Genomic DNA, 144,179 nt, shown 5'->3' with positions numbered 1-144,179 from the left:
AATTTGAGCCCCGATGAAAATTACTAATGTTCAACAGTTTTATTCATGAGCGTAAAATCATTCATAATGAAATTCAGAACGTGTGAAGCTTGAAACTCTGTTTTTATTGAGTGATGCAAAAGTAAAATGCGATGCGTATTAGAAAATTAAAGTACAGGTTTTACATAAATAAATCGTTAATTTTAAATTTTTAAGGAAGCATCTCCTGCACTTTAGGAACTAATGTGTTTGAAAAACAATTTCTTTTTTCCGTGATTTCTTTTGCACTATTAATTGATGGAATATTCTCGATTTGTATTGCTTTTATTTAAATATATTATATAGTGTTTTTGATTTAGTAATTAAACAAAATCTCATTTAAAAGCCTACTTAATATGAAAAATTTATGAATTTTCGATAATTTCAGATTTTTTGGTATTTTGAATTTCTAGTAAGTTTTAATATCTAGAATTTCTAATAAGTTTTCTGTATTATTTAAAAATTTAAGAAATCTCTTTCATGTACGTTTTAAAATATTTCACATAATACATTTATAATACATCTAAAACCAGAGTACTTAAATTATTAATCTTAATCGTAATTCTCGAAAAGATTGTAAGTAATTATTTTATTTACAAAGTATGATGCATAATGAAATAAGTGAATAACAATGTACCCAGTTTTTTGCAGTTTTCCCTTAGAAATAACTAAAAGCTATCTAAGAAACAGAATGCCTTGCCTTGGAGGGAGACTCGATGGTTTAATGTAACCGAAAATGCGATTTTATTAGCCACCAAAACGTAAGACACTATAAGGTATAAATAGACTTATATACAAATTTAGCCATTTAATGATATTACACAAAAGAGCAAATTCATAATATCATAAGAAGAATACTGAAAACCGTATTTGAAACTTATCGCATGATAGATTCATTTCACAGTTTTTAATCTCAATATAAGTAAGATTTTTAATTTAAAACAATAATTTGAATGTAAATAAAAATGGATTTCAGGCAATGCTTTATCTGTAAGAAGAGTTAACGACTGTTAAGCTACAGAATGCGATTTTGCGCTTTTTATGTTCTAGTCAATACCCTGAGGGATTCACAGTTTTTTTCTCTTCATTTAAACGATTTATTGGAATTCATTGATTTCAACATAAAATTGAATTATTTTATCTGTATTATTTAACTTTTCTTTGTGAAATTTGAATGCATTAAATAATATGAGTCTTTTTTTAAAACGACAATCTTTTATTGCAGACAATTTTGATCTTTTAAGCGAATAGTCGCCGTTCTTAAAAATATCGTTCACTTTTATATAAAGACATAAAAATGATTGTGTCAATGAAATGAGCAGTGAAGACAACAATTGTATTATATTTTCGTCGCCGTTCTCAGAAATATCGTTCACATTTATAAGACGGTCTTCTAAGGAAGATGGTCACCATAAGAGGATTCCTTGTATTTAATTTGTTTTTAAAACAGAAAAATGTATTTTCCCCCTCATAAATAGCATTCGAATATGTGGGTATATAGCTGGAAACAATAATGATATCTTACAAAGAAAATGATTGCCTTCTATTATTGTTTATTAATTTACTTTTACGTCATTGAAATTATCATTTAAGTATAAAATTACTTTTATTTTAACTCTGAGTTGATTAGTTTGGGGATTAAAATTTTGTGAAAACTTCTATAACACTTTAGATATGCTAGCTCACATTTAAACTTTTCATAAGCAATAAGTCAAATTACGTATTGACTCGGTCTTTTGAAATGACAGAAGCGGCACAGATTAACTTGTATACAGTATATTCTTTCAATGTAAAATAGTTAGAGGGCTTTGTACTTTTCTCCCGTCACTAACTCAATGATTCTCAGATTTCTTAGAATTTTTAGTAGAGAATAAGAGATTAAACATTTCAATTCTTGGATGTAGGAGCAATGAATATGTCACAGCGTATGGATAAGTAGAAGACATTTTCCTTTTACAGCTCTATAAAATCGGTGAAATTGAGACATTATAAGCAAATCTTAATTTAGTCATGCCTTTAGCCTTACACTTCGAGAAAATCTTCATATAAGAAATAAAATAACTGTTCCCTCATTAATATCATACATTGAAGAAATAACTTTTGTTAAGAAAATTACTTCCTCTTACTGCGCAACTTGGAAGCATTAACTATCTGTATGATAATGTCTCTGAATAGTATAGTTAAATAAAATTAAAATTATTGCAAATGAAGCTAATGTTTCGAATAAAATTCATAATCGCAGATAATTAATAATTAAACAAATTTACCACTTACAAAACTTTTCAATTTAGATAAATATATTTAAATACACAATTGCACATACTGCATGAATGTTAAATGGCATAAAAAGTTACTTCATTTATTACAATTATATCTATTATTAAAATAGCTATATAATAGCCAGAATTTTCAAATCGGAGGGAAGGCTGCTTATCTCTTTCCAAAACAGATAGGCTTCCGGTAGAGTTCCTTCGTTAGAAAATATACAAGTTTTTGGAGAAAAGAAACTCTAAATCTTTACGCTTTTTTGCACTTTTGTCCAATTCAAGCTGTCTTTTTTTTTTTTTTTTTTTTTTTTTTTCATGGCGTCCCATATTAAGCGATTTACATTAACTCAACACAAATTAACGCATTATTTCTAGTAACACAACACACAGCAAAATTTGTAAGGAAACATAGTAACTTTCGGAGACATTAGATCTAATTTGTTACTTTTCACTTTCTCATGATCAAATTTAAAAAAAGTGGCCGGACACCTCATAGTTTATTCCTAAAGGCTGATTGGACCTTCTATAGTGATTCTCGTGATTTAGTAAAATACCTCTGTTCTATTCGTCGACACGCCTTTGTTCTTCTACAAAAGACCGCAAAGAGTATGTGCCTAAGTTTTGTGTTATTTTTAGATGCTTAGTTTTTATTTAAAAAAGAATAGAAACTTAAACTGGGGGAAAAAAGGAGTTTTAAAAATTTTTCATAAATCGGTGCTTTACGTAGAATTTAAAAATGAAGAACTATCATTTTAAAATTTTAAGCCATGAATCTAAATTATTATAATATATATGAACCAGAAAAAATGAACAATATTTTCGCATTCCCATCTGAGGTCAACGGTGATACACTTTAATAATATAATATTGAACTCTTGTATTTCCTTCATATTGAATTCTTTATCTGTTATTTTTCTGTTTTGCATTATGATCAAAAAGTAAAATTGACTGAAGTTTTTGGTAAGCGTATTAAAAATATAGCGTAGAACATCGATTTTTGCAAAATAAAGTTTATGCCAATAAAATTATTTCCTTCGGAAAGGGATGTTGTTGATTCGTGATTTCGTCTTGATGTCGACGATGTATATGATGTTACAATTGCATTAAATTTTTATCATTCTAATTAGTATTTCATATATTACTTGCTACTGTTTGTTTAATTCAGTGCGAGAAAGCATACGATAGACCATGGAAGGGACATTTCCCACGTCCAAGGAAGGGATACCATCCCATTTGGGAAGGACTTTCTAAGGGAAACTGGTTTATATTTACCTTATACATAAGGAAGAGCCTAAAAGCTTTTTCAGCGCTTTCCTTGATATTCTAACCTATGTCCAACTACCATTGTTCGGCAATCTTATACATGTTGCCCACTAAAATAGGCTATGTACTTTTTTCATTCTATTAAATTATCTTGTTTTATGCTTCCTTTTAATTGGTAAATATCTGATTATTTGTTCTAAACACAGACACACACAAAATAAATAAATAAAATAAAAATAATAAAATAAAATAAAATAAAATGCTTTGCAGTGAATGAACTATCTGCGTATTTAACAATTGACCTATTAAATCATTTTAAATAAGAAGAATTTAAATTGCTAAATCGCTAAAAAAATAAAAATCATTGCATTGAAAGCATCGACAGAGAAATGCTCTCTATATTATTCCAAAAAAATATTAATATTTTTGCTATATTTATTGACTTAACTGAAATTCGAAATTAATGTTAAAAAAAATCACTAAAAATTATTTTTCTGTGTTTCCTTCCCTTTTTTGTGCAATATTTAGATAATAACTAGCAAATCTTAAAATTAAATACTCCAACTTAAGTCTTTTCTTTTCTTTTTTTAATAATTATTTTCTTTTAATCATTATGCCTTTAAATGCTTGGTTCGAAATGAAAGCGCTTCTTTCTTTCTTTAATAACATTAAGCTTGATAGTTAGAGGGAAAGTGGGACCGGATAAGGAGGATTATTCAAAGCTCTAAAAGAACAAACAATTTACGACTTGAAAGTGTCATATAACCTTCAAGTATTTTCTTGCCGCTTGTTTGCTGGAGAGGGAGGACTTTTCCTGATCTTACTTCTAAATGGAAAGTTGTAGACTTTCCGTTCAATCTTCGTTAATCACATGAATTTTTTGGGAAGCTGGAAAGCAATATTTGAAAAACTTAAGGCGTTTATATTGAAAATTAATCAGCACTTTTTTTAAGCATAGGCAGTGGTAAAGCGGGAGGGTGCCCGGGCGCCCAAGGCACCCGCCCTGGCTACGTGCCTGAGTTAAGTCCTTCCTAACAGGTAGATACTTTGTCATTCACATTTCAAACACATATTAAAACAGCCTAGCTATTTTGGTAGACGTACCACAGGGATCCCTATTGGGTTTCACGTTGTGAACAACATTCCTTGCACACCGAACTCTACACTTGTAATGTACGCCGATGACGTAGCTAAATCCAGTTATTCGATACTTTCAAAACCACATAGAAGCACTGGATGAAACAGCGAAAAATCTAAGTAAACGTTGATAAAAACCATTGTAATAATATTTATGAGGAAGAAAAACATCGACAAGCATCTTACATTTTATGAAAATACTCTGCCTTGTCACTTATCTTGGGGTGATCCTCACTTCCCTTACACGGTCCCCACACATGCATGATATTATTCGGAAGTTTCGATTACGCAAAACGGAACTCTACCCCTTAATTCTCGAAACAGCGTTCTATCTATGGACAAGAAGTTACTAATTTATAAATCCCTTCTGTGTCCCGTGCTATGTCATGTTAATGCAGTCTGGGTTTACTCTTGTCGAACAAACAGAACGGTGCAGAACTCTGTTCTCTGTCAAATTACCAACGCACTCTGGTATGTATGAAACAATAGTATCCACGAAGAACTGAATATTGTACAACTCCGTGCTTTCTATTACCCCTTGACCAGAAAATTCCGTGTTCAAATGAGAAATATCTCAAACTCTGAAATCCGAATCTACAACTATAATTACAACAATATGACCACAAAAAAGAACCTATGGCAATTTTAAACACCAGTATCGTGATGGAAAAGTAATGTATTACGTTGTAGAGTCCCGTGAATGAACTTCTGTCTGAATACTGGAGTAGCAGAAAATTACACAGGAGAAGGGTTAAAGTGCCCTTTATTAAATCTTTGAAAATTTACAATGCGTCAACCCGACGCTAACAAACTTTGCCTCTGCTTGAGCGGTAACTGAAAGTCAGATAATTAAAACTAAAAGTTGAAATATTAACAAGTGATAAAACTAGCCTACAGGGCTCAGCCAGGTCCCGTAACTTCAACTCCCTTCGAAGCTAGTGGCAGCAGATAAATTAAATTAAGCCAGTTGAACCAGCAATAAGCAAACGTACCTACGGCAGAGACGACGGCTAGAGCCTAACTCTCTCTTTCTCCTACCGAAACTCGGCTTTTAACTACTTCCTTCAAAGTAGAAAACTTGCATTCGTTCACGCGCGCTACAACATTTACCTGTTCTGGCACTGACAATTAGGGGAATGAAGGCTTATAAGAAAGTTTAAAATAAAACTTTAAATTATTAGTTAAAATAAATATAAATCCCTACAACATGTTGTCTCTGAAAGTATTTTAAGTATTAGGTTGTATTTACATTAATATTTACATTAATAGTATTTCTATTTGTATTTGTATTTATTATATCTTTTATGTAAATATATTTACTGGTATCGGGTAATTAGCATTTATCTTATGAATTATGCACCAGCTCAGCAGCAGCTTTCGTTTTCACCTTCTCTCAATTTTGGTATTCTAAATTTAATTCAAAAAATTATTAATATTTAATCATTATTTAAGATAATTGATCTAAATTATTGGCAGAATTTAATTCGTAACTTTCAATTCAATTCGATTAGGGATAGAGTCTCGCACCCAGGCACCCTTGTGTTTGACACCATTAAACAAACAGTGACTTGTTTCTGCGTTTGGCCACATTGTTTTGCTACTAGTCGACTTACGGTCGTGTATATTAATTGTCTGTTAATCTACGTCGGTGGTTTTAGCCAAGAGTCAACCACGCGATAAATATCTCTGTGCAGCTTCGGCTGTTTGTTCAATTTAGATTTATTCTTAATTTTGCATTCTAGTTTTGAATTACCGTCAAAAATGTGGACGAGGTATTTCTGTTAATTGTTCTTTGAATGAATAAAAGGATCTCTTAACCTTTTTCTTGAGTTGTTACTGATACAATAGAGCTTAGCGAATAGTCGCTTCGCAGTTCTAGTAAGTTCTAGTTTCAAGTAAGAATAGATATTAGATAGAATATTATAAATTTAAAAAAAATTGAGGATTACACTTAAGGATTATTATTCAAATATCTTCTACACGCGCCATTCACGAAAGAAGCCTTCTACCAACTATCTAACATATTCTCAGAGGCAAAATGGAGACAAAAAACATATAAAATTTCACTGGCGCTTAGAAACTTACTCTGACAAGCAAGTTTCGCAACTTCCATGAATGAGATTGTTGGTATCCTTTATGCAGTTGTGACTAGTGAAGGCTGAAAATTCATTTAAATTATGTTGATATTGGAATATTTCCCTAAATTTAGCATGAAATTTCAAAGGTCTAATGTAATGCCTCATCTACTTCATAGATTGAATAATTTTATCTACTTAAATTAACAGTGCATTCATGTGTCACCAATGTATTGGTCTTAATTAATTTTTACTCAATATTAGTTATACTTCACTATTCATTTTAGCTTTATCATTTAATATAGATACGCACATTTAATGTATTCTGCTACAAACTCACTAGTAAATTCGAATACTGTTCAAAAAATAGTATATTCATCTAGCAATTTAAATCAAATGCTAAATAAACTACGATTCCATGATATCAGACCTTTTCTTTGAATTAGTTTATGGGAGCTATAGTAAGGTAATTTCATTATATTTCTGGTAAAAACGCTAGCAGCCAAGTATAACGAAGAATGCACCGACCGAGGAATTTGTTAGCTCTTAAACATAATAATTTAATAAATTAATTAACATAAATAACGTCTGAAAATAAAAAATTGCAGTTAAGAATAGTGTAAAATATTCGTATCTATTACAGAAAACGCAATAGATGCAGTTAGAATGTTGAGAAATTTATTTTAAGAAGATCAAATATAAGTAGATATTTTCCACTACTTCAAAAATGCTGATTTGTCCCTTTGATAGTGGAAAAAAAGCAACATGCAAGATGTTACTTCAAATGACTCAGCAGGAACAATTTCTGCTTATGTAAGCCAAAAAAAAAAAAAAAAAAAAGTATTATTCTCTTTCTCTTCCTTTTTTAAACTATTAAGCAAAATTAAGGAGAAAATTCTAAATATGATTTATTTTAGTTAATAGAATTTTAATTATTTGATGATTAAATTATTTAAACTTCATACGAGCGTAATGTATTCAAAGCATTTCTCTCGACTCTAGAGTAACATTATACTTTACAACTATTCGAGGTAATGTCCTTTTTAGTCGAACCATACAATCGCTGTAATATGAATTGATCATATTTCTACTTTTACCGCAGCCTTTCTTTTTATATAGATTTGCAAAACTTGTTCACTTTCATTAGTCAGTTCAACAGAATTAAAAGAATCAACAGAATTTTTACAAATACGTAACCAACATTTGACAGCAGTTTATTAGTTTTAGAACATTAGTACCTAGAATAAAGTATTTATTTGGAAAGTAGTATACTATATTCACTAAATGCACTCCTGCTTAAAAAATACGCAACAAAGGCAAAACACTGAATAAAATAAAAACTAGTTAATGGATATTCATGAATTTGATTCAAGAGGTTGATGTGGCATTAGTAGACTACATAGCGAAAAATAAAGACCTATAAAAACGCATGTACTACGACCATCACATCATGAAAGACCAAATGGGTCGGAAGAATGTGCAATAGTAACATCACGCTAATAACGCGTATAATAACCCTCGAGCTCAAATGCATGTTTAACAACGGCGAGGCAAGCTGGCAATAATGTCGTTGATCGCTTTTTGCGACTGTAGCGACCATTTCTGTAGTAATGAATGCTGGAGCTCGTGCAGGGTGCCCGGCGGTGCACTGCGACCTGTTATCCGTCGTTCCCATGGAGGTAGGAAGTAACCTATCTCCATGGTCCTTTCCTACCTCCATGGTCGTTCCAATACACATTATGTTTGAGATTCAGGTCCGGTGATTTAGCCATGCCACGCAGAACTTCGCACCACTCTAGTTCTACGAGGGCGGGCAGGTATTATCGTCCGTAAATATCGTGTCGCTACCCATTGCAGCGATAAAAAGACGCACAAGAAGGTGTAGAATTTCATCGCGATATCGGACCGCCAGGAATCACGTAGAGGTTGGTGCGGCCGTTCGTTGTTATCCCAGCCCATACAAGTAAGTCTCCTCCTTTGTAATGATCTCTTTCGACGATGTTTGCCGCCCGATAGCGTGTTCCTGTCTCTCCTCACATCACTGCCCTTCGGGTATTGTTCTGGATGTTAAATCGAGACTCTTTCGTAAAGAGTATGTGGACCCATCGCTCTGGTCTCCAATAGCGATGATCACGTTCCCAATTCAGCTGAACTCTGACATGCGATGGGAACAAAGGAACACAAACCACAGGTTGTCGGGTCTACAGTCATGGCCAACTACAGAATCGGCCACGGAAGCTCAGAAGTCCTGTGATCTGACGTCACGAACTCCGTCTGAGGAAAGAATGTTTGAGTGTGAGACGTGGATGTGTGTCGTTGGAGTAGCGTATATATTTAGTGTCCCTCGTTAATAACGAATATTTTAAACCGTTTTATTTTATATTATTTATAATGCCAGATCGATGCTGTGTCCCAGGATGACAGTCAAATTATGACAAAGTTGGAACGTACGTTTCTGTTTTTAAATTTCCAAAAGACGTTGAAAAGAAAAGTATATGGTGCAAGAAGATTCCACGAAGAAACTGGTCGCCGTCTGCAAGAAGTGTTGTGTATGAAAAACATTTCATTCAATCGGATATTATAAGAATTGACGAAATATCAGACAGAGATGGTACTATCTTAAAAGTGCCAAGAAAATGTCCAAAACTGAAGGAAGATGCTTATCCATCTATGTTTCCTAATTGCCCAAAATACCTGACGGAAAGCAAACCTACTCCAAGAACAAGTAGATCTGAAAAACTTGCAAAATCAGATGAAATTGCATTTCAGCAATTTTTAGATAAAGACCGAATCAAAAGTTTTATCGATTTTTGTGAACAATTGGATCTACGGGTAAATTCGTTCAATTTAATTTCAAAACCAGTTGTAATAAAAAACAGTGATCATGTATTTTTAATTAATTTAAATTTATTGTCAGCACCAAGGGTACTTTCAAGCATAAAAATCAATAATGATATGAGTTTAAATGTTTTTCTTGGTGATATTTCTGTTCCTGTAACTCACTTCAAAATTATTCTAAATAATCCAATCATCTTTTACGATGGAGTGAACTGGAAAATATTTTAAGTTTCATTAAAAATATGCAGAAAGATGACTTAAATGAAGTGCTTCCTAGTGAAAAAGAAAAGTCTGTGTATCATTGGAAAAATTGCATTTCTCCTGATGAAGATATGTATGACAATAAAAAGTTCATATTAGAGCAAACGAACTTGTGTGATAAATCTAAAATGGAACTTTTAATTTTTGCATATTCTTTATACATGAAGTCCTCATCATGTTATTCTTTGTTGTACGACAGCGGTTTATTGTCAGTGCCATCAACCGATCATTTAGGTAAAATTACAAGCATTCTGAATCTCGACAATTCGTTACAAAATGAGAATACAAAAAAAGTACATGAGTGAAAAATTCAACAAGTTGAACGATGAAAATAGAATTGTAAATCTACTAATTGATGAAATTTATGTAAACGAAATCAATCGCTTATAAAGGCAAATCAGTATCAGGTTTTGCAGAAAATAAATCCGATACTGAAGCTACAACTGTACAAGCTTTCATGATAAGTTCTATTTATTCATCTTATAAAGAAACTGTTGCCTTAGTTCCTGTTAATAATATGAATGCAGATTATTTATCCTGCCTGACCCGCAAAGCTCTTCATATTCTGGATGAAGCATGATTTTCAGTTGTTTCGATGATTTCTGATAACAACAGAATAAACAGAAACATGTTTCAGAAGTTAGGTCATAAACAAATGTCAACTCTGAAAACATGTCTGCAACCCTGCAAATAACGAGAAAAAGTTATTCTTACTTTTTGATTCGGTACACCTTTTGAAATCAATAAGAAATAATTGGATTAATCAGTTAGATACCCAAAAAACATTTTGTTGTCCTGATTTTGATGATCCATCAAAATGTATAATTCCTAAATTTTCACATCTAAGGAATATATATCATAAGGAGAAGACCTCAATTGGGAAAATGGGCCATAAACTTTCATTCAAAAGTTTATATCCTTCAAGTTTAGAAAAACAAAATGTGAAGTTTGCTGTAAATATTTTTCATGAGAGTAATGATGCTGCTCTTCAATTATTGGGAAAGAAACACTGCATTGATAATTGGCAGGATACGGTAAAATTTTTGCAAATTATCAGAAAATGGTGGAACATTATGAATGTGAGCCACCTAAACAAAAGCCTTTATATAAAATGTGAAGACAGCAAAGCATTTACTGCACCTGATGATAAAAGATTCAGGTTTTTGGAAAAATTCTGTTGTTGGCTTGAGCAGTGGAAAAACATGAAGCAACAGTCTCGTTGCGGATGTTTAAGCGAGGAAACTTACTTTGCTCTTTATCAGACAACAAATGCAATCATCGATGTAATTAGAGCTTTTAGTAAATAGCTCAAAATTTATTTTAACGTCCAAATTTCAGACTGATAAATTGGAATACAGATTTTCGCAATATCGTCAGATGTCTGGAGGAAATTACCATGTTTCAATTCAGCAAATTCTGGAGTCTGAAAGAAAAATTAAATTGAAGTCCATTCTTCAGCTTCATTCTAATTCATATGGTAACATCTCTTTTAAACAGTTTGTTACAGAATTTCCAGACATTAAAGAAATGAGTAAAGACGTTGATCTTACCCCTTTTAATGAAATTATTTGCAATGGTGTAGAATTGGCTGCAGTTTCAGACACTGATGCAGAAGTTCTCACATACATTGCTGGTTATTACACAAGAAATATTAAAACTAACTGTAGTGCTTGCATAGATTTCTGCGTCTTGGACAAAGAATTATTAGTTGAAACTTGTGATGGTACATTAGCGGAAACAAATTATGCATATATTGATATTGTAAATCGAGGAGGTTTAAAATACCCGACAGAAAATATGGTGTTGTTGATATCAATTGCATATTTACTTTTCCAAACTATTATATCTGAAAAATATGAGAAGCATTTTATCCACAAGAATGGAAAACAACACCAGCTTCTTACAAAAATAACTGAGGCTCATCTCAAAATGAATGATGTAGTGTGTTTTAGTGAGAGATGCTGTGAATGTCATTTGCCATATGAAATAATAATCATGAGTGTCGTCAAGACATTTCTTAATATTTGTTTGAACAATTATGTAAAAAACATTTCTTTAAAGTCCCTTGAAAGAAGCGAGGAAAGAAAACTGAAAAAGTTTAAAAATCGGTGAAAAGCAATTTTAATTATCATAGCAATTTATAATAATATTTAAAAATTATTTCACCATCTTGTTATTTGTCTTATAAAATAAAACATCATAAGTCAAATAAAAAATCGGGGTATTTAAGGGCATCGCAAGGAAAAAATACTTAATTGCAGATGTTTGCTTAAACCTTTTTCAAATTTATTTATCTAACTTTAAAATAATTGTTATTGCCAACTTAATCATATATATAATTATTATATAATCCTGATGTTTAAAACACTTTTCACTACTGAAAAGTGTACTTTTGTTACAACTTTATGGCATTAAAATCTCCCAAAATAGTATATTTGTAGGTTAAAATGTTTATTAATAAGAATTTTATTTATTTGCATAAGAGTGAAGTAAAAAAATGATTGCTTGCTTATTTATATTCATAAAGATGTATTTCTAATATAGGTAATAAGAACTTTTGAAGGTAAATAGAATTAATGTAAAAAAAATTGTTTTGCGATCCTGGTAAAATTTGGATATTTAAGGCCTTTGTTGTAAAACACTGCTGCAGATATTCTCTTAAATTAATTAGGTTATTTTCATGCTGTATGTGTTATATTTAAATGTATGATTTATTTGAATTCAATCATAAATTTGATGAGTGTTTCACGGTTTTTGCTGTACTGAAGAAAATGCTTTGTAAATTAGTTATTGGAATTAACATTCTTTAAAGTAGTGTGCTTATTGTTAAGATTTGGTTTATGTGAAACTATTCATGCATGTTATGATTCTGAAAATAAAAAAAAGGCTATTTATGCTTCTTATTTATAAACATGATAGTATATATCTAATGTAGGTAATAATAGAATTTGGATGTAAATAGAATTATCATAAAAAAGTGTTTTATGATTCTGAAAAAAATTGGTATAAAAGGCATTTAAAGACACTGATAATGGTTAGTTACTTAAATCAATCAGGTTCTTTTAAAATTGTATTGTGCTATGTTCAAATGGAAGATTTATGTGAATTTAATAATAAATTTGATTCTGATTTGATGAGTGTTTCATGGTTTTTACTGTATTGAAGAAAATCTTTTGGAAATTTTTTAATGCCATTCATGTTGTTTCAAATAATATAGTTATTGTTAAAATTTGGTCTATATGAGTCTAATCATAACAATTACAGTTTATTCTGAAAATAAATTCAGAAAACTAATATTCTCCTTATTTATTATCATGACGGTATATTTTTGACATAGGTAGTAAGGTACTTTGGATGTAAATAGAATTATTATAATTTTTTTATGATTTTTGTAAAATTTGGATATTTAATCCCTTTATAGCATTTAAAACAATGATGCGGTTATTTGTTTAAATCAACAAAGTTCTTTTCAAATATATTTTACATGTTCAAGTATATGATTTATGTAAATTTTATCCCAGTTTCAATCTGAGTATCTGGGAGTTCTGTAGTTTTGTTTTGGATATTCATTAATGGCATTAAGTTTAGTTTATGTGAAGCTACCTTTGCATATTGTTTCTGAAAAGGACATCAGAAAATAAAATACCTACCTATTTATAATCTTCTAATGTAGATGCTTTTAGGTTACGAATTAGTGTATAGGTAATATAAAAAATGTTTGCGTTTGTGGTAAATGTTGGATGTTTGAAACTTTTGCCTTGAAATTGTTTCAAACCATAAAAACAATGTTGGGGTTACTGATTTAAATTAGAATATTTTAAAACTCAGTGTTTAATATTAAAATGTTTGGTTTATATGAGTGTTGTCGTATAATTTAAATGTTTTATGCTGTTGGAAGCATTTAAAATATAGTTACATATCAAAGGCATGAGAATATCTTCAGGCAGTGTGTCTAACATTCAGATGTTTGGCTTAAGTTAGTTTATTGGAAAATGAAACTAGGAAATTGATTACTTGCTTATTTTTTATTATGAAGGTAAATTGCTAATATAATAATAGCATGCTATAACTAAAGCTAAGTAAAAAACATTTTACTATAAAAATCAATGTATCTGAAGCTGCAAGATATTTTTTTTTTTCTGTTGTGTAATTTATTATACACTTTCCTTTATATGATTCTATTAAATTTTTTTTCCTGAATTCTTATATTTCCTAATTTTTAAACTCTTGGAATACTATTATGAAATTTTTCTGCAAGATAATTGATATTTTGATTAAAATAAAAATTTCTCCTTTTTATTTGTGTTTTATTAATTTGTGAAATTTTCTTGCTCTATGAAAGGATCATTTCTGTGCATATTATGCAAAGCTCATTTAAGAACATCTTATTAGAAATAATTTTTTTAATTATTTTTTAATATTTAATCCTTTGAAAATATAAATTTATAAATGATGGAAGCATACATGAAGGAGTGCGTGATATTTAATTAATCACACTATGTAAGAGAAACTTCTACGAAAGTCGATAAATATGTATTTACACTATTTGGTCAATTATTTTTTGCATTTTAAATTGTAATTTTTTTAAATTTTCTGAATTAGGCATAAATAATATGATCACAAAGATAAAATAACTGCATATTAGGTATATAAGGCATTTCAAATGTAATATAAGAAAGCATATTTTATTATGTTTCGCGACGATGAAAGTTCGATCATCGGGTTGAAATCGTCGAGTTTAGACGGAGGTTGTGACGTCACGCCAGAGCTTCCGTGGCCGTTCCTGTAGTTGGCCATGCTACAGTCCACCTTCATGCAGTTGAAGCGACACAGTTTGGCGGGATACGGGCAGTCCTGCAACAGCAGAGAGATGAGACGCCAGCTGTCGTACTGTTAGTGATCTACTACGTTTTGCACATAGCAATAGGAAGCGATCTTCTGCCGTTGTGGTAACCCTCCATCCTCTACCCACGTTTTCCGCAGGGATTTTGATCCCTTCGGTAATGATTCCACTGCCTATTGTACGACACTACGATGCACATTTAACTACCTCGCAACAACGGATTGTCGTGCACGAACTTGCGACTTCTCGACAACCCTCCAACGCATTTCATCGTGCAAATGGTGTCTTCGACTCATACTTTCCGCTTTTGTCACTTCGGATTACATGGAACTATCGCTGCTGCCTAACTGATGCATAGGTTTGGCATGCCCCTTTTTAAGGCGTTATGGCCTGACTTCGGGATTGCGTTTTATGCTAATTTTCATTGCCTATTTGTATTCGGCGATGCAACTTCTACCTCATATGCAAAACTGCATGCTTTATTTCCCCTTTTCACATTCGTATACTTTTTCTTTTAGCTTTTCTTTTGCTTATTTTTTTTTAGTACTAGTGTATTTTCAATTATTTTTTTTAGTACTAGTGTATTTTCAAATTTGTTTCTCTGATTTCAAGATAAAATAACAAGTATTTAGAGGAAATGGTGGTAAATAACATTACTATCAAATCTTCCAGAAAAAGTAAAGTAATAAGAGCAGATTGTAGAAAGCATACTTTGGTAATTCATTAATAATGGCAATGGATTATCAGCTTTTCTCAAATTTAGCATTGACCACTAGTCAGCTTACTATATTTCGCCTCATCTGTTTCTGCAATGAATTAATAATTTTAAGATTTTAACAGAATACATTTTTACCAAATTCATAAGATTTCTAGTGATACTAATTTTCACATGTGTCCTCATAATTTTGTTACTTATAATTCATGCGTTTTTATTTGGATCACTCTTAAAAAAATAAATAAATCTATATACAAAGAAACTTATTCAAACGCTGTAGAAAATCCTTAAAAAATCCTAAAATGACATAATTCAACATAAATAACACTTAAATTCCTTTCTAAAGATACAAAACATACAGCATTAAAAAAACCAATTCATTTGCTTTCAAGGACATTATGACATTTGAAGAAGGAAAAGTTACATTAGTATTAACAAAACTGTAGACGCAAAAATCTGTTTTTGTTATGATTACGTATCTGCCTAGACTCTAAATGTTTCAGGAAATTATTGAACCATGTAATACAAACGCTTTGTGAAGTAGAAAAGAAAAGAAAATCAGAGTTTTGACTATGCCCTAAGCCTTGCACATAACTGATAGCCAGTGAAGCAGAATGGAAAAACACTTTCCGCTTTAAACAGCTCAAAAAATACAGTAGGAAATTTTTTAAAGGTTGCAGAACAATAAAACAAGAAATTTCAATATAAAGTTTAAAAGAGAACATCTGAACTTTTAAAAGAAGGAAGTGTATTCTTTTTAAAGAAAATGTGATTAAGTTTGATAGCTATGGCATAAGTTCTGCTGATAAGAATAGACAGAATAATTTAAAGTCAGATATTTAATAAATATTCTTATAGAAGAAAGTGTTTCGATTACATATGTAAAAGTACAACAGAATCAATTAGATTATTTATAAAATTTTATTTATTTATTTATTTTTTATTTACGTGTAACTTTTTTATTTTGTTTAGTTCAAAACATTTTGTGTACGAAAGCATTTTCGTCTTGTAAATAACTCTGGTAAGAGTGGAAACTTTAAATTTCGTACTTTTACGAAGTATTCCTGATTTAACTAATTTTTGACACCCCAAGCTTTGTGATAGAATTGATAGGAAACAAGTTTCTAAACATTTTCGAGCCTTTCTTTCTTTACCATTATCGTATACACTATAGCCAAAGGTATACTGAGACTGATTGATCGATATCTTACATTTTTATAAATAATATTATGTCAGAAATGAATCTTTTACCTGATAATTGCCAATCACTTAGCAGGTTAGAACGCCTTCCGTTTTTATGTTGTATTAAAATATTAATTACAGTTTTTGCTCTCAGGTATTTTTTTCTAAAGGTTTGAGGCCTTATTCTGGAATTTTGGTTCCATTATTACTGCCGGATATTGACTTTCTTCCGGGATATACTTTCGAGTTTTTGCTCTCAGAATTTCTGAATAGTACCAGCAAAACGAATCAATTTATTTTTCGTTAAAATTTTTTCGGCGATATTAACTAGAGTTTCGGATTTATATTGCGTACTGAATGTGTTACGTGTATTCTATTTGAAGCGTTAGTACGACGAAGGTAAGAAGTATTTTTCCCTCCGTTGTTAGTAGAGGTCGAGTTCTGATAAGTACATAATTACATATTTAAGATTCCTCGACTAAATGTCGTTGCTCAAAAGGTTTACTGATGAATTCCCTCCCATAACAGGATAATGCTTAATTTATAGAAGAAAATTTATCAAATACATCAGAAATAGAAAGAAAATAAAAATATATGCTCTAAAGGGATAAGTTTCATTCTCTTAAGCAATTTCTTCAGAGGAATGAACATCATCATCTTCAAGGGATGAACATCATCATTTCAAGGGATGAATATCATGCCTCATCAGAAGATGATGAATGATATTCTGTTTAAAGCTCTTAAACTGAACAAAAGTGAAATAAAATTAATATGTGTAAGAAATAAATTTTTTAAGAAAAGTCCTCTTGAAAAATTTAACGTGAAACACAAAATTCTCAAACAGAGAGGACATATCTTTGTTTTATAGCATGAAACTTGTTATGCTGATCTAATTTAATGCACAAATATCGTAACTCGTGTTAGAGAAGCATATTATATAGTATTAAAATAACATAATATTAAATATATGTTGAAAATGCGATAGCTGCTTTAAAAATAATTGGCGACCTCAAAATTAACGATTCTAGATTTGGTGATCTCCTCCTAAATTCATCTGTTCTTCCAAATTTGAAAATCTTCTATTAAATATTCTCAAATTAACAATCACAGATTAGCTCTACTTATACCTCAGACTTGGTATAAATATTCTTGCCACAAAAAACTACGTCATTCCTTTACTAGCTTCGCCACTACTAATACATCTCCATCGCTCCGCTTAACTAACTACGTCATTTCCTTTTAAAAAGGCCAAGATACTTAGAAATTTATCATACTTAAATATGATTGAATAAGTGTCTGCCAAATTTATTGGATATGTGTAAAAATTGAGATTGCTGATTCATCGAAATCCAAGTCGTTATCATCATCTGTATTACTTTAACCACATGCCATGACTGTTATCAAAAGCTGTTAAGAGTTCCAGTGTTGCCTGCGCATCAACAATCATGACACACATAAATATTAAAAATTTCATCTAGTTAAGAAATTGTACGTATAAGGCATTAAACAGAAAGTTCTGTTAATGGAAAATTTGGAAAATTTTTCATTTAAAGCTTGTGATTTTTCATTTAAAGTTCCTCTCTACTGTTTTTGTAAAATAATCAGTGAAAAAAAAAATATTAGCTCGACCTTTATTTTGTTCAGCTGACTAACCTTTGAAGATGAAAAGGCTGTAAACAGCAAAATTCGAAGGGGGGGGCATGAATTTACTTTACAGAACAAAACGTGAAGTTAAATCGTGAGAGTTAGGAATCGACAACAAAAAGTATTTTACCTGAAAATATATCAAGAGCACATATTTGAAAAAGACTGACTTTCTGCTAAAAGGTAAAGTTCACTCATTGTTATAGTAACATTTAATATATGGTGACCGAAGTTCATTATTTCAAAAAAGGTGCTTTTATCTTTGAAACATTGTGTAACTGTGCATGCCAAGTTATTTCTCCTCCAGCTACATTCGGCTCTCAGTCATCAAGATCAGTATTACATAATCTCGAGATTTTGAATGCGAAGTTTTTTGTTTAAATTTCTTAGCTTGAGAAAAAAAGACGTCGAGCCAACCTACCATAACATTTTCATCAGCTTTCATTCCCTGATGATTATTCAGAGTAACTTCACAGTCTACTACACCTCTTTAATTAATCCCCCTCAAATCTGCGATTGCTTTCAGGACCAGAACTAATATTGACGTTCACAGTCCCAAAAGAACAGTCCGTCCCACCAGGAAATGTCCATAAAAGCAGTCGTGTTACGCTTGGGGCAGTCAATCCGGCCATAAGTGCCTTTCGTTCCATTATGCTGATTCCGTTTTCTCTTCTGCTGGTTTTGTTGTTCTCATATGACAATTCAAGTGGAAAAGTTAGATAATTCGTTTCTGTGGTGAATTTACATCTTCATTTCTTTCTTTTTGAATTCAAGAAAACATTTTAGTTATTTTTGCCAAATTATTTCTAGCAAGCTGCTATCAAGCAAGTACTCTGTCCTCTGACAACAAAAATATATTTTGCGTAATGCAAGTAAGGGAACGAAAATCTGTTTAATTTCACAGAAATAACTTAGCCGATTCATTATTTTTTCTTTAAAATCTAAAGTTTTCAATGATTTTTAATTCAGTGGCCATCAGTATCAATACGCTGATGACAATACAGTGATACAATGAGCCTCTTCTTTGGAATACAAGGGACCAAGATAATATTGTCCATTTGAACCTTGGAAATCAATATGACAATGCTCTACCTTGTTTTCCCGATTCAGTTAACTGATATCGGACTTTACTTATCTACAAGAGCCAATATCATTCATTACAGTGCTCCAGAAATAGATGGATAACCTGAAGCAAGATGAATTTTGTAAGAGTTACAAAAATTAATTTATCGTCTTGGGTGGAGGGCTAGGGAACTGATGCGCTGTCGGCGATTATAATCTAAAAGTATTGAATAATTAGGATTTTATTGGGAGAAAAAATAGTGTTATTTAATTTATTTCGTTTGAACTATTGTTAAATCGATTTTTTATGTCTGTTACATAAACTATTGAAATAAACCTTTATTTTTGCTTTTATTACGCTCACATATAAATACGCAAAAGGGAAAACTTTATTAATACGGATGGAAATGCAAATAAACTACTACGCATATTAATTAATGGAAACATGATCAGCCATGGTATTTACATCTAAATGGGATGTAAGCACCATGGCTGACCATGTTTCCATGGTGTTTTATATAAATGGGATTATGACCATGGTGTTTGTATCTAAATGGGAAAAATTTTCAAACGATTTGATACTTCGTATAGAAATTTTCAGTTAGATCGTTTAATATAATTTGAAACTGTTGGAAATTATTATAATCCAATGAAATAAAACATTTCAGTATCGGACACGAATGTTTACGTTTCAGTTGTCATAAGTGCGTACTGATATGATGGCATAGAATATTTCAGTGCAAAGTGGTAATGGGCCGTGAAGGTAGGCACGAATCGTTCTAACGAGGGAGTAGCATAATAGTATATGTACCATATTAAGTCGATACCTTTGCTGCTAGATGTCATCTGAATAAATTATAATTCCGTTCAAAAGATATAAGCTAAATAACCTTCTCAAACTCCCATACAGCACTGTTTTTGATGTATACGCAACAATTTTTTATTATAAATTTCTTTGTGAATATAATTTTCTTTCTAGATTGAATATGTAAGTCGTTTTGAGCTGTATTTTTAACAACAGCTGTTTACAAATTGCTTTGTAAAATTTTTAAGCTTATTCGATTGCAAGCATCAGTGTAATATTTCTTTCCAAGCCTGTTCTCCCAGACGGAGGTAATTCTGAGTATCATTTTTGTTGATAAGAACGAAAGGAACTATCCTTTCGTACTTGATGTAACGCAGTTAGTACTTGACATTTCTTTTTCATTGTTACGTAGGAAAAGTTGTTGTTTGTCAGTATCTCCGTGCTTAAATTTATTTATTGCATTATTTTCAGCAAAACTACCACTCAGCGCTGTATATTACAACCGTTAGATTGATCATTTCTGTCAAGTGCTCGAGATCTTTAGATGCACTTTAATTGATAAGAATCCAAATCCAAGTAAAGAAGCAAAGTAAAGTATTGCCACTATTGAAAGCAAAATGTTTCTACTGCGAGGAATAAAATAATTTTATTTTCAACGGCTCAGCATGTTACCATACATTAAAGGCTGAGATATTTAATTTTCACATTCAATCTGAAAGGTTACCGAGTAACAATTACATAAGTAATAAATTTGAGAAATCACTTTAGCTGGACTCATGATAACTGTTTTACGCTGTTGGTCGCTCGGGAGGCTAGTTTTTAAAGAAATAATACAGCAAACATAAAAAAAGTATGGCAATCCCTGACACTTTATAGGGAATTAAGATATCTTGTTTTTAAATAAATTTGTGATTTTTTTGTATGGCATTTTATGTGGTGTAAGTGCAAAGAACATGATATTTTATAAATAAAGTTAAACACTCGAAATGCTAATTATAAAAAAGACAATAATAAAGATTTTTTTAAGTCATCTTTGTAATGAAACCTAACACTGATGTGATGAACAGAGAAAAGACTTAAAAAATACAAACATGTATACCAAGACTTAACACTGTTTAGGGAATTTTAATGTATGGTGCTTTTAAAAGTTTTACGATTCTGCTGTTGAATTGCATATGATGTAAGTTAGAAGGAAGCTATGCTTAATAATAAAGCTAAAAAGGCAACAAATTGCGTTAGCGGCTTGTTTTTAAAGCCATAATATAGCAAATGTGAAAAATGTATGGCATTACTTAACACTCTATCAGGAATTCTAAAGATATGCTGTTTTCAAATATTTTGTGAATTTTGCTGTTGCATTATATGGCGTAAGCTCGAAGAACGTGATATTTAATAAGAAAAGTTAAACGCACAAAAAACTAGTAATAGAACCACAAAAACGAAAAAAAATTTTAAGTCATCTTAGTAATGAAACTGAACACCGATATGATGAACTGAGAAAAGACTTAAAAAAACAAGGGGAAAATGTATACCAACACTTAATACTGTTTTAGGAATTTTAATATATGGTACTTTTAAAACATTTTGTGATTTTGCTGTTGGATTGTATGTGTGGTGATTGCGAAGAAAAGGATGCTTTTCAATAAAGCTAAAAAGATTTTAAAAAAATAAAAAAAAAAAAAAAATGTGTTAGCAGGAGTGAGTCCAACAGCAAATTGCTTAACCTGCGATTCTCATCAAGAGCATAAAAACTTTAACAAACCCTCTGGTGCGACGTATAAATCTGAATCGTTTTAGATTTTCTTTTCTCTGTCCTTTTTTCTTTTTTTATATTAAATTTTTCTTTTAAATTTAAGGCCTGTTACTGATCAACAAACTAAGTGATTCAAAAGCAAGATGTAAAGTTCCTTATGCTAATTAACCTATTGTTATGATTTAAGTTTTTACTGTAAATTCTCCTTTCCGTATTCTCACCAGACTGCAGATTAACTTCGTGTACATTTAAAGTGAGGATTTTGAATCTTTAGTTTAGAGCTTCCGGAAATTGCATCTTGCTGTTAGAATGTTTTCCCCTAGCTCTGCTTAAAAGTGACATTTCAGCTTAGGGATTCTCGCTAGCCGATGTTTTAAGTACGCCCCGGTAAAATATCTGAGCCAGCTTATTTTTAGTCTATTTAATGTGTCGGCATAGGTTACGTTATCAACATTTAATTTGAACTGTCTATTATTTGAACTGTCTATGTTAATTTAAAGATTTACAAGTGGTGAAAATTTCATCTGCAGCAGAAAGTGGGCCTATTCTTTTATTTAAAGATAAAATAAAAACGTTATTTTAACCTTCTTTGCATTTTGTATGTTGTTTAAGACGTAGCGATAACTTTGTCTAATAGATCTGCAGACTTTAGTTTCTAGAGCCTGCAGATCAATGCTCTTCTTCATCCCTGTTATTATTAATTACCAGCTGAAGCTGTAAAAAATGGCGTTAACTTATCAGGACTTGTGCTCCTCTTTACTTGCTTTGGAAACATGCAAGTGCCTAACTTCAAGATTGGCCGTTATTTAACAAAAATCCGTATGTAGTACAGAGAGCTGCTAAAACTACGATACGTTTAAAATTATCAAGAGGATTAAACCTCTGGCCTTGAAGGCAACCAGCAAACGAGTAAAACTACTATGGCAAGCGGCCTGCTTCTAATAACTCCTTCCTCTCTCTTGCTTGGCAAAAAAGCCACAACTTAAGTACTTGGCGTAGGCAAGACAAATTTGCATAAATAAGTTAAAGCTTTTAATTGTGGCCGGAAGTAGAAAATAAGAAGTGTTGTAAAGATTTAAAATAAAATAAACGTTAGTAAAACTTAGGATCCTTACATACTTCCCGCCAGAGTTAATTAGTTTGAAATTGAGGTCTAAAACGACCTTGTTGAAAACTTTTAGCTCTAGAATCTAACGCGAGGCCAATCTTTTACAAACATTTCTCACTAGAAACTAGAAATTAAAAAAAGTCGTTTTTACATTATCAACTCCATGGACAAGATTTTTCATCTGTACTGCATCTATAAACAGGAGTTCCTTAGTTGAAATCTGGTTCCTTCCAGAGATCTGGAAGGAAAACTAGTTTAATGAAATGTTACACAATTAAATGGCAAGTAACATGAATACTTATATTTCTCTTTTAACATTCTTATTTCATTCATGACGTTATTTAATTATCTCCCCGTGCTCTCTGACATGTGTTGTAAAGGAAAACACCAAACACGAGCGTGTCTATGTACAAGTGTTCCACACTGCCGCCTGCAATCAAAACACTAACGTGTTAAAATTCAACATAACAAGACCTCAGAACACACCTTATATTCCTCTCTAAACCCTGAGGTACTATTCTGAAAAGTGGCTAACTCTGAAGTGTAGCGTCAGAGAGCCTAACTACATTCATTCAACCTTTAACACATATTCACAATAATTTGCTCTTTTACAGTCACACGAATAAGTTAAAAGTTTTTGGCATTACTCTAATATTTTCACTTTTAACATATCACAGCATTTCTTAACTTTTAGGATAACAGATCACATTATATATAAGGCCATATTAACATGCCGTTAATTTTACGCATTTTAAAACATACATTAGTAGTACATTGTTAACTTCTATTCTTTTCCAAGCAAGTGCCAATTCTTCTACATTGAAATACTACATTTCAAAAGTCTTTCAGACTAAAACTTCTTTCTTGCCAGAATCTTTTAAATAAAATTTTATACAATAATTTTTACAAATTTCTTAAGGTACCTTTCTCAAAGATTATCAATGCTTTTACAATATTCAAGTATTTACACATTCCTATTATACATTAATTTTAGTTTTACTCGCGAGTAATTGAAAAACATAATACCAAAATAGGTAACAAATCATTTCTCGCCTTTTTGGCGGTAAAGGTAGCCCTCACATGAGGTAAAACTTCTTGAATTCTGCCACTTGCAGTAAGAATGAAAAATTAACTTAAGGTTTCAAAGTAACATAAAGTTTTATTTATCTTTGTGATATTCAGACATCCTTTTTTCTGCCCAGGCTTGGAAAGTGGCGAAGACTACAGTCTGGTTGATCTTCCGTCTTGTACGGGTTCGTCTTTCGGTTCCTTCCTCCATGAGCTTTCTTTTCCTTCCAGTTCGGTCACCCTTGAAGATCTTCTTTTTAGCCTCTGCCTGTGCTCTCGGCCGTTTGATGGCAGCTGGTCTTGGCGGAACCGGGACAACTCTCTCTCGTTCCTGCTAGGATCTCGTTGCTGGCTGTTCAAATTTTTCTTGCTTCTTTGCATCTGCAGCTGGTCTTCCTTCATCAATTCGTCGACATTTGCTGCGTAGACTCCTATCCGATGGGTAGATCTTCCGTTTTGGAGCCGTGTTATAGTTGCTGTCATTTCTCCTGGCTCTCTTTGCATTAGTCGTACTTCTCCCTTCTTCATTCTGGGAGTGGTCGTGCCCTCTCTTTTCTGGTCGGTGGAACGGCTTCTTTTTCTTGTTACCTTCAGTTTTCCAACGAGGGAACTTTCTTTTCAATTGCTTTTGTCTACTAATAGCTTGCCCTTGTGATTTTCGTTGTTCCACCTCTGGAGCTTGTGCCTGCCGTGCCGGATCCTGCAAAAGATCTTGAAATATTGGCATTTTATTACGATTATAAAATGGTTTTATCTGGTCAACATTTGCGGTGCAGGTTTCACCATTCCTGGCTTTTAACACCACTACAGCCTGAGTTACTTTTTCTATGACATATGGTCCTTCAAATCGTGGATAAAATTTGGCAGTTTTATCTTCTGGTGCTGAAGAAAATGAATGCTTAATTTTTAACACTTCATCCCCTACTTTATAAGTTACTCCCCATCGTTTCATATCATAATAAAGCTTCTGTTTTCTCTGTGCAACTTCAGTGTTATTTTTTGCTTCTTTAATAAATTTTTCTATATCGCCCATTTTAAATTCTGGGGCTCTTTGTTGAACATAAAATAATTTATCTAACGGCGTTATAATCTTTCTGCCTAAAAATAACTCAGCAGGAGTTTTGCCCGTCGTATCATGTTTTGCGGTCCTAAAGGCGAAAGCTAATTCATTGACATAGTTATCCTAGCTTTTATGAAAATTTTTAACATAACTACGGATAATTTTCACTATATTTCTATTGACCCGTTCCGCTATATTTGATTGCGGCCGATACGGGACCATTTTTAAATGACGTATGCCCAGTTTTTGGCACATGTCTTCAAATATATTACTTACAAATTGAGGACCATTATCCGATATAACTTTTAGGGGCGCCCCGTATTTTAAAATATATTTATTTAAAATAGAATCAGTAACTAATTTCGGCTCGTTTTAAGGGAACAATTTCGGTCCACTTACTAAAATGATCAACCATAACAAGGAGATACCGACTTTTATTTAACTGACTTTTTGGGAAAGGGCCCAATAAATCGATGCCAAATATTTCATTTGGAAATTCGGATTTAATGCTATTTAGAAACCCGGCCGGGCGGAAATTAATATAATTAACTGCTTGACATGTTGGGCAGGATTGGACATACGCCCTTGTTAACTTTTGCAGCTCAGGAAAATAAACTGCTTCGCGTACGCGTTGGATGATTTTTCGAATACCAGCATGAGAAGCTAAAGGGAAGTCGTGTAACTCCTGCAGTATATTTAATCTAAGACTATCTGGGATAACAGGTCGAAATTCGTTATTGGAATTTGTAGTTTTTGTATAAAATAATAGACCATCTATTAGTTTGTAATGGGCCGCCCTATTTGTTATCGCCACAATATCTTGGTGGCTAAAATTTTCAGGATCCTTTAAATAATCATAAATATTTTTAAATTCAGGATCCTTACCCAGTTCGGTTATTACAGTTTCTCGGGAATGTGTCGTACATGCTGTGAGCATTGCCACCTTTACAGTATTACCTTCTTCATCTATTTTTATTCTGGATAGGGCATCTACTACGATATTTTCCTTTCCGGGAGTGTGCTTGATTACCAGATTATACTCTTGTAACTTGAGTGCCCATCTTATTAACCTTGGGGATAAGTTTTTCCCTGAGTACAATCTAGTTACCGCCGCATGATCAGAATACACTGTTATAGGCGCCCTTCCAAAATAGACTCGGAACTTTTGCACTGCTAACAGAACTGCAAGTGCCTCTCTCTCAGTCGCGGATAATTTCTTTGTGTTTGATTTAAAGTTCTACTAAAAAATGCCACGGGCTGCTGATTGTGCGAAAGTACCGCTCCTACCGCATAATCCGAAGCATCCGCTGAAATTTCTAAATTCTCATCATTTTCAGGAAATTTCAAAACAGGGGCTTGCGTTAATGCTTGCTTTAATTTATCGAAAGCACTATTGGCTTCGGCCGTCCACGAGAATCTTGCCTTTTTCCTTTTTAATTTTAACAATGGTTCAGCAATAGCTACAAAATCTTTTATAAAGGACCTATAATATGAACAAAGTCCTAGAAAAGCAGAGAGCTTCTTAGCCGTATTTCGCGGCGGATACTTTTGCACAGCGATTATTTTTGATTCGTCCGTCTCGATTCCTTTCTGAGATATTTTGTAACCTAAGTATTTTAATTCAGGGGCTGCAAATTTGCACTTTTCGACATTAACTTTTAGACCGGCCTCATTTAATAAAGAAAACACCTGTCTTAGATCCTGTACATGTTGGTCCAGATTATCACTAGTAATAATGATATCGTTTAAATAGATAAATGTGGTCTTTCCAAGAACAGGCCTTAGCACAATGTCCATACATCGCTGACATGTTGCCGGTGCCCCTGAAAGGCCAAACGGCATACGCAAGAATGCATAAGTGCCAGACTTGGTTATAAAAGCAGTCTTAGGCACATCTTCCGGTTTAACCCCTATTTGAATATAACCAGTCGTTAAGTCTAACGTAGTCATATATTTGTTAGAAGTTATGTTCCTTAGAATTTCTTCAATAATAGGTAACGGATATACCGGATATTTAGTCATGGAGTTTAATTTACGATAGTCAATTGCAAAACGCCACCTTTTCGGATGTGTTACCGGATAGTCATTATTTTTCTTACATAACACAACCGGGCTAGCATAACTACTTGAGATGGGCGTTATGAGCTTTTTACGTAACATATCTCGAATGTGCCACTCTATAAATTTTTCTTTATTCTTATCATACCGATATGATTTGTGGCAAACTGGCAGTGAATCTCCGGTGTCGATACTATGGTTAGTAACTTGAGTAAATCCTGGAATATCACTAAATAACGAAGCAAATTCACTTACCACTTGTCGAATTTTTTGTTGCTCTCCCTTAGGCAGGTGGTCGAGGTTTAACGTCGGTGGTTCTCTTTTTTCTTCTCGAACTGGTTTCATCGTCAGCTTAAGGGACGCTTCGTTAAAATCCAGCGTTCCTTCTGCCTCTGAAAGAAAATCTATCCCTAAAATGACATGTGCTTGTAAATTTTTTACAATAAAAAACATGATCTTTACTTGCTCGTTCTTGATAAGAATATATAATGGTATTTTACCTATGCATTTGCATCTTTCTCCCTGCGCAGCTAACACTGTCGTATTATCCGAATTATATATGCAGTATCTACGGAAATACTTCCTAAAAAATCTTCTGCCACACAGGAACACTGCGCGCCTGTATCCACGAGTGCGGTGGCTGGGATGTTGTTCACCAAAACTTCAATCTTTGGAAGAGTCAAATTTTTCACATTAACTGTATTTAACTTGAAGGAAGATGGATTTTCTTGGCCTTCGGATTTCCGCACCCTCCCGTCAGCAGAAATCCGTTTTAGTTTAAATTTTGTTTCTTCCTTTCCATGTCTTCCTTCTTTTTCCGATGGCCATCAGACTTTTTTTCTGGCTTACTATTGAACTGTCGACGTTCGCCGGTTGTTTTTGGATACTCAGGTTTCCTTGCCCACTGATTCGATTTGCTTCCGTAGCCGTGTTCTTGCCTTTGCTGTGGTCTTGGCGCACCAAATTGGCTTCGTTGCTCATACTGGCGTCTTCTTTCAATGTCCGCCGTTCTTCTACTTTCAAACTGGATTGCTAGCTCAAATAACTTTTCCAGTGTAGTCGGATTCCTTAATTCAATAAAGTCTTGTACTTGGGGAAGTAACCTCGGCAAAATCACTTGGATTATCTCAGGATCCGGACGGCTTCCATACAAGAGTTTAAAGACGTGAATTTTTCTTAAAATAAAGGTGGAAAGATTTTCGATTCGCTGCTGGTATATGCTGAAGAGTTCCGCTTCTAACTTTGAACGATTTCTTACGGCAGGGAAGGCTTTTACTAAGGCAGTCTTGAAATTTTCGTAAGTATAGGTGGGACTTCCCGCTTGACCCAAGAGGCTTCTGCCTATACATTTGAACCAATTAAGCGCTTGGCTCCTCAAAGCGCTGGTAGCTAAGGTGACTTTCTGGAACTCATGGACTGGATACAGCATGAAGTGGTCATCCAGTTTTTCCAAAAAACTGGTTACCGGTGAGTTTCCATTGAATGTTGCTTCTGGTTTCATCGATGCGCGCATGTTCTGTACGATGTACCCATATCCTTCCAGGGCGGCACCACAGGTTCTGGATTCTGAGCCACTTCTGCAGGCACCACGGGTTTTTCTTGAAACTCGGCCATGGTTATTCTTCTTCGTCGGGTGCCACTATCAGGACTTGTGTTCCTCTTTACTTGCTTTGGAAACATGAACTGTCCTGACTCGGAACAGGGAGCTTACTCAAGCTATCTTCAATAAATTGTGAAGTAGACAATACACACAGGAAGGGTATACAAAACCCTTTATTTTTCTATCTTTACAGAGATTTCCGGACTTCGGAATACAGAGACCAACCACTTGTGGTCTGAACGTAAGAATATAAAAATACTAACTAAAAACTCTAACTAAAACTAACTTTGGATTAATATACAAGTGCCTAACTTCAAGATTGGCCGTTATTTAACAAAAATCCGTATGTAGTACAGAGAGCTGCTAAAACTACGATACGTTTAAAATTATCAAGAGGATTAAACCTCTGGCCTTGAAGGCAACCAGCAAACGAGTAAAACTACTATGGCAAGCGGCCTGCTTCTAATAACTCCTTCCTCTCTCTTGCTTGGCAAAAAAGCCACAACTTAAGTACTTGGCGTTAGCAAGACAAATTTGCATAAATAAGTTAAAGCTTTTAATTCTGGCCGGAAGTAGAAAATAAGAAGTGATAGTAAAGATTTAAAATAAAAGAAACGTTAGTAAAATTTAGGATCCTTACAAACTAGACTCATTAAAATCCTTATATGCTTTTCCTTCCTTATAAGAACTATTTTAAGTTAATAACTTGTAGGAATTTATATTTATTTTAAATAACCAATTTTATTTAATTTGTTATTCTTTCCTATAAGCCTTCATTTCCTTAATTGTCTGTGCCAGAAAATTTAAGTTTGGTAGCGCGCGTGAAGGAATGCAAATTCCACCTTGAAGAAAGAGTTTAAATACTGAGGTTCAGTAGGAAAGAGGGAGAGTTAGGCAATTGCCGTCACCTCTGCTGCTTAAGCATCTGCTTCCAGAATTATTGCTGGTTCACGTGGCTTAATTGCATTTACTTGCTGCCAGTAGTTTTCGACGGGGGTTTAAGAAAGAGGAATTATTCTGAGCCTTGTAGTTTAGTTCGACGACTTGTACATATCTTAAATCTTTAGTTAGATCTTTAATTTCAGTCACCGCCCAAGCAGAGGCGTAGTTTGTTAGCGTCGAGCTGACGCATTGTAAATTTTGAAAAAAGTTAAGAAAGGGTACTTTTAACCTTTCTTCTGTGCATTTACTACTCTTACAGTTCTCACACAGGAGTTATATCCAAGAGGACTCTACAAACTTATGATATATATCTAAATAATATATTTTACAAATATCTGCATTAATATTTTAATCGATAAAATATTTTTAATGTTATATGTAGCAAAATTTCTCTTCGCCCACCCTATTTTTTTTTAGTTGTTATTTAAACAATTGGATTGTCAACACAGAATATGTTTGTTCCCGTTAACTCAGACAAAACTCAAAAATCTACATCTCAGGGCATTAAAATCAACCACCCGAGGGCATCGGAGAAAGCTTTTCCCTTATTTCTTGCACAGCGCCTTCAAAATGTAGGTCATTTCATCGTCATATCCCAGATACAAAACACTAAAACACACAGCCACTTTTTTAAATACTCCTTTCCTCACTTCCGCGCCGCATGGCGTCTCACGCTGTTCACGTGCCCAAAACGACACTAATATCTCGCTGGAGAAGTTTCGGTTTCGAAATCATATTTGCAGCGGCGATGGACTAAGAAAAAAGTTTACAGTCCAGGAAATTTCAGAATGTCAAACGAAAGATTATTTCTCATCGTAGAAAGATATTTGATTCGAGCTGTAACTACGAAGAAGAAAATTGTTTTCTAAAATGTTTTAATGTTTTTAAAAGTGTTCTTCTTTTCTGTTCTGAAGTTCCGATTTACCAGCTAGAGGAGCACCTGGTAAAATTCAAAAAACTGTTTTAATTCTTACATGATAATGATATTGTGGATTATTTAGAAATTTTTAAACGGAGAAGAAGAACTGTAGTACAGATCAAGTCTGTTTGTTTGGTTAAAACCTCAAAGCATTATTCATACATTGTTCAATTTCGTTCAACAAAGTGTACGGAAAATTATGTACCATACATAAAAAATTTTTTCAAAATATAACTGGGAAAGGCATGCTAATTAAGTTATCATATTTGGACAGCTATTTTAGTCAAAACTAATTGAAAATATCTGAACAGAAAACTAACTGAAATAAACGTAGAAAGACGATGAGAACAAAAATTATTTTATCTTAGTGAAGTAATTCCTCTGCAATCAACCTGTAATAATCGATATATCCCAAAGAAGGAAAGAATGGGCCGAAACTGCTTATCTTCAAAACTTAGTTGTCGCGAAAATTTCATCGGAAAACAGAAAGAAGAAAATCAGGATGAAAATTTGAAGTCATGCTTTTCAAGTATAAGAGAGCCTGTTCTTTATTTGCGACAGCAATGGCAAACACGTAAGTTCTTTCGATTTATTCAAATTAAAATGACTGTAAATTACATTGATATTCGAAAATATTTTATTATATTTAATTTTTAATTTAATATAAGGCATTAACTATTCTAATTATGGTTAAACACTTGACGATTTATCTGCTTCAGAGGAAGGCTTTATAAGGGTAGCTGTCTCGTATTCACGTTAACCACACGAAAATTACGAAAACTGCTCTAAAACCAATCAGTTCGATGGGATTTGAACTCGCGTCGACCATATGTTCAGCAATTTTACCGCTTGGCCGCTGACGAGATTTAAAGTAAAGGTTTCAAAATAAAAGATATTACTCTTATTTATTCATTGTTTTTCAATAAATTTTTATCTGCCTGAAGCAAAATTACTAATCAATAGCAAAATACAGAAAAGAAGATGTAGGTATAATATAAATATCTAAGATAAAACAAATATACAACTTTTCTTCCATCTAGATATTCTTTTTTATTTCTTTATGAATAAGAATAATTTCGAGGATCAAGTATGGAATGCACGATTATGTAGTAGAATTGAAATGACCATGCATGGATCATGTAATGCAGCACTGCAAGACAAATGCTTTATATTCTTACATATATATATTATATTTTTATTCTTTTTATTGTAAGATTCAGCATTGTAAGATAACGAGTTCGAATTGGGTAGATTCAAAACGCAAATTCAAATTTGGGTCCGAGTCCTAATACAAAAGTCATTAATACCAATTTTTTGGTACATATAATGATAGCTTTAATTATTTAGAGTCAAGTTTTATAAAAGTTGTATTATGTACATTAATAAATATTTACATCCAGATATATATTTTCGTATTTGATTACAAAAATTGATTCCACTCTCATTAAAGTATATTTATAAAAGGAAAATATTACCTTGCTTGCAAGGCAAATCGATAAACAGCTAATAATAAACAGTATATATTAAGATTTTATTTTATTTAAAATATGACTTTACAAGGCAGAATGTATTTTAGTGCAAAAGTGTAAAGCAATTGCAAATGTTTGCTTCGTAGCTGCTATTAAAAGCTTTGAATCAGTCGAGAAACATAATACAATTTAATCATATTTACAGCTCTTTTTATGTATTTAGAAAATAACATAAATTTTTAATTTAATTCAGTAAAATTCATTTTGGAAGCGAGTAATGTTTACGTTTCTTACATTTTACTTTTAATTCTTCCATTGTCGTATGCATATCCGTTTTACTAAAAATGATTTTCATTCGACAGAACATTTCATCTGAATTTTGAGTTCGACTGAAACCAAGATTATAATTTTAGAGAATATATTAAGAAGAAGTTTAATGAGGACTGAACAAATTTGATTTAGGGCAGTTGCATTATTTTTTAGATTCAAGGAATTATATTGCTTTAGTTTATATAAAAGTTTAATATTTAATGAAATATTAATTTTATTATTAGCTACACCTCGACAGTAGATGCGACAGAATTAACCGAGTATTCGCATGAGTATATACGGTAAGGCACTGAGGCACTTTTTTCCTCTTTAATTCTATCATGAACCACATTCCTGGGATAATTCCGTTAAACTTGCCGATGGATCACTTTTCGGCCATCGGTTTAGTAGCGGATTGGTAATCCGATGCTTCATTTTACTGTCTATCGAGTTTTGGACCGAGCATATTTTGTTAATACTTACCCAGTTTAGTACAAATTCTTATGAATCTATAACTTTTGAATTAAGTTTAGGCAAACTTATAGAGCAAAGTTCATGTATCTAAATTAAATTATGCTACAAATTATTTATCTGTTTATTTCTGACATGATTAAGAAAAGCTCAATCTCTTGTTCGATCAGGGGTAGGGCCTTCGGCCCAGGCACCCTGGTGTTCCAACACCACTCCCACACCAGCCTAATTATCATTACATATCCGATCACCGGAGTTATTAATAGTGTTGATATCGATTAAAAGTTAATAACCAGATTTATTAATTTAATAGCACACATTGATAAAATAATAAAGCAAAAAGCAATTTTGCAAATGTAATTTAACCTATCTTAAGAATGAGAAGCTTTAAATGAAGCTCTACATAGAGTCACTGTAAAAATACACTAGCGTTAAAAACACACTAGAAAATAAACTGCAGAATACATAAAATTTTATGTTTCTTAATAAATTTTTGTCTTGAAATCTATTGTACTGCAGTTATGAATATTATCTATAGCAATGGTAACATTACAAAGTTCGCATGTTCATGTTAAAACATTATCGAGGAGAATACTCCTTACTTGTTTAGTTACTACGCATTGCAAATTTCACAAATACATTTAAAATGCTTCAGCAGCCTCCCCCACCCCGGAAGTATTATTATTTACACCTCTTCCTCTTCTTCTTTCTTTTTCTTCTTCTTTTTTTTTTTTTTTTTTTTTTCTTATCGCTTGTCAGTGAGGTTTACCATTGTTTGAATAAAAACAATGGAACAATGGTAAACCTCAAAAGATTAGAATATTGCACATGTATCTTTTAGGTTTCCTCGGGAGGAATTGGGTGCGCGTTATATGGCGAATATACCTAAAATTAAAAAATGTAGCTTGAAATTATAGATGCTGCGCATTATACGCTGGAAAATACAGTATCTAATAACGTATATAAACTTCGGGTTTCCCAATATTGCTATGTGACAAAATTTTCAATTTTAGCTTGTAAAAGCTTAAAAAAAAATTGCCATAGGCTGTGTGATTTTAAAGATATGGTACAAGAAAAGATACTATTTGTGATATTTTTATAACATAGATCTGAAACAAATTATTTGTCACATTTTCAAGGAGTAAAAATAAAGGAATGCAGCTGCAAGTTTAAAAATTTTTTAATCGTAAACACGCATTAGTTACGCGAAATAACCATTTTTTTAAACCAAAAAAGGCTATTAGTCTCGAAATGGTGTTTTACGTGGGCTCACCGTAAACGATGGATCACTTTTCAAATTGCCACTACCAAATATTATCGCCGCGTCTTATTTTTCTTTAAAAATTAAATAATGAAGAATATGTATGTATGTATGTTCCTCGCACTTTGAAAACTGGTGGCACTTACAGACATCAAATTTTGAATAACGTAATTTTCCACCCTAACATATGCATCTGCAAACCCGAATTTTCAGTGTCGAATGTGGTTTATTATTTATTTCACATTTTGTAAACCTTTATTGAATTTTTCATTAACAAATTCAACAATTTGAAAGTGAGCAGTGGCAACACTATTATTTCCAGCACATGAGACATGAAAAAAAAAAAAAAAAAAAAACTGAAGATACACTGCTCAAAAGAATTAGAGGATATTGTAAGTTCGGTATGAAATAACCATAATTAACACGCCTTGAATGTTTTGTAACAGTGAATACGATCTTTCAGCAAAATGACTTCGGTAACAGCTGTTTTGTAACAGCTGAATCAGTAGCCTAGAAAGCCATCGGTCATTTAGAGGCGAGTTAAATGCAGTCCGTTGTAGCGGAAGCGTTAGGAGTTTCTCAGTGTCATTTACAGACTATGGAATCAGTTTTGGGGAATGGGAAATGTTCGTTAAAAATAACGACGAAATCGTACGCCTGGAAGAACACGAAATGAGAGTCGGTATTTAACTCTAACGACTGGAAGAAACCACACTATGAATTTCACTTTCTTGCAACAGCACCTTCAAAGGGCTACTGATAACAGAGTTTCGATTCAAACTCTTCCAAACCGACTCCATCATGTGGGTTCGTATACTCGCAGACCTATAGTTTGTGTTTTGTTGACATAGGACTACCATGCTGCTCGCAGAAACTGGGCACAGGAGCATCTCAGATGAGTGGAGCAACGTGCTCTTTCCAGACGAGTCCCACTTTAGTACATAACTTAACAATATGTGCATTTTCATCTGGAGAGAACTTGGTACACAAGATACTCCTACACTTGTGCATGAAAGTGTTCGATTTGGAGGAGGCTGAGTCATGGACTGGGCCTGTATTTCTATCAATGGCCGCACCGACCTGCACATTACCAGGAATGGAGCACTAACGACTCAGCGATCCTCAGACCTGTTATGGTCATTTACACTGCAGCAATAGGGGATGAATTCATTCTCATTGATGTTAATGCCAGGCCACATCGTGCTCAGTTGTGGACAGTTTCCTTTTCGACAAAGGAATCTGTTGAATGGATTGGCCAGTATGTTTCTCAAATATGAACTCAATAGAACATGTTTGGGACATCCTAGGAGAAAGCGTTGCTAGTCATTTTTCACTTCCAAAAACAATATCGCAGTTTGAAAGTTGTCTTCCACAAGAGTGGGAGTGAATACTCCAGTCCTTCATTGATAACCTCATTGAATCCATGCATCATAGGTATGCGACATTGCTTTCGGTCGGGGAAAACCGTACCTATTATTGAAACTCCCCTGTATCCGAAAATTTACATTTTTCGTTTGTTTATACAGCATACACAAATTATGCGTTTTCGGTTTACTGACAAATATCGTCAATAAAATACTATTATTCCTTGTTCGTTGCTTCTTTTTCTTTTCTCATATCTTACAACACTTTTACATTATGTATCACTTGCCAAAGCATTTCCTCTTCCGCAGTTTATATCCAAAATCATAATATCCCCTAACTGTTTTGAGCAGCGTACTTATCTTTCAAGTTTAATTAACAAACTCGGCTCTATGAAATCAGCGTGTTTCCACGGCCGGAAATAAAATACTTATATCATCAACGAGCCAGCTTATTGAAAGTCAGCAAAACCTAAGGTACTTTCAAATTTAATCTGGAAACTAAGCAATTTAAAAGCAATAACCACAGTTCTTAAGAATATTTCTTTGTATATTTTAATCTGATTGATTTAAATAAACGCGTATTATAATTATGCGATGTTTAACTAGAAATATTCAATATTTTTATGAAATAATGCTAGACTCATTAAAATCATTATATACGCTTTCTTTTTTATGATACCTATTTTAAACGCAGACCGCGCAAGCGGCTTGTTTTTGAAGAAATAATATAGCGAATAGAAAAATATTATGGAAACTCTAACACTTTATCGGAAATTATAATAAGATGCTGTTTTCAAATATTTTGTGGTTTTGCTGTTGAATTGAATTTTATGTGAGATGAACGTGGTATTAAATAAAGTTAGCACATAAAAAATTAATAATTTTTAAAAAAATTAGCTATCTCACTAAGAAAACTAAATATTGATATGATGAACTGAGAAAAGGTTGAGAAATTATAAATATATTTATGTCGACAATTTGACACAGCATCGGGAATTCTAAACATATGCTACTTTAAAAAAATTCGGTTTTATTTGATAACTGAATGCGGCGTAAGTTAGTAGAAAAAGATGCTTAATGATAAAACTTTTAAAAAAAAAAAAGGGGGGTTTAGTTGGAGAGAGCAGACTGGTAGATTGCGAGCTCAACGAGAGCTTTAAAATCTTAACAAAGCCTTTTGGGTGAACCGTTAAAATCTGAAAACATTCAGACTTTTTTTTTTCTAATCATCAAAAGTAATCATCTAAACTTTCAAAAGTGAAATGCATCAGATTTCTTTTTTGTTACAATAGAACAATTCAGAACCAAATTTGCTATTTTAAAAAAAAAAAAAAAACGTAGAATATATAATACTTCCTATACTTTGTTTGGTTAAATTTGCAACAACTATATTTTCATCAGCATCACTTTCTAAAGTTAATTCATTTTCGGAAACAGAAATACAGCTTTCAAATTAAGTTAAGTAAGAAGTAAATAGATTTGTGAAATTTAAAGTGGTTTCAATAGATTTAAAAATACAGTTTGTAATAACATAAATTTTATTTAGGTGCTAGATTAATAAATATGCCTTTTTAACGTTAAAAAATTTCGTTAATGGGTCAAATGAGCTGTTAATAATTACGTTCATTACTTTAACATATATTTATCTAGCTATAAATGTGCACATGCTAAAACTGTTTTGTTAAATTTTTTATCGAAAGCTAATGTAAATAAAGGCATTTTGTTTTTATTACTTGTCGGATGTCGCATTTCCTGGTACAAAGTTAGTATAATTAATTCCCTTTCTGGTATACCTTCTAGTTCTTAAAGATAGTCTACGCAACACAAAGTCTTTATTTACGAACTTTAGGGAACTAGGCAAAGCTGAGAAAAAGCGGCTTCTCCTAAGCAACATACTTAACAAAAAATTAGACCTGATTCTTTCATTTTGACATTGAATTTTTCTGTTAAATTGTTTTAGCACGAAAAAATTCTATTCACATCCAAAAAATGAATCGTGAAATTAGTGATAAATAACTTAAGATCTGATAGAATAAATATGGCGCTTTGATTTACAGGTGAAGCTTCAGTTATGACTGATTTCCCGTTTCATTACATTCATAATGCTATCTGAATAGAAATTGATAATCTAAAATTATAGTGATAACAGTCGTTTCTAAAAGTCAAATTTTCTACTTTCCAAATCTCAAATGCTTTTCGATTTAAATCCTCACGAGATCATCTAAAAAGTTAACAAGATTTGATCATTACGTCTTACACCAGTACTTAATTTCCGTAACATTTATTAGTTAAAGTAAATAAATAATTGTGATTTATAATTTATAATAATGTTTTACTAAAACAAGCTTGTCCGGGTAGCAACATAATATTTAAATTAGTCAGAACGAATTAATTTGTGTTAAACGACTTAATTATTGAAAGTCTGAAAGAGAATTTCTTCCAGCTGACAGACAAATTTGAATAGAAAACAGGGACTTTAATTTGTGGAGTCATTAGGTTATATCCACGTTGGAATGTGAAAAATGTACAATGTCCTTCACGGTTTCCAAACTCCCGACCTCACCAATACGCATTGAGCGTGCTTCCAGTTTCACCACGAAGGCACGACGAAAGGAAGGAGAAAATACCTTAAATATTTCTCCACCTTTTAAAGGCAGACTGGGGATTAGAGACTATCGGGATGCAGCCAGCACCTTAGTATAAAATAGCAGCCGTTAGTATTATGGAGGAAGAAGAATTGAGAAAGTGTTTAGGAAACTTAGGAAACTTAGGCGGAAAGAATTTATCGCCGACAGAGCTTAGTTATTTGTATGACCTTGTTAAAGAACGCGAGCAGCTGATTACTTCAGGTTTAAAAGCTCTGCAGGTTACTGAGAGAATTCCTGAGATAACTACCAAACTTAATGATTTTCAACTTAAAGCCAAAAATCAAGAAAGCACTAGCACAATGAATGATCCGAATCAGGAAAATATTAAAATTAAACGAGTTAATTCAAAAAACAAAAAGAAAAAGATAGTTGATGAAGAGGGTTTTATTTCCCCAAGAAACACGCTAAAAAGAAAGCGATCGGAAAGTGAAATAAACGAATCACCGCAGAAAAATAAATTCGCGGAATTACAAGATGGTGATAACATGGATAGCACAGAAGAGGGAGAATTCAAAACCCCTAAAAAGACAGCCACGCATATTCTCCCTATCGTACTTTGCGAATTTACTCGCGATTGGGGAAAATTAAAAGAAAGAATTGAGGATACCTTAAAAATTAAAAACTATAAAGGCGGAATGATAGGAGACACATTAACGATTCGTACAAAATCTTCAGACGATTACCGCGCAATAACGGCCATGTTTCAGAAGGAAGCTGTACTCTTTCATACTTAAGTAAACTCGAAAAAGCCGATTAAAGTTATAATTAAAAAGATCACCCCGCATTTAACAAAACCAGAAGAAATCGAGAAAGAATTAAAAGAACTCGAAATCTCTGTTAGCGAAGTTATAGAGACGGACAAGTAGTTAAATTGCCCCTATTTCTTGTTGAAATAAGAAAAATGAAGCAGGAAAGAAAATCTGCAAACTTGAAAAATCGAGAGGATTAGATATTCTTGTAAGGCCTTATAAAAAAAAAAAACCTGGACCTGTGCAATGCCACAGGTGCCAGCGTTACGGCCACACGGGAGAACTATGTAACTATGCGGTCCGACGCTTAAAATGCGCAGGTCCCCGTGAAACTCGCAAGGTAAGTTTCATGGACAGGAACCGCTCCCCAGAAGACTAAAATGGAAAATTTGAAGTCAAGGGGTTTTAGTTCATAATCTCAGAAGATGCAATAAACGAGGGGGACTGCACTTTGCGTAAATTCTAAGTGTTTAAAATAAATCTTGGATTTCATTTAGATAAAAATAATTCTTGTAATTATTTTTAGCGTGAACTTACGAAATAACTTGAATGTAAAACTGAGAAAATTCGAATTAATGCTATTGATTGTCCCTTTAATTACATGGTGCGAAGTGGCGAATTAGGATTGAAGATGCTATGGAGGCCTAGTGAATTTTAAGTAGCACAATAATAAGATTAATTAATTACATTTGTAACTGTAATAATGAGTAGAGTGTATAAGCCTACTTTACCAGGCACAAAATCCATAAGCTTTGCCAGAAGTACAATAAATAAATGATGCAAATAGTAAATAGTAAAATTTGAAATAAGCATAAAACTTTAAAGTAAAGTCCAATTCCTGCTTTGCCAGGAAACAAAGTCCGTAACGCTTTGTCATTGAAATACTTACCACTTAGAATTGTGGTGAAGAGACATTGATCTTTTCACTACGCTCTCCAATGTAGGATCATAATTAAATATTTCTCTTAGAGTATTATAAAATGAATCCTTCATTTTTTTCGAAGAAATTAAATGGGCTTCTATTAGAATTTGTTCTTGAATGGGGTTGAACTTTAAGTTTGAATGTATTACTGAGTTCCGCACGAACCATGGGGCATTTACCATTGCTCGAAGTATTCTGTTTTGTAAAATTTCAATATTTCTTCTTTCAGATTTTATGGCAGTGGCTCAAGCACAGGCTGCATGTAATAATCTAATTAAGGTTAGGTATAACATTCTTTTTATTTTGGTGCTGAGATTTGATTTGTCTATTAAACTGTATAATGCCATAAAAGCTCTGTTTGCTTAGTTAACTTGATTTACTGGGTCAACGACTTGACATTTATCAGTGAGACGGCTATAAAGAGTGAGTGAGTGCACCGCTATGATGGCTTCCGGCCACGGACATGAACCAAACGGAATTATATACCATCACGGCGGGGAAGACTCCAGAGTAACAAGGTTGAATATTATAAACTAATAACAGTTTTTACATATTGTTAACTGCAAGGCACTAAGAGTTATTCTGGTTATCTGCTTTAAGTTCTGAACTTTTGAAACATTATAATATTATCCACGGTTGTTTCTGCTTAGGCAGTGTTCTGATATTTTCTCTATTTTATCAAGGGCTATTCTGTTTTTGAGTGTGTTAGTCGTCCACATTGCCCAGGCACAGTCCGCTGGTTTCTTCAAGTGCCAGGTTCTTGTATGTACACAATGGAAGTAATAATGGTCCGTGTCGCCTTCCTCTCCGCATTCGCAGAAAGGAGTATTTCTAAGTCTGAATCTGTTCAGGTATACTGGGAATGGTCCATGACCTGTCAAGAACTGTGTTAGGCTAGCACAGTGGGTCTTTATTTCCATGTTAACTTTTGGCAGTAAGCGAAATGTCCTTCGTCCTACCTCTGCCTCTGTCCATCTACTTTGCCAATTTTGTAGCAGACTTGTCAAAGTTGTTCGCTTAATATGAGACCAAGGAAGTTTAGTTGGTCTTTCTAATATATCCGTACAGTTGGCTGCCTGCTTGGCCAGTAGGTCAGCGGCTTCATTGCCTTGAATCCCTGTGTGAGCGGGAACCCATTTTAAAGTGGGTCTTTGCGAAATAGGCATTGTCAGAAGCTGTTTCTGAATTCTGTATACCAATGGACTACGGCTGTTTTGACTTGCGATAGCCGTTAGACTTGATGCAGAATCACTGAGTATGGAGAATTTCTCCTGTTGACACGTGTTCGCATATCTAATTGCAGCACTGATAGCTAGAAGCTCTGCTTGGTATACCGAGTTGTTCAAGCCTAATTTCCTTTTCCACTCGAATGTTACAACTCCATTTTCTAGTCTATAGAAGGCGCTGCCCGTGCCGTTCTCAGTTTTGGAGCCATCTGTGAAAAGGTTATTACTGTACCTCTGAATTGGTTGATCGTTTATACTGATACCGTCAGAGAGATTAAAAGCTGCTGGATGAAAGTTATTGCAGTTGTTTTGCTCCTCGTAGTCCGAGTGGTGATAACTAGGACCCCAGAGTGTTGAAGTTTGACCCAGCCTGGTAACCCTTACGATAGCTGCCTCCCTTTCTACTATCAAATCTAGGGGAGGAATTCCTGCTAGTTGTTGTAGGGCTAGTGTTGACGTGGTACGGTAGGCCCTGCATACTTGAAGTAGCTGCTGTCTCTGAATAGAGAGCAGGGATCTTTTCATATGAGAGGTAAGTTCGCCACCCCAGATTGCTGCTCCATAAGTTATTACTCTTTCTGTAATGGTTCTATGCCAAATTTTTAGTAGCTTAGATGAGATACCCCATTTATGTGAAGTCATGCGTCTCATGTTGTTGCTTAGGATGCTAATTCGAGTCTTAAGATTCCTGACATGTGGCATCCAAGAAAGTCTGTTGTCGAGTAATAGCCCAAGATATTTCAATTGGGGGAAACATTTTACCGGTATCCCATGGAGTTTAATGCTTGGGTTGCGTCTTAGCTGCCTGCTGCGTCCTATGAGCAAAGCTTTAGTTTTCTCTGCCGAAATCTGAAGCTTATGTGCTCTGGCCCATTGGGAGAACAGATCAAGACAGTATTGAGATCTCATTTCGAGGTTACTCCTTCCTGCCACAACTAGCATAAAATCGTCCGCATAGGCTATGATTCGAGCATATTCTACGCTCTCAAACTGACGAAATGCCGAGTTTGCCACTATATTCCACAGTGTTGGTCCAAGACATGACCCCTGTGGGCATCCTCTAAAGACATTTTTGACATAAATGCCGCTGTCTGATGTTACTTGTACACTTCGATCTTGAAGGTACGAGCGAAGGATGGTAATAATGGCTGTTGGGCACGCCATGTTGTGCAGCAAATTTATTACGTCTGGCCACCAAAGGGAGTCAAAGGCTCCCTTGATGTCAATGGCTATTGCCAGTGAGTGCAAATTGTTATCCTTGTTCTGTTTGATAGTGGCCATTAAGTCTTTTATGGCATGTTCAGTTGAGTTGCCCATTCGGAATTCATATTGGTTGGGATGCAGAGCGTTGTTCCTTTGCAGGAAGAAGTCCAATCTGTAAAGAATTACTCTTTCCAATACCTTACCGAGCGCTGGCAGTAGACAGACTGGGCTGTAAGATGTAGGTTCTGCCGGAGTTTTGCCTGATTTTAGGAATAACGCCACTTCTGCCAACTTCATATTTTTAGGAAAGTACTGATGCTTCCAGCAAGCTGAAATGACCTCTAGGGATAGTTTTGGGAATTCCCGGTGTATCTCTCTAATGATGATATTATCAATTCCATCCGGACCTGGAGCTTTTTTGGGTGCCAGAGTACGTATGATGTTATCCACTTCCATTTGCGTAGGAGGGAGTTCGTCTCTTCTGGTAACTTGGCGAAATTTCATACTGTAGGTTTTTCTCGCTTCCTCTTGCTCCTCTAAGACATCCTCTTCATCATCATCAGGAAAAACTGCATTTATGATCTCACTGATTACTTCGATGTTGGATGAGGCAGTGCTATTCACCATAGGCGAAAGGGTCGTAGGACGAAACACCTTGTTACATGTTATCTTTTGAGTAGGTCCAAAGGCTTTAGTGACATTACTACAGTAAGTTCTCCATGAGATTAACTTGGCCTCTTTAATTTTTCTTTTATATAAAGCTCTGGCTTTATTGTATGTTATCATTTTGAGTTGCCGTAGATATGGATCTACCGTGGATTGTGCTTTTCTGCGAAGTGCTCGAACTCTGCTCCTCTCTGTGTTAAGCTCTGGTGACCACCAGGATATCGAGTGTTTTGCCTTTACAGATTTCAAACGATATGCTTTGTGGGCGGCTTGCACTATTTTTGTAACTAGTAAGTCGTAGAGATTATCTAAGGAGTTTCTGTCCTGGCAGTTGTTGAAATCTTTGATAAATTTCTCTACGTGCGCTCGAATGTGTTCCCGTAAAACGGAATGTCCTCCAAATGCCGTTTTGAATCTTTTCTTTATTATGTAGTCTATAGGAGTATCCAGCCTGTAAGTAATAATTTTGTGATCACTGAGTGACGGCAGGTCACTCACTGTCCAATCTTGTATGTACGGAGTTGTATTGGGAGTTGATATTGTTAGATCTGGCCACCCTCGAGCTCTAGATGTTTCAGAAGGTAGGCGGTGAGTCCTGAGCGTTGATGACAATGAAATGCTTACTGTCCAAGAATTCGAGTACCGCAATTCCCCTTCGGTTCTCCGAGTCAGCACCCCATAGTTGACTGGTGGCATTAAAGTCTCCTGCTATGATACAGTGTGATGCCCCAGTTAGAAGGTTAGAATTAAGTTCATCTAACAGAGAGGTAATATCTTCGCTCGGGGGTAGATACACAGCAATAATATCAATGCTGCAATTACTAGTGTCTAGTCTGATGGAGACTGTATGCTCTGTGATTTTCATTAGGAGAGGGGAGAGAGGGCCACTGTAAATAATCGCAGCTAGCTGATTCTTTGAGAGAAACGTTCTGCTGTGTGTTGGAACACTAGGAATCACTCCGTTGTAAACGTATGGCTCTTGGAAGATTCCGACATTGGCAGCAGTATGTGTCATTACTTGCAGCGTATTTATGGTTGCTGCATAGCACTTCTGCAAGTTACACTGTAAAAGTCGAAGACCTGCTATATGTTTTTTTAGTGTCATCTTGGTTTAGTTCTTTGCAATGGTCCTTCTCAGACTCTCGAAATGGGCTCCATACACTGGGCAGGAACTTGAAGTAGCTGGGTGATCTGTGCTGAAAGAGGTCCCCTTTTCAGAATTACTACTGCAGCAATTAGTGCAACTCACTTTTTCCGAGCTACACTCCTGCGTCGGGTGGCTGTTACCACACTTCGCGCAAACTGGAGCGTTTTTACAGTTCCTGCTATAGTGACCGAACTCCTGGCAGTTGTAACAGCGTATGATCCTAATGTACGGACGGAGGGGACAAGACTCAAAACCCAATAAAAGACGGCCTAGCTTAACTAGGTGTTCTGCTGACTTAGGGTCTATGTCTATCACCCAGTTTTTCCTTCCGCTTTGCCCGGAACGGCTTGCTCGTATTTTAAAAGCACTGGGATTGAAATTGGGCAGTTGGTCTACAAGTGCTGCTGTTAGATCTTCTTTTCCTAGATTCTCAGGTACTCCAAAAATAATTACACTTTCCCTTCTTGGCTTGGGCTCCCGAAATTCAAGTGTCTCTAGTAGTGCTGGCCTGTCCTCGATTGCCTGTTTCAGGCGTAGCAGGTGAGCTTTTTCTCGACACCGGATGAGAAGCTCTCTGGACCTTGTCGTCCGAATCTGCACTAAAGTGATCCCTAGCTGGGAGGGTTTCAAATCTGCCGAAAGTTGAGCTTTAATCCCTTCGGGTGTCCGTGTGGAGTTCTTTGACCTTAATAATAGAACGTGCTCCGATAGAACTGGAGAAGATCTTGAAGGTGGAGAAGTTTTCCGCTTCTTTCGTGTCACCTCAGTGAAGGAATATTCTTTTGTGGACTGTTCTTCTGGGGCTGAGGATTCCACTGCTTGAAAAGACTCGGAATGTTGAGGGTTCTCGTGAGATGGCTGTAAACTGTGTGCGAGTTGCTGTTGTTGCAGAGCCAAGACTTGTCCCTGTAGCTGGGCGAGATAAACCTCTTGTTCCGTTAACGTTATGCGAACGGTGTTCACAAAAGATGTAAATTGCTTTCTTTCAGAAGCGTTTAGTCTGCGAGATTCCTTTGATTGTAAGATGAATAACTGGAGTTGGTTACAGATGTGGTTGATTGCTTCCAACCTGGAGTTAGGTGTCGATGTGCTAGCAGCACCTTTAACAGAAGGGGGAGAATGTTGAATATTATGCTCCGTGGCGGCTGGTGATGAGGGAGTATCCGAAGGCATAGTAAGTAAGAGAACACAATGAAGATGCTTTCAGAGCATAAAAAACGAATGATGAGATGAATGATGGATACACATGCACCTGCAATATTCCAGGAATACTCAGTTTACGCGATAGCAGTGTAAGGAAAGGTAGCGGAACACAATGAACACACTTTACGACGCTAAACTTGAATGAGGAGATGCACGATCAGATCGCATGCACTTGGGCTAGAGTACTAAGCATGTACCGTAGCAATAATAGATTAGATAGTTGCGAGAACACAATGTGTGCACTTTCACGGCACTAAAGTGGATGAGGTGATGTATAATAAAACCTCATAAGCTAATAGACTTTCTTGTATATTGAGTATGGGCTGTAGCACTATAAGAGGAAAATATATATATATATTTGTTTTATATAAAATGTGACGCACACATTTTAACTTTATATACTAAACAGTTCTAAGTAAGCACAGACTGATAATCACGCACACTATTACACAGCACTGAATAATAACAAAATGACTATTAGAACACGATGCACACACTTTCTAGGACTAAACTCGAAGGAGAAGATGCGCAATCAAATCACATAAACTGACAGTAAAGTATGCACTATAGCACTATAAGATGAGAAAACTGCAAAAACACTATACTTTCACAGCACTGAAAATTTGATTAGGAGATGAATAAAGATATCTCACAAATAAATTATCTTGCATAAATATTGAGTTTGCGCTGTAGCACTATGAAAGAAAAGATAAAAAAAAAAAAAAAGAAAAGAAAAAGAAAGAGCAATAACGTATGCACACACTCACGGTAAGCACTGAATAAAAATTACGCGCTTGATGAAGAAAAGATGAATACTTGAGCACAATACACGCACTTTTCACTGCACTAAGTAAGTACTGAATAATATTCACACGCACTAAATCAAAGCACTGAATAATATGATTAATACTGGAGCTCTTCGTAGCATTAAACTTGAATGAGGAGATGTACAATCAAATCGCATACACTGCTGATAAAGTATGTACCGTACTGCGAGAACACGATGCACAAACTTCCGGTATTAATAATGAATAAGGAGATGTATGATGAAATTTCAAAAATCTTCTTTACATATATTGAGTATGTGCTATAGCACTAGTTCAGACTGGGGTATGTAAGAGGTAAATACTTCGTAAGCGTTAAAATTTCTTTCAAAATAAGCAATGCACACACTTTCACAGATATGAACTTGGATGAGAAATTGCATTAAGCAATGTACACACTTTCACAGATATGAACTTGATGAGGAATTGCACTGTAGCACTAATAGAGGAAAATACTGCTTGAGCTGAATGCAAACACGCACTTGGCAAGAATGATGTGTAGTACTAATAAAAATAAATCAAATACACTGACAGTCGTAGGATGATTACTACTCTTATGTGGCCAAAGATGGCGGTTGACAATCTTTTCATTCTTGTTTTGAAGAAAAAAAAAAAAAAAAACAATTTGGAAGGGTTGGATTTAGAGTAGTATTCGATTACAAGCGCACCCCTGCGCTGCCTGTGTCCGAGACTGAGAGGAGGGGAGAATGCTAAAGTTCCTTTTTCTTATCAGCAGAAGGAAGGAGGGTCGGGTAACCGCGTTACTGTGTTAAAGTAACAACGGTCAGGAACACAAGCCGGAACAGTAATACTTAGAAAATTAATTAAATAATCACTGAATAATGATGAAACTTACACTACTGAAGTCCTAGTGCTTTGCTGTAACTGCAGATACAAAAAAATCTCTTGTAAGGCTGAATATTCCGTTCACCGTGAAGCAAAATGTGGGAACAAAATTCATACGACCTCTTATCTCTGCGTATAGACGCGCTTTTACGGCTATAAAGAATGAATCCTAGATATTTAACAGAGTCTGAAACTGGAATGATTTCGTTTTAGGTTTTTATTTTAGAATTTGTTCGCATAAATCTTCGGTATATTCTAATCTGTACAATTTTACATTTTGAAGTGTTTAATTTTATCTTTCAAAGCTGACACAGGGTGTCGACAATCTTGACATGGAGCTGTAGATGATTCTGCAACATCGGAACACGAAGAGAAATGGTGTAACACCAGGGTGCCTGGATTAACAAGAACCCTACCCCTTGTAAGAACGGTTAGGTAGTTGCGAATTATGCCCAAAAAATAACCAGAGCATAAATCGAACAGGTGAAAAAAAGAATTACATAAGTCTCACATTCATCTGAACAAGTGATTAAAGTTGCAATAATGAATAGTCGTGTTCATGATCGTTGTTCTTTACTTAATATGTTTCACAAACAATAATCAATCAACAAATGGACTGTATTCCTTTACTTTTATTTCATTACACTAATTATAAATAAAATGTCAGCGATGCGAAATAATTGATACAAAATAAGCGAGCCATTCTACATGGCTGTCACAAACACAATTCTATCAATCAATTATCTTGTTGCCACACATAAAGTTCAAAACTAAAGGAAGAAAAACAAAAATTTACGCTGTTTGCAACAATAAAATGAAGCAAACGATACTCACATAAACATCCTGGCCCTCGTTGAAATCCCAGGGGATTTCAACAGTTGGAGCATTTTGAAACTTCTTAGTCTGTAATAAGAAATAAACATAAAAATAATAATACAAAATATTATATGCGAAGCAGTTCATAGTTTTTAGTCTGAATAGGAAGAGGACACAATTTCACGACTGGTCGTTTTATGACACCATGACCAGTTTTAATACTAGCAACTCTGACTCTTTGATCTGAGCCCGGATGAACAGCAATTATTCTCCCTAACCTCCATTTAAGAGGCGGAAGGTTGTCTTCTTTGATGAGTACTAAGTCATTGACTTCTAAATTGTTTTGACTTTTTTGCCATTTAGGTCTTTGCTGAAGCTGAGACAGGTATTCTCGACTCCATCTTTTCCAGAAGTGCTGAAAAATAAACTGTCTCACATGCCATCTGTCAATGTGATTGAAGGAACTATAATTTAGGTCTGGTTCAGGTATGGCTGTTAAAGACGTTCCTATTAGGAAATGACCAGGTGTTAATGTAGTTAAATCATTTCGATCAGCCGATGTTGGACACAATGGCCTAGAATTGAGACAAGCCTCAACCTGCGCTATCAAGGTCTGAAATTCCGGATAGGTCAGCACAGTATCACCAACAGTCCTTTTTAGATGTAATTTCATTGACTTTACTGCCGATTCTCATAGTCCACCAAAATGGGGAGATGATGGCGGGTTGAATATCCATTTTATTTCCTCTAAAGACAAAAATTTGTGAATTTCTTGATTTTGCTTACATTGCAAAAACATTTTCTGATTTCTTTGTCTGCACCTTTAAAGTTAGTACCGCAGTCACTATAAATCTCAAATGGTTTCCCTCTTCTTGCAATAAATCGTTTCAATGCACTTAAAAATGCCTTTGTTGACAAATCTTCTGCCACTTTAAGATGTACTGCCTTGATTACAAAACACACAAATAAGCATACGTAATATTTAAATGATTTTTGTCCACGTCCTGCACGATGTTTAATCATGAACGGTCCAGAAAAATCTATTCCAGTTCGATGAAATGGTCGCGATTGTATTACTCTAGATTCCGGTAGATCAACCATTATTTGACTTGCAGTTTTAGCTCTAAGTTTGCAACACGTGATACAAGATCTTACTACTTTTCGGATAGCAGATCTAGCAGCTGTGATCCAAAATAGTTGTCTAATTAAAGATAGAAGAAGTTCTGGTGCTGCATGCAGATATTTGACATGAAAGTGTCTAATTATGATTTCTGTCAGATTGTGTTTTGAAGGTAATAAGATTGGATGTTTTTCATTTTCTGATAGTTGCGCATTTTTCAGTCTTCCTCCTACAAACACTTTGTTGTCATCTAAAATTGGACACAAGCTAAGGAGGTTGCTGTTTGTAGGTAAGTCCTTTCCCAACTCCAAACATTGAATTTCTTTAAAAAATGAAATCGCTGTATTATTCGGACAATACAGAAAGTTGCAGCTCGAATTTCATTACTAGATAAAAAAGACGTATTTCTTTCTAGATTTGCTACTTTAGAATTCGATATGAATCTTAATATCCAAGCAAATATGCGTTGTAACTTTGGAAATGAACATATATTTGATAATAATAGCAAGTTCCTGTACAGGTTCAGAAACTACAAATGAGACTGTTTTACGTGCATCTGGTAATGCCTCTTCATCTATAAGAATATTTTTAGACAAGGCAATCTCACTGCACTTTAACCAAGAAGGACCATTCCACCACATTTGATGAGATAATAGTTCTGCAGGAAATAACCCACGTGAAGCACAATCAGCTGGATTTTCCTTTCCATCAACATGACTCCAGTTCTCAGGTGGTAAGATGGATTGTATTTCAGAAACTCTATTGGATACGAATACTTGCCATTTTTTAGGATCTGACCTTAACCATGACAACACGATTTGTGAATCACTCCAAGCTTGCACTAAATCAAAATTTATGACTAATGCAGCTTTTACAGACTGAATCAAGCGTGACAATAACACTGCTGCACATAATTCCAGTCTTGGAATCGTAATAGATTTTAATGGTGCTACACGAGTTTTAGCTGTTACAAGTTTAACATTAATGTCAGAGTTATTGCAAGTTTTGATATAAATAACTGCTGCATAAGCCCTTTCAGACGCATCACAAAATCCGTGAAGTTCACATCGAAAATAATCAGGTAGCAGAATTTTCCTAGGTATATTTATAGAATTCAAAAGTTTAACTTCTCTACATAGATTTCTCCAATTTCGATCAATCTCTTCTGTTACAAGATCATCCCATGATAATTGTAATTTCCACAATTGCTGAAGGATCATTTTAGCGAGAATTACAAACGGAGCTATATACCTCAATGGATCGAATAGTTTTGCTACGAATGACAAAATAATCCTTTTAGTCGGAACACTTTGATACTCTATTACACCGACATTACATTTGAATTCATCATTGTCCGGATGCCATTCCAATCCCAGAACTTTCAATGTTTTGTCTTCTATTACACGATGAATATTGTCACTATCTGTGTTTGTTAAGCCAGAGGTTTTTAACAACGACGGTTCACTTGTCTACCATTTGTGAAGCTCAAAGCCACCACTTTTTAGCAGTTGTTGCAATTCGTCTATCAATGCAATACCTTCCGAACTATCTTTTACACCAGTTAACATATCATCAACATAAAAATCTCTTAAAACTATATTCTTTGCCTTTGGAAAGTTCAATCCTTGATCAATCGCTAACTGACTCAAAACTTTGGTTGCAAGATATGGAGCAGCTGCAGTTCCATATGTAACTGTTTTCAAACGACAAACTTGTATTTGTTTATACGGGCTATCTCTCCATAATATTCTCTGAAAATCTCTATATTTTTCATGAACCTTTATCTGTCTGTACATCATTTTAATATCAGCGGTTATTGCAATGTTATGAAGTCTAAATCTTAGTAAAATACAAATTAAGTCATCTTGTATTTTTGGGCCTATCATTAGCGTATCATTTAAAGAAACACCTGTGGTTGTTTTAGCACTCGCATCGAAAACAACTCTCAATTTTGTTGTTAAGCTAGAGTCCTTCAACACGAAGTGATGTGGGATATAATAGTGTTTATTCTCTAATTCATAATCTGTGTCTGGCACTAATTCTACGTGTTCTAGTGAAAAGTACTCTTTCATAAACTGAATAAACTGGTTGTAAATTTCTTTCATAGATAACAGCCTCTTCTCCAAGTATTGAAATCTTCTGTACGCCATTTCACGGGAATCACCTAGAATATCTCTATTATGTTTGAATGGTAATGCAACTGAATAACGACTTGATGTGTCTCTAAAATGCGAGTTTTTAAAATGTTCTTCACAAAGTTTTTCTTTATTTGTTAAAGGTTGTACATTTGGAAACTTTTCTAACTCCCAGAAAGAATTTACTAACTCATCTGTGTTTGTATTCAAATGATTTACATATACTGGCTCAAAATTTGTAGATTCAAAATTTGTAGTACCCGAAATTATCCATCCCAACCTCGAATTTAGAGCAAATGGTAGATCAGGACCACGTTTGACAATTTCTCCCGTCATTAAATGCAGAAATACATTTACTCCAAATAAATTGTCAACTGGTTGTGACTTGTAAAATAATGGATCAGGTAATTGTAAATCACTGAAGTTATCGAAGATGATTGATGGCAAAGATACATAGGGAATGTTATCTGTCATCTTGTCCAGTACAAATGCTGATGTTGATACACGAATATCACTTTTAAAATGATAAGTGAATACTAAATCGACTTCCCCATTACTTATAGTATTAAATTCTCCTAGACATGATACAGAAATGGAATTATCTTTCACTCGTAATCCTAATTTCTTCACACAATCCCTTGAAATAAATGATCTCTGAGATCCAGTGTCACATAAACATCTATACTTCACAAACTGTTGTTCAGAATTTTGAACTTTTATTAAAGCAGTACACAATAAAATGTAACTGGTTTGATTAACTTTTGCACGCGAATCATAATGAGAGGCACAAACTGTGGCTGAAACATCCTTAGGACTCGTTAATTCATCTCTTTTAGGGATAGATTGCGTAGGCGGAGATATACTGTTTAACCGAGTTTTATTCTTTGAATTATTTACAATGTGCAAAATACTGTGATGCTTCTTAAAGCAATGTTTACATGTATTTAAACTCTTGCATTTTTTGAGCAAGTGCATATTAGATAAACAATTAAAACAGTAACGATTAGATTTTGCAAATTCTATCCTTTGCTGAACCGATAAATTTAGAAATTTAGAACATTTGGCTAAACTATGATCTTCTTTACAATAACCACAACCAAAAGTAGCAACCAGAACATTATTCTTATTTTGAAACACAGATTTAGGTACCTTATTACTTGCTGATTTGCTATTTTGAAGTGGTCTTGCATAGTTTTTTAGGAATTTAATTAAAGTCGTAAGTTTTGGAATCTCATTAGATTTTAACTGACGTTCCCACCATAATTTTGTAGCAGGGTCTAATTTTTGCAAAATTAAATAAGTCATTAAAGTGTCACCAAAATTATCAATGCTTTGATTCAATACTTCTAAAGAACCAATTACTTCATTAATATTGTCGACTAAATTTAAAATAGCAAATGCTGATTCATTTTGAATAGTTGGTAAGCTTAGAAAACGTTTAATATATGCAAAAATTTGTTCTCTCTTATTTGAATATCTTTCGTATAACAGATTCCATGCTATTTTAAAATTACAATCCGAAATTTGAATGGTTTGAATAATGCGATATGCTTCACCTTTCAAAGAAGACTTCAAATACTGCAATTTTTGAGCATTAGATAAATTTGTATTATTTCTTACACAAGCACTGAAAAGATCTTTAAAAGCTATCCATTCTGTAATATTACCACCAAAAGTCGGTAATGTTAACTTGGGTAATTTTATATTGTCAAGAACCTGTTCTGAAATTACACTATTAGAATTATTTTTACTATTTTGATGTTTTAATATTTTTTCACCTTTAAATTTCCACAAATAAATTTTATCTGTGTACTCCTGAACATTATCTATTTCGTTTTCTAATTCTTTAGTATCTGTAATTAAACTTTCGATTTCAGAATCAAGCTTCCTTAACTCAGTTTCCTTTTGTGTCAATAATTCAACACATTCCTCTAGTTCTATTAAATTAATTTCATCTGCAGTTAAAATAGTTTCAATTTTCTTTACATAATTAGTAACACTCCTGCGTAAGACCGCTCTTTTTGTTTTAAAAGTGATAAGTTCACTCATAATTGATCAATTCAAAAACAGAAATTGTTCTTAAATCACTTAACACTATTATTAAAATGAAATCGAATTCTATGCTGTATTACAACATTGTTCTTAAAATTTAACAACAAATTAAACGAATTTTTGTTCAAAATCCACTTACCTCACAAAGTGGAGTAATGTTTTACCAACCATATGCATATTTGCGTTGTTAGAATACACTTAGAACAGTCACTATCTTCACTAGCTCTCCGGCTAGACTTTTGACCAACAATAAATGTTCTTTACTTAATATGTTTCACAAACAATAATCAATCAACAAATGGACTGTATTCCTTTACTTTTATTTCATTACACTAATTATAAATAAAATGTCAGCGATGCGAAATAATTGATACAAAATAAGCGAGCCATTTTACATGGCTGTCACAAACACAATTCTATCAATCAATTATCTTGTTGCCATACATAAAGTTCAAAACTAAAGGAAGAAAAACAAAAGAAATTTACGCTGTTTGCAACAATAAAATGAAGCAAACGATACTCACATAAGCAATCGTAATAATGAAAATGTCCTACTAAAATGCACAGAATTAGTCCTTAATTTTTATCATCCGCAAACTTCACAAGCATCATCGCTGCTCTAAGCCCCAACTCTTCCATTAGTTTTTCGGCAGCAGACTTTGCAGCAAGAATTTTCGCAGTGTGATCAATCATGCTTCGCAGGAAACTGCTAACTTTATAATCTCTCAGCCAACTTACTGCTTCTCGAAGATCATCTGGGGGAGGTTGGATAAATACCTTGACTTTCTCATCGCGAGGAAGAGCTATTTTCCTTCTCGGTGTTACCGGTGCTTTACTTGGGAGTATGGGAAAGTCATCATCAATCTTTACGTACTCATTAGGATTAGCGGTGGGCTTCTTCTCTGTTTTCTTCTCAAATTTCCTTCTGTAATAACCACAACCACGATAACTGTTGACATGATTTTCTCGACAATAAATGCAGGTGGGTGCTTCATCTTGTCTGAGAGGGCATTCCTTACTCCTGTGAGAATTGGCACACTTGCAACATCGCTCTGGGTTAGTGCACAGGTGCTGAGAGTAACCCCACTCCTGACACCTGTAGCACTGTATTGGCCTCTTTTTCTGATTATACCTCTCAACCTTGATGTTGAAATTTAACACATTGTTCAAATTAAAAATTGCATAGCCTGCTTGATTCTTCTTTAGCTCGAGCAGGAAAATGGGAAGCTTCTCGAAATTCTTTGATCTTCCTCTTCGAAATTGCTTAGCCTTCTCAATAGGAAATTGCCGCTTTTTCAAATTGCAACATTGGAAGAACGACGACTGTACTTATATCGAAAGCAATGGACGAAACAAAGGGAACAGAAAAGTAGCGCCATCTGCCTTCGAAAATAGCAGAGAAATGTGAAAAATTCAGATATTAGAAGACTAGATTAGAATTAATATCAATTATTAAAGAAAGTAAGTTTTTATGAATGTGAAAAGCTTAAAAAATCCAATTCGCCGACTGGAAAAGTTTTATGGATAATTTTGGCTGAAAGGTAATCAAAATTGTGATTAAGTGTCCAACCATAATTAGCTACCGAAGAATTTTTTTACTTCTCCTTTTCTGACATAAGATTCATGCTCTTTTTAGAGAATTTGAATGCTTTTTTTAATGTGGCCGATATATGTCGAACCACACTGACAAGATATAACTTAAATTATCACGTTGCACTGTTATTTTCCACGACAAATGGCGCTACGTTCGTGTTAAATTTACTCCATCTATTGCTTTCGATATAAATACGCTCCTTCCATCTTGCATACTTTTTTTTTTTTTTTTTTTTTTTTTTTTTTGTCCCGAAGAAGAAGGACGATCGTTCTTTTCCCTAATTTTAGACTGCTTACATATTAATAGATTAGATGACATGAGTTTAACCAAACTACCCGAATAAGAAATAATAAAATTGTCATGAATGATCTTTGATAAAATATTCTTTTTAATAGTTTAATTGATTTCAGAAATTAAACTTTATTTTAACAAACGATAGTACTGATGGATATTTTGTGATTTATGTGCCTAATTCTTTCTTCAGACTTTAGTCTGATTTATGTTGTGACGAAAATTACTAAACTAAAGTAAATTTATTATTCGTGAACTGTAATAACTTTTTCAATGGTGAAACATAGTCATTTATTCTTCACTGCAAGAATAAGTCAACTTTAGCCTTTATCATCACCTGCATCTGTAACCCAGACGTATGCATAGATAGCAAATAATTAAATATTAACTTCAACCTCCTCACCTAAAATGAGAGATCATTAAGAATTCATCTGTCAGAGTACAGAAGAAACCTGCAAAATGGCAACTTCAAATAAAACTGATTGTTCTAAATTTAAAGCTAATAAATGTATCTTTAAACAAATCCTTATAAGAACTTAACGTAATCAGCACAAGTTACATACTTCACTTAATTGGCACTCTGTAAAAGTCACCGTTAATTGATGTCATTTTAAATATTCGTTCGAGCTTCTCGAAAGAAAGTTTTTTTAATACCTAAATTAATTAGAAAACGTTTCATGATAAAATGTGATTAAGCTTGCTTTGTTTTTATTTACACTGAAATAATTATTACTAAATTAAAGACCGAGAAAACAAAACAATATTTTTCCGTAATTAAGTGACGAGAACCATTTTGCCTAGAGCTTATAACACATTATTAAACGTGTACCTCCATAATGCAATTATGTTAGTTAAACTACAATGCATTTTCAGTCCATAAAAAAAATTGTTGTAATAAAATTAAAGGATAAAAATAAAGACCAAATTAAAGGAACTTAATGTATTCCCTCACGAATTCTTTAAATTTGTACAGTAAATACAAAATTGCATAAATACTTTGAATTATTTAAACGGGATTAGTATTCTTCCCAAATATTAAAATGAACTCAAGTTGGTTGGTATAACAATCGCAAAATTTTTAAAAACTAAAGGGGCAACAAAATACTATAATAGCATTAAGGAGCCGCAGAATATATTATATTTGCAAAATGTAATATATTCTGTAATATATAACGACGCATTTTTATTTACATATTTTCTCTTTTTTAATGGATAAAAAAAGCTAGTTTAAACCCGCAAAATGCTGAATAGATAGAATTAATGCAAGGATATTTAGCAAAGAACTCGGAATTAGAGGAAAGGTGTTATTGGTAATAACAAGTTAACCAGCAATTAATCAGACAGTGGATTGATCGCTCTCTGTTTACCGAGGAATTATGGAAAAATTACTCTTGCAAACCATCGTGTCATGAAAACTGCATACGGGAAAAAAGATAGTCCATTTATAATTTAAATTCCTTTATTTCTAATGATAGTTGTTCTCCCATTTTTCTTGTTTGTTCTTATTGTTTTGATACTGATTTAACTTACCTAACGAAATGAACCTATTATCGAAATTAAACTACTTCAAAGCACAGGTAAATTGTTAGTAGTATTTTCTAGTAATTATAATATAGGCTATTCCTGTTTTCTGCTTGTTTAACTGTCTTCATATTAATGGGAATAATAGTTGATTTCATAGTTAGCAAATTATTCTCAAGCACACATCATTGATATATATATATATATATATTAGTTAGCTATTTATTCAGTATTTTTACTGTATTATTAATGGCTTTACTTTATGCTAAAAAAGCGATTGCTATATCAAAAAGTAGAATCACGATTAAATGTTTCTCCTAACTGCATTTAGCATTTAAAGCTTTCAAAAAAAATATTTTTTGCAATTAGCGCTGATATCACTAGGGAACAATTTGTAATACAATTTCTGTTGAGTTCGATTTTGAGCTGTTTTAGAGTTAAATGGGCATGCTGATTCAAAACTGTAGTTAGTTTTTTCCTTCAACGTCAAGTTTTTCTCTGCACTTTATGTGAATCTGACCGCTCTCCGCGGTATCCAGCGTGGATCATAGAAGTACTAATGCTCTCCTAATGGCTAACATAAGCCCTCCGATTGATGCCTGCAAGTCAATGACAATGTAAGAGACCAGCGGCAGGTTCACTTTAGTTCAGCTACGCTTGAGATGCTGTAGTCACACGTTGTGTTTCACTCAAGTATAGTAAAGCGCATTCTGACGTGGAGTCTTGTTTGTATACAAGGTCTAGTTTTATTTAGTTACGAACTGAAACCTTTCCTTATGTCTGCCTCTGTTAGTTCGCTCCGTAAGTTCTTAAACAGTCCCGATTCGTTTCGTTATATATATGGCAGTTCTACCATTCCAAGTCAAAAGACAAACATCAGCACATTTTTCAGGAAAACCTATTTAGCCTATTTTAAAGCGAAAATTGGTGATCAAGATAAATCACGGGCCCCTCAAAAAGTTTGTAAGTAGTGTGTCGAGATTTTACAGATGTGGATGAAAAGGAATATGTTCTAAATTTCCATTTGGTATACCTATAATTTGGCGAGAGCCCAAAGATTACTCAACTGATTTTGTTACTTTCATATAGAAAACACGTCAGGATATAACAAGCAAAATAAATGTAAAATAGAGTAACCTAGTTTAACAGCAGCTATACGACCAGTTCCCCACTTAGCTGAACTCCCAGTGCCAGTTTTCAAAGAAATACCTTCTTTAGAAATACAGGAATACGATTCTAGTGAATTTCAAATTGCGCCCAACGAATATTCTGAAATTGAGGATGACTGTTCATAAGGGATTTGACTAATATGAGCTGAGTGATTTGGCACGAGATTTGGGACTATCCAAAAATGCTCCAGAGTTGTTAGCATTATGACTGCACGAGTAAAACTTGCTTGAAAAAGGTATCCTACTTTCGATCAAGAAAAGTATGTTTCTGCAATACTTTCGAATTGATGTGGATTTGTGTACTGTCATAATGTACATAGTTTAATGGAAGAGTTGGGAATTTCGGCCTATAACGCAACACAATGACGATTGTTCATCTATAACTCAAAGCGAAACTTGAAGTTGTCCTCCTCCATAATGGATATTTATTTGGTGAGTCCCAATAGGCCATTTAGTTTGCTTTGACCAGTAATCCTTGCCCAGCAGTCACACTAGCGGCCGAGCGGTAAAGTCCCTGAACACTGGTAGTTCGGTTTGAGGTTCGAAACGCTACAAGCAGGCTGGTTGCATGGGCGTTTTCGCGGTTTTCCCCATGTGTACCGTGTATAAGAGCCAGTTTCCCTTAGAAATTCCTCCACGAAGGCATCACTTCCCTTAGGCAGATAGCCCTCGACGCTTTGCCGTAATAATGTAAACCTTGGCTAGCAACGTAGATACACCAATTAGCTCTGTTTTTTGTATATGTGGGTGAGTAGAGCTCGTAAGAAACATTAGGTGCAGTCGTATTGGCCGCCCAAGATGTGACCTAAAAGCTGGGAGTCCCAAACATTTTACATCAGCCACTTGTCGACATATATAACATCATATTTCCGCCTGTATGTATAAAACTGAATCTTAGAAGCAATTTATTAAAGCTTTGACAATTGAAGGAGATTGTTTCAAATATCTCATTTCGGTTTTTCCTATCCTGTCCTTTGAGAAGACAAAGGCCGGTGTGTTTGATGGTCCACAGATTCGACAGCTCCTTAAAGATAAAAAATTCATCGGAACAATGACAGAATTTCAAAAATATGCTTGACTGACATTCATGAACGTTGTCAAAGACTTTCTCGGAAATACACGAGCACAAAATTGCCGCGAAATTGTTCACCAACTGTTGGGGAAATTTAAAATGTTTGGTTGGCAGTTGAGCATCAGATTGCATTTTTTAAATATCCAGCTTTATAATCTTCCGAAAAATCTTGGTGGAGTCAGTAATGAGCAGGGTGAACGATTCCACCAAGATTTGAAGGTTATGGAGGCACAATACCAAGGTAAATGGGATGTACACCTGGACTATTGTTGGAGCATCAAGCGAGAAGTCCACAAATTAACTTAAACACTCCAGAAAAAGCCGTAAGCGAAACTTTTTACCGTAATATATATGTATACCGTCTGGTAAAAAAAAAAAACTTTACTATTTGTATGAACAAAATTTAACTTGCAGCAACTATACATAGTTTTTGCATGAATAAAACCATTCTTTGTGAACAGTATATTTGGTAAGTTGTCAATGTATTTTCCATTATATCGATATTTTATATGATCTTTGAGACAAAAATAGAGTATCCTGCAGCTTAAAAAGTTGGCGAATAGACCAAAAGGTGATGTTATTTTTGGATTCAGAGGCCAAACGTTAGTCACAAAAACAAGTGACAGACTGTGAAAACAGACAGACAGACAATGAGAACAGACAGACAATGTTTTTTAGCGAACTCAATAAAAAGTTATTTCCTTTTCAGATAGCTGAAGGAGGAATGAAAAACTTATTTTTAAATGCTATATACACGATAATTTTTTTTAATAATGCAAGAATTATTTCTTTAAAAATACTGTTTTATTTAGCTTGTAAGACATTCTTGCATGACTCCATTTCTCTAGCAGCAAAACGAAATTTTTAATGCACTGTCTTGTGTATGGAAGAGTAGCCAAATAAATGTTCTTTGAAGCTTATGAGTAAGCTTTAGGTTAACCATATAAATAACGTCATCAAGGTCAAAGTAATAGCTTTTATTTGAACTCTTCTATTTTTGAAGAACATGACATTTTTGCTCTTATTCATTCCTTCAGTTTCATTACTTTATAAAACGTCAAGTAACAACAATCGAGTATTATTACAGTGTTTTGCTTATTTACAGATTATTTAATGTAAGTATTTGTTCTACGCCTATTATGACAAATTTGGCAATTTTCTCTCACTGTGATGCATTTTTTTTTTTTTTTTTTTTTTTTTTTTTGCTTCAATGGCTGCTCTGATGAATAAAATGCTAGGATAAAAAGCTTCCTGTTTTCTTCGTGTATGAGAACGTTTGAACGTACCATCTGCAAAGAAAATCACATTATACATACATAAGATTTAACCCTTTCGGCCTGGCTTTTAAACAGCAAAAACCTGATTTTAAAAAGTAGTTTAATAACGGCATGCTAGATTAACAGCCTACTTTTTGTAACTTTATTTTTCTTAATATTTCAGAAACACTCAAAACAAATAATCTTTTTTAAAACTAAGACATTTGATGATAAAAAAAGCAAGTTTATTATTAAGAACGTAATTATTTGAAAGATTTAAAAAAAAAAAAAAAAAAAAAACCTTAGTTTTGCCTAGTGATAAGTTGAAGATTCTAAAATTTTTTTCGCCATTTTAATATTCTATGCAATAGAGATGGAAAAACTCTGGAATTATAAGTAATTCAATTTTAGGAAAAGCTAAATATGTCTCTTCATGGAGATGAAAAAAAGTGCAATACTGTATCTCGGTTATTATTTCGGTATTCAAAAAGTTCCCAGATACATGTCTCCCAAGTGAAACTTCTAGAATTGAATTTTGCATCTAAAAGGCGTTAGTAGGGTAATAGTATTTTTTAAAAATAGAACTGTCCTACAAGTTTTTTTTGCGAATGTTTTGAATATACGTGTATTCTTTCTGATGCTAATCGATTCAAGAGAATGTTTAAAATTATGCTTCAAATAAATTAATAATGCATTAATTTTATATAAGGGTCAATTAGAAATATAAACCTTTTGAACTTAAATCAGGCAAACAAAAAAATAAGCTGATGTTTTCTTCTTCATTTATTTAATGTTATATCCTTTTAAAAGAAAAATTCGGAAAAAATAAATATCCATCAGGAATGGTTAAATGTTTCTACTAGAGAAAGAAAGTTTTTGAAGTCCTATGAGTGCATGATATGCTCAGAAAAACATTAGTTATACCAAAAATATCTTTAGTTCTTCACGATATTATTATAATTTCTTAAAACACAGGAAAGTTCCAAGAAAAGCTTTTTTGTGGAATGAAATTTACTATTAACAGTAAAGTAATGAAAATTTACTATTTAAAATTTTAATACAAGAAAATAATTTACAATGATTGCTGTACAGCAAAGCAAATTTTAAAATATTTTAGGGTTGCGTTTTGGTCAATGCAATTAGACATTTAATCTTAGGGAATTAAACATTAAACAAGGAAATATACAAGTGGCACATATATTCCAAACAAGATCATGTAAATTATTTATTTCTCAACTATTCCTTTATATTTTGGTAAATTCTTGTACTTACGTACTTTATCATTCAAGGAAATAACGTACAAATATTAAAAACCCTAGCAAAATTCGCTTTAATAGTGCATTATGCCAAACCTGCTTATCTTGGATTAACATCCTAATAATTAATGTGCGAAGCTGCTTAAGAAAGATACGTCCGTGAAAATAAATAACTGGATAAAAAAAAAATAGCAAGAGAAAAAGACAAATGAAAAGAAATAACTTTTTGAAACTTTAAAGAAAAACAAAATTCTTTTTTTGATGAAAGTTTTCAGACTTTAACGGTCGCCCATAAGGTTTGTTAAGGGTTTTTATGCTCTCGCTGAGTTCGCGGTCTATCCAATCTGCTGTAACATTCATTCCTACTAACACTTTCCCCCCCTTTTTAGTTTTATTATTAGGCATTATTTTCTTCGCACTTACGCCATATCAACAGTAAAATCACAAAAATTTTAAAAGCAGTATGGCAATATACGTTTAGAATTCCCAATGCAACGTTAAGTGTTGGCATACATTTTACTGTTTTTTTTTTTCTGGTTCTTACTTTAAATGTTTTTTCTTTTTTATTATGTATCATTGTTCTTGTGTGATACTTGAGCTGTTTTATATGTATGGATTGATCCTTCCAATAAAGCCATATGTAACAACAACAACATTTTTCTCTTTTTACAGTCTTTTCTCAGTTCGTCATATTAGTGCTCACTTTTCTTACTAAGGTGATTTTGCAAAACATTTTTCTGTCTTTTTATTATTAACGTTTACTGTGTTTACTTTATTTTTTAAATACCGCGCTCTTGGCGATTACATAAAATTCGATTCAACAGCAAAATCACAAAATATTAAAAAACAGCATATCTTTAGAATTTCCGATCGACAATCTCGCGTGCTGGAGATAAAAAAAGGTTTTTCCGTACAGTGCTCGCTTTGAAATCATGAGTTTATTAATTAAAAATTCGCTAAGGTTTTAAAAACATGAACTAGATACACAACAAATTTGTAATTCAGAATTGTGGCTTTTAAATGGTTATGTTCGCGTGGAGGACTACGTTATTCAGAATTCGATGGCTCTAGAGATCGCTATTTTTTCATAATGCGAGAAACACGATGAAGATTCTTCTTTATTTAATTTCTCTATAGATATAATTATAGTGATTCACTAGTGTACACAATCCGTATATATCCTCGTGTGACAAGTGGAAATTGGATTCGCCGGAACTCCCATTTCCGAATGCAGTGCTTTATGGTAGTTCATGGAAATCAATTAATACCTTTTAAAATATTACATATAGAGAATTGGGAGTAACTTGAATTCAAGTAAATTTAGTAAATTGTAATTAAAAGTTGAGAAGTAAATTGAGTTTTAGAACTTCTGCTTAGTTCTTACTTGTGTGTTGTAATGATTTCGTCTGCGTATCATGTTAATCATTAAGAAATGAAAGAACAAAACTAGTAGCACAAATCAAAATTTAATAGGCAATTATAACTAAATTATTACAAGTAAAAGAGCAAATATATATACATATATATAAATACATGAGAAAAAATCTTAAAAACTATTAAGGAATTTCAGAATTTATTTAAAAAGTAAACTCTTGCACTATCGATGCTAAGGTTAAAAATTTAAATATAATTACTTCGGAGATAACTTAATTCCGAAAAGTCCTATTAGAGTAAGTAGTCCTATTAAGGATATACGTATTATATATTATATATAAACAGAAATAGGAAATCTGAAAGGAAATAAACTATGTTACACGGGTGATGACTGAAACATCTCTTTTGAAGTAATTGTTTTTCTAATTTTGCTTCCCTCTCAAAATACAATCAACAGCGCTACACCATCAAACACATCTTACATCTTTGAAAGACTTTAGCCCATCCATGACGCTAATGCATTTAAAATTACATTTTACCGTTAAAACGTTAGTATACGGATGATTCTATTTCTGAGAAAGCTAGCGGAAGATTCATTTTTGCTACAGGAAAGAGGAAAAAAAAGAATTAAAAAGAATGGTGTATGATTAATTAATGAAAGGAAAAGCTCCTTTTGAAAATGAGAGGAAGAAGAAGTGGGAATTTACATGTCTACTTGTTCTTCCCGAAAGACGGCCTTGATACGGATTACATGTACTTGTTTCAGTGTAGAAATTAAATGAATGAAGAAAATGTAGGGAAAGCCATTCATGCAAATAATTTTCAAAAATTCTTAATCGCATTAAGAAAAATACCACTTCCTAATAGCTCTCTCACTTTTTCTAAGTTGACTCAAAGTCTTACGCATCTGGGCCATTTTTCCCAGAAAACCTGACTCACAGATGTTATCCTTTAGTTATGACGTACTAAAGCAAGTAATATTCATATTAAATAAACTTATATATTTGGAAAAAAAAACGTTGATTCACGTTGATAATTGGAACATTGATACGAACAAATGTTGATAATCAAGTTACCAAATGTTAAAAAAAAAAGTGTATAATAAGAATGTTTGGACCCAAATGGCAAACTGCTTGTATTGATTTTGCTGTAAATAAAATACTAATAAAAATACATGCAATAAATACAAAAGAAATACAAAACGTTGTTAAAATATATCTGATCATTCAGTTCAAGCAATACAATCCAGGCATAACGTTAAAAACGGAGAAATGAATGAAAATTTATAGGACACAAAGCAATGTGGCAAATGATAGAACGGTTGTATATCCTAAGATTTCACACGGCATAAAGCAACGTGAGACAGTATTTGGTCAACAATAATGTCTAAACTCAAGTACATTATAACATACGATCAGGATAACCTGCTAAGTAAGTATTCTTTTATTTAAGAATTATAGTAGTAAGCCAACGCCACATTTTAGGTCAATACTTTAAAACTGTAGTAAGCACCATTCTTCAAATGTTTCCATTTTATGTTTTTCGATTGCTGTACAATATATTATAATTTCTCAGGAAGAATGCGACTGAGATTAGTTATTTATGTTGTGCAATACTTGTAAGTGTTGCACATAATCCCTAAATACTGGGAAACAGAGGAATTGAATCCTGCGTCGACATAGCTTTGTGCTCAGCCGAGCTCTATGGACAATTGAAATGGAAAGTTTTTTTCTGATTCTTTTAGCAGCGACTACTACCCACAGTGGCGTATCTAGCATAGGGCAAGGGGGTCATCTGTTCCCGGGCGAAGCATCCAGACGGCGCCAAATTGATGCTACGAAATTTTTTAATGAAATGTTTTCCATTCTTGCCACACAGAAAGGGGCACCCAGTAAAATTTAAGTTCACCAATTGCTGTCACTAGGAGAACAGTTGCACACTGTGACTGGAAGAAGTTTATTATGGAAAGCAGTAACAGGATCAGTTCTTTGCACACAGAGGAAAGAAACTTGGATAATATTAACTGCATGATTAACTACGAAAAGAGAGAGCCTTACAAAGAGAGTGATTTAACGTAGTAACAGTCCTTGGTGAGACGCAGAATGCAATTTTATTCTAGTCCAGAGAAGGAAATGCCTTAGACTTTAGTTCATTTTTCAAGAATATACTGGATTTCTTACAAGAAATGGAGTGCTCATCTTAAGAGTCATTAAAATCAAGAAAAGACTGTATTGGGAATGAATCTGTAGACATACCAGTAAGGAGGGTAATTTCTTTAGGACAGTAAAAAACATTAAAAATAATAATAGACAGATCCTGGTTTCGAATAACATCTAGTCAACCAGTGCACTGATAGCAGAAGCTCAATCTTCTCTGTTTAGGCTAGGGCCCTTAAGTTTCTTGAGAACTTGAATCCTGATGAAATGGTTGATATTCTTACGGATAGCAAGTCAGTAGTCAGAGCTATGAGCAGTGTTAATAGGAGATCCAACTCTCTCATTATTAAGCTCTTATAGTGGATAAAGGATTAGAGCGGATAAAGGCACTGTCATCTGGGTTCCTGGCCATAAGGATATAAGGTTCAATGAAAGAGCGGACAAAGCAGCGAAAAGGAGAAATATGAATAACTCGAGGGATATTTCAGCAGTTTCATCGAAAAAGATATTAAGGATGACCGCTGGCAGACTTCTTATACCGGCCTCAGATTCAGCTACATTAGATTCATGCTTAAACCTTTACTCTACTCGTTATTACTACTGTAATATTCACAACGAGTAGAGTAAAGGTTTAAGCACTGATTAGGAAAATGGAAGTAGTAATTAGCAGAGTAAGATTGCAACTGCTGGATACGAACCAACAACTGTACAGGTATTGTAGAGCGAAATCGTCATTTTGTGACTTATGTTATGTGATAGACAGTACAGAGAATACAATTATTCGTTGCAGAAAATATGAAAGCGCTAGAAACATTATGCTCAGGAAGATGAAACTTGGCATATCTCTTAGCTGATCTTTTGAACCACTGCAATGGAAAAACCTGGAGATACAATTTCCTGGGTAACTTTGTCGTTAAATACATTCTAAAGGATTCATAAGTTTTATTAGTGTAAGGAATTTTTGGACTGCGTCCCCCCTTCCGAAACGGAGGGAATGCGTCCTCGTGTTTTAATATGTAAATAATATTGTATTTGAGTCGGAGCGTAAGGAGCCAAAGGAAAGCCAAGCAGCAAGATGTAGAAGAAGAAGAAATTAATAGGCGTACAAGGAAGTCATGTATTTCCACTTCAGTATTTTTTCCATTTAATTTCATCACCTATTTTGGTTGCGTCGCAAGCGGAAACATTTGCAAAAACTATAGTTTTTATTTCTTTATTAAAGAAATAAATAATTTTAAATAGCAGTTTTTATTTCTTTACTAAACGTAATCAAAACAAGAAGACTATATTAACGTAATCAAAACAAGAAGTATGTAATCAAAACAAGAAGACTATATTAACATTGAATTTTGCATCGTTTCCAAATAAGTAGAATGTATAGCTTTATTTTGGTCAGATTAAAGCGAGACAGTACAGGCGTATTTCTGATATCCTGCTATTTAAAATTTCTCACCATCGGTAAGAAGAAATTCACGTAACTAACAGCTGGATATAGTTATGAAGTAAATATCTACAATTAATGAATAGTGTTCGAAACCGTGTATACCGCTACTGGTAACCAATTTATGAAAGCGGTATTGTATGTATTTCTGTGGAACAAAAGAAAACTTAGAATGCGACGTAAGTCATAATTTCTTTCTACTATTTTTGGTTTACAATACGCAATGCAATGATAATTTTTTATTTACATTCGTGTCAAAAGGATAATGACTCTTTCGAATCAGTGTTTCACAGCTACATTTAGAAATATTTCAAGATTATTTATTGAAAGGAAGAACTGGCTAAATCCAGTTAAGGCTTTATCTACGAAAGTCATCGTTCTTTGTTTTATTATAAGTGATATAATACTTACTGTTTTCTGAGACTATTTTAAAATGTAGTAGATGGCAGAGTTTTTAACTAGAATGGCCTTCCAGAGGTTTCATGAGAACCACTTGTATATGATCTAAAAAGTTGGTAAACTGTTTTTAAAATGCATTTCCGTTAACAAAATTTGCAATGCATTAACCCTGAAATCAAATTAAAAAAACTTCCATGCCGTTTTTGTCGTTTGAAAGTCATTAAACAAATGAATGCATTCAAATAGGAAATAATTCCTAATGAGTATTTGATGATCTTTGTAGTGAAGGAAATTTTTCAAAAGCGCTGCATTTAATGTTTTTGAGATAATAAACTTAAGATAAACAGCGATTAGAAGTAATATTTAAAGACTTTGTCGTTCGAGCAATGGGAATTCAAATAATACTTAACATATAATTAATAGATTTATGTATTTTTTTTATTAAACGCGATATATTACTCATTTTAAATACTCATTTTTGTACTTAAATTATACTTAACATATAATTAATGGATTTAAGTACGTTTCTTTTTTTAATAATCTTATAAATTTAATGCAAAATTTTAGTGGGTTCCATTTACTCAAAGTTATCTTTTTGGATCTTATGCTGAAATGAATCGTATCAGAATTAAAATCTAAATCTGGAGAGTGCATGGTACGACGAAAAATGTAATGTGGTGTGGTGTATTTAATTATGGCAAAGCACACTAGGGCTATCTGCCTAAGGGGAGGGATGCCTTCGTGGAGGACTTTCTAAGGGAAACTGGCTCGTATACACGTTACACATGGGGAAAACCACGAAAACACCCATGCAGCTAGCCCGTTCGCGGGATTTGAACCTCGAACCGAACTACCAGTGTTCAGCGACTTTACCGCTCGGCCGCTGGTGAACCCGAAAAATGTAATAACACTACCAAAATCTATTTCTTAAATGTCTGAAGATTAGTAAAATATTGCTTCAATATTTGTTTTATGAATAGTAATTTCATGGTTTCATTTTAATTTGTTAGTTTTGTATTGCGGAATAATTTGCTTTACTTCAGTAAATCGTTGTTGCTACTTGTCTTCTAATTCAGGTTTGGAGTAGAATAATTAACTTTCCATTGCTCTTACCTTATCCTTCCAGTACATGACTCATTATATATATTCGTTTTTGCTGTTTAAGTTCTGAGTAAAGACTTTTGCTAAAGATCCAGGCTATTCAGTTTATTTTCTATCTCTTAATGCAATTAGAAAATTTTTAATATTGTATCGGAAATTCTAAAGAAAACTCTTTTTAAATATTTTGTGATATTGTTGTTGAATTGAATTTTATGGTTTTAGTGCGAAGGAAATGATATTTAATAAATAAAGGTAACGCGTAAAGCGTTAAAAAAAACGCCCCTTTGGGCGTAATATAAAATCTTTAAACTAAACGCTGGTCGAAATATCATGTTAGTCACTTCATCCTGAAGGATAATGATTAGGTGAAGGGTCTATTTCGGAAGCTATTGTATTTATATTATTAATTATTAGAAAAATTTATGTAAACATTAATGAGGCGACCAGCATATTCAGCCAACAAGTAAGTATCCAGTCTGAGGTAGCATCTGTCTTTACAAAGTTATCTGAGAGAAAGCAACTTGAATTCATTTTACATATGGGAATAAGCACTGAAACTTCGTTCAGCTAATTCGTGTAGCCATCGAGAACAGAGCCCAGGACAAGCTACTTAGTACTCAAGGGTAAGCTAATTAGGTTTAACAACATGATCTACGCAACTATAAAACTGAAAATATTTCAATTTGTTCTCATATTACATTATATGTTACTTATGTCTCAACGCAACCATCCTAGATATGGATAACCATTTTAACAAGCAATGTAATATTGTAACTGCCTTGTAATATCTTCCAGGCAAAGCATGACAAATGATGAATACCTTTTTTTTTTTTTTTAACTGAGTTTTATAATATGCGCTTGTAGGGTTTGCCCACAATGGAAGAAACTGCAGTAAAATATTCGAGGGAATAAAATACTTTGCCACAAAATAACTAAACTGAACAATTGTTTTAAATTCACTGGTAAAGCATTCGCCCCGAAATTTCCACCGTAAACAACGAATAAAAAAAAAAAAAAAAAAAAAAAGGTTTATAACTAGGAACTAGGTTTATTTGGTTTTTGGAATAACTACATAATTAAAGAAACTTAAAATATGCATGTAAAAGAAATAACATTTTGGAATTATCAGTCATTGCTTTTATCCTGTAAAGAATCGTCAGATTGCGTCAAGGGGGTTGCATTAACACCTGAGTATCAAATACATTAAGTCCTTGCAAACATATATGGAGGTTTGGAAGACATAGAAAGCTTGCATGCTTATAGTGATGTAATATTACGTAATATATTATAAACTTTATTATTATAATTATACGAAGAATACACGGAATTTTCATATATTAATGTTAACAAAGTCATATCCGTTCTTCTATTAAGAACATATTTAAGACTTAAATGTCTTTATTTGGTATAATATTGATATGTCTAAATATAAATCCGCGCTTTCGATGATGAAGGATCGATGTTCAAGGTCTAATATTCAGGAAAAAAAATTCAATGCTGACAAATTTTTTCATTGAATTATTTTTTCAGTTACATAAATGAAGATTTTATATATATAAGCTTCAACCTAATTTTCATCGACCACTCTCAGGGAATAGAACCTGAGGATGTTTTACCACTAACTTCTCAAGAGAAATCTCTGACCAATAAGATTTTACGTGCGTTTTCGCAAAGACACTTCGATCACAAATATCGGTACTTACGTATCAGTGCAACCACCTTGGCGAAATCTGGCGATTTTTACGAAAGGAAAAGCATGTATTTGGTAAAAGTTGTTTTTAGACTGCAAGTTATATATATATATATATATATTTTAAAGCGATCGCCGAACCATCGATATCTATCGTAAGTCCTCACCACATTATCAGTTTACCAAAAGAAAGTGCATTTATTTTCCCCATATTCCCAGTGATCTGTCTACGCTTTTAGGACAGAACTCCAGAGATTTGCACAAAGCTGGCATCGAGCACAATTTCGGTACGATCAGGTCGCCCGAGAACGGTTAAATAAAGTATACAAACGCGTACAAAAATGGCGACTCAGGTTAGCTGTTATGCATATCGTTGTCAGATTTTGGCGCATTCTGAAAATTTGGCGACTTCTACAAAGGTGGTTGCGATAACACGCAAGGACCCAAATATCCACACTTTGTTCGTCTTCGAACCGTGACACAGAGAAGTGTACAGTTAGCCTCCTCCAGTTATCGTCCACAGCAGCAGATAGATTTTCGTATTCTATGTGAAATTCATAGATTTTCGTATTCTATGCTGTGAAATTCAAACAAATACTTTCTTGAGAGTTGATTCTGTCCTGCATTTGAATACTTGAAAATGCATGAAGTTACTTTTTATTTTATTGTACCCATCCTCAGTAATACCACACACGTTTTAATTTTATAGGTATTTCACTGGTAGCTCATGAAATGCCAAAACTGAACCGCATTGAAGTTTTTCTCGCTTTGATCGTGATTTTAATGCGACTGCTTCAGAATTAGATCATTTTAGACATTAGCATATTTTATGCCAAGTATAGGAATAGTTATATGTAGAGATTAAGGTTTTCTATGATGATAATGAGAAAACTCATCAGTCCTGGAGAAGGTATTTAGTATATTGAATGAGACATTAATGTACTTCTAAAATCGCCTTTAAATAATTGATGTTTCAAATAGGCATTCAAGATTTCAGAGTAAATTTTTCGGAGAAAGTAAACATGCAGATGCAAAAAAACCGTCAGCGTATACTGTACGTTCTTTGCCATAACTATTAAAATGTACAAAAGAAAGTTATACGGATGTCGCCTGCTAAACATATTTTCAATTTTTCGATGATATAATAGATTTCGTATTAAAGAAAACTGTCTTGGGAGAACACACTCGTAACCCTCATAAAACTGCTTTCAAAATTACCAGTTTTCAAAGAAATATTCAAACCCTCCGACGGAAGATTAAATTCCTACCTGAAGCTTAACCAGCAGACTTCATTCCGTGTAGCTGAAAAGCAGCGATAATCCTACTAAATTTGCATTGATGAACTGATTAAAATAATGTAAACATTTAATGTTTTCTGTTCACTTTAATCTCTACAAATGAGTCACACTCTTTGCAGTTATTGACTTTTACGATATGTAAATGAGCACAGGTCATTGTACTGTATAGATAAGTTTTCTTAACATTTAACTGATTACTTGTCTTTAATCTTTGAGTGCTTTACTGTGACTTGAAAATGCAATAATGTGAATTCAAGAATTAAGAACTCCATAGCAACTTGTAAAATGTATAGCCTCCTTATAATTGAGCAATTTTTGCTTCATTGCAAAAACGCTATCTTTTACTATTGCCGTTTCAAAGTTTAGTTCGGTGTAAAATATAGGGATTTCCGATCAGTCCGATTTGATGTTAAAAATTGTTATACTTCATATTTTCAATATACTTTTTATTCCTTTTGCAACTTTTGTGCAAATAAAGTTTCAACTTAGGAAGAAATAACTGAGCAATTTTTTTCCAAACTTTAATATTTTGTCATTAACTAAATATATTCGGATAGTTTTCACACACCAGGGTTATCTGCCTCCAGTGCTGTCCTATATTAGCGCTATCAGATATACTTGAACAACTGCTTTCTTAAATTTTAAGTCTATTTTTACTTTCCATACCTTTAAAATAAGGTACAGGAAGTCTGAAAACTTTTGAGCAAAGTTTTTATGAGTAGCTAGTCTTTTGATTTCATTAGAACCGTTTACTGATCGTATTCTTGTTCCGTAGCGTAAATTCGACGAGCACTGTTAGTTCTATCCGGATTCAAATCCCAGTGGATGGGCTGGGTTCATGCAAGTTTTTAATAGTTTTTCCCGTGTGTAATGCGAATACAAGCTCATTTTCCTTTAAAAAAAACTCCAAAAAGGCGTCATTCTTCTTAGGCCAGATAGCCATCAAAATCAATACTATCCATTTCATTACTACCTAACTGATTTTCTTTGAAATCACATATTTCTTAGTATTAAAATTGTTAAAAGAAAGCATTAAAACTATTTGTTATAATAGATTAAAACAAACCTGAGCCACACGAGTTTAAGAATATATATGCAATAAAAATTCCTTTGCATACCAGTAGCATGAGGGACTTGAAATCAAAATTTCTGGATGCCACAACATCTGTGAATTTGAAAATTTGCAGATGACTGTGATCCACAGAGGTATTGCGTGTTTTTGTTGAAAATAATTCATTTCTATAAATTTTTAATGATCGCATGTTTTAGTATAAAAGTAATAGGTACATTTCTGCTAACAAGGCATCACTTAGCCTTCATAAAAAAGAAAAGAGCTAGTAATAACAATAATTTATCTTATAATAATGTTTAATTATCGTAATGTCGAATTTGCGCGCAGCGTTGGCATTACAAGCACATTCTTGGATATTCGCTTTTATAAATGGTGTTCGATCTCAATTTGCCTTTACCAGTATATATTTATCGTAGTCCCCAGGGTAGCATATTTGTAGCAGTGGAATCCGTAAAAATGAAGTAGTTCGTAGTACAATAGTGTTGTAGTCTCGTGTGAGCATTTCTTTGGTAAGGCAGTAACATATCTTAGGCAATGGCATATCTTTAAGCAATTATACATAAAGCAACTATTACCCACATTAAACATTTCATAGCTATTTATATCACGATATAAATAGACTACCAGATTAATCATTTATCTAAATCTGAACTAAATTTTAGAGCATTTTTAGGTTCACTACGGTTCTGTTCTTAAAATTTGAAGTTTTAAAATGAGACTGCCGAACATTAGACAGTTTAAAATATTACTCTTTCCATTTGTTAATTTTTAACTTGCATTGTGCTAGTTTTCAACTTAATTTGGAGTTCGAAATATTTTACATGCAGAGATATTTTGTTGTTATCGAAAGCGAAAAGAATCTGGAAAAGTGTAGTAGTTTTACATTAGAGGCCGGCAAATAAAACCATACGACTTACCTTTCAAAGAAGATGAATAGCAGGTGGATTAAGCTCCATCTCGAGGAGTACCTCATTTGCATATATATTATCTAGCGTTACATTTATTTCAATATAAGAAGCATTTCAAAAATCCTTTTATAGGCTTTTATTTCGATTTATCTTCGCATTGCATGTGTGTGCTGTAGGAAAAGTAATTCAGTTAAGTGAATTTAAGGTGAACCTTTGGTAAGGAAATAACGTCATAAATACCATTTAAAAGTGGTATAATGAATACGAAAGTCCCATTTATTTTATTAGAATGGGTTTATTAAAATTTTTTAAACTGCATAGATCATTTCCTGTAGCATAAAATTATGTGCCCAATAAATATTTGTTTTTATTTGCTATTTCATATTGCTTTCTGAAATAAGTAAAATGAATATTGTTCGCAAGCAGATATTTAATAAAGGCCTGCAAACTATGACGCTGAAATTTCTCAGCCGTATGAATGCTTTCCCACCCTATTCCCCAAAGTACATTGGTAAGCATGTAATCTCATCTTATCAAGGATGATTTATTTGAGTAATGACAAAGCCGTCAAGGCTATCTGCCTAAGAGGAGGGATGCCTTCGTAGAGGACTTTTTAAAGGAACTGGCTGGTGTGCACGTTACACATGGTCAAAACCACAAAAACGCCAATGCAACCAGCCCGTTGACGAGATTTAAGCCTCGGACTGAACTATCAGTGTTCAGCGACTTCACTGCATCTTAGCAAGGAATTAGAATTACTCACATTGTGGCAAAACATTCGAAGACTATATCTGCTTAAGGGGAAGGATGTTTCCGTAGAGAACTTTTGAAAGGAAACTGGTTTGTCTTCACTTAACAAGCGTCGAAAACTCCCATACATTCAGCCTGTTCGCAAGGATTTGAACCCTGTCGTACTACAGTATTCCGCAATTTCACTTCTCAATCGCTGAAGTACACTCTTCTTAGCGACGGAAGACGTTTTAATTAATTGTAGTTCTAAAAATAATAAAAGCCATGCAATTCCTATTTGTGATAAATAAGAGAACTTATCTTAGAAAGTATTTCCTTAGGCAGATATCCCACCAGCGGCTGAGCGATAAAGCCACTGAACACTGATAATTCGATTCGAGGTTCGAATCCCACAAACTGGCTGGATGCATGTGCGTTTTCGTGGTTTTCCCCATGTGTAGGGTGTGCACAAGCCTGGTTTCCTTAGAAAACCCTCCACAAAGGCATCCACCCACTTATGCACATAGCCATACAGCACTTTGCCATAATTAAATAAGCCCACCAGCGGTTGAGCCGTAAAATAGCACAACACTGGTAGTTCCAACTGGTTCAATTCCAGGCGAACCGGCTGGCCGCATTAGAGTTTTCGTGCTTTTCCGCATGTGTAACTTGAATACGAGCTAGTTTCTCTTAGGAATCCTCCCCTTAGGCAGATAGCCCTAGTTTACTTTGCCATAATCAACTGAACTTCCCTAGAAACTGAAAAATGCATTCGATTAATATAGGTAATCATTGAAAGCACATGAAGTCTATGTGCTTCAGAATGAATAGTATGTGCATAAAGCATTGGGCAAGGAAAACTGATTCGTATACGTTACAAAAAAACAAATAAAAAAACATACGTATGTTTGCTGGAAATAAACTCAAGATAAAATTCCAGGGTTGGCTCCTCAATTCAGTCATCTGTAGGTCGAAGCTCAAAAGCATGAGATTAAATTGTAAAAGTCAAGACTTTTGAGTTGGCCGTCGGCAAAGGGCTAAGTAAAGAATCTTATGATGAATTCAAAAATAATATTACTGGGAGAAGAGTATAGGCGATGTGTTGCAATCAATATAGTAAAACAGCAATTTTGGCCCATCATTTCAGCAGACCTTTCAAAATGTTAGAATAGTTTTTAATTTTTTTTTCGATCTCACTACCGTCCATTATCATGAGATATTTAAGAAATTATATGAAAAAAAATTCATATTTTATAAAGTTTACAGCATTTATTGTTCAAATTTCTATTTTAGAATACCCTAGAATTTCACAGAAAGTGATTTGAAGTGCTGTAAAAAATTTAAGAATTCTTATACAACGGTATCGTCATATAGCAAGATTGTGATTTTTGAGTAAATAATTATACGTCCATCTTTGTTTCAACTTTGTTTTGACTCGAATATAAATTACAATTTTGGGCTGAACAATTTCATCCTAAAGTAAAAGGTGCCAATTCAACTAATCTCAGTTCAAAGATGCAGTGGTAAACAGGTGTAATAAAGTAGGAAATTTGATGGTCTAGTTTGGCTTTCTACCATGTAAATACCTTATATTTCAGTTGAATTCTCAAAATTATAATATTAAGATCATTACGACTTTCGTTCAAAATTTATTATTTTTAAAAAAGCTTGCTACAACTTTATTTCCTATCAAAATTATGTTTACGTTTCAAATTAACGTAACAATATATGCTATCAAAGAAGGAGGACAGAAGTGAACGCCGTTGGCCATTTGCTAAAATTAATTGATGTCACCGAACTTGACCGGACATTAGCTGAAGGCTTATCTTCTGAAACCGAGCTCATATAATGAATGAAGAACAGGTTCTTCCGAAATAGGGCATAGTTCTTGCTATAGGAGGAAAGATTGTTTGAACGTTAGAGGAATCCATCCATGGTATTTTCTCTACCTGCTGATTAAACGAGTGACTACGATAGTGATGACAAGTGATAGCAGAAGCGAATGGTAAGTACGCTTGCACTTAACGCAAGGCCAGTGATTGCATTGTTTGCGATGATGTAATTCTTTGTACTTCGCTGCATTATCTGACTCGGCATTTTTATGCCGCTTCTTGGTATAATATTTCTCATATTTTGTTGTTGGTGTGGTTGCGAACGAATTTAAGTAATTCCGAAAGCACTGATATCCCAGAAAATTTCTGTAAACTATGTGTGTATCAGTATTATTTATTTATATGGTTACAGCCGAAAACATCGCGGCAAAAACATCGCAGACGAAAACAACGCCGAGAAAACTACGCAAGGCGAAAACGACGTGATGCAAAACATCGTGGGAGAAAACATCGCAAAGAGAAAACATCGCAGTTCTAAAACATCGTGACACAAAATATCGTCGTCCAAAATAAGGCGGTTCAAAAAATTTCGCAGTTTAAAAACATCGTCGTCGAAAATATCGTGGTAAAAAATAAAGTATCGACAAATCATCGCAGGACGATAATATCGCAGACCTGCTTTTTTCAGGCTTTAATAATTGTAAATGGATATTTCCATAATGATTTGTGAGCGCAAAATGGAAAGAAGGATAATCTTTACTTTCATATTTTTTATTAACTAATAAATTTTTGCTCAAAACGTAAGAAGGAAATTTTAGCATAGAAAATTAAGACAACTTATAGCACTTAATAGAATTTTAAACTGACACAGTTAACTAACTAAGGTCATTAATAAATAATTTTTGATAAAGTTTTTACTGGTAATTTTTCATTAAAAGTATAATCTAAAAATGTTTAGAAAAAGGAAGCTACGTAACCTCGTACATGACCTTATCTATAAAAAAAATTGCTAATTATGGATTATTTTCTTCACTTTTGTCAATCTAATGCTCTTATAATGAAAATTATTTCTTGTTCTGATTCCGTTTATTCTTAAGTATTAAGTTTCCTTCTTAATTTTTCAGAAAAAAATTATTAATTAATAAAAAATATGAAAGTAAAAATTATCTTTCTTTCCATTGAATAGTAAGAAGCTATGGTACCGAGAATAACAGAAAGTTAAATATTTTGAACAGTATTATTTTGCTTTCAGATAAAAACTGCATCTTTTTTTTTTTTTTTTTTTTCTTCTAGCTCATTTAATGCCTTCTTTATCATATGGATGGAGCCCATCAAAATTACTTTTCCCGATGGAATCGCATTTCGATATGGGTAGGGAGGTTAGATTTTTTTCTCATTTGTTCAAGTTTCTCCGTCTATTTTGTTTTTTACTAGAAAAATGAGGAATACGTTCAGTATCTAGCACCAATATCAGTTTTAATAAATGCTACAGAAAATGTTGCATTAATTACATATTAAGAGTCAATAATTTAACGAAGTATCGCAATTCTTCGTATGTGGAACACAGATGCTCGATAGCCTGAAGTAGGATTTCGCTCAAAAATTAAGAAATACCGGAGACGGTATCCGATGGGTTTCGGCTGAATTTCAGCCCTGATCTTGCAGTTTAATCTTTCTTTTTGTGAACAAAATGTTACAGTCAATGTTTTGAGCATCGTTTCTTCTTATGTGTTACGAAAAATATCAACAAATTTTCTTCTAGAAAACTGCTTTAGAACCTATACTGTGTTTCTTAAAAAAAAAACTGCTTTCTTGATTTCTAGCAGCATAATATTTTTTAATCGTAAGCGCTTCGTATCCAGGTTTTTATTTATTAATGGTCACGAAGGTTATTACCTAGAACGGAAGGAAAGGTCTTTCATAATAAAAATTCTCTAATAATTATTTAAGCTAAAGAAATGAAGCCGATAAAATCCCGTAAAATTATTAAAACTTAGTATTTTTTCTCGTAAGTAACTTTGGCTCATTCTTTTTCGATAATCTCAAAAATAGCAGACGAGGTATTCAGGAAGAATTTCTTAATAATTTAATAAACAACAGATCTATCCCTCTCGTGAAAAATATCGCTGCACTGAAATATAAGCATCCCGTTATCTAAAAATGTGACAGTTTTGCATTACTCATGTGTACGTCGCTTCAATGAATTTTTGACCTGTTATTTTTATTTTAATATGTTTTTCATAGTTACAATTTTGCATAGATAAGTAATGTTGATCATGAGCTACATTTGGTAGAAAAAAAAAATCTCTTGATAACAGACTAGTGATTGCAATGTACTGTTCGCTCCGGTTTCTACTTCTGATTGTTAAAATAGGCTAACTGTACAGTTTTTTTTTTTTTTTAATTATTAAGGTATAACGTACATATGGATCCATTTTCTCCCAAGCTTTCAATGCAAGCAATGCTCGCCATAGGCAGACAGCAGTAGCATACTTTGCCATAATCGAATAATTCGTAATTCAGTCCAATACTTCAGAAATTAAAAAAATAAATATTCCGTATAGCTATTTTTTAAGACTAATTTCTGTTTTTTAGTGCTTTTCCATTATATTTCATTTAAGATTTTATGAAGAGTCATTTTGCTGCTGAAATCGATTATCATTTACTACTCTTGAAAAAATTGCTATTCAACAAACTGTTACTCTATCATAAAGGGCAAACAGCTTGCCACAATATTTTACAACATATTATTAATATCAAATTTAATTTAAATTCAACTGTCGTTATTGAATTGCCATTTAATATCAAGTTCAAGATCTGTGACCATGAGTACTTTTATGCAATGGAGTAAGCTATTTAATTATACTAATTTAATACATTTTTTCAATTAGATATAAGACAGAATTTAGTTAAATATAAGATAATTCAGATAGATGCTGTAACTTTCGACGGTTAGAATATAAATCTTTAAATCTTAAATATAATTCAGAAAATTAATTCCGTAGGAAAAGAGATTACACTATAAGAAATTCTGTAACTGCATTCATCAAGATCCGAGTCTGATATAGGAAACATTCAAATAAATTAAAATTCCTTTTCAGCTGATGGCACAAAATTTTGAAGATACAGTCTAACCTTGCTTCACGAGGGCTTTGCATAAAACATTTTTAAAAAATGACTCCATTAACGAGCGATGTTTTTCAGTACGAGTGACATGGAGGTGTCGTGATGTCGCGTGCAAGATCCTGCTGAAAATCTCGGCTATCAATTTGGGTTTAGCGCTTATTCAGATCACATCTCATAATCGCTGAGTAAGTGCCTGTGAGTAGCTATGGGTGTTACAGATTTATTTTTAACGATAATGCTGTGTCTCGTTTTCGCAAATTTTAAAGCGTAGGCAAACAAAAGGATGCATTATAAATAATAAATTACATTATTATAAATTTGTTTAGAATTTTTTTTTTTTTTCGGAATGGAACGTATTATCCTATTTTACATTTATTCCTACGAAAAACGTTTTCCTTAACGAGTGTTTCGCATTACAAATAAAATTCGGGAACAAATTATACTCGTTAAGCGAAGTTGCACTATGAAGGGCAGTTGGCCGTTAAGATATTCAACTACTTACACGTTCGCGGGATTACCAATGGATTATTATTACCAATTATTACCAAAATTATTATTACGAAAGATTAAATATTACCAATGTTCGAATTCCGGAGAATTGACTAGATGCATGAGTATTTGTGTAGTCTTCCTCATGTGTAACGTGAATATGAGCCAGTTTTCCTTATAAAGTCCTCTACGAAAGTGCTGTTGTGTGCTTTTCGTCATAATCAGATAATACAGTCATACATATAACTGCCCTTTCACCTTTACAAATGTCAAGTAATCGAAATGAAGTAATTATTCGTGTCACTGCGATTAACTTCCTGTAATATTTATCCAAAATTTCTAAACTTTAAAATTACGGTATTAGTTTTGAATATCAGATCTTAAAACCATACATGTATGCTAATGTTGATAAAAGAACATTTTAGATCTTTTTAAATCTTATCATATTTGCATTTATTACTTATTTATATGTTTATAATAAATGCTTTAATTGCATCCAGTGAATTAATTGCTGAATCTTTCGACAGATCGAGAATTTCTGCTTCGAGTTAAAATGATGACGATTCCAATATTAGAAGTCATTTATCTGAGATAAAACTTAATATTTTGTTTGTATTGTAAAAGATAGTAAATAAAACCTTATCTTGATTTTTTTCTGAACAGTGTATAAGAATGTAACTAAAGGAAATTAAAATACTTCACACTATTCCAATACTGAAGTTCTTTCAGTGCAATGGCATTTTACTATTTTGTTTCTGAATAAGTAGAAAATTAAACACCGTTTTCATTTTTCCCGAATGGTAGATAACATAGAGAGTGTAACAAAAGGAAATTAAGATGTTTTAGAACTGCAATTAAATATTCGATTATTTGACGTATAATTGTAAATGTTGTTTTCTTACAATAAGTCTGGTTTTTCCAATAATAAGTACTAATGAATAAGAGTTCTTCTTACTCATTCAAGTTATGAAATTATTTTGATAAATAGCAAGTACATTTTAATTATTATTCAAGGGTATATAATGTGTACGTATCCAAATGATCAGAAGGTTGTTGATGCTTGTTCCTTGATCTATTGCACCAAGATATTTTACTGTACATTTATTTACAATTTATTTACAAGTCGTATGCCACCTGGCATGTTTACAAGCGTTATGCCTCCTGGCATGTACATGATAGACATATTCTGCCACCTGGCATGTGAATTGATACATCATATTAGTTTTCTGCCACCTGACAGATACGATGCAATTACCTCAATTAGCGGTAATACGCCCGACATTTTGACGTGTCCGCTTCCCTTACGTTCTGTAATGCAACTAACTTTTTGTGCGGTGCGCCCTCTAGGCACAAATCACCGCAATCACCGAGGAGGCCAAAACATCCTCCCCCCCCGATGAATTACATTCATCTTAATACAATCTTCAATATATGCAAACAAGTAAATTAAAAATATAGAAACTGAAAACATACAAAAACCTTTAAAAAGTATAAAATTACATATTACACTTACCAATCTTCTAGCAAAACATCTTATATCTTACTATATTGAAACGTTAACTATGAGGGTTAAACTAAAACAAACAAATAAAATTATTAGTACAATAAGAAATGAAAATAATAATAAAACATATTCAATATAAACCAAACACTTAAGTTAATGTTCTTCAACTGGTAAAAGACACAGTTTGGTAATAGGACGTTTAATGTCCCCGTGCACAGTTTTTAGTCTAACCACTCGGACATTATTGTCTCTTCCAGGAAACACTTCTATTACTCGCCCGAGTTTCCAACGTAATGAAGGCATATTATCTTCTTTAATGAGAACCAAGTCATTTAGACGAATATTTCTGCTAGGCTGTCTCCATTTGCTACGCTGCTGTAGTTGGCACAGGTACTCTTTAGACCACCGTTTCCAAAACCCTTGGAATATCTGCTGTGTTAGTTGCCATCTTTGCAATGGAGACACTCGTACTTCGGTTAAATCTTGTTCCGGAACAGCTGTTAAAGAAGTCCCTATAATAAAGTGTCCAGGAGTCAAAGCTGTCAAATCATTGGGATCACTGGAGACCGATGTTATTGGCCTCGAATTTAAGCATGCTTCAATTTGTGCAATTAGAGTTAGAAACTCTTCATAAGTCAAAATTTGAGTTCCAACACATTTCTTTAGATGCAGCTTCATAGATCTAACAGCTGCCTCCCATATACCACCATGATGTGGAGCAGCTGGCGGGTTGAATATCCACCTTATGTTTTCATTTGCTAACCACCTTTGAAATTCTGAAGCCTTCCGTAACTCATAGGCGGTAAGCATACCAGATTGCATTTCACAAGCGGATTTACAGTTGTTCACGAAGCGTAGAACATAAGCCATTATTCCCAGTATTTTGGTTAAATTTCCGTACAGTTTAAGATTTAGTAACGGTTCTGTAGACTCCACAAGTGTTTTCAAAGTAACACATTTTCGTTCTTCACTAACGTTTCGCAAGTCAGCTTCGGTATTCATTTCGTTTATGTGATGTCGAATATCTACTTCTGAAAGCCAGGGTGGCCCAGAAAACCAATCACTATCATTAATTAGAACTTCAGCATCCATGCCTCTCGTAAGTTTATCAGCAGGGTTTGTCTTCCCACTGCAAAAGTACCAGTTGTTTAAAATTGTTTTCTCTTTGATTTCTACCACACGATTTCTAACAAATTGTTTCCACTCGTTGGCAGATCCCTTGATCCAGTGAATGCAAATTTGGGAATCAGTCCAGTAAAATATATTTCCCTTATCCAACTGCGGAAATATCGATTGCAAATACGAACCTAATCTAGCAGAAATTAATGTTCCCAAAAGTTCAAGCCTAGGGAGTGTTACCCTTTTTAATGGAGCCAAACGGGATTTCGACACTATGAAACTTGTTTTACATTTATTTTTCTTCTTAAATCTAAAATATGCTACGGCACCATAACACTTGGGACTGGCATCAGAAAATATGTGAACTTCTATTAATTTCCAACACATATCACTGAAGTACTGTCTGGGAATTTCGAAAAACTTTATTTTTTCAACTTCTTTTAACCATTCCTGAAATATGAATTCTGTATCAAGGGGAACACTTTCGTCCCATTGAATACCCTTTTCCCACATAGTTTGCATTAAGAGTTTAATTCGAACAGTAAATGGATTCATAATTCCTAAGGGATCAAAGAGCATACCACATGCTGCTAAAATGATGCGTTTAGTGACTTTGAGATTTTGTAACTTCTCAAACTGAGATACATCTATTTTCAAATTATCATTGACATTGTCCCAGATAAGACCTAAAACTTTCAACGGTACCAAAGAGTCTTCAGATGTTTCACGAGAGTCAATTGCAAGTTTCCATAGTTCATTCAGCTCAGGTGAGTTTGAAACCCATCTACGTAAATTCATACTGGCCTCGCTAAGAATGAAAATCATGTCCTTGCTTAAATGTAAGGCCTTTGCTACATTAACTGTCCCAGAAATTAAATCATATACGTAAAGCTCTTTTAACATACTGCATGCCTCTTCGTAGGCATCTTCATACTTTTTTAAATGCAGTCTTACTGTAGCTGTTAATAAATAAGGTGAGCACTTGACCCCGAAAGAAACTCGATTGTGTTGAAGAACTTGTAAGTTGGAATTACTGTGATCGAGATTTGACCCTTCTTCATTTATCCACAAAAACTTTAAAAAACCCCTATCTTCTTTAGCTAAGCCTACCTCTAAAAATGCACGCTGAATGTCGGCACAAAACGCAATTGAATGTACCCTGAATTTAATGATAATCTTTAGCAAATCAGGATTTAAATTAGGTCCGCTTTCCAAACAATCATTAAGTGATAAATTTCCCTTACTTTTAGAAGAAGCGTCAAAAACTATTCGAACCTTTGTAGAATCCTTCTGCTCGCGCACTACCGCGTGATGAGGCATGTAATACCCCGTTTTCAAACTACTATTTAAATACGTATCTACCCGTTCCACTATACCATCTCTCAAGTGTTCATTAATTATCTCATTATATTTTAAATATAGCTCGCTATTTTTCTGAAACTTATTATTTAAAAATTGTAAACGCTGTTTCGCGATTTCATAATTGTTATTTAAACCTTCAACACCCTCTTTCCACAATAATCGAGTTTCATACCTTTTATTCTTGTAAGTTGTATTTCGTTCAAATGACTCTAAAATTTCTTTATCTGATAGAGATATTTCTTTATCCGAACTTATCCCAATTGCTTCTAATTCCCATAATTGTTTAACTCTTTCATAATCTAAGTCCTCATTTACAACGGTTATATGATTAACTCTTGCGTCCTTACACTTTGATCCTTCGTCCTTGCCTTGAATCACAAAACCGAAAGTGCTTTCTGTTGCGACTAATTTTTTACAAATCTTCACGTTTCGTTCTCCTAAAATTTCCCAAATATAATCCGAACCTATTAATACTTGAATTTCGTCACTCGTACCAGCATCTGCTAATTCTATTCCCTTCTCAAACGCCATCTTTCGCATCCACCGAGAAGGAACTTTTACTTGCCCTAGTGTTATAGAATCAATGACTATTGCGTTAATTTTTATCTTTTTACTGGGATGGCTTACATTTTGCAATATGATTTCTACGATATCATACAAGCGCTCTTTTGCATCTTTGCATCCAAATGTGAAAATAATAAGCGCTTCTTTATTAATAATTTTCAACCCCAGTGAATCAACCACTTCTCGTAAGATGAATGACTTTGTTGACCCTGAATCTAGCATACAACGTAATACCTTTTCGTTCCCCCCTTTACACCTAACTGCTGCCGAAAACGTCTGTAAAAGAACGGAAGTCGGTAGTTTAATTTTGTTATTATTTTCACTACATAAGAGCGAAAGAGAAGCTTCAGGGATTGGCGTTTGTTTTGTCTAATTGGAAGTATCCGTCTCTAAATCTTTCGATGCGGCGTCACATATTAACGAATTATGTAAACCTTGGACATTGCACAGTCTGCATTTTTCATCTTTATGAGCACAGAAACACCTTGGATGCCCTTTCGAAAAGCAAATAAAACATAAACCTCGATCCATTAATGCCTTTCGGCGAGCCTTTAAATCAAGTGCGCAATCATGATTCATATGACAAAGCAGATAAACAAAATATACAGACATTTTGATTCTCTTTCTTAGGCGGGGTAGAGAACTTTCGATTTGGATTAAAATGTGAATTTTGAAAGTATTTAGAGGGAGTTTCGCTTTGACTAGTTAATACCGAAGCACCTTGCTTATTCGTACTGTAATCATTTCTTTTAGAATGCATGTAAGATTTATTTTGATAACCTTGATGGGAACTTTTGTTTCGTATTGATGTTTCATTTACATCAAAATTCTTAGAACGCGCTAACATCATTGATGTTTCAATACATTCCACTTCAGTTTTCAAGAACGTTAGTAGTTCATTAACATCGAAATTTTGTTTATCACTTCTTTTCCTAGTGAATTCTAGAGTTAAATTCTTGGGTATTAACTTTAACAAAATAGGATTTAATAAATGTCCATAAGAACCACTAGTAACATTTAAAGAATTTAAATTCCTTATTTGTATTTCTATATCGTCATAAAGCTTCCTCAAAGAAGCCGTATTTCCGGAATATTTTACAGGTTCTAAACTCAACAATTTATTCATATGCGCATTAATTAGCAGGTCATCTCTGCCGAAACGGTTTTTTAGTATATCAACAGCCACCGTATAGTTTTCACTAGTAAATGTTAATCCACTAATAGCATTTAAAGCTAAACCTCCCAAAAGCGATTTTAAATAACAAAACTTGTCAACCGAACTGAGACTTTCGTTTTGGTGAATGGAATTACTAAACTGATTCCAGAATTCAAGCCAAGAACAAGGATCACCGTAATATTTTGTAATCGTTAATTTTGGCAATTTTAAAGTATTAACTTCACAAGTTTTCAACTTCGGAGATATAGTTTTCCCACTAGAATTTCTAGATTCAACTTTACACGCGTTTTTTCTTAATTTTTCCTGAATTTTACATTTAAAACTTATAATTCTTTCCTGATATTCCTGCGCGGAAATTACTTCTGTTTCTAACTCCTGTTCCGTAATTATAAGTTTTTCAATCTCAGAATCGTATTGTTTCAACAACTGCGATTTTTCAAGTAACATTTCGAGTAATTCTTTTAATTTCTCATCCGCGGTTTCACCCTCTTCTAACAATGCAGAATCTATTTTACTCATCAACTTAGTAGTTAAGCTACGCGTCACCGTACGCAACTTCTTTGCCTTATTCATAGCCTCCATTTTACCATTAGAGTCTATCAACTATAATAATCACCAAGATTTTTATTCAACAATTCTATTCAAAACTGGAAAAATGAAAAAGGGCCTACCTCGAATTTCTTCGCGTTAAATCCTGGCTTTTCAGTCATGAACTCACTAATTTTCTTCGTCCATTCTTCATCTCCACAAATCAAGTCCGGTGTCACCAGAAAAAATGTACGTATCCAAATGATCAGAAGGTTGTTGATGCTTGTTCCTTGATCTATTGCACCAAGATATTTTACTGTACATTTATTTACAATTTATTTACAAGTCGTATGCCACCTGGCATGTTTACAAGCGTTATGCCTCCTGGCATGTACATGATAGACATATTCTGCCACCTGGCATGTGAATTGATACATCATATTAGTTTTCTGCCACCTGACAGATACGATGCAATTACCTCAATTAGCGGTAATACGCCCGACATTTTGACGTGTCCGCTTCCCTTACGTTCTGTAACGCAACTAACTTTTTGTGCGGTGCGCCCTCTAGGCACAAATCACCGCAATCACCGAGGAGGCCAAAGCATAATGCATTATCTGTCTTAAAATATTAAAGAGAAATATTTTATTAGTATTATTCATCTGAAAACCCCTATTATATTTTCCACATGTGTAAATGAATATGAGAGCGTTTACCTTAAAAAATTCTCCGCAAAGGTTCACTTTAGCTAAACAAATAGCTATAATGAATTTTGTCTTAATCAAATAATCCAATCCATTTCAGTCATGACGTAAGTGTATGAAACTTAATTATTGCTTTACAACTTGCACTCATTTGAAGCTGATATGAAATAGAAAAGAATTTTCCTTTTTCGGAGGAAAGGAAGTTCCTTTCATAAAATTATTACCGTCATATTATTATTTTTAGACAAGAGACAATCATTTTATCGACTAGTGTATTCCAGAAAGCGGCTGCTTTCTGTTCATCGAAATGAATTACAATTGTATATGAAGTATAAATTGTATAGGAAATAGAGATATAACAATGAGAGGATGGCTGCTCGCTGTCCCTGACCCCGCAATATTTAAGTATCAATAAACAATACTCGTTAATTTTTTGGAATTAAAATTATATCACAATATATTTTTTCACGAAATTCTATTCAGAGACTTCTTCTTCACTTCCGATTTATGAATGTTAGCCAAAATCTAATGTTTTCCCCAATGATATGTCTTAAATACTAAAATAGAAATGCTTTCGAATATATTTTAATATAATTTTTCTTTAAAAAACTGTTATGGGATTTCAGTAAAGCGCTATTTCCTGTTGCCCATTTCTGCCCAAATCTATTGACCGCTAAATAAATGTAGAAAGCTTAAATGCACAGAATAGAAATTTTTGGAAGTTGAATGTAAGAAATCATGAACCCAAAAATCTCACACGTACACACATACAGGTATAGAAAAAAAAAAAGCAGTAAAATCGTGAGTGAGAAAATTGTGAGGACCCTAATTTGTGCTTATTCATGGAAAACTTACTATCGAATTTTTGGATATAATCATTACCTCCCTTACCTATGTATATACGTTGGCGTAAGGTAAAAAAGTAATAAAGAAAATTTGGAATAAATAGTAAATAATCAAAGATACGAGTGAATTAGAAAAAGTTGTTTGATAAAACTGAGCTAAGAAATGCAATTAAAAGCCAATTCAGACGAGAAATTACGCATATAGATCACATGAAGCGATAATAAATGGAGATTAAATGAGAAAAAATAAAATTCTAAGATTGTCATTGGACGACAGTATAAGTGTGAAAAGTATGTTTCGTAACTGGAATGTAAAGGTGGAATTTTGGTTATGTGAATGTGGTGCAATAGCTAACTAAAAATATAAGAAATACAAATTACACATGATGTGTTAATCCATTTAAAGCACTTTGGTTGAATTTTTTAACGTTACGGTACAATCGTGCATAAAACATTGGTTTAAATATTTTTTATTGTACTCCCTGTATCTACAGCCAACGTAATGAGCATTTCTGTTAGTTAACGCATTCAGTGATCAATTCATTGGATATTCCAGTTAAATTGTTCAATAAAATCATTAAATATGTTTATTTGGCTATAGCAAAACACATGAGGGCAAGAGGTGAGATGTCTTCGTAGAGGACTTCCTAAGAGAAACTGGATCGTATCCACTTTACATAGGGGGAAAAACCACAAAAACGCCCGGGCAGCAGCCTGCTTGGCTAGAAAAGAACGTAGATCGAAATACCAGAATTCAGTGATTCCGCTGATGAGGCAAAGTCATTAAGAGAATGGCGGAAAGGTCAGTTGGGTTGTTTGAATATGGAGGCTATTTTTAGTCCAAAGGGGCTTTGTCCCTGAAGGACTATTGTTTTCGTTTTGCGATTTTGCGTCGGACTCATAAACGTCGGTTCACTTTTCAAACTGTTGCCACAAAATGTTAGAGTCCTGCATTATATTTGAAGAAATTAAATAATGAAAAATCTGCATAAATGATTGTCTATTTCTCGCATTGTGATAAAACAATGGTACATAGAGCCATCGAATTTTGAATGACGAAATCCTACTGCGAATATGGGCATCTGAAATCCCAAATTTGGAATTTGTTTTATTATAGATTTTATATTTTGTAAAACTTTAACGAATTTTTGATTTACAAACTCAATGCTTTAAAAGCGAGAAATGGCAACGTTATATAGAAAAAAAATACTTTTATCTCCAGCTCGCGAGACTGTGTATATCGGAAATTCTAAAGATATGCTTAATTTAACATTATTTTGCGATATTGCTCTTGAACTGAATTTTATGGTTTAAGTGCAAAGAACATGATATTTAATAAATAAAGGTAACACTCAAAACGTTAAAAAAACGCCCCTTTGGACGTAATTTAAAATCTGAAACATTTCAGATTTTTTTTTTTTTTTAATATGGAGGCTATTTATCTAAGGAAACGGAAACCTTCGTGAAGACCTCAGTTAAACTACCTCATAGTCAATTTATACATGTTGAAAAGAAATGATGCAGCTGTCCTGTTCGTCTGGGTTCAAACCCGGGTCGAACTACTAGTATTCAGCGGTCTTAATCATTAAGCCACTGATGGAGCTGTAATGAATTGTCTAAAGAACAGAGTCTTTCTGAAACTTCCTAAATTTTCAGATAGAAACATTTTTCAAAAATTGAGCTTTATTAATAAAACAATTAAGTTTGAAAATAAAGCATATTTATGTACTCAAAGATAAGATGACACTTTTTTACATATTAAATACTATATAATTACATTATGCATAATTTAACATTAATAAGGAATATAAGCTTTCATATATAAAGATTTCTAAAATTTCAAAGTTAAAATGAGATAAATTTAGAATTTCGACATTAGCCTTTTTATGCTGAAATGAGCATTAGCATAATATTAAAAATTTTTTACCCGTTGAGACACATTATGCCAGGAAATGTTGGCTTAATTTTTTTTTTTTTTTTCCAATGGCAGATTGTGAACAGTTACAGTGTAAACCAGTCCATTAATCTATACAAGGCCAGATGTGGTAGTCTCTTTATTATGGAGGCACCTAATAGGTAAGCCACCATCGCCTCCTATGAAGGGACGGACAGTTACAACTAAGCCTTCTCCGGGATTCGAACCCATGCCCTTCGGTATCGCAGTCAGCTTCCCTAACCACTATACCGACTGAACGGCCATGTTGGTTTAAGTTAATAATATGTTAAATCCTTGGATAACACTTGTAATCAATCGTTACAGTTCAATTTAAATATATACAGTGAGTCCCAAAATTGAGGGTACACTTAATGCTAACTTAATTTGTAGGCTATTGAGAATCGAAATTATTATGCAAGTTTTCCTAGTTTTGTCTCATTAAAAAATATGCATTTTTCTTCTTAACTACACAAAAAATAAGTTATAAAACTCCGTTTAAAAAAATATTATATTACTTAAACGAAAATTTTCAACTTCTGAAAGTCACAAAATTGAGAGTACACTTCTTAAATGACTGTGTAAAACTACCAGTAAAATTTAAAAAATAATTTGTACCTAAGATTTATACAAAAATACAACCTTTTAGTATCCAAATATTACAAATTTGAGCTTACTACCTTTCTGTGTGACAAATATGGAGAATAGGAAAGAAACGACGATTGAGAAAAGAAAACTGGCCGTTAATCTGTCTAATCAAGGCAAATCTTTGAAAAAAATAGGAGAAATACTTAGAAAAAGTGTAAATTGTATTAGAAGAATCATTCAAAAATTTAGAAAGGATGGTACGCTGGAAAACCAAGCAGAGAGAGGCAGGAAGAAAATTCTCAGTTCAGCAGCAGAGAGGAGAATTGTACACAAGGTAAGGATTGATCCTACAATAAGTGCTCCAAAAATTGCTGCAAGTACTTCGGAAATTGAGGGTAAATTTGTTTCTGCAGAAACAGTGCGCAGAATCCTCAGAAGGGCTGGTTATAATGGCAGAAAAGCTCTCAAAAAGCTCTTCATTAGTAAAATAAATAGAGCTAAGAGATTAAAATTTGCTAATGAGCACATTCTAAAGCCTAAAGAGTTCTGGAATGAAGTTTTTTTCAGCGATGAGAGTAAATTTAATGTTTTTGGCAGTGACAGTCATCGTATGGTGTGGTGCAAGAAAAATTCAGATTAGATTAGATCCAAGAAACACAATTCCAACTGTGAAGCATGGAGGTATGTTAGTAATGGTTTGGGGCTGTACGGCATCATCGGGAGTTGGAAAGCTAGTGTTTATTGATGGAATAATGGATAAAATAGGTTATCTTAATATATTGAAAAATAATTTGAAGGACAGTGCTACTCAATTGGGACTAGGATCAAAATTCATATTTCAACAGGATAATGATACAAAGCATACAGCGAATACTGTCAAAAAATGGCTGCTGTATCACTGGCGAAATCAGCTGAACACACCCCCTCAACCTCCTGATTTGAACGTGATTGAAAATTTGTGGTCCCACCTTGAAAGAGAGGTCCGAAAACATCAGATCACAAGTAAAGAACATTTGAAGCATGTACTAAAAGTGAAGTGGGAAAACATTTCACCCGAAATTACGAAAAATCTTGTTGATTAGATGTCCCGGCGGCTGGAAGTTGTCATTAAAGCCAGTGGGTGTGCTACAAAATAGTAATGTGTTGTTTTTTTTATAATTTATGTTATAAAACAATTACATGTACCCTCAATTTTGTGAGCTCAGATTTTTGACGATTTCTGTTGTACATTTTGTTTCTGTATTTCATGCATTTTTTTATGTCTATTTATGAATAAATATTAAGATTAGGTATATTTCTACATCCTCGTCTAAAGGTTTTGGTGACTGTCTTTATCTGACAGATTTTGTTTTCATTCTAAACATGAATTCTGTTGTAGAATGGAGTGTACCCTCAATTTTGGGACTCACTGTATATATTTTACATGGAGAGCAGTAAAACTCTTTTCTGCAGTTTGAATAAATTTTCAAGGTCTCAAATTCTGTACTGTAAACATGCGTATTATAATAAAAAAAATTGAAAAGATATTAGAGTAATTCATTTTATGGCTTTAAAAATTACATTAGACAGTATAAATTTTATTTCGTGATTTTATTATTACAACACAACCATCTTTAACATTAATTTTTTTTTCTAGGAATCACGTTAAGAAACTTAACATAAGTGAACAAAATTTGCTAGTTTTCCAAAGATGCGAAAGCACTTTCTAAATTCTTTGAAAACCTTATTTTCTTAAGGTTCCTTTCTTACATACTTTCAAAAAATACTATTGTATTGCCCATGGAAATAAAATGTCCTTGAACTCATTTCGTTTCGCATTTTCTCTTTACGCCATGCAGCATTACATTTTCTATCCCCTTCTTTAGTTCCACATTGTTTTTTAAAAAGTCTTTGTGTAAAGTGAAAATAAACTTCGCCAACATGTTTAAGCACTCTAGTTTTGTTCTAGACTTTGATATTTGGGAAAACGTGAAATAGCCTCTCCTCTTCATATAGTATCCGAATATGGTATTTATGTTTAAAAGTTATGTGCATAATATCGAGCTGCGTTCAAATATTGGTTAAATGATTGGTTGCATGGGAGTTTTTATGGCTTTTCTCATGTGTAATGGCCTACCAGCAGCCGAGCGGTAAAGTCGCGGGACACTGGTAATTCCGTCTGGGGCTCGAATCCCGGCAAACGAAGTGGCTGCATGGGCATTTTCGTGATTTTCATACGTATAATAACGTGTATACGAGGCAGTTTCCTTTAGAATGTTCTCCAGGAAGGCAACCTTCCCTTAGGCAGATAGCCCTGGTGTGCTTTGCCATAATTAAATAAACCAACCTCATCAACGTGAATGCGAGCCAGTTTCTCTTAAAAAGTCCCAACCGAAGGCAATTCTCCCCATGAACAAGTAACCCTCGAATACTTTGCCTTAATCAATTAACTTACATCAGATACATTTCCATATAATATTTACGATAAACGTCCTTTAATAAGTATTTTTATGTTAAAAAAGATGTTTATGAAATAATTATTTGGTGTTTATTACTGTGTTTAGTCTAGAAATAAGTATATGATTTTGATTTTTTAAATACTTAATTATCTCATCATTAACTAATTAGACAAATCTTTGTAAAGAACTGTGTAATACGCAGATAACAGCATGAATTAAAAATATTTTTTCCCTGATATGAATCATTCGAATGAAAGAAAACTACAAAAAACGGGGGGGGGGATATTTTTTATTTTTTTAAAGATAAGTTTTATTTTACCGTATAAGATCTGTTTTACGAATACGTTTAAGTCTGTACATATCCACTATCAGCAAAAGAACATTAAATACATGACAAACTCGAAAAAACTACGGATATTTAATGGCTGCATTTACTCAAGGACTAAGGCAGATACAAAGAGATTAAATGGTAGGTGTAAGGTTTTGCTTCTTTAAATTATGATTCTAGAAATGCTGTTCTGGCTACTAAGTTTTCCAAAATACAGTAGAACATTTTATGAAAAAATTTCAAAGTAGAAAAGCATCGTGGAAACTTAAATTTTTAATAAAACAAAAATTGTCCAATTAGAAAAATTCATGATGTTTCGTAAGTCAAACAGGAATTCCATATTTTGATTTAGAAAATCCGTGCGGATATAAAGGTACGAATTTACTAACTTAGACCAAAATTAGTTTTCAACAATATCAGCTTGAAAATTCTCAATACTTTCTGCTGAAGTCTAGAAAAAAAACCTACAAAATTATAGATACACTTTCCGCGATTAATGTTCCGCACTGGGTGAAACGATAGTTTGTAGCTGGTCACATGAAATTTTAAACTTCTAACATGTTGAATTCTACAAATGTCAGGAATATTAGGAATTAAATTTACAAAAGCATAATAAACATTTTACTGATTAGATATCTTAATCTGCAGGGATTCTATAAAGAGTTACAAGTTCAGGTTCTTTCTCCAGTGTTGAAACTGTTTTCATTAACTTGTTTACCTTATGTTGAGAAATCTTTGCAATTTAGGATCATTACGCAAGTAAAGCCTATACCAATCTTTTTCACTCCTTAACGAAAAATTCTGATGTGGCCACTACATGATTTTCTGGTACGGCCTATTATATTATACACATCTTTTGCTGCATTTCAATTAAACTTATTTCCTCGAATTTCATTAGAGATATATTTCTCATTCAATCATTTCGGTTCTTTACGGTTACTTCATGGCAAAGCAAAAAACACATAAAAACTCAAAGCATCTTCATTAAAAATTGTGAAATACAGAAAAAATTAAAACACCAAATAAAGTTTAAAAAAAGAATTTTTAGAGTTAAAATTAGTTTCTACGCAATAACAAGCAATTCGGCCAGTGGGTAGGAAGACAGATTTTTCAGTGCACAAAACTGAAAGTTTACTTTTGGTCTCACTGGGCAAAATGACACTGAAGTTGGCGAACAAACTGACTTAATTCCCTCTTCTACTAAGAGTTTCAATTGTAAACAAATGACAGCCTCGTTAAGCGTAGAACTATTTAAATGATTTTTAATCTATTGATAATTCTACAACAATTGCATGCAGATTGATTAAAAGCATAAATCCTTAATCGATCCATCCCTTAAACGATCCTGGTCAAAATTGGAGTGAGCTTAGTCGGACAGGCCTCATGTACTTGGATTAAATAATGCAATACCTAAACTATGCATGTTTTACGTAAAACATGCGTTTTACGTAAAACATGCATAATTTAGTAATCCAGACTTTTCTTTTTACATTGTATTTTGCTCTATGCATGTTTTACGTAAAATAAGCCAAGCTGTTTAGCCCTGAAACAAGTGGATAAGCCTATTGAATACTGATAGTTCGACACAGGTAATAATTCCCGCGAACGAGCTGGCTGCATGGGTATTTTCTTGGTTTTCTCCATGTGTAACGTGAATACGAGTCAGCTTGTTTTAAGAAGTCCATCACGAAAGCATACTTTCCTTATGTAAATAATCCTTGAGAACAACATAATTTAATCACTTGTAAAGCAAAATATGCACAATTTACGAACATATAAGAATAAATAAATAAAAAAAAAAAAAAAAAAAAACTGAGCTCACCGAGCTGGTCAACAGAGTTAGTGTATATATATATATATATATATATATATACACTATCCAAAGTATATATTATATATATATATTTATTTTGAACTTATATATCTAATCAACTTTCAACAGATTAGATTTCTCTGCAAGGATTTTACAAGATCAAAATTTATCTCCAGTATTGAAATTATCTTCATAAAATTTAGTTTATATTGAGAAAGCTTTTCTCAGTTTAGAATTATTACACAAATAAAACCTGCAGCAAACTTCTACACTCTTTAATGAGAAAAGGAATTTGAATTATAGCTAAAATTTATTTTTTATTTTTCTCTGTAAATTTCCTGGGCTTTTGATATTCGTCTTAATTAATTTTTCTTTCCGTCCTGGCTTTTCTTAGTGATGAATTCACGGTCCTAGTGGCGTCATTTTATACAATTCGTCAAGGAAAAGTAACTCTAAAAAGAGGGAACAAATGGATAAACTAATGGTTACATGGGTGCCGTGTTTAATCGTCGTCTATTCATCCTATCTATTCATCTGTTGTAGCGTCGAACAGGTTATATTTAATACCTTGAACGTAGAGAGGGCATTCATCTCCGAAGCAAGGAAGTCCGAAGAAAAGTATCGCTTGTAGCTATGAAAGAGTTTTTTCTTGCAGTAATCGTTCTCCTTGAGATGCAGTAAATGTATTATAATTTGGCTTCGGCTAGTGCGTATCATTTTACTTTGCACTAGCGCATAAGTTTAAAAAGGTTATCATTCATTGTTCTTTGTTTAATGTTTGAGTATTTAGAATTATATTTAATACTGTATAACAAGATTTCCGTAATATTATCATTATCAATAATCAGAAAGAATATATTCACAATTTAAAAATAACTTAGACTTTCCAATTTACCAATTACTGCAGAGTTTTTTTAATTAAATTTTAGCGCTTTGCCACGGAGTTCCTTGAGCAGCTAAAAGTTATTAAATTATATTTTATTCCTAGCATTACTTGTTATTTAAACTTACAACACGAAAATCACAAAATGGGATGAAATAATTTAGTGAGAGAGAATATATTTAAACTAATATATTTGATCGAATTCTGGGTACACAAGCAACAATTCTTTAAAATATTGAATTGATTATATAAAAAATGTTTTGCTAAACACTGATAAATTTGGTTATCTTTGCAAGATCTTTCCACTCTTCTGTAATCTGACCGAGTTTCGGAGGCAAATGTTTTCTTGAAATGCTGGCTTTTCCTTGTCACTGAGCCATATAGGTATTTGCGAATGCTTTAACGTCATAAATTCTCTCTTTTGACTTATCATCAAAGGTAGCCTTTCGTGACAGAGTATATCTTCACTCATTAAAGACAGCAAAACTAAACTAAAATTGTAATATCTGAATTACTATAACTTTGCACCAAATGTTCTCTTATTCTCGGATATAGCTCAGCGTTTTACTTATTTATTTCGAAATAAAATCTCTTAAACAATTCCCTTTAATACTTTTTTAATGTCTTTAAAAATTCTGAATTCAAACATTTGACAGTGAAAGCTAAAATTCTTACTTCTCAGTAGAAGACTAGAGAATATTAATTGTCTGTGCGCTTCATTTCTAAGTTCCGAATAACAGTAAACCGCTTAACCGAAACAATAATTCATTTTCATGTTATCTGAAATTAAATAAACATTTTTCAATGAAAATAAGTAATCATAATGCATTTATATGTAAAAGTAATGAGGTAAGAAATCCCCTACAGGAGTTGCTACGTTAATTAAGATATTCGCTGTACTAGAAGATTTCTAAGAAAATAAACTATAAAAAACAAAAGCTATAAAATATTTTAAAAAATTAGAAAGTATTTTGCAGCCATCCCAAGCGTATTCTTCTCATTCTATGACGAACAATGTTAGTGAATGTAAGTCTGTGTTGAATGGAGAATACTTAAAATCTGTCTATATGAAATTCTTTTCGATAAGTTAGTAAAGATGATGAGGAGTATGAAAATCTCTGATTCCATCCCTTAAACGATCCTGGTCAAAATTGGATTGAGCTTAGTCGGACAGACCTCATGTACTTGGATTAAATAATGCAATACCTAAACTATGCATGTTTTACGTAAAACATACATAATTTAGCAATCCAGACTTTTCTGTTTACATTGTATTTTGCTCTATGCATGTTTTAATTAAAATAAGCCATGCTATTTCAGGGCTCAGAATGAGCCCTGAAACAATTGGATAAGCCTATTGAATATTGATAGTTCGACACAGGTTCCAATTCCCTCGAACGAGCTGGCTGCATGCGTATTTTCTTGGTTTTCTCCATGTGTAACGTGAATACGAGTCACCTTGTTTTAAGAAGTCCACCACGAAAGAATACTTCTTATGTAAATAATCCTTGAGTGCTTTGCTATACACTATTAAGCAAACCGTGCTGTTTAGTAATTGACTAAACTTCAGTAAGAAAATTAAATGTCATTTCCATGTATTTATTTAAGTTTAATCATTACTAAATTATCTGTTACGAAATAATAAGATTTCAGCTGAATTTTAAATTTCTGTTTTTTTGCTTTTTCCTTTGCTTAAATAACTTTCCATATATTGCTTAATACATAAATTGTGAAAATACATAAATTGTATTTTCAGGTATGCTTGCTCCTCATTTATATTTCATAGGACAAGCTTTGTCCAAGAAATTCACAAAGACAGAAGGTTTTTATGCAAGGAAAGTCTGCAAGATCCTGAATCATCCTTGGGTTGCTCGTTCCATTATCCTTCTAGCTGTCCTGTTCTACGTTGGCATACCAATATGGTTCTGCTTCTGTCCCTGGTTACGTAGAGGAGCAGTATACTTGCACTTCGCCGATTGGCCATTTCAGGTATATAAAATTTATATCAATGTGGTAGTTCTAAATTCTCTCAAATAGCATTTACATACATTCAAAAATATCGTAACTGACTGTTTCTGGCATTGTGTTACTAAATAAATTTTTACCAAATGTGCTAATAGATTTCGCTCTCATCTCTTCATTCAGAATTACCTGAAAGGTGAATGTTTTATGTAATTTATACACTTAAATCTAAAGTATTATATGTTAAAGATAGGAATGATAGATGCATTTTAATTACCTTCACGAAATCGTTTAGACACGTAATACGCAAATGAGAGGAATAACCTTAAATAAACGGTCACTCTAAAGAAGCATTTTGAGTAGCATGTGTTTGTGCGTGACCTTTCTTTTAGAGACAGCTGTTTCAATGAGAATATCTAATGGTCACTGATAAATATAAAAATTATGGAATTTCATATCGGATTTAAAGCAGATGGCGTGATTATAATTGTTTATTTATACATTGAGGTATAATTACCTGATGCCTTAAGGAGAGATATCAGGAGAAGCACAAGAAAACCGATTTACGTTTACATATTACTGATTCATATTTATAGAAGAATAGATGCACAGCCAATTTCACACTAAAAGTAAGAGTTGATAAAGCAAAAGTAAGATTTTCTGGCTTTAGTCACTTAGCCATTATTCTCCTAAGCGACTAAAGCCGAAAACTATAAGAAACTGCTCTTGTTCCAGAAAAACACAGATAATCTTATTTATTCAGTGCACATCTAAAATTTGCCGAAATTTTGATGGAAACATAATGACAGCGGAAGGACCAAGAAATAGCCAGACGAAGATTGTCATAAAACAAGATAATGAGTCGGTAAACTTTTGTGGATAATATGTTATCAATTTGGACAATGTGCATTCGCTACTAGCAACTTCGAGAATAATTAATTGACAACAAGACAGTTTTACGTAGATGTAAAAAAAAAAAAAAAAAAAAGTCAAATCTAATTTCCAGCAGCAGAATGGAAGTGAAAAAAAAAAGAGCATTCACCCCCTCCCTTGAATGCTCTATATAAAATAAAATTTAAAAAAAAAAAAACTTATTTCAGAAACGTATAACTTCTCACTTCTTCGTTTCTAACAATTTGAAGCTCACTAGAATTAAGCGATGCAAAAAAGTATCAAATTGCTTTTTACTGAGATATTTTCGATAAAAACGCAAAATAACAATTTAAAAATTTCTAACGCAATGTTGTATTTAATTGTGAAGCACTTACGAGATATTGTATTTTTAATATTTATGGAGAGGACGTTTCTTTTCTGAAATGGCAGAAGAGTTTTTTTTCAATCAGAGTAGATGATAAAACTGGATTCGGAACTGGAATTCTGTAGGATTTGATGTACTGCGTTGTTTTCAGACCCACATAGTTATATATTTAGGTTATTCCTGATAAGCAAGTCATTTGCCTGAAATAGCTAATGCTAATTTATTTTAACAAAACTTCATGATACCAGAATTATATGCATATTGATATTTTTCTTAGATGCAAAAAAAGGGGACGACAGTTTTATATCTCTCGTCGTACGGAGCCGATTGACAACATTCAACTAGTGTTTTCCATATCTGGAAAGCGCGACTTAGAATATGTATTAGATTTATATATAGCGTTGTTCTAATATAGGTGTTTTGATACAAAATCGGACTTTTTCTGAATTCGCATTCGAATTTTTTTTCGATATTTCGATTCTACGACTCAAATTATGCCAAACTGCCAAGTTTTGTAAAAATCGCAAGAATAGTTTTAAAAAAATTAGCTCTCAGAATTTTAGCTCCTATTTATTAATATCTCTTTTTTTATTAAACTTACTTGATTCTTTCTTCCAGAATTCAAAATTTAGGTTCATTCCAAATAAAATTCACCCATTTTTTTATAATTTATTTTTTAAATTTGTATTTTTAAATAATTTTGTAAAGTTTTCGAATAAAATTTTGAATTATAACATATAAAACTTTTACCATCATCTTAAATAGATGTATTTCTAAGCATACCTACAAAAAAATAAGAGTTTTTTATTCAAAATTCTATAGGATATACGTGAATTTACATATTGGCGCGTTTTGAAATTTGGCATATTTGTTATAAGCGATAACAACGCCAAATTTGGTTTACGCACTTTGTTAAAATTATTTGAAACAATGATAGATGGCTTTCCCCCCTTTTGCTTATAATGTAAAAAAAAAAGGAAAGGAAAATAGATTGCTATAGATTAAGAAGTTCGCCAAGGGAAATTATTCTTGGCGCAAACTGAAAAATATGGGCCAATATAAATTTTTGAATTTCTCCGTAAATTTCGCACCAAATTTTACAAAATTTAGCACTTAGGCATAATTGGAGTCATACAATCGAAATATGAAAAAAAATGACTTATCATTTCAGAAAAAGGTCAGATTTTGTGTCAAAATACTTATATTAGAACAATGCTATATATAAATATAATATATACGTATATTCAAAGTCGCGCTTTCAATGCAGGAAAAATACAATTTGAATTTCGTCAATCGAACCAGTAGAATGGAAGATATAGAGCTGTCCATTTTTTTATTATTTATTTATTTTTTGCGCACTGCAGTGCATAGAAATTTATCATATTTAATTATGATGCCCAAGTAATTGGATAGGAGTGAAAATAAAGACTGGTGATTTGTCGAATTCAGTTCTGTTGCCTTTATCTGTGTGCCTTAACCACAGCCATGACGGACATCGAAAGCTGTTAAAGAGTTCCAGCGTCTCGACTGTGCTTCGAAATTCTGACATATATATATTTCTTTTAGTTATTTAAAGATATTTTGTGCAAGTAAAGATTCCAAAAGAAGAAATTTAATATATAAACTGTAAGCACACAGTATCTATCTGTAAATACAGCTATATACAGGTAGATACAGCTGTTATTTCTGTCATTAATGCAGAGTCTGATAAATTCTATTTTCAAATGTAGAAAAAAAAGGGAAAAATAATGCATGATAATATTATTATTATGGTATTAATGGAGTTCTAATTTATATTAAATTATGCATTTATATATTATGTTAAACTGGAAGCAAAAATGCAATTTCGAAGTAGTCTTAATATGTAAAATGGTCAGTTCATAAGTATGTTTATTCGTGAAACTTATAGTAATTAATATCAATATTTATTAATAAAAATAAAACTTTCAAACTGAATAATTAAAAGCAAAACGTCGACTAAAAACATGAAAAAGTGGCTTTATTTTTAACGTCCATCATTTTCTGTGCATGTGAACTAAATATCTATCAGTTGGTTCGGCTTCATTTTATTCAGTTTTGAAACTTTTTAATTCGCTTAATAGCAACATGGATTTTGGGCATCCCTACGTTACGAGTTTACTGATAACCATGTGTACATAAAAGGACTTTTGAATAGTGCCTTTCTTTCTCTGTTACAAATGTATATTCGTACCAAATTTCGTTAATATATGTCCATTAGTTCTTCAAAAATTCGACATAATATGCAAATTCTCTTAATTTTGCACTCGGTTGTTTAATGTAGTATAATGTTTTAAAGTAAAAATATGAAAGATGAAAAGAAGTAGTAAATCATGGGATGTATATTTAAATATGTGTAAAGAAAGGAAAAAACTAAATCTACAGACATATGTGTATAGGAAGCTATCCACATGCTGATGACGGCAGCAAATTTTAACTAAGGAGGAGTTTGATTTCTCTCTAAATATGGGTTTCGTTACTTCGTTACTTCGTGGTATATCATAAGTTAGCAGACATACAGCATTTCGAGTGGCTTCTGATATGAAAAAAAAATCAAAAATTCAAGCAGAATTGAAAATGCTTGAAGCAATAAACATTTTATTAAGCCGAAGTTTGTTATTTAGAACGATGATGAAAATAATTCTATAAAAATTATTATAACAACAATCGATGTTATTTCAAATTATTAATTTTATCTAAGCCGGTGTACATTTGGAGAAAACGAATGAAGCCGATAAATAAAAGCGACATTTTTTTTAATATGCTTGCCTTTACTTGCATTTTAAAAGTAGGAAAAGAAAGTAATGAAAAATTTATCAAATTTTTTTAATTACTGGATACAAAATTTACATAGAATAAGCATAACTAAAGACAAATTTTAATCTATAAATGAACGAGTTTTTAAAATTAATTAAAAACATCATTACCATAACTTTAAAATCACAAATTACTGGAAATACCAGATCTCAATTTTAGTGTACTTATGGATGTAAACTAGGTTACTTATTAATGGGGTACCTTCTTGCTTTAAATAAATAAATTTTAACTAAATTAAAACAGTAAGAGAAAAAATTAACATTCTTGCTAGAACACAAAATGTAATTTTTGTTTTTAACTAATATTTTTGTTGCTAATATTTAGAATACCATATAAAAAGACACAGTGATTCACGCCTTTTTAAAGCCAAAATGTATTTTAAAACTCAAATGTTTCTATCATTTACATTTCTTAAGACCACATAATAGTATCTTTTCGTTGTCTCTAAGCAACACAATGCATGAATCTTAAAAAAAAAAAAAACTTTGTTAAGTTTGGTTTGTTGTGGATGTGCGAACAACCGCCTGAATTTAAGCATTTAAAAAATTAGCTACAAAAAATCCTTTTTCACTTCCTTGTACGAAGTAAAAGGAAGTACCATAATCTCGAAAAATTTCGAGTATCGCAGTTCAACAGAAATATCCATTTTGACCATTCTCTAACCCATTTGGACGATTTTAAGCTTGATATCTGTTACGTAGGAACAAAATAAAGGACTGTTTTTTTCTAAAATTGATTCAAGAGGGATATTTTCGTAATGTGTGTGCATATGAGGGTATGTATGTATTTATTTCCCATAACTCTAAAACGTGTAACCATAGGACGTTGAACTTTTGTATGTGGGATTGCTATAACATTTATTTATGCACCTCTCTTATTCATTGCAATTGGCAAAAATCCTTATCAATACCATTAATGCTTAACATCTTAGAACTAAAAGAATTTGTAATAACGCGGACCTCCTTCAAGAAGAAATACTCTACTTCATTAAAATTCCGGGTGGGCTATACTGAAGCTGTGCCAAAAGTTCTTACAATTATATATTATGCTCTGTTTTATTCTTCATATGTATCTAAATTAAAAAAATAATTAAAAATTCCTAAATAAATTAACAATAAGCTTAAATTTACACAGCCTGGAAATGAAAGCAAGCGATTCAGGGAATAGAAATTGAGGATAATTACATTTCGGATAACAGTTGTGTTCTTTTCATATTTAATACTCATATTTTAAAACTTAGTAATTTTTTTTGTTAACACCATTACGAAAAGTAAAAGGGTGGGATCACTTAAAAATATCGCTTCAATTTCAATTCAAACATTTTAAAAACGTCTGTTTTTGTTTAAAAACTAAGTATACTTTTCTAAATTTTAATTTTCATGTATTGATTTCCATTAAATATAGAAAAATTACTGCCATTACTTAAACTTGATCACCTTTCTTCATACATAATGGGAAGAAATAAACCTAGAGAAATGTGGTAATAAAAAATATTAATTAAACTTAGTATGATGCAGCAGTAATTGTAAAAATGTGCCGAATTTAAATTTGAGATACTGATTGGCTTTTGCAGTTAAATCATTATCAATATTTTTAGGCAGAAAACTATTTCTTTCAAGTATTACCATGAATCCAAAAGCAGGGTTAAACAACTCCTTTTGTCATGAATACGTTTTGTTGTCTACTGGTCATTACTTAACGTCATAATCCTAAAATTATCTTAGATACATGAATTTGGAAACTAGGATGACTAATTAAATCAACAGCAAGTTTTTATTAAAAAAAATCTTAGCTTACGTTTTTTCCGATTATATTTAACTATCTTAATTTAAACTAAAACTAATTATAAAACCTCGCGATATTTTCTACTTCATATTTTCTCGTCAGAAATCTGATCTTGCTAGGCTTTTGTTGGGTTATGATAATATAATTTAAACGGTTATTGGAGGTAGATTAAAATAATGAAAATCCATCTGAAATTGTAATTAATCTTATCTAAATAGGGAAATAAAATTTCAAATACAGCATTTATCTGAATTTTATCAGTTTACATTTCTTATCGAATTTTATCAATTATTTATTTATCAGTAACTGAGAAACTGCGCATTATTTTGCAGCTGTAGGTAATCTAGCTCAGAAACTTAGTGTAATTAGTCAATGAACCAAAAATTACAATTTAACAAGAGACTAAGACTAAACCAGAAAAGCAAGAGACCAAACCAAAAAAATCTAAATTTAGTAAATATGAGAAATCCAATGCATAATTTATAAGAAAACCTCTAATTCTGTTTGTAACAAGGATGTAAAATAATTAAGTAATGAATTCGTTTCAAACTGTTTAACAAAATACTACTAATTAATTTTAATGTTTATTTAAAATAAAACCAAAAAAATGTTCTTTCGATTATATCGTATCTAAAAAATTTTATCTCAAAATAAAGGAGGTTTTCTTATCACAAAAATTAAAAAATCATTTCGTGAGTTTTAAGTAAATTGTAAAATATTAAATTTTTGAGTAAAAATAAAATGCTTGCAGAAATTTATTTTATGCAGGGGTCACAGTTTTTTACATATAGTAGTAACAAAAGCAATATTTTTCCAAACTGACATTTATACGTTTAGACTCTATCTGATTTAGATGCCTAGGAAAAACCATTCAAAGATATCATAGACTACTTGATATGCCACAGCTTTTTTAAGAATATTAAAGACCATTTTATCCGTTATCGTTTCTAGGCTAAGGCTCTGGACTGTTTGTTTAATTGTCAAAGACAGTGAAATGAGCAGTATGTGTTCTTCAAATATTGCGTTTATGTTTTGATGGAAAATAATAATAAGGAGAAAACAGAAAATTTTATATTTTATTCTAACTGCAGAATAAATTAGCGTGTTTATTCCAAAAGATAATATTTACACTATTACTTTGTGTTTACATCTTTCCGAAGAGGACATAAATTGTGTGTCAAGACTTCGATATAGTTCCTAGAGCTTGAATATTTAATGACTTCAAATTCCTAAACTGAAACTGCGGTAAAATCCTGTTTCATTTGATTGAAAAACTTTGAAACATAAATACTAGTTCGATGATTTCTAAAACCTTTAGAGTGGAATTAATATATTTGCTATAATTTGTTCATTCAACTGAAAGTTTATAATAAATAATAGTCTAAACGTGAGGAATTTGTCAGTTCTTTTTCTTCAAGTATGCTTATTTAGTATAGTATATTGCATGTTTATTTACAATGTATACATATAACTGAAAACGGAAGAAGTCAATTAGCTAGTCAAAAACTGACAAGTAGACACACAATGTTATGACGATATAAGATAACATCGGAGTGGTGAACATAAATTAATTGCTCAGGATCACATATATATCTGTTCACAATTCATATCCTGTCCCCTGGACGTCCTAAAAAAATTGATTTATTTTCAGGACTATACTAGATGGTAACTGGCAAAAAGCCTGCAATTCCACGCAGGCTAAATCCAGTATACAGCGGAAAATGGAATGGATATATATATGTATCTACGTGTGTACTATGCAACGGTGCAGAATTTTCTATATGCTTTTATAGATCACAAACAGAATGCTGTTTTCAAAAACCAACTATTATGATTTAAATAGAACCTTAAACTCGTAGAACTTATGATATCCAATTATTTAAATGAACTATACAGAAACATGAATATCCAGGTAGCTTTCTGTTAGATGCATTTGATTACTACGTTTACTATGCTATCAGTTAGCTCAAGTTGAGAAATATAAGCTGAATTTCTATTCAGTCTCATATTAAAGGATATTAAAGGATAATGAGAACAAATATGCTAAGTTAACGTTGCAACCAGTGCCCAGTGCAGTAATTATTTATGTTATATACGACTAAAAACAAAACTGCACCTACCCGCATATGATAGCACCGGAAATATGCAAATTTAGTGATTGACTTTGTGGTGGGCAATGGACGCATGTTGGAATTCCGGTCTGTAGTTTTGTTTAAAGCGAACGTGGTTCCTGAGTTATCAGTATTCGGTAGTTATGGCTCAAAGGGATCATTTAAGTGAAGGTCAAAAGTGTAGAATAATTAGTAGAATCGAGGGCGGTGAAACACGAATGGAGGTCGACCAAGATTTGATTATCCCTCAAAGTGTTATATCGAGAGCTTGGATCCCCTTTTTAAGCACTGGATCCGTTGAGCCTGGTAAAAAGCGACCAAGAGCAATAACTGCGTCATTAGACCATTTTCTGTCACTAGCTCAAAGAAACCGCAAATCGACTATAAGAGATTTAGTTTTGGAACTTCAGACCGCCACTGGAACTCGAATTAGCCGTTCTACTGCTGCATGAATTGCTTAACGAGGTTAGACTGTGTAGAGACATTAGGTTATTTTTGGAAGCCGAAGAGATGAAAAATTAGCAACCGCCTTCGACGGGAATCGAACCACGGACCTCTGCACGCTGGCCCAGTATTCCAGAACCACTACACCACGAAGGCTCGCTAGGAAAGCGGGAGAAATACCTTATATATTTCCCTTTTTAAAGGGCGACTGGGGGTTTTCAGGGGACCCAATCGCCAAATCCTGTGTGTGGAAAATCCTCATCCAACACCCTTTTAGTTCCGGCGCCACTGTAGAGATGTTAAATTAATTGGAAAAGCCGGAGAGATGAAGAATTAGCAACCGTCTTCGCCGGGAATCGAACCACGGACCTCTGGAATAGCGGCCCAGCGTGCAGAACCACTACACCACGAAGGCACGCTAGAAAGGCGGGAGAAATACCTTTTTAAAGGGGAACTGGGGTTTTTAGGGGACCCAGTCGCCAAATCCTGGGTGTGGAGAATCCTCATCCAACACCCTTTTTTAATTCGGGCGCCACTGTAGGTTAGTTTAGTACTTGTTAAACATTTCAACTTTTAATTTGACCTGACTTTCAGTTACAGCCCAAGTAGAGGTGAAGTTTGTTAGCGTCGAGTTGACGCACTGTAAATTTTAAAGAGTTAATAAAGTGTTTGAACCCTTCTTCAGTGTAGTTTCTAGCTACTCCTGTATCCATCAAGAAGTTAAGCCACCTGGACTCTACATCTGTATGCGAGAAAACAAATGCTTTGTGTCTTACTCCAGTTTCCATAGAGGCCCCTTTAAACTGGTGCCGTCGTCATATTTAATGGAGCCAAGACAACTGAACCAGAGTATTGTTTACTTACGAATCCAGATACAGTCTGAACAATGATTCTAGACAGATTTTGATCTGGAGGGAGGAAGGAACACGCAACTTGCCTTACCTTGTCCGTAAAATATCCCATTTCCGTAACCGCGGTTTAATGGTTTGGGGAGGAAGCACGACAAATGACAGCACCAAGCTGCTTATCTTTCAAGAAGGTTCTATAACCGCTCGGAGATATGTGGAGGAGCTATTAAAACCCCAAGTTAGACTGTTTAGGGGTACTGATAATGAATGACAATGCTCGGCCTCAACGAGCATATGTGGTGCCGGAATGCTTGCAAACAGAAGATATCACTCGAATGGATTGGCCACCTTACTCTCCCGATTTGAGCCGGATTTAGCATGTGTAGGATGCCTTAAGGCGCCGAATTCAGCGCCCCATATTCCTCCCCACACCCTCCAGAAGCTGAAAAGTGCACTTTTAGAAGAGTGGCATGCAGTTCCAAGACATAACACTTTGGTAAAGTCTATGAAATCAAGATATGAAGTATGCATATCTGTACGAGGTGATCATACACCATATTAATGAAAAAAATTTTCCCTCTTTTTTCAGTTTTTATAAATTTGGTTTTAACTTCAATATTTTGCGAATAATCAACTGCCAAACATTATAATTTGTGTTAACTAATGATTTTGTACAAATTCATATTATTAATTTTTCATTAAGAATCAGTTACATTTTCTTTTTGTCATTATTTTTTAATTTTGATGATCAGTGTAAGACCATTATTTACACAAGTGAAATAGTCTGCATTTTTTCGTAATATTCTGTGCCTAACTGCAATGGTTTCAACTGATTTCGGGTTTTTCTTCTCAGAACCTGTCCTCTCCGGAGTCATACGGCCTACACACCACGAGTCATTTTTTTATAGAAGCATCACCAGGTGTTCTGCTGGGAACTTGGTACATTCCACCAAGCCACTCAGAGCAACATCACTACCTCTCGCATCTTTCCTCGTTGACTGACGATGACCGTCCCGTCGTGTTATATCTTCATGGCAGTGCCGAATCGAGGTCAGCGGCCTATCGCCGTAGCATGTATCATGTACTCTCCAATGAACCAGTGAACGCCCATGTGATCACCTTCGATTACAGGTCTGTTTAAATATTGTAAGGTAGTTTACGTTAATTAACCAATTCTAATGATTTAAACCTTTACTATAACTTATCCTTTTCACAAGCTTTCATCAGGATGCACATGAAGTTGAATAAGTGCATTTAATTCGAAGTTTTTGAACGTTTTAGAGATATAGCTTTTGGCAGCGGTTGGTCGGAGCTTTATTTTCTACCACCCCAAACTAATTGTTAAGCGCATCAATTGTTAAGAATATGTTAACTGTGAAACGTTTCCCCTTAAAGAAAAGATCAAGTAAAAACAAATTAAATATATTTTCAAAATTGTGTCATAACATTGGATTCTGAAATTTTATTCCTTTTGTTTTTATTTTGCTGTTGCTTTTCAGGGGATTTGGTGATTCCAGTTACATATCTCCAACAGTTCAAACCCTGGAGCAAGATGCTATTTCTATGTTCCATTGGCTGAAAGAAAAAGTTCCTGCATCGCGCATTATAATCTGGGGTCATTCCATGGGTACTGGAATTGCTATCAGATTGGGAGAGTATTTGGCTTTAAAGAACAGCAGCAGTCCTTTGGCTATAGTTCTCGAAGCTCCTTTCACAAGTGTTGCAGATGCTACTCACACATTCCCACTCTCTTTCTTCCACAGACGACTCCCGTTTTTCCAACAATTCTGCTCTGATCGGACACGGCATCCAGATACAGATATGGATAATGAAGATCGTGTGAGCAAAATTACAGCTCCTCTATTAGTTCTGCATGCTGCTGATGACAGTATGGTCTGGTCGGAGCAGGGCAAGAAGGTCTGGAAAAAAGCAATCGAAAGCCGAGGACCCGATTTGCATAAGCCTGTCTTTGTTGAGTTAGATGGCATGTATGGCTGTGGTCACAGGAATATTCATAGAGCTCCTAACTTACCACAAGAAATTTACAAATTTCTTTCAAGCGTAAAAAATCATTACAGAACTATTGAAGCATGCAAAGTAACCTAAAGTAAGTTTCTTATCATGGAAACCTGTTTCTTTCACGCAGAAAAAAGGCCAAAAATATTGCTCAGTAGTACAATATTTTCAGTATTGTTATTTTGTTAAAATCTGTTTTCATTTTTTTGTATCTTAAAATTGGGAGAACTTTAATCCACTTTAATAAATCAGAATACCACGGATACTTTTTAATTGAAAAATATCTTGTCCATACCAAGCTTCTTTTACTGCACTGTTAAATGTAGTAGCCATGCATTACAATGAAAAATACGTAGATTTTCATAAAAATGGCAATTCAAGTTGATGACATCGTATAATTAGTATACATCATATATTATCTATTACTAGACTTTTAAAATTCTGTATTTCGCGAAGTATGGGATTTCATCTTTAATAAGAAAAACTTTTCACATCTGCATTTGACTAACTTAATTTCTTGTTCTCAAAATCTTTTCTAACATAATGTTATTGATTAAGTCAACAGTAAATAGTATCAGTCTTGGAGATTTTTTTATTCTACAGTAGTAAGCTTTAAACTTTGTCGACCCGCGTAACCCTTAGAAGTATGAGGTTTTTTTTCGGGGAGCCCCCATCTTACCATTAGAAAAATATATCTTAAAATAATATTTAAAGCAAATCAGTATGAAAAGAAAAATACTGTATTTTTATTAAAAATTTACATAAAATTACTGTAATTTACTCCTTAATAGCATTAACTCGTGCTCCAGGTGTTACCTAGCTTTGCATAAATATTTACTGATAGGGGTGTGCTTGCCTTTTTTTACATAAACTGTGGAAGTCTTGCGCTCTATTGATGTTATCTGCAGGCGCATTTCATATTCTGCATTTAATTTGTTTATATATATAATTTTGTTGCCGCATATGTTGAGAAAGATTTATTAGGACTTGTATTCCTTTTAATTTGTTTCGGGAACATGACGTGTCCTGAATAGTAACAGGGAGCTTACTCAAGCTATGTTCAAATATGTATGGAATGGACGACACAAGCAGGAAGGGTTAACTTTACCCTTTATTGTCCAAGATATTACAGGTGCTTCCGCACTTCGGGATACAAAGACCAACCACTTGTGATCTCAATGTAAAAATATAAAAACGACACGCAAACTGCCGAAACTACAATACGTTTTAAATATCAAGAGGACTAAACCTCTATTACGAAGCGATTAACGATACGAATGCGAAGTTCGAAAGGCGAGTGTAACACTTGACGATTCTTGTTCGAAAGCTATTTTTGTTTAGACAAGTTTGCATCAGTCTAATTTTGATCTTGATGTGGTATACAAAATACATGACGATATCTTTCGTTTATATTTAATGAAAACACCAAAATATATCTCAGTAATACAGACACATCGCAACGGCGAACCTATAGTTACATAATATAAACGCACAGAAGAATTCTTTCAGCGCAACAGGGCCCTTTATACTGTGAAAAGTTCTAACAACGTCTGGCCTTAAGGGCGGGCAGCAGCTGATTGGAAACTCGCGTGTAATACAGTGGCAAGGCGGCTCACTTTTCTCCCTATCTAACTGTTGGCAAAAAGCTACAACTTGAATACTTGGGCGTTAGCAAGTACAATTTTTTATAAACAACTTAACGCGTTTAATTCTGACCGGAAGTGGAAAATAAGAGAGGATAGTAAAGTTTTAAAATAAAATAAACGTTAGTACAACTTAAGATCCTTACAGATTTATCACTTAAATACGTTTCTTCGAATTCATAAGAAATGTCTAACTGTGGGAGAAACTCATTATTCTGCATAAATCTGCAACCAAAAATTTAGGACCCGCTCTGGCTTAAATTTAGATTTTTATGTCGAATCTGTTGATATGTCTATAAGTTGTTCCCTATCTTTCATTTGCAAGCCTTCTGATTTATCTTCCCACTCTGCAACGGATTTTTTATCCTGTCTTAGTTAGTTTTCTCTTTTGGGAAATATTCTGTTTTCTTCAACCGAAAAAGGTCCTGCATTATGTAACTTTTAACATTGTCGTCTAAATGTAATTCATTTTCCATCAGAAAATTGTTTTAATTTTGCATAGCATTACATTATGTATATAATTATATATATAATTATATATATATGTATATAAAACTACCAAACTAATGCAGAATTTTATAGAGTAAAAAGTACTTAAATCGGTGACTTTCTTTTTAATTAAAAAATTTTCTAATGCCCGATCCCCAAATTAGTTACTGAGGCTTCTGTATGAGGGTAAGAAAAAACTCTTATAGTACATAGAGACGAATTTAAAAGAGATATCATTAAAAATGCTTGCATAAATAAAAAGTCTCATTTTTTTGGTTCGAGATCAAAAGTGTCCATTTGCGTACTCAAGGCATTCCATTTCGTTGCGTAGATAAAGGAATGGGATCTACATCACTTTCAGATTCTAGTAGACATGTCTAGTTACAGTACCAGACATCGGAAAACTTTACTTTGTGCGCATATCCACACTAACAACTGTCATTGTGGGCATCCTACCTATAACATCAATAGGAAATTTAAATAGGAAAATTATACTTTTTCTTCAAAAAAAAAAAAAAAAAAAAAAGTTGAAACAGTTATGAAATTCATCAGTAATTTTCTTTCAACCCTTCTAACTTTAAAAAAGGTAAAGGTTTTGCATCTTTTTTGTAAATCACTGAAACTGTTCCCTAAAACGTTGACTAGATTTGCGAAATTCGCAAGATTGCTCCGATTATATTTAAGGAATATTACGAAATAAAAACTGTTCACTTGAAATCTTGATACATTTTAAGCAAAGTCAATATAAAGAGGAAAAGACTGCATACTTTATCAAGCTACTACTATTTATAAGAATGTAACTTTTTGCATTACTCAAGTATATCAAAGGAGGAAGGAGGACTTAACAATTCGCAAAATTAGCTTATATAGATTCTTAAAGTGCACAGATATTAAAAAAGTAAAAAATAAAAAAAAAAAAATTATCAAGATAAATACGTAAACAAAAAATTCTCGATTTGATGTCATTCAGTTAAACATCTACCCAACACATTGGTTACATGTATATTTTTTTCCGTAAAATTCGAGCTTCTGTAATGTTACTAAGTAATTAGCGACTAATTTCATTTTAACTTCTAACCATTTTATTTTTCTAATTATTTCCTAAACAGAAAATTTATAAAAATTAGAAATGCCTCAAAAATGTCTATTTAAAGCAAATAATAAATAATGCATGTTTTTTTATTACGATAAAAATCTCATTCCACTCAAATAGTAATTGCAACAAATTAATATTGTTACATATATTTAAAAAAAATAAGTAACTTAAATTATCTTTTGTGGATGTTTTTAAGTTAAAGTAAACAAATGGTTGAAGGATTTACAAATAGTCTTTGAAATTCTTTCTCTGCAGTCGATAAGAAAAAATGCAAAGTAACTATATTTTATAAAACTGCATAAAAAACCTTTGCATAATAAATATAGCATTGTCTTAAATAAAAATCCATTTCAAAAATAATAATAGCATCGTGAATGAAGTAAAATAAATACATTGAATGCAAAGCAAAATGCCTTTAAAATTAAAAAAGTACCAAAAAGTTACCAAAAATGCTTTTTAGATAAGATATGGGCAACTTTTATTTTCTATTATTTTCATTTGTGGTCTCTAATTTGTTTAAAGTTGCATAAAAAACCCACTTTTCATTCAGTGAAGTAGCAAATGTGAAATCCTCTTTTTAAGCATCATTATTAACCTCGGGCTACTTTTCGAGGAATAGAAGATCCTTAAGAGCGAAACTAATTGAAAATGAAGGAATAGGTTACTTGCTCATTCAGTTATCAGCTACAAATAGACTAGGAATTTCTCGTGTCATAAATTATTGAAGTCATTTTAATAATATATTGGTTTTCCTTTTAACTAAGCATGACTAAGCGCTTCTTCCTCCGACATTTCCTTTTTCGTACTCCAGTGAACAAATGAAAGTCAAGTGATCCTCCTGACATAACGGGTTGCAAATGTTCGTGATAACACATAACAAAAAGAACGTCATTCTTAATTTACGTGATAACTTCCCTTCAATTAGCTTTTAACCGTGTAATGTGGTTCTACAAATGTCTGAGCCACAAGTTTTTTTTTTTTTTTTTTTTTTTTTTTTTTTGTTGTTTTACATTATCACACAAAAGCAGTTTGTTGCATTGTGAAGAAATACATTTCCAGATTTAATTATATATATATATATATATATATATTGCTAGTCTTTTAAGTTGATAATTTAATCGCAATCTTTGTACCTTTTATACGAAATAAATTATTTTAATAAATTACAAAACAGTTCCTATTTTCTTTTTATGGATATCCTGTAAATTTCAAACGAAATATAAGGCAATCAAAAACTGTATTACTTTTCCTAACAGAAAAGGATTTGGTAACATTATGAATTCGTTAAAAAATTAAATATAAAAATGCAATGTTTGAGAGTTTGTTATTACGAAGAGATTTATAATAAGTGATTGGTTTACTGTTTCATACTGTACTTCCTCGCGTAGCTAATTTTGTCGTCTGAAAATCGAGAGAAAAAAATTATGTGTGTAATTTAATTCCGAAAATCGCGGCTATAATAAGAACGTAACAAGTGAAAAGTAGTCACTGATAAACTACTGTTAACTATCATAATGTTATTTCTTTAAAAGAACCTACATTCGAGTAAGAATACATAGTAATATTATCATTCCAATATCTGACGGGTAACTTACCTTGTAAAATCACAAGGTTACCTGACATGAATTGATCACACTTCCCCAGAAGCACATTGGAGGCATGAAAGAGAAAGGGGTCGAACAAAAGACCGGAACTTCGTAAGATCGAGCACATGAGTATTAGATAAGCCTACAATGAGCTGGAACATAAACAAGAGAAATAAAGTGAAATTGTATATTTGGAAAGTTTTTTAAGTGTGGTGAGAATGCCTGCCACATCCGAGTAACTTAGCGAAGAATCTGCACAAAAGAGTTTCAATTAATAAATGTAAGCGAAAATAAAATGGGTAAAAATGCTAATATAAAAATGCAGATTAAATACACTAAATAAAAATAATCAAAGGAGTAAAATTTACCAATAAACCAGCCTTCGAAGGAGAAACCTATGTACAATTGAAAAACGGGAAAATTATGCGAATATTTTTTTAATTTTCGTAACTAGCGCTAAAAAACTAAAGAGGAAATACAGTATTTTTGCTAGCACAATATAACTCCAGATATAAAAACAAAAGGAATTCTATTCAAAATTAAGGCGATTCGAAAATTCTGGATCCGCAGGCTTTTTATTTGAGACCAAATACTTATTTACTGTAATGAAATTTAAAGGATTTTGTGTGTGTGTTTTTTTTTTTTTTTTTTTTTTCATACATAGTGTTATATATACAGACAAAGAAGTAAGAAATTTAGAACCAATTTCACAAAGACACAAAATAATTTTGTTTTTAAGTAAAAAAAAAGAAAAAAAAAAAGTGATGTGATATATATAAATTAATAATTAATTTCAATCTGGTTATCTCTTAGGAAATGATAAGACAATACTAATATAACGCGATATTTTTAAAGTGAAATGCTAAATATGTAATGTTAGTTTTCCTTTTGTTGAACTGAAATTTTAAAAGAAAAGTTGTCTTATTTTCGAGACTGCAACTGTTTTGGTAAATATGACTCTCAACGTAAACAAAGAACGGTAGTGTTTTTCCATAAATATTTATAACCCATTTTTATACAAATGTTTCAGCTGAATGTTGTAGGTTAATTATGTCATATTCAACCATCTGACTTGAAAATTTTCTTTAAATGCATTCTGCATTTAAAGCGTCTAGCTGTACTGTTGATGGGTCTAACTGTGTAGTTGATGATCATTTTTGTTGCTACTTAGCAATGCCTTGTTGCCGCTTGGCTGCTTAAGTAATTAAATGCCCAATGAATTATAATAATAAAAAAAAGAATTACGAAAATTACCGACATTACTCTTTCTCTTGCAAAGGCACTCTCAAAATATAAATAGTTTTAGGACACCTCTCTGTTTGATTTATTAAAAAATGAGAGTGAAAAAGAAAAGGAAAAGTACCATTCTATTCCCACTTAATGGAAATTAAGAAAGATCAGAGATAAAGAACTTCCCTAATGACGTAAGACAGAAAAGAAAAACAATTTATCTTGGAAAACAACTTTTTGTTTCCAAAAATTAAAGAAACTGAGTATTTTAAAATAATCTCTCAATTTTTTTTTAAAGTATGTATATAAAGAACAGGCAGTTATTACGCAAGTGGTATTTTGCTTCATGACGTCATGCGTTAAAAAATTTTCATTTCTTCTGAACAAAAAGATTAACGGAAATTTGTATGCCTCATTTAACCTAATAAGGACCAAATCAAACGTTACATTTTTGGGAAAATGTCCTTCAAAAATGCAGTTTTTGTCATTATGTGTAATTAATATATATGTAATAGGATCTGAAATATTTTACATATCTACCTATTCAAGCGCCAAGTATCATCTCCCTGACATTTAATTTTTGAGATGTAACTACAGTTGAGTCCCGAAAGCTCAGCCTAATGTAGACCGAAGGGCGGCCGAGTTTGTGAAAATGCCGGGTTATCGGGAAAGGTTTTAAAATATATTAAGTACGAGTGTTTCCTCAGAAAATACAATACTTGTGTGTATTGGTTGCTTAAGAATACAAGTTTGCAAAGAATTCAATATTGTAACTCAAACTACCAAAATACCTTATGTAAATTACTATACATATTGTATAGTAATTTAGGTCTGTTTTATGTAAATTACTATACAATATGTATAGTAATTTATATAAAAATATGTAATATGTATAGTAATTTATATCTGTTTTATGTAAATTACTATACAATATGTATAGTAATTTATATAAAACAGACCTCAGAAAAATACTTTATGCTTTTATAAGAAAAATACTTTTGCTCAGAAAAATACTTTATAAAAGCATACAGTAAAAATACTGTATGTTTTTATAAAGTATTTTTCTGGGGTATATATTTTTCCTTCCTAAAGTATTTTTCTCTCTTACTAGCCGACTTTGCAAAAACTTTTTAAAAAAAGTAGCAAGTTTTTGCAAAGTCGGTATAAAAAAAGAAATGCGTAATGTCCTGTTGTTTTCCGCATTGAACTCTGCGCTTTGCTGCCTCATCACAAAAACGACGAAGGAACACTAAGTCTATTACCGACGCACCTTGTTCAAAATACTATAGGGAGATTTCGACAGCCTTTAGTCCCTCACTATGTGATATTTTAGGGGATTGTACGGTGGAGTCCTCATCTTCATTATTTTCTGTCAACATCTTCATTATTTTCTGGCATTTCTACATTACCTGTGATAACAGCAATAATTTTTGCATCGGACATAATATCGTGCTCGGTATCATTCTGGAATCACTGTTCGACATCATTTTCATCGGCTTTCGTACCTCCAGGAACTCTTTTTCAGGAGATCGAATAAGTTTACTTTTTCTGCATCATGTTCAACGAACTCATTTCCCTCGTGATCAAGGAGTTTTCGCTGGGAACGAACTAATTTTAATGACTTTAACTCGTTCCAGACGTTTGTTACTCATCCAACTACATCTAACAGGTTAATATTTCTTATGTTCTGGATAAGACCTTGACCAGCATTGTTTGTAGAAAGAAGGGAGGATAACAGCTTGCGCCTATATCTTCTCTTGAGCCTAAGCAAGACTCCTTGGTCCACTGGCTGGCATAACTCTGTGACATTCGGTGGTAAAAAAATTGCTCGTAAGTCCCCATTTTTTAACTCTTCAATGTCTGGGTATGAAGACGCGTTCTCCAAAATCAGAATAGCCTTCCTTGGCAAGATTTTTGATTTCAAAAACCGCTCAGCTGATGGAACAAATACTTCACGAAATCATTTTTTGAAAATTTCACAGCTCAACTAGGCATTTGACTGATTTAGACGCCAGACGAAAAGTTTATCCATTTCGATGTGCTTAAACGCACGTGGTTTCTTTGATTTTCCTGTGACACAAAGTTTAATTTGTGGTTAATTATGACACAAAGTTTAATTTCACTTGTTGCATTATTACATGCTAGGATTGTTACCCTCTCCTTGCTCCTTTTAAAACCAGGGGGCTGACTGTTCTTCCTTCCAAGCAAGACTTTTCGATGGTAACAGTTTATAATTAAACCCAGTTTCATCACAATTGTGCAATTGCTCTGCGGTCAAACCTTCAACTTCGATAAATTTCTGAAAGTTTTCTTTAAACTGAGACATGCTCTCCATGTCACCTGATAGTGTTCCCCCCGTAAATACTAAGCTGTTGCACTCCATATCGTTTCTTTCAGTGATCAAGCCAGCTAGCGCTTGAGACAAATTTTGGATCGTTGTCTTTTTTTAATTCGTCATAAAATTTCAAGGCCTTCTCTTTGGCCTACTAATTGCCGTGCCCTACTCTCTTATTTGGCGAAACCAAATGTAAAGCGCTTCATTTACCTAATTAACTCACTCATTAAACTCACTTTCCTTCATACTTTTCCTTTCTTTCAATATTTCTGTACACATTCTCTTAATACATCACAATTCAGTTTCCGTCCGCTTCTTCCAGTCTCCAATCATACTTTAACTGACTCTCAAGTCATAAGCCACTGCACTGACACTTTCTTTCTTAAACAGTCTCTTTAATGCCCCCAACTTTTGCTCCATAGACAAGTTCACTTGCTTTCTTTTAACGGATGATGCCGTCGCAGAGTACTGTCCAGCACCCACAAACTTTGAAACAACTCTGAACAATACAGTACAATCACTCACATCGAATTATACAACACGGCTAAGAAATCGACTGACCCTGGCAAAGGTTGCAGGCAAAGGTTGCAGGACTGAACAGCTGAATGCGCGCACTAGCACCAGCCATGTGGTGGAGGAGTGTGACGCGAGACAAAGGAACGCAGGAAGAAGGGGACACATGCACGCGGGCAATGACCCCAAGTGAGTCTGCGATCGGGGCTTTTTTTCGACCCGCTAGGGTGTGGTCGAGTTATCCAGACTGCCGGGTTGCGTATTTTAACTTCCTCCCTAGGAATCGCAACTCGCGACTAAATTTGGCGATTTATCAGGTATTGGCGAAATTGTGACACCAAGCGCATGCGCAAAAAGAAATAACACTGTCGGTTTATGTTTCAAATTTGTGATGGCTGCGATTATTTCAAACGAAGTGGAAAAGGAATTTTATAAAATTTTATTTGATGGATATTCCTACGAAGTAGTATCTTCCAAGTTCGGAGGAAAAGAGGATTTCGAGTTTGAGATCAGATGTGATCTTAATAGTGAAGATAGATAGGAGAATTGGGAAATACATTTTGAAGCTGTTTCCCACGTTCATTGGATTGTATCTTCCAAAACAAAACAATGCAAATCGGAAACAGCAAAGTTTATTTTTGAGAAAGATCAAGGCGTGTCAATATGCAAGAGATATGTGTGTCAATATGCAAGACTAAATAAGAAAGACGCTAGTTTCAGAAATAAAGAATGTTTAGCTGCTTTGCATGTCAGAATTTAAAAAACAATTATAAGTATGCAAGATGTCGAGATGAGTATGTAAAAAAGAATCTGTGCACTTTGATTAAAGTTTCATTTCGGCATATACATTGATGTGATGTTGCTGAAGCGTGGAATTGCTTACGCCCAATTGATTTGGTGAAAGAAGTGTTCATCAACTACTTTCGTGCCGGTAAAATAACAATTAATAATATAATATTTTTAATCTGCTATACATCCACAAAATTCACTGTTAGTAAATACCGTCAAAATGGTAACGATAAAGGCAGTCTCATAAACATGTATCTGAACATAGAATTGTTCTACTTAATGGGCAATATGTTTATTACTTTTCGTTATATTCAGTACCTCATATTTCGTACAATGAATTTTACTTAAGATATCGGCATTATTTTAATTGCCCTAGTTAAGAAGCTTTGAAGGCATTTTTTGCAACAGCTGAAAGCACTTTAGATTGCAATTGTTAAGCATATTAATTCATCCATTACATTATGGAATAATGAATAAATTTATAATTTCTATATGTATATTGAAATGACAGCTTCAGAATATAAAATTATTCAGACACGATAGAAGGAAAACTCACTTAACTAATTGATTATTTAATAATAAATGAATTGAATGTTGAAGCAATTAATAACACACAGTAACTTTTGATTTGATTAAATTCTAAATATAATCAAAGACTCCTCTGATAGTAACATCAAAAACGTCTACGAAATCATTGACTAAGAGTTCACTTGGTTATGTCTGTTATTAGTTTAAACCTTGGACACATTATAGGTGACGATATGAATTTGCCCAGTTCTATCTCATTTTGAAACAATGACTAGGAGATAGATCCAAAGATCATCTACTCTTTCCGTTTCCATTAACCCTTGAGGACTTATTGCTTTATGCTATATACCAGTGCTTAATTTCTAAATTATACCCCTATGGAAGACTGTGAGGAAGGAAAGAAAAAATAAACAAATCATTAAAATAGCTAATAATTAAATAATAAATTTTAATTAATATTAATTAATTTGATTAAATTAATTAAATTAAGAAAAATGTAAAGATAAAGAGAAATTTAATAAATTATTAAATTAATTTTGAATAGTTAAATAGAAAAAAATGTATCGGACCTCGACTTATTTGAGGCATTATCCGGAATTACAATTCCACTTAGATGCTAAGAAGCAGCTCAGCCAATCTCCGTCTGAGTTTAAGCCCTGATTATACATAAAATGTACTATTCCAAGGGATGACAAGTATCAATCTTTCTTTTGCAGCACACCAAGGAAAAACGATAAAACGATTAAAGCTCCACTAAGGAGAATAGTGAGAATTCTAGAAAGAGTATGAGGGTATGGAAAGAAATTTAACTGAAAAATGTAGCTTTGAAGATAGAGGGAAGAGTTCAAGACTGCCTGATCGCGATGCCCTGTCGATATAATTCTAACCGTCAAGCAGAAATTTAATCTGATTACTTTTCCTGAATACAACGTGAGAATAAATGGCAGCTGTGGTTCCCCTTCCCGTTTGGTTATATCATTCAGAAAGTCTACAGCTCTGCAGAAGGTCACTAACATGGAACGTGCACGACCAGGGTGTCACTTTTAGTTCTGTGAGGAATACAAAATTTACTCGCTCTCATAAATTCATTGCATATCCTGGAGAATAAGCCTTTGACATATAATTAGGGGCTTTTCTTTCCCCCAAAGTCTCAACCTCTGTGCAAAGCTTGAGTGCGATGGAAAGACAGGCTTCAGGAGTTAGAATCGGATTTTTAAGACATGTTTACTATTAAAGCAAAATTTGTGTTAAAAATTGTGGTTCACCTGCATAAAAATGTGCCTGAGCCCTTTTATTTAGGGCTTCGGCTAAAATTATAATTTATCTCGAAAACTCGAGAAGTACCGCAGCAATTTAAGCTCTCTATATACACAAATGCCACAAAGTGAAAAGAAATTTAAATGCCCCCAAACCTGCACCCCTTTAATTCTCATTCTAAACTTTTCAAAATAAATACAGATTTATCATATGAATATAGTGCATCAAAACAAAAATATATGTGGTACTCAATTTTCTTTTGTTCATTCTTCAAAAATCTCTTATGTGACCTCAATAATTTGAAAGAAAAAATGAAATTATATCTGAACAATGGCAAATTCTGTATTTTAATAGAAAGCCCACTCAATCCCTAAATATTAAAAATATTTTAATATTTGGAAATTTATTACTCCCAAATTATATGACTATAATAACTAAATCCTTTATGCCACTTCTCTTTTACAAAGGTCTTAAATTTACTCTCAGAAAGAACTAAGGGTTATAAAAGAAAGCATGGATTTTTCATTTTTCTAGAATGAAAAAGGGAAATTATTATTTAATATTTTTATTTAATGTAATGACTGCAAAAACGTACGCCTTAATTTTAAGAAAGTATTGTTATATCTAAAATTTTGTTTTTTTAATTCTTTTAACTTTAAACTTCAACTGATGGTTGTGCCGGATAAAATTAACAAACAAATCATCAAATATCAAATAATTCAAAACATTCAAAATCTAAATCTAATTCATAATATTCATAAGATGAATCGAATAAACAATCGTATATCAAATCTATCAATCAATCGTATAGTGGTAGTACAATTTAACTTTAGGTTTGCGTTGTGAGTAACCTATGTAAAAGGAAATATCAATAACTCCAAATTCAATTAAACTCCATGTTTCTTAAAAGCCTCCCGGCTCAAACAAATGGAGGGACATGACAGACCACAGTAAATTATACGCTACATAAATACACAAATGCAATTAAATTTTAAACACACATTTATTAAATTCTTGAATATATTATATAATTATATAATGGATAACTGATCAGTATCCTACAACATATTTTTACTCTGTAAAGTAACACATAATGTCACACGCATTTACAGCTTACAAAAATTAATGTACCTTAAGATGGAAAATAACACATATCTGATTCCAAAATTAACATACTCATATTAATTTGTAAGTTTACTATTTTTGACGTTCAATAGCTCACTAATTAAGCCGGTAAAACAAATCTTTAAACCTTCCTTTATAGACTTTAAATTAATTAGTCATTATTCAAAATATTCTAATCATTTAGTAGTTTACATATATAAAATAAATAATTTCCGTTTAAGTAATTTGAAAAGATAGAGAAGTAGACAAATTTAAAAATCACTCACAGATGGAAGACAGTTTTTCTGGATTGAAGAATCTTAAGTGTCCAATCCACTTGGAAATGAGCTAAAACAATTTTTCTTTTTCAAAACACTTTCAGAAGCGTCCATTGATTCAGGAACCGCCTTAAATATGTCCATTAAGTAAAAGACAATTTCCGAAAGAAAAGATCTTTAGTGTCCAATCTTTTTTCTGTCAAAACACTTTCAGAAGCGTCCATTGATCTCAGAAACAAGGGAAGCATGATACCTCCTTCTGGAACAAATCTGTATCTCATGACAAATTTCAACTGGAATGTCTCAAACATGACTATTCAAGTTCTCCAAAATACACGAAGAAGCGGCGAAACTAAATTTTTGGGTAGAGCACTTTTGGCACAAGCTTCTTAGTTGTAACCAATCTCTCCTGTCTATGACGAACAATTCTAACTAGAAAGCCTCTAACATGACAATTCAAAGATCACTAAATACACGATGAAACGGTAAAATCAAATTGTGCGTAGAGCACTTTCTCCGTGCGAATAAATTCTCATCAGCGGGAAAACGGCGAGAAATCTCGCCTCAGACCGAGTCGCAAGCCCCCCGCAGGAGGTAAAGCCGCAGCGAACTTTTTCTTTTACTGCCTTACATCTTCGCAATTCAAATGTCTCCAAATCCGACGGGTTACGCGGTGAGGTTAGTTACGTTTAGAGAGCCTCGTAGTTAGTCACTTGTTACTATTCTTTTCTTAGTTTCTTATTTTTATTTTACCGCCGGGTCGGCGTAGTTTGTGAGCGTCAAGAGCACGCATTTGTAATTTCTAAAGTTGAATAAAAAGGGATTTAAACCCTTCTCAAGACTTTGTCTACTTTCCAGTTCTCAGCAGTCACCACTATTGTTGCGTGCAGGTTGGAAGCGCGCAACATTACAAACTTTAAATTTCAAGATAGTTATTTCTTGTATGTGCGTAGTGCATATAAATAGCACATAACCTAAAATAGCAACAATATGCCAAACTTATGGTGTATATAATCCTTGCTGTACAATAAGAGAGGTAAAAATATTAAAAACAAGTCTTAAATATTTTCATGCTTTTAAAATGAGATATTTTTCTTGCAAGAGAGGTAGCACATAAAATTATCATTTTGCCAATGTAATTCATATTTAAACGCTACAGTTGTCAAATTACTTAGCTGACACACTAGAAATAATTTTTCTCTTGCAGTAAATGCTTCTATATTGTAAATCTTACGTAGATTAAGAATTCTTTTAACCTGCTCAATGTCCATACGATTGCCATTAACTCCAATTTGCTGGCATGATAAAAGCTTCTATATATTTTTTAATAATTTTCATAGAAGATTTAAATTTGTAAGAAATAATTTCCAACATTTAGGATTGTGCACTTTTGTAGTTTAAATGAGAAATCAACTAGGATTTGATAAAATAGCATTTATTAACAGACTTCAGAAACAAGCATGAGACATACCTAGCTATAAAATGGTTAAAAAAATTTCGGCATATAATTGTTCCAATTAACAACTGTATTGCATATTACAAAACTCAACTGAGGTCAGTAATACAGCTCTAAGAAAATTTAGATGCGATCCTTCAAACCAAGTGCGAGATCTGAGACTTTTTTCTGGGCAAGATCTAGGATTGAAATATTATTTTGGTGTATCGTAATCGGTGAAACACATCATTTTAGAATTCTTTTACAAAATTTTCAGCTATAAGGAATTCCTTTTGTTTCTGTAGTGATTTCACTGCTTCCCCCTCCCCCTTTTTTTATTTTTTATTTTATTTATTTATTTTTTTTATTTATTTTTTTTTTTTTATTTTTTTGTAAATTCCAGGCAATTTTGCTATTGAACAAGAATTTCTATCTATAGAATTAAATAGAAAGTGTTAGCACAAAAAATTAAACAAGTTACATTGAAATAACTACTTAATAAAGCAAACAGCTAAATATTGAACTTTTTGTACGTTTTGATTCCCTTTAGGTCATGCATACTTTGTTATTTCATAAATCACCATTTCATATTTTTAATTTTATAATTAACATCTTACTGGATTTAAACTTGAGATCTAATATGCAGCAAAATCCCAAATCTGAAATTGCCAATGCCAATATTAATAGTTACTAATGCTTGAATATTCATGCTAGACTAAGAAGGATATTTTCTTCTAATAGTGATATTAACGACTTGAAAATCCTTTTCATAAGGGTTACTTTTCGCCGAAAGTATAAACAAAAGCCTTTCTTTCTTTAAGCGTTGCACCTTTATAGCCTTTACTAAATCTTTTCTAGTAAATGATTTCTTCGAGCCCGAATCAAATAACATCAATGCACTTAACCGTTTAAATCATTTTCCACTTGTACGCAAATAGTCTGAAGTAGTGCAATTTTGTATATAGTTTTGTGACTTAAATATAGAAGACATCACAGCTTGTTTATCAAAACTTTCAATAAAAATCGGCCTTTTCTGACGGTTTAATTTCCAATGTATTTTTATTCTTTTTTGTGGGGCGCAATAATGAATTATGCTGTAAACTCTGGCATATTTCACAAGGTTCTATTCTTACTTTATAATGTGAAATTAAATGTTTGTTAACCAAACATCTATACCAACGTTTATCTTTTTACTTCCTTGTACGAAGTAAAAAGGAAGTATTGTAATCGCGAAAAGTTTCAGGTAGCATATTTCAACGAAAATATCCATTGTGACCGCTATCGAATGCAATTTAACGATGTTTTCGCGTGATATCTGTATGTAAGGACAGAATAAAATAGTCGTTTCCTCCAAAAAAATGATAAAACTGCTTTAAAATTAATTCTGAGGAGAATTTTTCGTGGCGTCTGTACGAACGTATGTACGTACGTGCGTACGTATGTATCTCGCATAACTCGAAAACGAGTAGCCTCAGAACGTTGAAATTTTGTATGTAGGACTGCTATAACATGTAGAACCGAAGTGCACCTCGTATTTTGGTTGCAATCGGCCGCACCAAACGTATATAAATACTATATTTATATATATGTATCCACTCTGTTACTCGGTACAGTGATCTCACTTTCTTTACTCTTATATGTTTGTAAATTGTACATTTTTTGCTTTAAAAATGATTGAATTATGTTGTTCTTATCTTCTGGTTAATGTTTTTATGCCTTTCGTAATTCTGGAAGCAATATTTGTACAATTATCAACAATTTAAATGCTGTTTAAGTGCGGTTAAGTTTTAAATAACATGGCGGACATATTTGTTTACATTTGAAAGAGCAGAATTGTAGATTTGTTGCCAATCTAGAGAGACTAATCTTCGGAACAACAAAAATAACGCCTTCATTTATTATTGCAAATTAAATCATGCTTAATCCTTTCTGGAATTTTTTCGAGGAAATAAGTGTTTAAGATTTACTTCGTAATTTTTAATACGGATATTTTGAGTTTTTATGTATTTTTGCCTTGTCGCGAAGTGAGAACTGAATTAATTGAATGAGAAATACTAAATCGTCTGTGAAAAACTGTTTGTTTTTTGTTTTGTTTGCTTAATTTCTTTCATACATCGTTCTAGCTTTATTATTAAAGTATTTGAATAGAACATGTGGCAACGACAAGATAATTCTTCAAATGATATAAATTTTGTGCATTCAGAGTATCGTTATAAAAAACTATGTCAGATACGGAAAGCGAACTACCAAGTAAGAAGAAAGATGTTAAAAATGGTAAGGAAAAAAGAGACATTCAAACACCGAATGGAGAAGCTACTGATGAACAGACACCAGAAGATTCATCAATGGGAAATGATGAGGACATCCCAAAATTCAAGTCATCTTCTGAAAAAGAAATCCGGGACCAGATTGCGAAATTTGAATTTGACGTAATTTGCAATTACTTTCATAAAAGAACTAAAGGTGAGATGGATGTAGAGACATTCACGAAAAAATTTTATCCAGGGCAGATAACTGAAAGAGGAACAGACAGCAGGGAACAAGAATGGATTTCTCCTAAGAAAACCGCGAAAGTATCAGAAAACGAAGCTCCAATGGGAGTTACGACGGAAAATCGATTTGAGCAGCTAAATGAAGTAGAAGGTATGAAAGAAGAAGGAGGAGCCGAAAAAGAGGAAACTCCACCCCCAATAGTTTTCTAGCAAAGCGAAGTGGATTGGCCTAAAATTCATGAAATCCTTATCAATACCTGCAGTGAAGAATTCGACGCCAATATGAAAATGAAACTACTGTATGTTAATTTAAAGTCAGTAGACGATTACAGAAAAGCAACTCTGGTTTTGCAGAAAAGAAATATACCATTTCATACTTTCCATTTACTCAGCGAAAAACCTATTAAGGTTGTTCTTAAGGGTCTCTTATCGATGATGAAGGAAGAAATAATCCAGGCAGATCTGGAGAGAAGGAAATTCCCGATAAGTAAAGTCAAGCAGTTTTCCAGACGAAGAGGAGACGCTATCGAGAAACTTCCGATTTTCCTGTTGGAGCTGAAGAAAACGAAGGAAGGACGTGCAATTCATGGACTCAACAATATGTTAAGTGTTAATGTCAAGATCGAGAAGTTTGCCCCGAAAAAACGCGTAATTCAATGCTTTAGACGTCAAGAATATGGACATTCGCAACATCTTTGCTCAAATCCGAGCGATGCTGCAGGTGTGGAGAGCACCATAGAAGTAAAGAATGCCCTCTAAAGCCAGAAGAAAAACCTAAGTGCATCTTCTGCTCACTACCGCATGTAAGTTCATATAGGGGTTGCCCCGTGTACAAGAAGCGATATGAAACAAAGAAGCAGCAGGCGAAGCCAGCAGCTAAGATCCCTACGCCGGCAGATTTTCCGAAATTCATCGAAACAGAGGAAGACAGCAGTAAAACCCAGATGAAACCTCTCTACAGTGATAGAGTAAAGAAAAAATTGAAAACCCACCCACAGAGTACAAGGATATCATAAACTGGATCCAAGATCCTAAAATCAAAAAATTTCTGAACAGTATGGTTGAGCACGTTGAGAAGATCCGCGCTGCAAAAACCACGGCTGAGAAGTTTACTGCCGGGTTCAAAGCAGCCATGACACTGATGAGATTTGCTGAAAGTGAAGAGTAATCACCAGCTTAGAAGCATTTGAGGGAATTTCACTATGTTTACGATTTCTTTTCACTTTTTCAACACACAGGTTCCCCTGTTTACAGCAGCAGAGCTCGGGGTCAGTACTTGGGTGGGTGACCACCCACGTGACTGGCCTCGACGTATCATCTTTCTTCATACTAGTGAAGATACATCACAGCTTGTACGGCGGCCAGATGCTTGAACCCACCTTCTCCAAAGTCTACTTGACCAACTCACGAGCATTAGCACATGTTCCTGCTTCACCTTTGTCGGTGCGGTGTAAATCACCTTAATTTTTAATTCTTCCCAACGCCTTAGGGCATATCTCCAACAGAGACAGTTAAAGTAGCAGAGGCTACTAAATGCCGCCTAACCATTCACTCGATTTCGATTTCGATTTCGTGTCGTTATAATTTCTGCACATTATTACTGATTCACACTATCTTATCCGCAATAAACTTTTGCACAGAGACTTAAAACTTGAGACGATTCCAGATTACATCAGAAGATCTAATGAAAAATTCTTCATCAAAGCTGTGCAATGTGACTTTGTTAATTAATCCCAAGTCTTTAATTATGAAATTCTCTTCGAAGTTAGAAGCGTTAGACCACTTGCAGCTCACACCTTCATTGGAGGAGACGACAACTTTTTCACTTAGATCCTCAGTTGGTAGCTGTTTATACATCCAATGCATCTGATTTTGATTGAAGTTCTTCTGTAGCTTGAATATTATTCTTGGAGAATGATAAAACTAATGCTGTGAGATTTTTCGGATTGTGATGATATAGTGGTGTTGTAAATAGGTTGCTTAGGTTGTTGTTGAATTGCTGTAGTGTATTGCGTTGAATAGTACTATTTAAATTGTGTTGTATTTAGCACTACTGATTGAGGTTGTTTAATTGTATTTGAATTTGTCATTGGAACTATTGCTGTAGTGTATCTTCTCATATTGTTGTCATTGATTTACATTGTCTTGGGTCCTCCTTGAAAGTTACGATCGCTCGTCACGTTTTGCGAACTTGTCCGATTGGATTGTCTTGCTCCTTTTGGTACTTCTCTTCTTCCCCTTATCTCCGTTTTCTCATCTGAGTTTTTCTCCACGTCCGGATTTCTTTATGTCAAGTGCCCTTGGGCTTTAATTCTGGAACCGGCAACATTGCTCTTCGCAATAGTTCGGTCAATTATAGAGTCTAAGTCTAATGTCGTTATAGTTCTTATCGTGGTTGTAAGGTATACAGAAAAAGATTCAATCATTTAGAGAAGACAGAAAAACCACAAGAAATTCCCACTAAAGATGACTTCCCCGAATTTATTCAAGCTTCAGGCCAAACTAATCAAGAAATGCCTAAAAACCTTTACAGTGACAAAGTTAAGCAGAAAAACCCGCAGGAAAATTTAGCAGAAATCATTAACATTTTCAAAGATCAGAAAACCCTTTTTCTCATGAAATCAATAACCACAATAGTTCAGAGAATTAAATCAGCTAAACTTTGCCTAGCTTTTCAAGCCATTGAGATGATTCTGAACTTTGCAGATAAAGATTAATTTGCAGCTTCTCTCAAGACAAGCATAGCCGAGCGGCAGAAATTCTCAAGTTGCAGATCCTCACATCGTGGGGCCACGTTTACTTCTCTTCTAGAGACTCTGCACTAGGTGCAAAAAGAACGTTCCATCTTACTAGATTCAACTCATCATTAAAGACACCCTACTTGTAATATATTGGTAAAGGCTGCACTAGGCCGATTGCCTCTTAATTGTGTTATGACATACACGGTAAAAAAAAAAGTTCGCTCTTTACATGCAAAAGTTTTGTAAAGTTACAGAAATCAAAAAGTTACAGAAGAATTTCCTGTAATGGTAACAGGTTGAAAGTAAACTGTAGCGGTAACAGCTGATTTGCTTGTAGCATTACAGATAATGTTTCAGTAGCCGCGCGGAAGAATAACGTGACTGACTGGAAATTAGCCAATCAGGAGAAAAGTGTTTGAAAGCTAGTTGCAGAAAAAAAACATGGCTGAATGCATGTTGGTTGTATAGCGCAGGTAAGTAAGAAAATGTTTACAATTACTGCTTGAAATAATTTTTGTTCATTTTATGCAGATTATTCTCCTGCACTTTGCACTGTTATATGTAGTGAGTAAGTATTTAAACGTTTAAGATTTGCGATTAATTAATATCAGTGTTCGTAATGTCTAATGAGTTGAAAGAGTGCAAAATATTTATTCCAAATGCAGATCTAATAGTAGTATTTTGTCATTGTGCATCGGATAAATTACACCTTAAATTGCCCGTATTATTATTTAAAACTAATTATTCCAAAATTTAATCACTGTCTGCACAGCTTTGATGATGAAATTGTAATGTGGTTGTTGAAAACAAAACGAATCATGTTAACGTTCTTTTCCAATCGTCTGACCAAAGAACGTTTGACATCTTTTTTCCCGGCAGGCCTTGCGAGAAACGTTTATATAAACATTTAGAATTCTGAATGTAATGTAGTATTTTTACGTTTTTTTCTGAAGAATTTGATCAAGAATAATCAGAATTTGATTTTTGAAAAAGTTTATTTGACTGATTAATTACCTTCGGGTAGAAAATGTCTTTTTATAGGACACCACTCGATAGTTCTGATGAAGAGGACTACCGAAGCGAGCGTTCGTCAAAATCCAACAAGACCTATCCATTGAAGAAAGAGGATTTCATTCTTATGGCCAAAGAAAAGAAAAGTAAAGCAAAAAAGGCGAAAACTATGTCAGATACCGAAAGCGAACAACCAAGTAAGAAGAAAGATGTGAAACCTGGTAAGGGAAAAAGAGACATTCAAACACCGAATGGAGAAGCTACTGATGAACAGACACCAGAAGATTTATTAATGGGAAATGATGAGGACATCCCAAAATTCAAGTCATGTTCTGAAAAAGAAATCCGGGACCAGATTGCGAAATTTGAATTTGACGTAATTTGCAATTACTTTCATAAAAGAACTAAAGGTGAGATGGATGTAGAGACATTCACGAAAAAATTTTATCCAGGGCAGATAACTGAAAGAGGAACAGACAGCAGGGAACAAGAATGGATTTCTCCTAAGAAAACCGCGAAAGTATCAGAAAACGAAGCTCCAATGGGAGTTACGACGGAAAATCGATTTGAGCAGCTAAATGAAGTAGAAGGTATGAAAGAAGAAGGAGGAGCCGAAAAAGAGGAAACTCCACCCCCAATAGTTTTCTAGAAAAGCGAAGTGGATTGGCTTAAAATTCATGAAATCCTTATCAATACCTGCAGTGAAGAATTCGAAGCCGATATGAAAATGAAACTACTGTATGTTAATTTAAACGATTAGTAGTGTTGATATAGTGACGATTTAGTAGACGATTACAGAAAAGCAACTCTGGTTTTGCAGAAAAAAAATATACCATTTCATACTTTCCAGTTACTCAGCGAAAAACCTATTAAGGTTGTTCTTAAGGGCCTCCCATCGACGATGAAGGAAGAAATAATCCAGGCAGATCTGGAGAGAAGGAAATTCCCGATAAGTAAAGTCAAGCAGTTTTCCAGACGAAGAGGAGACGCTATCGAGAAACTTCCGATTTTCCTGTTGGAGCTGAAGAAAACGAAGGAAGCACGTGCAATTCATGGACTCAACAATATGTTAAGTGTTAATGTCAAGATCGAGAAGTTTGCCCCGAAAAAACGCGTAATTCAATGCTATAGATGTCAAGAATATGGACATTCGCAACATCTTTGCTCAAATCCTGAGCGATGCTGCAAGTGTGGACAGCACCATAGAAGTAAAGAATGCCCTCTAAAGCCAGAAGAAAAACCTAATTGCATCTTCTGCTCACTACCGCATGTAAGTTCATACAGGGGTTGCCCCGTGTACAAGAAGCGATATGAAGCAAAGAGCCAGCAGGTGAAGCCAGAAGCTAAGATTCCCTACGCGGGCAGATTTTCCGAAATTCATCGAAACAGAGAAAGACAGCAGTAAAACCCAGATGAAACCTCTCTACAGTGATAGAGTAAAGAACAAATTGGAAAACCCACCCTCAGAGTACAAGGATATCATAAACTGGATCCAAGATCCTAAAATCAAAAAATATCTGAACAGTATGGTTGAGCACGTTGAGAAGATCCGCGCTGCAAAAACCACGGCTGAGAAGTTTACTGCCGGGTTCAAAGCAGCCATGACACTGATGAGATTTGCTGAAAGTGAAGAGTAATCACCAGCTTAGAAGCATTTGAGGGAATTTCACTATGTTTACGATTTCTTTCACTTTTTTAACATACAGGTTCCCCTGTTTACAGCAGCAGAGCTCGGGGTCAGTACTTGGGTGGGTGAACACTCACGTCACTGGCCTCGACCAAGGTTGGCCTCGACGTATCATCTTTCTTCAACTAGTGAAGATACATCACAGCTTGTACGGCGGCCAGATGCTTGAACCCTCCTTCTCCAAAATCTACTTGACCAACTCACGTGCATTAGCACATGTCCCTGCTTCACCTTTGTAGGTGCGGTGTAAATGACCTTAATTTTTAATTCTTCCCAACGCCTTAGGGCATATCTCCAACAGAGACGGTTAAAGTAACAGAGGCTACTAAATGCCGCCTAACCATTCTTTCGATTTCGATTTCGAATGTAATGTATATATTTTTTGCTTACTAGGTTTAGTTTATTCTTTTCCTAGGATTACCTAATTATTTATACCTGGTTTATAATTCAGTCTAATATGTTTATGTACGAGTGCATTATGAAGTAAAATTACAAAAACTTGAACAACGCGGTCGAGAACCTCGTTTATTCCTTTAGTGTAATAATATTTTTTTTCAGTGGTATTAATTTCTTACGAAAATATTATTAATTCCAAAATTAAGTAATTATATTGATTAAAAATATGCCGTTTCATACTTTTCGTAATGTTTTGTTTTACTAACTAGATGCAACTTAATTATTCCATATATTTTAATATACCAATATCAACAGGGGGAAAATGGAAATGACCTAAAATATTTTTCTAACAATTCGTTAAACTAATTATAAAACAAAACTAAAATTTTGTGCATTATTTCCAAAAATATCATTTCATTAATATTTTATAAATGACAACATATATTATATTGTATATATAACTACCATTGCATACTTATAAGTTTTTAAACATTTAATGTAGAATTTATGTTGATTTTATTTTGCCCAGTTTTAATACAGTTTTGATGTATGATAGTCTTGTTACTAGGATAGCATGAATCTGCTAATACAAGTTTAATACATTTCTTGACAAATGTTTCTCTTATTCATGTAATATAATATATAAATCATAAAATAAGTTTTCTTAAAAATAAATTATTATTGTTTATTGGAATTTAAAACAATTCTGTATCTGTATGTTGTATTAAAAATAAAATAATAATGAATTTTTAATGAAGCATTGATTTTAGCATTAACAATATATATATATATATATACACATGAATAAATGTAAATGCAAGCTACTTTTCCTTACAAAACCGCCTATGAATATATACTTTCCTTTAGGCTGATAGCCTTTGCATGCTTTGCCATATTCTATCAATCCAAATGATGCAAATATGCAGAAAATTTTACTTTCTTTGAAAGTTAATACCGGAAATAAAATTCAGTGCATTTGTAAACTACATTAGTTCTCTTATAGCTTGGCATTTAATTGCCCAATGATTTACTAGTCCAAACTAAGGCAGAATTCAGATATCGTTCAAATAAAAGAAAATTAATAAGGTCTGATTTTTAGACCTATATATGAAGATTTATTTTTTTTTTAAATATTATTTTAAGTCAACCAAATTAATTTCAAATTTAAGTAAGTATTCATGCCTTTCAGTAGCATTATTTTTGATATCTTAAATTAAATAACTGAATGCAATATTTCTTGTTAATAAAAGAAAAGCAATGTTATGAAAGACTAGCGAAGCAGATTTGCAAGTTCTAATTACAAAAGGTCCCATGCTTTAAGGGGTCATTTTTAAAAATACTTAATTAAAAAAAAATATTTAACGTGAAACTTCCAAACTTCACACATGTGGAATATTAATTCTATATATTTTATCTCATTCTTATTTTATTAATTAATTTCATAGCATTTTGTGTGACACTAGTAGTAATTATTAATTAAATTTTATGCTGTTTCTGATCTATGTTTTGATTTTGTTATTAATTACGTTAGTTTACATAAGATTTAAAATTATGTAAGGTACAAAAACCTTCTGCATCTATTAATATATGCTGAAGTGAATGAAATTATGCCAGTGAAATTTTTTAAAATCAAAAACAAATTTCTGTGGAAAATTAAAGTTATAAATTCTAAATGCAAACAAAGGAGTAAATTTGAAACTTATCAAATAAGCCAAAGTGTTGGTCATTTTTTCAGTTTTGCAGAAGAATTTTTATACTTTGCAGAATGGGAATATGATGTTTGGTTTTGTTAGTATTAATTATTACAACTGAATTATTGCAACTTACATTGCAACACGTAATTTAGCTTAAAATTTATTTGAACTTAATTTTCTAATTTATTTTGATCATGTATATTTCATGTGTCATAAGTCTTTGAAATGAACTTAATTCTATTTATTTACACAATTTTTTTAAAGAAGAAAAAGTCACATTTGTTTTGCTTAGTTGCACACGAAGATACATGTCTATATATAGAGAGAGAAAGAGGAGTTATGTTTACTTCCAGACTATTTTCCTCCTTTTATATTATAGTATGAAAATCAAGGGGGAAATTAAGCAATCAATTTAATTTTGAAGGATGTGATTACAATAAGATCATAACCAATCAAAAATATTCATGAATGAACTACTGGTAACTATCATAGTATTATTATTTAAAAGAAACCTACATTCCGATAAGAACGCTTAGTAACATAACCATTTAAGTTATCTGATAAAAGTAATTTTCATTCCTACTTCCCTATACCTTGAATTTCACACTTAGTATTGCCCACTGCTACTCCCTAGACCTCAAAGCATTTAATGCATCTGGAACTGCAATTTGTGTCTTCTTCTACAGCATGCAAGTTATCACCGTTTAGTTTGTACTGCCACGAGCAATGATCTTCAGAATTACCATATTGCGTTGCATATTCCACCCCACCCAGCTTTAGAACCAGATTCTGAAGAGTAAAAAAATATTTACATAATTTTCCCCCTTTTAATGCATTTAGAAAATGAATATCCCAAGATTTTAAAATGGATTTATCAACATAATGATTGTTTTCGTCATACTAACAAAGGCAAACTTTTGCACACTTAAGGCCCCGTTGAATCTTTCTCTTCTAACTGTTGAATATTATGTCAGCCTAATACAAACAATGATCTATGATAGTGAAAGCAAATACCAACTGCCATTCACTGTGCAATTTTGCCATATCAGTTGAATGTTCACCCTAGCAAGCATCGGACCACAACCTTCTCTAATTATTTATGTATGATCTGAGGCCTAAGGATTTGCAAGAACAACAATGAGAATGACAGAAGTTCAAATTATAAAGAAGAAATGAGATAACTTATTAGATGTTGCAATTATGTGTATTCTTATTGAAATATAGGTTTCTTTTAAATAAATAATATTGTGATAGTAGTAGTTTATCCATAATTACTTTTCATTTGTTATATTCCTACTGTGACTGTGTCCTTTGGAAATTAAATTATTCGTTTAATTTTTCCCCTCTTAATTTTCGGAAGATAAAATTAGTAAAAATAAGTGGGAATATGGCATCAAGAGGATTAGATATTCCCATTTTCTTGAAGCTGTTCACTATTATTGTTTCATCAATGATAGGCCATGCACCCAAAATCCACTAGCAAATCAGTTAGTAAGATGAAAATGGCCACTATGCGGACAAAACATTTAGGGTAACTTGTTTTGTGAGCACCTTAAGGAAGACAAACATTACCTAAATCATTAAAACATATTTAGAATCTTGTGCTAAAAGAAAGCTAGGGGGAAAATGTTGTCCGAGTCCCAGTGATTCCTTTGGACGAATATGTAATATTGTTTTAGAAATTTAAGGTAATAAATATAATATTTTTCGAATGCTAAAACAGTTCGAGAAATTTATTCAAGTTCTGAATTCTGAATATAAGTATACTGTATATTATATTTAATAACTATAGTGGCTTCATTTATGAAAATATTTGAATATTGGCTGTTTTTGTACAATGAACCTTCTCTAAGCTAGCTATACGTGATTCCTGAAAATTTTGATCTTTAAATGATAGTGGGCATCCTAGAGAAGTTATGTTTACTAATTTGTTATTTTATGAGGAATGCTGGTTAAATTTAAAAAGTGATTGACTGAGGTAGCTTGTCGTAATGAGACGGTTCACTGTAATCCAATTTTTTAAATAATTTAAGCTGTTCTTAATTAATTAAGATATTATAAAGAAATATGATTAAAAGTGTTATATAAGCACATGTTTAAAACATCTATTAAAATAATTTTTATAAGCTTTTTAAGAGCATAATTATGATTTTAAAAGAAATGTTTTTTTCTTTATTTAGGAGACATGGTTTACAAAGAGGGGAAAAACCATTCATTTTTTCCAAGCAGTCGAAACGAATTTAATGAAATGTTTATTAAATTATATTATGTTATTTTTTAATTAATTCTTTTTTTCAGGTTTTATGTAAAGTTTATGAAATAAGTAATAAATTATTTTTACTTCTGTATTTTATTAGCATATTATTTGCTTCATAGTGTTTCACAATAAAATTATAAATTCAATAAACTTCTTAATTAACATGCTGTAATATAGAGAGAGCATAAAGTTTGTTTTCTGTTGTCACATGCTTATTTCACAATTTTGTATGCGAATCTCGAAATTTATAATAACTAGGAATACTTTTTTTAGTATCACATTCGAAATGGTAAATATTAAACTTAGATTTATTACATATTATGTTTGTAAAAAAATATAGGTAAAATTAAAATGCATTAAATTTCAAGCTAAACTGAAGTATTAATTTTAGAAATAAATTTCTTAAAGGCATAATTGTATTAAGAATTTTAAGGGAACAAGGCTTTAAAAATTAAGGTAAGTTGGCAAAGTTTTATGCTTATTCAAAAAGCATGACATTAGGTTTTTAATGAAAGACTTCTATCTGTTAATTCAAAGGAAATTATTTGAAGGTAAGTAAAAACGTTATGCATTATTTCAAAAAATAGCAGACTGTTGACAAACACTGAGTGCAGATAAGAATAAAAAGATTAGTTAGACGTTGTAATTCAAGCGTATGAACAAAATTTTGAATTCCTTGTAGTAACAAAATGAAGTTCATTGCTATGTTGAATTCGTTAATTTACTGAAAATGTCATTTTTTAGAAGGAGAGAACATATTTTTGAAAAATGAAGAACAGCTGTTCTGAGTTCTTCATAGAAATATTTCACAAAATGTCTTTTACTGTAATAATATGATCATATCAACATGCAACACATTTACTCATATAAGTTAAATCTAAAGCAACATGTGTCTATTTTAGCTAAAATTACTAAAAAGAAAGTTCTAGAACATATCTTATTAACTGACACTAAAACATGCAAATAAAACATACTATTTTTTTCAGCTATTTTACAGGGCAAATATAAGGAGCAGCATATCAATTTGAACTTTTAAATTAATCAAAATGATAATATGAAAGGCCTTTCAATAATATCAGACATAAGTTTCTCTTCATAAAACAAAAATACTCTGCAACAGACTAATGTTACTTTTTGAAAAACGAATATTGCTGTTGAAAGCGCATCTTTTAAATTAATGCTTTTGAGGTCAAATTGACTAATTTAAAAAGCCAAACTATTATGCTTCACTTGCATATATCTGTATAATGATATACAGATGCAGATATTGTTTTACTCAAAACATCTTGATTTCAATATATTTTATTATAATAAGCATCATTTTAGACCAAAAAATCTATTACTTTTATAGACATATCCTTTAGTATTATCTATGAAAAATATATTCTACACACATAATTACTTAATGGGATATTAGAAGGAAATAATCTGAAGCCTTTACAGATACAACCATTGGAATTTTACGTAAGAAAAGTATCTTCTACTCACATAATAACTTGCTATAATAATACAAGCAAATAACCTGTAACGGTTACAGATATATCTGTTGAGATTTTACATGAGAAAAACATGTTCTTTTTACATAATTATTTTCTGTAATATTACACGCAAATAATCTGTAACCATTACAGATATATCGTTTGGGATTTTACATGAGAAAAACATGTTCTTTTTACATAATTATTTGCTGTAATATTACACGCAAATAATCTGTAACCATTACAGATATATCGTTTGGGATTTTACATGAGAAAAACATGTTCTTTTTACATAATTATTTGCTGTAATATTACACGCAAATAATCTGTAACCATTACAGATATATCGTTTTGGAATTTACATGAGAAAAATATGTTCTACTTACATAACTATATGCTGTGATATTACAAGAAAAAGATCTGTAACCATTACAGGCAAAACTCTTGTAATGTTACAAAGAAAACACCTGTTTCTGTTACTCAAATAACCCATGGCATCCCAGTTTCCATGAGTTTTCTTAGTAACCTTACAGATTTTTTTTTACAGTGTAGACATAGACATAGTGTCGTTATAGTAAACAAATATAGTGAATTTTAAAGAGTGCATTTATTCTATTGTGGTTTATGCGCTCTTGACGAAGTAGATTTAATTCAATCCAATCAATTTAAATGAAATTCAAGAAAAAAATGCGTATAATTTAATATTCCATACAAGGAAGTCATGTGGTGTCCACATCAGATTTTTTTAGTTTGTATCGGTTTAGTTCATTAGTGAATGTTTTACACTTTAATCCGGAATGAGAATTAGGATTACAAAAGTTGCACGTATTTTTCACTACCGTATTTAATGAATATTGGTTTTAATTCTAGTCTGAGGTTGAGAGTGATTCTTTCTTTTTGAAGGTTCCCGAGTCTTGAAAGAAAGCCCAGAAACGGTGCTTGCAGCTTCCGTACAATTAAGTTTGATAAAATTCATCAGCTAATTTATATCACTAGAATTTTTAGGATCATTCTTGCGATAAAATTCTACTATTAAATCCTGAGGTAATTGTTTGAATAAAATTGGTATTAGCAAATTAGCTTAATTTCCGAACTCCCATAGAATTTAAATTTCTTAAACTAATTTCACTTTCTTCATACAATTTTCTAAGTGCGAAGTGATTTGAAGAAAACTTAACTGGTTCAATTTCTAATGATTAGTAATCCTTGCAAATTTTTCTACAAAGTAATTCCTAATATAAATACAAATGACCAGGCAATGAAACACAGATAGATGATTCTTGAAATTAAGTAGACTGGCTTACATGACAGTTTCTCATGGTTAATTTAAATATTGGCTAATTTCCCTAATAAAATACTCTCTGCAAACATTCCTTTCCTACTCAATAATATCTGAATGGGTGAAACTTCTAAACAGTGATAATCATTCCGAGTTCATTTCTTAGGAACAGGCTAGCTACATCGAGTATTCGTGGTTTTCCCTATATTTAACGTGAATACGACCCAAAATTTCTTAGAGAGCACTCAACTTTTTCTTTAGGCTAATATCCTTCCGTGAGTCCGGTAATTTATCGACCGATCTTTCTCAGGTTAGATAGATCAATCAAAAACTCAGCACCTTAATCAAAATTTAACTTTAAGTTAACAACCGAGGTATTCTCAAACATTATGGCATACTATTTCTTTATCCTTTAAGTTGTTCAGAAAACTTACTCAAACTCTCAAAAGGAAATATTCCAGTAATAGGCAACTTCAATCTGAGACATCTGTTGCCTAATCTAACAATGAGAAAGCCGAAATTTTTGCCCATCATTTAAAATGGCTGTTTTCTGCAAATGAATGCTAAAGCCGCCCGCAATTCATTAATGAGGTTGATTATACTTCCTTAGTAAATTCTGAGTTAATCTGGCAACAGGAAACTAACTTATCAGGCTCTCTACACCAAGGGGAATTGTTAATGTAATTAGGAAGCCCAATTTTAAAAAAGCTCCTGGGATTGATGGAATTACGAGCTTAATGATAAGGAAACTCCCTCTTAATATCATCTGCAATTTTACGATTATCCTGAATGATAGTCTAAACAATTGCTACTTCCTGACGCCTAAAAAAAGGTAAAAATGCTTCTTTTATGTAAAAGCTAAAGGCAGGTCCAGGCTGGAAGGCTTTCGTTCCATTAGCTTGCTTTATGGATGAGGAAAAATCTGTAAAAAATCATCTTCAGCAAGATATAGCATATTTTCACTTACTGCGCGATGAAAACAGTACGGATTTTGATGCAAACTCTCCACTACTAAAAGTTCGTAAGAATTACGGCGTTCGTCAGAGCGTCAAACAAAATTCAGACCTCCGCCCGTAGATGTGGCGAAAGTTTTCAGCCGCATCTGGCATGACGGGCTAATTTATCAGTTTGAATTGATCACTATATTCCTTTTTTAAAAATACCACGTGTTAGATATTAATTACTTTGCTTGCCGATAGATGGCAGTGCCTCTAACCTGACTAGCTAGGCAAGTGCACGATATTTGTGCTGCGTCACACTCTCGTCACTTGCCGCCAACCATGTAGCATCAATGTTCCTCTTATGTATAAAGTAATCTAATTTAATCTTATAAAAAAACAGTAATTTATCTATGTTTGACGAGTCAACATATATAAAATGGTTCAGAGTAAACCATGCTCACGAATTTAATGCATAAATAATATTTGATTAATATATAATAAATTGATATTTTAAGGATAACGTGCATTTGAAAAATTTGGAATAAAAAATGGCGCATAACCTGCCCACGTTGTCACCGTTTGACGCTGGATCGAACCCTTCTGAAGCTTGGAGACACTGGACGGAAGACTTCGAGGCATTAAGATATAGCCAAGAGTCGGAAAACACAAAAACTGCGCTTTTTCGACATGTTTGTGGTGACGAATTAAAACAGCAATGTCGATCGTTTCATTTGAAGCCAGAAGCGGGCAGCAGTGAAATGTCCTTGAAGCAAGTGCTACAAGAATTCGACAAATATTTTGCAGATTATCAGAATGAGATTTATGCATCATTCAAGTTTCTCGAAATAAAGCAAGAGAAAGGAGAGAAATTCATGGACTTTTACTCAAGGCTACGATGTGCAATAGTAGATTGCAACTATGGGCAAGAATAGATAGAATGCTCCGTGATAAAATAGTGCAAGGCATCTCAGATAAAGCGTTACAAAAACGGCTAATACGAGAGACAAATAGAGCGAAAAAGACGCTGCAGAATATCATCAATGAATGCAAGGCAGCGGAACATAGCAAAGCACAAGCCACTGAAATGAACGAGAACAAAATCTCCGTAGACGCTCTCAGAAAAAACAAACATCGATCAAATCCCGCGCAGATAACGCAAGTAAAAGAGTGCAAGCGATGTGGAAGAAAACATGAGCTAAAGAAGTGCGCTGCGTTCGGAACGGTCTGCCGAAAGTGCGGTGGGAAAAATCACTGGGCGAAAATGCGTCGCGCCAAACCAAAACAGAGAGCGCACGCCGTTGAACGTACGGAAGATACAGTGGATGGACAAAAATATGGAAACACCTTGTGAAATGCATGTTTGAAAAGAAAGATTGATTTTAATGAAATATGTAGGTGTCGCTGGCGTTTTTGACTACTGACGCCACCTATACAACTTCGTAAATGTGCTAAACAGTTCAATTGTTGTCGGAGTACTGTTATGTGAGGTTGTCGTTGCATTATGTCAGAGTTAACAGACTTCGAACGTGGGCAAATTGTTGGAGCACGTATGGTAGATGCTTCCGTAAGCAAGGTACCCGAGGTGTTTAGTGTTTCAAGAGGTACTGTATCGAAGATTTATTCCGCATATTTGAAAAGCGGAAAAACATCATCTGCTAAATAACAGCGCGGACGAAAGTGTGTCCTGAGTGATCGTGACAGACGATCATTAAGGGCAATTGTGACGAAAAATAAGAAGACCACAGCTGCAAAAGTTACTGCTGAAATGAATGTTGTGTTACCGAACACTGTGAGTACCAAAATAATTAGAAGGGAGCTTCATAAACAGGGAATTGCTGGCCGTGCTGCAATTGAGAAGCCACTCAGTGATGCTAATGCCCGTAACAGGAAAAGGTGGTGTTTAAGTCATAAAGCCTGGACTATAGAGCAGTGGAAGCGAGTAATATGGTCTGACGAGTCTTCTTTCACATTGTTTCCCACTTCTGGCCGAGTTTACGTCTGGAGAACGCCATCTCAAGCCTATAATACAGACTGCTTGTTGCCAAGAGTGAAACATGCGGGGGTTCTGTTATGGTTTGGGCAGCCATATCGTGGTTCTCTGCTAGCCCCATGATAACTGTGTCACGGCACATGACTTCCAAGACTTATGTGAACATTTTGGCCGATCGAGTTCATCTCATGGTACAAACTTTGTTCCCCGAGGGTGATGGTGTCTTCCAAGACGACAAAGCCCCTGTTCACACAGCTCACATTGTCCAGGACTGGTTTTCTGAGCACGAGGATGAGTTGTCCTATCTCCCCGGGCCACCACAGTCACCAGACATGAATATTATCGAACCTTTGTGGTCTACATTGGAACGAAAAGTGCGTTCTCGTTATCCACCGCCAACATCGTTATCTGAACTTGCCACCGTTTTGCAGGAAGAATGGTATAATATTCCCTTGGCAAACATACAGGAACTGTATTTATCCATTCCGAGAACACTGCAAGCTGTTTTGGATGCCAACGGGTTTCCTACACCATATTAAGCAAAGAAACATGTTTTTTTAAAGGTGTTTCCATATTTTTGTCCAACCCCTGTAGCAACTCGGAGTTTACTTACCTAGGGGAAGTAACTCTTGACGCGGTGGATTCAAATAAAGCATCAGTCTGGTACCAAAAGATCACTGTAAATAAGAACGAAGTGAACTTCAAATTAGATACTGGAGCTCAAGTTAACATTATACCCAAGAGTGAATTGTTCAAGTGGAATGAGATACCAATAATTAAGAAAAATAAACAACCAGTACTGGATTATAGTGACAACCAAGTACCAATATTAGGTGAGTGCTATCTTACATGTAAAACTAAAAAATTGACAAAAACTCTCAAATTTCTAGTAACCACTCTGGAATCATCTCCTATTTTGGGTCTTCAGGCTTGCCAAGACTTGGGTCTGATTGAAAGAGTGTATCAAGTCAAGCAGGAAAAGAAACAAAACGAAGAGACACCAGAGCAAGTGATACAGGAATTTGCAGATATGTTAATTGGTGTGGGAAAACTAAATCGCACAGTAAAGATAAAAATAAAAGAAAATGTCGCACCTCATGTTGCAGCCAATTTTTTCATGCAAAGCAAGTGCCACTTGCTTTGCATGAAAAAGTAAAGCAGGAGCTAAACAGAATGGTTGAAACTGGCATCATGCAAAAGTCGGTGAGCCCACAGAAAGGGGTGAGAAACATAGTTGTGATAAATACGCCAAAGAAATTGAGAATTTGTTTAGATCCACGGCAGCTTAATGAGGCTATTCAAAGACCTCATTATTCAATCCCTACATCAGAAGCCCTTATGACAAAACTTCAAGGATGTAAAATATTTACCATTTTGGATGCCAAGAATGGATTTTTGGCAACTACCGCTTGATGAGGAGTCATCATACTTGACAACATTTACAACGCCCTAGAGAAGATTCAGATTTTCGGTTCTTCCTTTCGGTCTGAACAATGCACCTGAAGAATTTCAACGGGCCATGAAGGAGATTTTTAGCAATGAGAACGAGATAAATCCATATTTTGATGATTTAGTCTTAGGATCGTCGTCTGTCGAAGAACATTGCAAGTTGTTGCGGAAGACACTTACGATAGCCAGAAGTGCTAATCTAAAATTTAACATCGAGAAGACACAGCTATCTCGGACCTATGTGACTTATTTAGTACGTGTACTGTCTGATAAAGGCATTGCACCTGATCCAAAGAAGTTCCAAGCGATTGAAAAGTTTGCAGAACCAAAAGGCCGAGAAGACTTGCAGCAATTTCTAGGAATGGTGACATACTTAGCAAAATTCACACCTCAGTTGTCAAGTCTAACTCATTCGTTAAGGCAACTTTTGAGAAAATATAGCGAATGGTTATGGGATGAAAACATCCAAAGAGACTATGAGCACCTAAAACACATGATTGTGCAAGCCCCATGTTTGCAGTATTTTGATGAAAGCAAACATTTAACTGTGTCATTAGACGCCAGTAAATATGGAATTGGAGCGGTTCTCCTACAAAATAATCAACCTGTGGATTTTGGATCAGCATCATTGACAGAAACTCAGCAAAGGTATGCGCAGATTGAAAAAGAACTCTTAGCAGTTGTATATGGGTTAGAACATATCAACTACTATACGTACGGAAGACATGTAACAGTGCAGACTGATCACAAACCATTACTAGGTCTTAGTAAGAAACCTTATGATACAATCTCACCTCGTCTTCAGCGCATGCTCCTCAAACTGAACAGGTATGATTTGAAATTGGAATATGTCCCAGGAAAAGAATTGCTAATAGCTGATGCCCTGTCCAGAGCACAGTCAAGTGTTGACACCTTCAGTCAAGAAACTACTGTTAATGTAAGTCTATTAACACAATCCTCTCCAACAAATTGGCAGGAAATCGTAAAAATGACAGAAAAGGACCCTGAATTGCAAGATGTGTTATTTCATATCAAAAATGGATGGCCAGAAAGAAGCAATACAAGGCCAGCAGCACAACCTTACTGGCATTGCAAAGAAGAGCTTTATACAACAAAGGATGGAATAATTTGTCGAGAACAACGACTAGTTGTGCCAGCATCTCTTAGAAAAGATATTATGAAAAAACTGCATGTGTCTCACAGAGGTATAGTTTCTAGTAAAGTTAAAGATAGAGAATATTTTTACTGGACGAACATCAACAAAGATGTGGAAGAATATGTTTCTAAATGTGCGATATGTCAGAAATATCAACAGGCTAATCAGAAAGAAGTTCTTTTAGACTGTGATCTACCACAGAGACCCTGGCAAAAAGTTGCCTGTGATTTCTTTTACCTGAAAGGACAACAATATCTGTTAATGATAGACTATTTTTCAAAATATGTAGAGCTGAAACCACTGAAAAGTATAACTGCTGAAGCTCTAATGACCGTTATGAAGTCCATTTTTGCAATACATGGAATACCAGAGAAGCTCATCACTGATGGAGGACCACCATACAACTCGGAAGCATTGCGGAAATTTCTTGAAGAATGGGGTGTTATGCATGACATCACATCACCACATTTCCCTAGAGCAAATGGGCAGATTGAAAGATCTGTCCAAACTCTCAAGAAGTCTCTGAGCAAAGCTGCGGAAGAAGGAAAAGACTTGTATATTGTTTTACTAGATTATAGAATTCAACCTGCAAAAGATTTGCCATCCCCGTCTGAATTATTAATGGGAAGAAGACTGAGATCTTTTCTGCCATCACATCCTAAAGCATTGCAACCAAAATTTCAAATAAAAGGTGCAATAGAGGATTAAAAAAAAAGGCAGATGGTGCAAAAGAAATATGCAAATAAACACGCAACCCAGCTTCCAAAACTTCATGAAAATGATAAAGTGTAGTTTCAATGGAAAATTAAAGAGCCTTAGAAACAGGGTATGATCATGAAGACAGGTCCTCAACCAATACTATAAAACAGGGTATGATTATGAAGACAGGTCCTCAACCAATACTATACTTATGTCATAAAAGCAAATGATGAAACTGTGTATAGGAGAAACCGACAGCACATTCGTAAAGACAAGTCTACATGTGAAATGACAGAGTGGAACAGAACAGCAGAAGATTTGTTTGGACTTGATCAATCAACACTGGATCAACCTGTTTTTGTAGATAATGATAGGCAGGATCCACCTAAGGAACAGAAAAGTGATTCTACTAAACATTCTCAAATTCCAGGAAATGTGTCAACTGAACCAATGTTAAGACGATCAAGTAGAAATAAAATAAAACCTCTTCGATATAGAGACAATTAGGAAGAATTTATTGATGCTAAAAACTTATACTTTATTTATAGACTAATTATGGAATTTAATGAACTGTTCAGAACTCTAAAATATCAGTTTAATTAGTAAGTCACAATTTTAAAGATTTAAGTGAGTCATCCAGGTATGTAATTTTGCTATGTTCTCTAAAGTCAACTGTTAAGTAATAATTTAATGTCAAAATGTTTTCTTAAGTTAACTGCTAAGTAAGTAATGATGTAAAATAATTATTGTACTAAGTT

General features: G+C 33.3%; 1 protein-coding gene and 1 non-coding gene across 5 annotated transcripts; one reads left to right on the top strand and one right to left on the bottom strand.

Annotated features, from left to right (window-relative positions):
• Positions 1-30,320: 30,320 nt before the first annotated feature.
• On the top strand, positions 30,321-134,520 carry LOC118196918 (lysophosphatidylserine lipase ABHD12-like). 4 transcript variants are annotated; one of them, XM_085817056.1, is made up of 6 exons: positions 30,321-31,192; positions 76,502-76,579; positions 96,366-96,598; positions 106,706-106,983; positions 107,352-107,959; positions 134,353-134,520. In XM_085817056.1, exons 1-5 carry the CDS (start codon positions 31,045-31,047, stop codon positions 107,956-107,958), a joined length of 1,344 nt encoding a protein of 447 aa, XP_085673182.1. In that variant the 5' UTR covers positions 30,321-31,044; the 3' UTR covers position 107,959; positions 134,353-134,520. The 4 variants fall into 4 exon arrangements, with proteins under 4 accessions (XP_085673182.1, XP_085673181.1, XP_085673183.1 ...); XM_085817055.1 differs by lacking the exon at positions 134,353-134,520 and having other exon boundaries at positions 30,322-31,192; positions 107,352-108,131; XM_085817057.1 differs by lacking the exons at positions 76,502-76,579; positions 134,353-134,520 and having other exon boundaries at positions 30,325-31,192; positions 107,352-108,131.
• TRNAS-GCU (transfer RNA serine (anticodon GCU)) lies at positions 105,346-105,419 on the bottom strand. The gene has a single exon. It is a non-coding gene; the product is annotated as a tRNA-Ser (tRNA).
• Positions 134,521-144,179: the final 9,659 nt, after the last annotated feature.

This window comes from Stegodyphus dumicola, chromosome 5, assembly GCF_044657685.1.
Source record: "Stegodyphus dumicola isolate Sdum_Otavi_A_Nest chromosome 5, ASM4465768v1".
In the NCBI taxonomy this organism is placed as follows: domain Eukaryota; kingdom Metazoa; phylum Arthropoda; class Arachnida; order Araneae; family Eresidae; genus Stegodyphus; species Stegodyphus dumicola.
The sequence above is the reverse complement of the archived record's forward strand: the minus strand, read 5'-3'. Positions and strand labels throughout refer to the sequence as shown.

What these genes read in the sequence shown, in the direction of transcription:
- LOC118196918 (XM_085817056.1), top strand. Translation starts at nt 31,045, where the DNA reads ATGGGCCGAAACTGCTTATCTTCAAAACTTAGTTGTCGCGAAAATTTC. An exon ending in GCGACAGCAATGGCAAACAC is followed by an intron (nt 31,193 to 76,501) that starts GTAAGTTCTTTC and finishes TTTTTCTTCTAG; the next exon opens with CTCATTTAATGCCTTCTTTA. An exon ending in GTGATCACCTTCGATTACAG is followed by an intron (nt 106,984 to 107,351) that starts GTCTGTTTAAAT and finishes GTTGCTTTTCAG; the next exon opens with GGGATTTGGTGATTCCAGTT.